Below are 144,179 nucleotides of genomic sequence, written 5' to 3'. Positions count from 1 at the left end.
GGGGGAAAAAAAACAAGACGTTATAGGCTCTGCCCGCATAGTGGCCAGTAGATGGCAGTAGAGCAATACAAATCTTTAATCTATCTGTGCTGAGCTTTTAGTATGTCATGCATGGCGGGCTTTCTCCGGGTTCTCAGGTTTCCTCTGACATGAAGCAAAACACTCATTCATGGAATCGGCAAAACATCCACAGAGCAGGACCCTCTTGCGAAAAAGTATCGAGACTTAGTTAAGGCTGTCCTGGGGACAAAAAAAGAATGACTGTACTTTTAATAATTATAAAAAAAAAATTCCTTGGCATTCCAGTGTAAATTTATTTTTCCAATACATCTTCAGCCTTCAGTCCGATTGTCAGCTATTGGCAGAAACATTAACTCATTGTAACATCACAAGTGCAGAGTCTTCAGCTTTAGGGTAGGGGTTCTTTATTGACATTATTGTCGTCAGCAATATTCATGATTAAATCGCTTGCAAATCAATCACGGTCATACAGAGCTGATTTCCGTCGCTCCATCTCTGCAGTGAACGTCATCTTGGACGCATTCCAGAGCTTAATTTGCAGCCTGGTTTGTCAAAAAGAAAGTTGTATATACACACCAGGTACTTCACATGCATTACACCTCTCGCTGTGTCCGTGGCTATTCGTCACGCGTCTCGCTACCACTTCCGTCTATCAGCCACCCGGGAAAATATTCGGCGATAAATTAAGCCGCGGCACATTATATCCTTTGGCTGCCACCCAGTTGTGACGCCGAGGGGGTGATGTACCGTTCCCGTTCCGTTGTGGATGTGCTCTGATGCCTACTCTGAGGCACGTAAAATGCAGATCGATCGATCGAGTTGCTATTCTTGCTCACTGGCCATCATTCCACATTCGTGACGTTTCCTGCCCAAGCCCAATTACTTTTCTGAACGGTCAATATCATGTCTTTAACACGCATCTGTTCTCCAATCCACGCGCGCTTCTCTTTCCGTCTGTCTCAGCGAAAACAACGTCAAGTCTTTGCAAGAAGAGGGTCCTTGATTGCCAATGCTAATACCTGGTTCTACGTGTCCCGAAGGTAGGATCTCTGTCACGTAACTCAATTCCGCACTGTCAGAAATGTTCCGATACGGGAATGTATTTCGATATGGGCTGTGTCTGAGGGTTACGATGGGACCCACATGACGTGCAGGACAATCACTCTGAGTGGCTGTTAAATAACGGAGGTGGTGTCGGGCAGGGTGCAGAGGAAAAGGGGACAGAGGGTTCAAGGTGTGGTCAAACATTCATGAATGCTGGATACAGTATTCTTTTGCAAATAAAAGTTTCAGGTTTATTCTGTTTAACCAGGTGATAAGTCGAGGGACCAATGTCTCCTTTGCAAGAGTGATCTGGATCACTAAATAGGCACATAAACTTGCTACTTGTCTGAGTAATTTTTTTAATCTGATTTTTTTTAATATATGGCATTGTGGTGCTTACGTACTACGTTTGCATGCCTAATCCTTGAGTGAGGGGTTTCTCTGGGAACATGTTTCCTCCCCACTGTGAATAACGAGTCAGATATTAATCCCCGCCTGTACGTGTCACTTTCAATCAAGGCACGCACAGGTTATCATACACCGGTGACAATTTTCTGACCGGCATGTTTCTCATATTTATCTCGTTTATCGCTGCCCTTTTTGTGTTTCAGTGTGCGTTCGGTGCACACCGTTTCTTCCTTCGGGTTTCTGAGTATTTGATGATCAGAATCAGCATCGTAATATTTATTTATACTGGGGGAATTCGATGAGCTATAAAAAATATATATTTTGACATCTGTACACTACTGTCCATCTGGACACAGATGTCCAGTAGGGGCTGGTTAAGAACGTTTCAACAACAGTACAAAACCAATTTAACACGTAGGCTTTCGCGACCAATATCCATAAGAGCTTTTTTGGGTTAGATCGCGTACATGTGTCGTTAAAACCCGCCACCACCCGACACAGCCAACTAGTAAGGGTTGTCACGTTACCAGAACATTACTGACGAAACGTCTTACTCAGATTGTAAAGGTTGTGGCTTCGCTCTCCAACACACCGGTGTGCTGTACTCGTGACGAATTGGCATGTTGTTTACGTAACAACCCTTACTAGTTAGCTGTGTCGGGTGGTGGCGGGATTTAGCGACACATTTATATATTTACGCTATTTAACCCAAAAAAAACCTCTATTAGAGTACAAAAGCACGTTCGTAGTACAAGGAGCATGGATATTCTGACCAAATCACCTGCAACGTGTCCAATCTCATCGGATTTCGGAAGCTGGACGGTGCTTTGATGAGTGACTACCATGATGGTGTATATTTCAGCGATATGTCGTGGGTAGCATAGAGCAGTAAAGCAAAATCCATCGTTGGGCTGTACTATCTATGGCCCTTCCAGCACCAAGCTGCACTGACTAGCATAGTGAAGTTTGGTCAAATAACTCGCACAACCCGCACGGCATGGAATGCACTCATTTTGCAGTGGGTTTACAAAGGGCTGTAAATGTACGTTTTGACTCAAATCAAAATATCATCCTTCTTGGGTTAAAAAAACATGTTGCTATGTCTCGTCTATTGTAGGCGTTTGCTCATCTGAGAAGAGCGCAGAATGTATGTGACATGTTAGTGGGCATGACATGTTTCAGAGTTTCATTCGTATTGTTTGGCTGGTTCATGTAGCTGCCCGGTGTTGTCTTTACACTTGTCCAGAATATTTTCTCGCTGCCGATGCTCGATATCCCCAGTTTAAAAAAACAAAGTTAAATGCATATATGTATTATATTTGAAAAGGAGCCCGGTACAGAGCACAAAGCGCGACACAGGGAGGATGGGGGGGGGGGCGTCCATAAATGACGTCACGCACCTAGGTGGGGGGAGGTCAGACATTTGTGACGATGTGTGACAAGGGGGGGGGGGGGGGGTTGAGAAATGTGACGTCACATAAAAATGCGCAACTTGAAATAAATATAGACAACACGTTCTACTTAATTAAATTGACTTTTTGATAAATGTTTTATAACATCAGAGTGCAGTGGCACATTAAATACGCACTACAATGACAATAGTTTAAAGCGATTTGAAGCTTTGTGGGTGGGGGGGGGCAGAGCTTTGTGACGTCATATTTGAGGGGGGGTCTGACTTGTTGTGACGCCGTGTGACGAAGGGGGGAGGCCAAAAATCGTCCAAAATCGCGTGACATCATTTATGGACGGCCCTTACAGAAAATCCGCGGACCTCAGTCCCAAACCCTGTGGCCCTGGAATGAACTGCCCTTGCAAGTCAAACAATCACCATCTCTCTCTCCCTTCCGCACTTCTCCTAAAACCCACGTGTCATTCTGTCTTGTCCACCCTTCCTCCTCGTTGTCCTCCCCACTCGTTACCACGCTTTCCCTGCCCCTCAACTGCCCATGGTCGCCCATCATCAATCCACTCATCTCCATCTTCGCATCGTCACCACCACCTCTCATTTCACATCATGATATCCCATCCACTCATCACGTTTCATCTCGCCAAACATCTCGTGCCACAGTTAGTTCACTGTAGAGCGCCTTGGTGAAGGCGCTCTATCTGTACGATGAGGTAAAGAAGAGAGGTCGAGTGGGCTCGTTGCTTTCCCCAAATATATATATTTGTTTAAATTCTCAAATATTCCCGACAGGATTTGTTTCTACACGAGCCAATGACGCGCCAGTCACACCGGGACCATCATGAAAACAATCACTCGCCGAGTCTGGTGACTCTCTTTTTTACACGCTTTTATTTACGCGTTTTTATTTGTTATTTACACGTTTTTATTTGTTACTTACACGTTTTTATTTGACTCACTCTGTTGTTGTATCCTCAAATCTTTCAACTCAATGTTAACCCACTTCCAAATGTGGTATCGACTGCAAACTTGGTATACTTATGTCATACTGATGACAATACTATATTATATCATAAAAAATATATCTATTTGTAAACATTATTTTTTATATGTTAAGTTTCGGCTTGGGTGTAATTCTCCACTGTCAACTGACGTTGGCTGTAATTGGCCACAGTCCCCTTACGTTGTGGCAAGCTTCGGGGCCACTTCCTGGAGTGGTGGACTTCTTCCATTACTAGTACATTTCATAAAAGCGTGTTTTTGTTTTAAAAAAAGTTTAAAAAAAAATATTACTTATTGTTGTTGTGCCTGTCCATGGAGGTTCCTGACGAGTTTCCCCAGTCGGGAGGCGACGATTGCTTCGCGTGTCTCTCCAAACGGGTGATAATTATTCGGGGCGTCGTTTTTCCAACAACAATAACAAAAGAATCGCTAATTGGGACCGTGACGCAGCCGCACCAATGGGCCTCAACTCAAGCGAATGGCGTCGTCGTTCGTGCACTCTCAGTGTTCACCGCAGCGTTAATCCGCGCCGCAGAGGCGGTCGTCGATGATTTCCAGCCAAATTGCGTGAGCTTCCTCAACGTCGTCGCCCTTCTGAATTGCCAACGCCAAATGCGCCTGCCCGCCCTCTCGGATCTACGTCGTCCTTGAGGTGAAGCCATCAACTCTCGACCTAACTCCATCGCGTCAGTGTCAGATATGTTAAAACCAACGTCGATCAACGTTGGCTCAACGTCGACACCAACGTTGGCTCAACGTCGACACCAACGTTGGCTCAACGTCGACACCAACGTTGGCTGAACGTCGACACCAACGTTGGCTCAACGTCGACACCAACGTTGGCTCAACGTCGAAACCAACGTTGGGTCAACGTCTACACCAACGTTGGCTCAACGTCGAAACCAAAGTTGGCTCAACGTCGAAACCAACGTTGGCTGAACGTCGACACCAACGTTGGCTCAACGTCGAAACCAACGTTGGCTCAACGTCGACACCAACGTTGGCTCAACGTCGAAACCAACGTTGGGTCAACGTCTACACCAACGTTGGCTCAACGTCGAAACCAAAGTTGGCTCAACGTCGAAACCAACGTTGGCTGAACGTCGACACCAACGTTGGCTCAACGTCGAAACCAACGTTGGCTCAACGTCGACACCAACGTCGACACCAACGTTGGCTCAACGTCGACACCAACGTTGGCTGAACGTCGACACCAACGTTGGCTCAACGTCGACACCAACGTTGGCTCAACGTCGACACCAACGTTGGCTCAACGTCGACACCAACGTTGGCTCAACGTCGACACCAACGTTGGTTCAACGTCGAAACCAAAGTTGGCTCAACGTCGAAACCAACGTTGGCTCAACGTCGACACCAACGTTGGCTCAACGTCGACACCAACGTTGGCTGAACGTCGACACCAACGTTGGCTCAACGTCGAAACCAACGTTGGCTCAACGTCGACACCAACGTTGGCTCAACGTCGAAACCAACGTTGGCTGAACGTCGACACCAACGTTGGCTCAACGTCGAAACCAACGTTGGCTCAACGTCGACACCAACGTTGGCTCAACGTCGAAACCAACGTTGGCTCAACGTCGACACCAACGTTGGCTCAACGTCGACACCAACGTTGGCTGAACGTCGACACCAACGTTGGCTCAACGTCGACACCAACGTTGGCTGAACGTCGACACCAACATTGGCTCAACGTCGACACCAACGTTGGCTGAACGTCGACACCAACGTTGGCTCAACGTCGACACCAACGTTGGCTGAACGTCGACACCAACGTTGGCTCAACGTCGACACCAACGTTGGCTCAACGTCGACACCAACGTTGGCTGAACGTCGACACCAACGTTGGCTCAACGTCGACACCAACGTTGGCTGAACGTCGACACCAACGTTGGCTCAACGTCGACACCAACGTTGGCTCAACGTCGACACCAACGTCGACACCAACGTTGGCTCAACGTCGACACCAACGTTGGCTCAACGTCGAAACCAACGTTGGCTCAACGTCGAAACCAACGTTGGCTCAACGTCGACACCAACGTTGGCTGAACGTCGACACCAACGTTGGCTCAACGTCGACACCAACGTTGGCTGAACGTCGACACCAACGTTGGCTCAACGTCGACACCAACGTTGGCTGAACGTCGACACCAACGTTGGCTGAACGTCGACACCAACGTTGGCTCAACGTCGACACCAACGTTGGCTCAACGTCGACACCAACGTTGGCTCAACGTCGAAACCAACGTTGGCTGAACGTCGACACCAACGTCGACACCAACGTTGGCTCAACGTCGACACCAACGTTGGCTCAACGTCGACACCAACGTTGGCTGAACGTCGACACCAACGTCGACACCAACGTTGGCTGAACGTCGACACCAACGTCGACACCAACGTTGGCTCAACGTCGACACCAACGTCGACACCAACGTTGGCTGAACGTCGACACCAACGTCGACACCAACGTTGGCTGAACGTCGACACCAACGTTGGCTCAACGTTGGCTCAACGTCGACACCAACGTCGACACCAACGTTGGCTGAACGTCGACACCAACGTGTAATTTATTGCCTCCCCCCCCACCGTGCGCGCCGCCGCCGCTTAACCTCACGAGCGGCGACGCTGCCGGGCGGGCCACAGGGGCCATCGGGGGCGGGCGTGGAGGTCGCCGGCACGCGCCCATCGCTTAGCCCGCCCGCACGCCCTGAATGGACGGGGCCTCCCCTGTGGCCCCACGCACGCGCAAGAAAACAACACACACACACGGGGGGGGGGGGGTGGCAGTGACAGATTGGGTGCCCCCCCCCAACCCCCCGAGTTGAAAGTGCAGCCCGACCCACATCAACCATCGTCGTCGTTACGCGCAAGCTTCCTTCAACGTGACGGTTGATACAATCACTTCCGGGAGCCCCCCACCACCACCAATCCCCACACCCCCCCCCCCCCTCAAAGACAAAGATCCCCCGTGTAGCCTGTGACAGACTGTTGGGGCAAGTGCTGTTAGCGAGCACCTACGACGGCCGGCACGGCACACGAGGGGGTGGGTGGCCAGCAACCACGCCCCGGCCGCCTTTGTCTCCCCAGTGGCGATGTTCCAACAACCCTAACCCAGGTACCCATTTGAGGCTGAGTCGACCTCGGGGAGGCCCAGGACCGGGTTTGTAGCGCAGCGCGCTAACCGCTACGCTACCGCTCCCCACTACCCCCCCCCCCATACCCTCACACCGACACGTGCCCCAGCACCCCCTCCCCCACACCCCCCCCTAAACCCCCTTCGACTCCTCACCCCTCCCCGTGCACCCCCACCGCTGCCCCTAACGTGACGCTGCTCAGGTTGTGTGCGGGGGGGGGGTGTGGGGGGGGTCAGAGGTCAGTTTCCTTCCGCCCGTCAGCAGCTGTCAATCAAAACACAGAGGCTGTACCCACAGCTCGATCTGCGGCTGCACCCACAGTGGGATCTGCGGCTGTACCCACGGTGCGATCTGCGGCTGCACCCACGGTGGGATCTGCGGCTGCACCCACGGTGGGACCTGCGGCTGCACCCACGGTGGGACCTGCGGCTGCACCCAATGTCTCCTGAAGCGGGTGCTGTGTCAGAGTGAAGGCTGCTGTTGCTGCTGCTGCCCCGAGGTTGCCTGGCAAGTCACGTGCCTGCCTTAAACCTCGCCGTGTATGTATTTGATGTAATGCTGACCTTCTTTCGCGCCGTACGTGGCCAACCGTGCTCATCGGAGATGCGGTTAATTGTCTTGTGTATTGTATCGTAGGTTAGAGCCGTGGTGAAAGTGGTTGGCGCACTGCACTATGAACCTGGACAACCAAGTTCGATTCTCGGCCACGGCTAACATCAGTGGCAAAGAGTGATGCCTGAAACGGATCCACCCACCGTCCCCTTGAGCGACACAATCTGGGAATGCCTTCCTCCAGCAGTGGATTGACAACGGGCTGTAAATTATTATGACTATTGTGTTACAGTACTATCTATTGTGTGAACCTATGACCAAATGATCCCGAACTCTTGAGCCGACAAGAACTATTTTATTTTACCAGGTAGGGCCAATGAGTTAACGTAGCTCTTTTCCAGAAGCGACTTAGCCACACATGATAGCTCAACGAAGTTAGCTATCACGTCACATTTTATAGCGGCAGCCAATTACTCTAAAAGCGTGATGTGTCTAAATGCGGAGCGGAAAAACCGGAGGACCTGGAGAAAAATCCACACAAACACCGGGAGAACGTGTGAACTCCAAAAATACAGCAGGCGTCGGGGTCGGGATCGAACCCGCGATCTCCTGTATACCAGGCGAGGTAGTTAACATCTCGCCTCTGTAGCGCCTCGCGGCACTTGCATGGGCAACCACCATGGACAATAACATGTGCTATAGGCTCCCGTGGGGCTACGTTGTCAGCAGAGGGCAGCACTGCAAAACCCACTGTTGCACTGTGCTATGTTCCCGTGTCTTCGCCAATCCGCACTGACCTGCGTGGTGAAGTATGGTCAAATAACCCTCGCAACCCGCAAGGCACGGGGAGTGGGGGGGGGGTACTTTACCCAGCATTGAATTAACACATATACTGTACAGGAACGTATTGAAAAAGTAAACGTGTTCTTGTAACATTAGGTCATACATGTGTAGTGACATAGAATGAGTCACTGGAGCGCGTAGCGCTGGGGACTGGTACAGAATGGGAGTAGCAGCCCGTTCTACCAGTGGGGACCCATGGGCGAAGCCCGGAGCCTTCTGGGGGATCCAGAAGGGTGCGTGGCCGAGGGCGGAGCCTGGCCACGCTGGGGGGAGGATAAAAGGCGATCCCCGACTCACAGTCTGCCACCATCTGGAGTGGAACTCGTCGTGGTGCCGTAGTCGTGGTCTTCGCCTCTTCGAAGCTGTGGGTCTGGAAGCATGTTGGCTGTCCTGACCCGGTATGTAGTTATCCCCTATGGCTGTAATGGCCGGAATAAGAGAGAGTGCCTCCTGCTAGTGTCTCTGAATTAGTACGCTACACATGTTGAGTACATGCCTGGACTCTCGGTGGTAACCTGCAGAGATGGGTTTGATCAATACAGTGAATTGAATTCGAGGAGCAACTGCGGGGTTGTTTGATGCAGTTAGGGAAACCTGAGTTGGTTTATTATGTTCGAGTCGGCGTTTGATCAATGTGACATCTGTTTGCTGCAGATGTCACTTGTCAAGATCAGCCCTCGGCATATCACACCGTCCAGCGTTTTATGGCTTGAACAAAAAATACTAATCCTTGAATAGACATCTATAACAAAATAAAACATGTTTGCCGTATTACTGTTTGCTGCAGATGTCACTTGTAAAGATCAGCCCTCGGCATGTCACACCGTCCAGCGTTTTATGGTTTTTAAAAATAATTATTACAATAATCCTTGAATAGACATCTCTAACAAAACAAACCAAATTCCGCCGCATTACTTAAGGTTTCTATTCATTTTACAAATTGACCCGTTATTATAGTTTTTATTTCATCTTCAAAACAAGTCAAAGAGGCTCATGGGGAGCGAGGTAGGAAAACAGATGTGGGAACAGGGGGGCCAACCCCGCTGATCTCAAATTTGTGGCCTTGACCCAGCTGCCCTCCTAATAAAATGCCATTCTATCCGAAAATACATCACTCGCGAATGACAATGGGTGGTATTTTTTTGGGGGAGGAGGAGGGGGAATTATGCTGGGTAGGTAAACACCCCCCCCCTCCTCTCCGTGGAAAGATTATATCCATGTTGACAACCTTGATAAACGGGCGCGAACAAATGCTGGAAAAAAACCGCCGGCAAGTTGCAACTTTGGAAGGAAGCCACCGTTGTTTGTTCAGCGGCCGCCGCTAGAACGGGACTGGCAAGAAAATGTCTCAAATATGCAGCTACCATTCTCTGATTTCAGTAAAGGAGATAATGTGACAGCTTGGGGTCAGGGGTCAAAGGAATGAGGGATTAGAGTTTTTTTTTTTAAATTAAGAACGCGGCTCTATGAGCGTACACGTGGGACCGTAATTAAAGGGAGCGGGACACAAAAAAATCACGCAGAAATATATATTTCAAGCCCGGTTGTTTGTTTCAGAAAAGAAAATAGTCACAATCGCATGAGATGTGGGCCCAGACAGACGAGCAAAAACACTGGTGGTGCCCGCGCGTGCGTACGTATGCATAAACACACACAGAGGCTCTTTCAAGTCGACTGCTCTATGATGAGTCATTGGCTGGGTATGAATGTAATTGTATATTTGTGAGGTGCGCGCAATAAAAAAAAACACTAAAGGATTGGCCTCAAAGGACGAACCACGCCGGAGGCAAGCTTCCGACGATCAACGATTCCCAAGCATCCGGATCCATGAGTAATTGTGTTTGAAATGTGTGCGCGCGTGTGTGCGCGTCTACGGGAGGGGGAGGGGCAGCGCAGCGGTTCGTGTGCAGCGCTACGACACTGGCCACCCGAGTTCGATTTCACACTCGGGAACACAACACACCAGTGACGATTATCTGAAGCGGTCCTGGGCCTCCCCTAGGTCGACTCGGCCTCAAATCAGTAGCTGCCGGAGTGGCGAGATGTTAACTGCCCCGCCTGGTATACACAATGGTGGTGGGTTCGTGGGTTCGTTTCCTACCCTGACGGCTGTATATTTGGAGTTTGCATGTTCTCCCTGTGGTCGCGTGGATTTTTCTCCGGGTCCTGTGTTTTTTCCCCCCTGCACATTTAGAATCAACATCGCGCGTTTAGAGCTGTGGTTCTTAATCTTTGCTATAGCTTTGCACCCCTCTGGTTTTCAACCGTAAATGTATTTTCATAATGTTAATAAACACATAGAGGGTTTGATGAAAAAAAGTAGTTGTACTTACGTGCCCGTGCTGAATTCGTGTTTTTCATGATTTACCTTCTAAAAACATCTGGTCATGTCTCGTATCCCCAGAAAGGGCATCTCGCACCCCCAGGGGGTGCGTGCACCCCAGGTTTAGATTATTTGTTTGGTATATATTTCCACATGATAAGCTATTTTGTTAAGCGATCATTTGTGGCCAGGTCGCTTCTGAAAAAGAGCTACATAGCTCAGCGGGCCTTACCGGTAAATAAAAAAAAATAGTTTTGATTTGAAGCTTTCGTGACTGCTAAGGCAGACTGTCGAAAACAGCAGCAGATCATGCTTTCCCACCTGATGACGGACGCTTGTGTTGCGCCCGAAACGTCGTGATCTATTTTATTTTATACCTACGTGACTTTACCGAAAGAACCAAAGAGTATAAAAATAGTTTATCGTTTAGTTTAGTGTAAACATCGCCACTGCGGAGACAAGGCGGTCAGGCGTGGTGCTGGCTACCCACCCCTTAGTGTACCGTGCTGACATTCATAGGTGCTCGCTAACAGCACTTTCCCAAAAAGTATGTCAAGGTTATATGGCGGATCTTTGCCTTGTCTGAAGAAAACGAGCGTCAGCGCACTGCCCTACGAACCTAGCGACCTGAGTTCGATTTCTGCCCAGAGCCAACATCTGTGGCGAGTAACTGAACCAGTTCTGGGCCTCCCCTAGGTCGACTCAGCCTCAAATGAGTATCTGGTACGGTGTGTAAACATCAGCACCGGGTGAATAAAGGCGGCCAGGTGTGGTGATAGCCACACCACCTCATCTTGCACTGTGGCCGTCTTCATAGATCCTGGCTAACAATATTTGCCCCAACATCCTATGTTGAGCTAAGGGGGGTGGGATAGTTCAGCTTTCGTGTGTGTGCATGTTCCTACCAGTAACGTAGCCAATGTACTTTGGTTGCTCCCTTCTCTAACATACGTGTATAACAAACTTCAACGGGGCTTGAAATGGTGATGGGTGGCTTTGTTTACCGGGTAATCATGTATTGGGGCGTGTTGTTGCATGATGCACATGTATTATATATGTGTAGTGGAAGTGAAATCAACCACTACATACGTATGAGTTGCAGTGGCAGCAGAGGAACCCTTAGGGTGTGTGTGGAGTCTTTCTTGTATTCATCGTGAAATGGTACTGATGCAGGAGGTCGTGGAGATCGTGGGGAGAACATGCAAACTCCCAATACACAGGCGAGATGTTAACTACCTCGCCTGGTATGCAGGAGGTCGCGGGTTCGATCCCGATCCTGACGCCTGCTGGATATTTGGAATTTGCGGTGTCTCACTCCACGTGGTCGCGTGGATTTTTCTCCGGGTCACTCCGGTTTTTCCCTCCACATTTAGAATCAAACTGCGTTTAAAGTATTTGGCCGCTATATATTTCCACGTGATAAGCCGCTTTGTTGAGCTATCATTTGTGGCCAGGTCGCTTCTGAAAAAGAGCTATGAAGCTCAGCGGGTCTTACACGGTAAAAAAAAAACGTTTTAAAAAGTTGATTATTATCATCATTTATGACTTGATATTGCACCTTACAAGTATGAAACAAGTCTGGAATTGCCAACGGGGTTAAGGGGCACGACTAAACGGAGCACTGCACGCAAAGGCATGAGCGGCGCACGTGGACCTTAGAATCGCAAACGGTTTCCATGACAACGAGCAACATTGTTGACACCTGAGGGTATAGAATAATTCGTCATGTCTCTCCCAACGGATTTCCATCTCCAAACTCATTCCCATGGTCACACAACAACAACAACAAAGTTTACTTTCTATCGCCTCTAAAGGCAACTGTTTTTCAATTTGACCTTTCTAGCGTGCTTATGCTGTCTGACCTACGAATAGTCACGTCGATATTGTCCGATGTCTATTCGTGAACTTTTCAACGAAACTCCAAAACTTCTTTACATTACAATGCCTGGCGAATTCCTCATTGGAGAGTTGCAAGGAGGAGAGCCGGAACGATTAGTTGATGATGTCGATCCATCGACGAAAAAAATTGAATCACTCCTTTTACATGGATTGTTCGCAAGACACAGTGGGGGAACTCCCTAGAAGCCACGCCCAGCGTGACGTGTCTGATAATGCCGATAACATCACCAAGTCCCGCCCATCACCTCCCGTCCAGCGGCACACGTGGAAGCAGGTGACTTTTTTTTTTATCCCGCCAAGATATTCTTGCGTTATCCAATTGGTTGAGTAATTTAACCAATAATTGCTAATCAACTAGAGTACTTTAATATTCATACATCCCAGCTGTAATTGTAGGTTTATAATAGTATTACCCATTTATTATCCTCAACCATCATCTATCCACTGCTAAGTGAAGGGCTGCCCGAGCCATCACCACTCATCGCGATGCAACAATCCATCTCGCGCCCGCACGAAGGAGGTGATCTTATCGCTCCATCTCGGCAGAGGATGCCCTCTCAGACGCCTTCACTGCATTCCCAGTGTTGTAATATTACAAACGCGGTGATTGAAAGTGAAATATAGCGGAACACAGCACCGAAGGACAATAAACGTCTCGATGGCTTTTAACTGCGTTTATATGATGCATGACAGTGAGATTAATTTCAACTACCCATTCAAGTAAAGAAGATACTATTATCCATCAGTGGGTGGAGACTGGCTGATGACAGCAGACCTCTGATCTGGTCAATATACAATGCTAGCGTCTTGTCTCATCCACACCCTGTTCAACCACCTCGTGTCTCATCCACTCCGTGTCCCAACCACCTCGTGTCTCATCCACTCCGTGTTCCAACCACCTCGTGTCTCATCAACTCCGTGTCCAACCACCTCGTATCTCATCCACTCCGTGTCCCAACCACCTCGTGTCTCATCCACTCCGTGTCCCAACCACCTCGTGTCTCATCCACACCCTGCCCAACCACCTCGTGTCTCATCAACTCCGTGTCCCAACCACCTCGTGTCTCATCCACACCCTGCCCAACCACCTCGTGTCTCATCAACTCCGTGTCCCAACCACCTCGTGTCTCATCAACTCCGTGTCCAACCACCTCGTGTCTCATCCACTCCGTGTCCAACCACCTCGTGTCTCATCCACTCCGTGTCCAACCACCTCGTGTCTCATCCACTCCGTGTCCAACCACCTCGTGTCTCATCCACTCCATGTCCAACCATCTCGTGTCTCATCCACTCCGTGTCCAACCACCTCGTGTCTCATCCACTCCGTGTCCCAACCACCTCGTGTCTCATCCACTCCGTGTCCAACCACCTCGTGTCTCATCCACTCCGTGTCCAACCACCTCGTGTCTCATCCACTCCGTGTCCAACCACCTCGTGTCTCATCCACTCCGTGTCCAACCATCACACTGCAGCTCACCTCACTTCTCTCTCTGTGCTACCTTCCTCACACCGCTCCTCTTTGGAATTCCCTCTTAACTCCACCCCCCCCCCCCAACCAAGCTCTTTGCTCAATCCACGAGACGCGTTCCACACTCTTACAACTTTAATCGAGCTGTCTGTTGCTGACCGCTTGACATTTTTGGGTCTTTGGGCCTACTGTGCACAGAGATCTCGGGTTTTAAACCCAGGTCATTTAATGGGCATTTAAAGACACGATTTCGTAATGAACCTTTTTCCCCCTTCAGAGACTGGTTTCTCAGGAATGGGGGGGTGGGGCGGGGTAAAGGTCAGCGTGTATTGTGACACAGAGTGTAGCTACGGGAGATTGGGAGGATGGGGGGAAGTTGTATGACGAGATGGATTGGGGATGGGGGCTCAGGGTTCGTGCTCACGGAGGGACACGGTGATGTCACAGTCGTGCTTAGATGATGTGCGGTGTCAGAGGCGCAGCTTTTTCTTTGCGCCCTTCAATGTGCACCTCGCCCGGCGCAAAGCAGCATGGCGCGCTCACCGTTGGGCGAGCGTTTTACTTCACCATTCAGTTTGCATTAATGTACTGCGGGGTCTAAATTGCTGTGCAGAAACAGAGGGCGTAGGTATGATATGGGCAGAGGGAAACAAGGGGGAAGTACTGAGCCTCAATCAGGGCAGGCAATCGGCAGCACGGGAGGCTGGGACACGTTGCAGACCATGTGACACGTTGCAGACCATGTGGACAGCGGAGCAGAATGAGTGGCCTACCACTGAGCTAAGGCTGACTGGGAGCTTTGATAGAAAGTCTTGGTTTCTGGAGCTGAGGGTGCGCGGAGGGGAATAGGTTCAGATGAGAGGGGAGTAGAGTGAGATGCGAGAGGAGAGGTAGGAGAGTTTTTGGATGGGAGCAGAGTGATACTGTGCTGTAATGCCAATTATCTGACTGATGGCGATGTGACTGAAGCTTAACTGGGCGTGCAAAAAACAAGTTACTGATCCACATGTGCCCATCGTCATCAATACTTCACCACGCTGGTCAGTGCGTGTTGGTGACGCAATGCAGGAAGTGCAGAACAGCAATGGATGTTGCTGCACGGCCCTCTGCTGCCCAATAACGCCTGTCTCTCGCGCAAGCTGGGTCGCCCGCCCATCCTGCAAGCGATGTACAGGCTCAAAATCTGCTTAGCATGCGAGGTCCGATGGAGATCGGCCGCGCGCCGGATGATTTTGTCCCAGTTCAGCCGCGTCAATCGGGTGCCTTCGTGCGCCACTGTGAAGGCTCAACGGAGGAGAGATCTTGGCAGTAATTGAAATAGGAATAAGAAGAGGACGCGAAAGCGCAGGGCCCCGAATGGCTCAAGAAAAATACATCGTCAGCTCAAATTCAGATTCTATTAAACATGCCACAATCATTCACATAAAAGGTCAATTCATCTCTCATCTTTATGGCGTCTACGCATCTCTCTTATCTCGCTACATACATCTCTCATGAATAACCTCTGCTTTAGGCCCCACATGTGGACAGGACCACCAGCCGCTGACCCTGGATCCTTGGGCTACCCGGTCGTTCTACCTGAGCGGCGTGTCTCCGTGTGCCGTGTGTTTGCGCAGGGGATTGCACTGTTAATGAGAAGAACGGAAGGCGAGCCCAGAGATTGTAATCTGGACATCAACAAAGAATTAGCCGCCCGAGTTCCAAGTCTCTGCATATCGCATTTCCAGCACTAATATGAGCCACACATCACACACCCACACATGCCACACATCACACACTCACACACATCGCACACCCACACCATACATCACACACCCACACACCACACATCGCAGACACTACACACACACCACACACACTACACACACTACACACTATACACACACTACACACACATCACACACCCACACACCACACACTACACACACACACACCACACACAGCACACATATACCACACACACACACACCACACACATCACACACACACACACCACACATCACACACCCACACTACACACACACACACCACACACACTACACACATACCACACACACCACACACATCACACACCCACACACGCCACACATCACACACCCACACACGCCACACACACACCACACCACACACCCACACATCGCACACACACACTACACACACACCACGCACACTACACACACACCACACATCGCACACACACACTACACACACCACACACACAACACACACACATACAAAACCGAGCGTATCATCAACAACAACAAAACAAACCCAGCGCACACTCGCATGCGTCGCATTATCCGGACTGACAAGACACGCTGGATTCGTGAGACACATTCCAAAACATGAACCCGGTTGTCAATAAAGTTTCACAAATCCGATCACACGTACACCGGATTATAAGACGCACCCCCCCTCCCATAATTATTATTTTTGTAAAATTCGAGAGGAAGAAAAAAAAAGACGTGCGTCTGAAATTCCAGAGAACGGGATTAAGGGAATAACATCCCTCTTGTAAATCCACTGCTGGATGAAGGTCTCCTAACTGCGCGCGGTTCGTGATTTTAATGGGCCCGCATTTTACCGCACTGGTCGGCGCGCGAGGAGCATAGAAGCACAGTACAGCAACGGGTATCTCTGCAGTGGCCTTCTGCTGCCCACAAAGTGTAGTCCCGCAGTAGCCTAGAGCAACCTATTTGACACAGTGACCGCCCCCACAGTGCCTGCCGAAGGGGGGAACCCCCCCCCCCCCCCCCCCAACAAGCCACGCTCACCCACATGGCTGATGAAGACAGTGCCATCACCAAGCCCATCCAAGCGCTATCCAAGTTAAAAGCCTGCTGAGCTTCCGAGATAGGACGAGATTGAGCGCATTCCTGGAAGATGTTGGTCATCGCTGATCGAAGAGTGCGCGCATACATGCTGTATAATTATGATGTCGCAGTCACTCGCTGATTTATAACTGAGATCGGATGGAATGGCGTCACGTGCAGCTTATGTCGGCCTAAAACTTGAGAGGCATCCTCTAGAGGGTTGGTGCTGTGAGCTCCTTCCATGGCTTTCTCGCTGCTGTCGGGAGCCCAATTGTTCCCTGACCCCCCCCCCCCCCACCACCACCACCTACAGCTCGTGTTGCCATTTTCCTCCTTGCACACAAGCAGAGTCTTTATTTATACCGGAGGAATCCGATGAGCTATAAAGCTTTTTTTTTCCCCACAGGTGTCCAGTATAACTTTCATTCTAAACGCATGTAAATGTTAAAGGCGCAGCCCTACAATTGCCCGCTCACGCCACTGCTGGCGGAAATGCATCCACTAGGAGCTCTGGAGAGTCCCTCGAGAGGACATTGTGGCCAATGATCCCACCTCTTCCCACACTTCTTGGCCTCTTCCTCCAGACATGAAAAAGAGTCATTGCCAAAAACGTCGTCTGGAATTGATGGATTTTCATGTTAAGGAAGTGTTACTGACAAGTGTGTCGAGTCTTCCTCTTCTTCTTCTTCCAGACATGCTGGAAGAGGTGGGAGTACCCACTCTTTACCCCACCGAACGCGACCTGCCGATCGACTTTACCGTAGTTGTACCCATGCATATAGTACTGCTGGGTAGACAGAGGCTAGGGACTGGAGACGCAGCAATATTTACTCTTCCGCGACGGGAGATCGAACCGGCGACCTCGGGATTGCAAGTTCGGTGCGCTGACCATTACACTCTGATGGGAAGGGAGGGGAAGGGGCGAGGGGGTGCTTGAGTCATTCCAGCTCTGGGTGCCCCTAGGGCCAAAATACCTAAATCCGGTGCTGATTGTACGTATGGTCAAATAAAGTTCAAAGCGTCTCCCTGCTAACAGGAACCATTGGGACGGTACCCCCCCCCCCTCCCCATCAGCATTCGGCTTTCGTGAGCCACCAGTGGTGGAAATTCCACGTTTCCGTGGTGGGAGCCAGTCCACATACGACCACACATGTTTCACTGGCGCTCGATATCCCCGCGGATGGGAAAGGGGCTACGGCGAGTGAACTCATCCTCCGAAAAGAATTAGGCTCACATTCAAATAAAAAACACATTTATTCCAGCCATTCTCAATCCACAAATGGATGTTGATACCTTCTCGAGTTCGTTATTTAATCGATATTATTTCACATGTTGTAACAGCTCAAGTTGCAACTTTTAATAATGCTGCCATTCAAACAGTGACGGCTGCGTACGGGACGGGGGTTGGCGCACCGCCTTTTAAACCCGGTAACATCAGTTCGATTCCTGGTCAGAACTCAAATCATGCGGTAGCGAATAATATTCGAACCGGTCATTGTCTTCGAACTTCACCAAATCCGCCCTGACCATCGTGGTGAGGTATGGACAATGGAACCCCACCCCCATCTTCCCCCACGACGGATGCGGCGTATTGACAAATATACGTAACATTTAAAATGAAAAATTGTATTACGTGCAACAACACATTAATAATAATACTACGTATAATTATGAACGATTATTACGTGTTGTTAATAACACAACAGTACATACACTACAGTATATACTACGTGAACATGACTCGCATGGCAGTAATCGACTATCGTTGGACGTATTCGATTTAAAATCGATTGATATCCGGACCTTGTGCGTGGTTCTAAAGAGATCGCGGCATTATCATCATCGTTAAGCATGCGTTTGAGCGTGCGCATATTCGCGTTAATCATAAGCTGAACGAAAATACACCTTCGTTGGAGAAAAGTAACTAAACAAACACGCACACAACAAGCCTCGCTCGCAAATCTGTCCCTGCACATTAAACAATTAAAAGTATAAATTTTGATTTAAAGCTTTCGTGACTGCAGTAATTCATATTCTTAGTTCTTTTGGTCGAAACGTCGTGAGAATTTTTATTGTTTTATATATATTATTATTATTTTGTTGTTTCCCTTCAACGTGACTTTACCGAAAGAACTAAGAATATGAATTAAAAGTATATTATTGGTTCTTTCGGTAAAGTCACGTAGAAGGGAAACAATAAAATAATAAAAATATAAAACAATATTGAATTGTTTCCCTTCTACGTGACTTTACCGACAGAACGTAGAATATGAATCCCTGCAGTCACGAAAGCTTTAAATCAAAAATTTAAAGTATGTTTAAATGCATCTCGGCAGCCACATACGGCTTTCCTGAGAGTGCACAATTTCAGCAGCATTTGCTCAACAAAAGCTAAACCCCCGCAACTGACTTCGACATTCGATGTCTCGTCAGCGGTTCGCTTGAACCAATCCTGGTGAACTACCAAATGTTCACGGGCAAGGGTCCCTGTCCCTGCTAGATATGGGTCCTAGTTCCACGCACATATCGATCGTACACAACACAGTCGTTATTAAGCTCATTGTGGAGTGTAAAAGTAACAATATATATAACTAAGCAGACACAATACGTCTCCTGCGAATATTATTCAAGAAAAGATATCGCATTTAACAAAGTGATCAACATGTAGAGTTTAAACAATAAAATGGAAATGTATTGAAGCATTTAATTCTAACAACCTATCGACTACTAACAACCTATCTCCATATATATAAAAGGCAAAGTTGTGATTATGTGTGTCTGTTCAAAATGTTTAGCGTACTTCCCGACATGCAACAAACTTGAAATTTTCCATGTGGGTACTTTCCAGACTGTACACCATGCAAAAATTATAAAAATTGACTTTTTCTTTTGGGGGGGGGGGGGGGGTGAGCTCAATAATGCATAGATTTTTTTGCACGGCAAGTGAGCTGTGACGTCACATCTGTCACGTGACCCTCGCATGTGGAAGCGTAACGCATTGTAGTGTAGTGGTTAGCGTGCCGCTCTACGAACCTGGCGACCCGAGTTCGATTTCCGTTCACGGCCACCACCGGTGACGATTATTTGAACCGGTCCTGGGCCTCCCCTAGGTCGACTCAGCATCAAACGAGTAACTGCTCTGCTGTGTGAACATCGCCACTGGGGAGACAAAGCCAGCGGGCGTGGTGAATCCAAGTCCCGGGCGAAGCCGGGTAGTCCAACCTATCGACTATATTTCAAATACGTTGAGAATGCAATGCACTGTTTTTTTAAGTTAATAAAACATAAAAAAAAAATCATTATCAGGGCTTTGTTAATCATCCACCGGATGTTTGTGTGGCGGTTGTTTGGACATACTTCACCATGCTGGTCAATGTCGTTTTATATACTATATATTTATTTTTTCGATTTAAAGCTTTCGTGACTGCAGGGAAGCATCTTCTGGGTTATTTCGGTAAAGTCACGTAGAATGGAGATAAAATAATAAAAATAATAACAATAAAATTCTCACGACGTTTCGGCCACAACACAAGTAGCCTTCCTCAGGTGAAGAAACAGGACTGTCCGGAAGAGAGCGCTTGAGTGACTTTACCGAAATAACCCAGAAGATATATATTTTTTACAGAACTTGCTGAAAATTAGTGAGCGGTAGGGAATGTACATACAATAGATATTTACAGAATACATATAAGGAACATGTCGGATTGACATAGCTAGAGCAGATCGTCATCGCACGGTTTGAATCTCCGACTGGACCTGATTATGTTGGTGTCACGCGGAGATATCCTTCCCCGTGATTTAGATGACTGCATACAGAGAAGCCTCACCGGGGCTGATAAAGGATTTCTCTATCTAGGAATTTATAATTCCGATAAGGGCTCAGTGTGTACCGAGGACCCTTTAGAAATCGTATACTGTATATGTTTCTTTAGAACGTTTTTTTAAATTTTATTTAGAACTGGTGGTTGGTGTGTTTAGTGTTCTAGATTAAAGCGCTATCCTCCGGACAGTCTCGTCCCTTCACCTGATGAAGGCCGCTTGTGTTGTGGCCGAAACGTCGTGATTTTTTGTTATTTTATTTTCACCTACGTGACTTTACCCAATAGAACCAAAGAGTGTGTTTAGTGTTGTTGTCCGTCCCGGCGCCTCGGATTAGCACGGTTCGCTACGTACGGTGCGCATGAAGTTCAACATACACACATGGGTGGTCTTGGCAAGAGGAGGGCTCTTAAATGTTTATGCCCACCCAATTCTGTATCTGTCCTAATATAAGAACATTATTTGGGTGATGCTGCTGCTGCGTTGGCAGCGGTGCACAAGCACAAATAACAACAACAAACGCCAAACATTCGTAAACAGCACTAACTTTATAAGAAACGTCGCCTATTATCCTCTTCAGCGCACCAAGTAGGGTCATTGCCCAAAACGTCACCTAGTTTTTTTCCCATGTTTAACGCAGTGTTGATTGACATACCTGCGTCGAGTCTTGTGAAATAGAATCGGATTTCCGTTCTCTTGTCTCCACGCATCACCAACGCGATTCGTTTAAATCCGTCAGCCTACTGGCGCGTAGACGAAAGCAAACGCTTTGTATCGGATTCGCTCTTCTGGGGACTCATCAGCAGAGTCGGGCTTGTTTAAACAAACGATTTCTGGATTCCCGGATCTTTCTCTGAGAGAGCACTCCATGCTAACCGCAGAGCAATGTTCAACGCAACACGATGATTGGATACAAATGAACTCTGCGTTGTTATTAGTTATTCTATGTTGGAGACTGAACACTATGTTTGTGTATATATAATGCTCCACAACAACGCATTATATGTTTGTATACAATGCATGTAGTTATGTATCTGTGTGCAGTGTGTGAAGCATTTGGGGAGACAAAGGCGTCCGGGCGTGGTTCTGGACACCCCACCCCAATCCCCTTGTGAGCCATTCCGACCTTAATAGGTGCTCGCTGACAGCACCTGTAAGTAAGCGGCGAATATCTGAACCTTTACTGGGCGTCCCCTAGGTGTTAATTTAGTACCTGCTGCGGTGTGTAAACATCAGCACTGGGCCACCCACTCGTGCGCTTAACTTCACGAACAGTACTTGCTCCAAACAGTCTGTTGAAGGCTATACGGGGGATCTTTGTCAGGTGGAATTCTCCGTGTGTGTGTGTGTGAATGCGCGGCGTATTTTTTTGCCCGGGACGCAACCCAATATGCCGAATGGATGAACACCGGCTCTTTAAAAAAAAAAAATCACCTCTAATCCGTAAGGAAAACACAGCAAAAAGACGGGACGCAAATATTTGCCCATTCAGCGCAGAGACAATTTAACACAATGCCTGCACAATCATCTGCAATGCAACATTACGTACAAAAGACAAAGATCCCCCGTATAGTCTGAACAGGCTGTTGGGGCAAGTGCTGTTTGCGAGCACCTATGAAGGCTGGCACGGCAGACGAGGGGGTAGGTGGCCGACACCACGCCCGGCCACCTTTGTCTCCCCAGTGGTGATGTTTACACACCACACCAGGTACTCATTTGAGGCTGAGTCGACCTTGGGAAGGCCCAGTACCGGTTCAGATAATCGTCACTGGTGTTGGCCGTGAGACGGAATTATTGCGTATCAACGTTACGCACTCAATCACACACACACATTCAGATGCACATATGTGTGTGTACACATAACACGATATTTGTTGTTGTTGTGATACTGCGTTGACAGTGAAAACAACTATATGTCCGTCTATAACACCGTGGCATTAAAGGGAAAATATAACAGAAAGCTTTTCGGGCAATGGCCCATCTTCATAACACATGGAGAGTCCAGATAGAGTGAATAAGAGTCGGAGACTCCAGTACACTTCATCACCACGGGGAATAAGACGAATAGTTTAATGTTTCGATTATAGCATTGAGTAACAGAAACAACTCTTCAATAACCAAATGTGTACTGACACGTAAACTTAATTGTATTAAATGTTCTCAAATGTGGCTGGAGCATTGCATTATGGGTAGCCCTGTTGCAGTGTGGTCTCTTATCTGCTTATGTCAAAATAAACATTATCATTGTCTACTTAGTTCTGATTATAATCATGAGTATTGTATACAGTACTTGCATTTTCTATTTAATTCTGATAATCATTCGAAGTACGTACTCACATTATCCAATTCTCAAATGTTCATTTTCGGATTGTTATAATTCTAAGCGTAGTTTGGACTATATATTTGTACAGACTTTCTGATTTCGAGCCAATACAAAACAGCATCATTAACATTTAACCTAAATTAAGTCACGGCCGTTAACTTATTAGAATCAACGATTGATTCTATATATGCAGACGTTTGTATTTTATAATCTGTTAGATGGTTGTTCACATTCAAAGGTATTTTTTTATTGTGAAATTACATCAAAACAATAATAGGAATTTTTATTTAAAGCTTTCGTGACTGCAGGGATTCATATTCTTGGTTCTTTCGGTAAAGTCACGTAGAAGGGAAACAATAAAATATATATTTTTTTAATAGTAATGTAAATACCCTGGCAGTAATTTTGCAGTGTTCGCCCGCATGTAAGTCTGTGGATTTGTGATGCAGTGTTGATCACCAGCAGAACGTACTTTAGCCATTACCAACATCACCATCATCATCATCATGAAGAGCAGGATAATCTTAACCTGGTCTGGGCTTCACCTAAATCAACTCGGCCTAAAACGAATCCTACCCGGTGCAGTGTCAAGGGGCCGTCCATAAATGACGTCACGCACCTGGCGGGGGGTCAGACATTTGTGACGATGTGTGACGGGGGGGGGTGAGAAATGTGACGTCACATCAAAATGCGCAATTTTAAATAAATATAGACAACACGTTCTACTTAATTAAATAGACTTTTTGATAAACGTGTTCTCCTACATCCGAGTGCAGCGCCACATTAAATACGCACTACAATGACAATAGTTTAAAGCGATTTGAAGCATGTTTTTTTTTGGGGGGGGGGGGCAGAGCTTTGTGACGTCATATTTGAGGGGGGGTCTGACTTTTTGTGACGCCGTGTGACGAAGGGGGGGGGGGGGTCAAAAATCGTCCATAATCGCGTGACGTCATTTATGGACGGCCTCTGATGCGAGCAAGAATATAATCAGCGAATGGGGAGACAAAGGCGGCCAGGCGTGCTTGGTCATACCGTAAGACACACGGACAATGCACGTACAGTACACGGGATAGCCCCTTTGTCATTCCACTGCTAGATAAAAGCCTTCCCACGCTATTTCGACCGCGGGTGTTGTTTGACCATACTTCACCACGCTGGTCAGTGGTGCGTGTTGGTCAAGACGCGACTGACGTTAAGCCACGGTCGGTGGTCATGGTGTGCAGCGCGCTAACCACAGCGCCACCGCTCCTACCCCACCTGGATAATATGTGCTCACTGACAGCATGCATCTAAAACAATGTAAACATAGATTATTTTAAATAATAAAGAGTTGTGAAAACAATAAGAGGCACACTCTCTCTGTCTGTGTTGGTATCCACGTATTCGCCCCCTATTATCCCCTTAACCCCTCTGACGCACGGTCACACAATTACTTGGGTCGGGACAGTTTAGGAGACTTGAAGCCGGAACGAACCAGATTTAACAAGGCCCATCACAAACATCACAACAACCACCACCACAACTACGCCAACTCCTCCCATCGTTTCCACTTAAGCAGCCACCACTACCACCACTCTCCTCTCTCCCTCACTCTCTACCCCACTGATACAGCCACCACCAACCCCATTCACTCTCCCACTATCACCGTAAACCCCTCCCCCGCAATTACAACCACAGCCGCCACCATCATCACCACTCACCGCTGCACTCTCTCCGACCAATACAACACCTCCGATTGGCGCGGTTGGCTACGTACGGTGCGAAATAAGTTCAACATACATACAACTATCACCGCTCCCCTCTCTCCCCACAACAACCACCACCACCACTCCTCCCCCGAAGATCCAACAACAACCAGAGAGCCATTACCCCTCCTCCTCCAATCGCTCACTGCACCACGGGCATGATCCCATTGTGGACGATGCGAGATGGGGCGCGCGTGATGTCACACAAAAGGGGGCCGAGAGGTTTTATAAGTAAACCATTACTTGTTTAATTGATTCGTCGTTGCCGATGACTCGCGCAAGATTAATTCGAATTATGCCGCCCGTTTCATCTCGGGTGTGAATTTGAACCGCGCACTGGGCGCTCACTACACAATCGCGACTCGAAAAGGACATCAATGGCAAGACTGCCCCGGCAGGTTTGGTCTACGGGACGATATTATTCATGGCTATGTGCATGTGCGCATGTGAATACATCCACGTGTGTATTGTGGTTACAAGGGACGCTGATCGATAGCGATGGTCGATCATCGAGAATAATGACGGAGTGGCAGCCGAGTAATGGAACGCGGCGTCTTGAGTTCGATGTCGAACTCAGGTCATCGCCGGCTTCGGAGCGCAGTGTGCCAACCGCTGCGCCACCGCTCCCCCCTTGCAGGCTCTAATTCGCCTGGTCAAACTTAACCACGCGCATTTCATATCTACCAAGACTGCGCCATGAACCCGGCAAGATGAGTTTATATTCCCCGGCCACGGCGAACATCAGTGTCGAGTGATATTTGAACGGGTCCCGACATCTCTCTGCGCTAAATTAACCCGTATCGACCAGCGTGGTGAAGTATGGTCTGCACGATGAGATAGCAGCTCATGGTGTGTTGTTGCTTGGTGAAATACGTCACAGAGTCGTGAGATATTGCGGTGCTTTGGAGAGGCATTGATCCAGCAGTGGATTGATCACGGCTGATGATGATGACAATCATATTGTCCGTATGTGGAGCGGTGGCGCTGCGGTTAGCGCACTGCGCTGTGAGCCGAGCCACCGATGACCCTATCCATGGTCGATTGCCGGTCGGGGAATAGATGAGTGGCGAGTGATGAGTGAACTGGACCAGCGTGCCCCTTCTCCCAAACCTGCACTGACCGGAATGGTGAAGTATATTCAGAGTAGTTGATTTCCCTCGCCTCCGATTATCATGGTTGGCTACATACGGTGCGACAGAAGTTCAATATACAAACAACTTTCGCATGTATGTCCAGAGCGCGGTTTTCAACAGCATCCAAAAACGGATATCGGGCTATACATTATTATTGTGACATCTGCATATAATTAGTTCAGCATCATTATACAATGCTGTGACAATTCACCTTTTTAACGATGATCGTTAATATTGTATTCAATAACCATACCGATAATGCAGATTTTCACCAACCACACGTATATATTATGTATTTTATAATGCATTTATATACACACACACTGTATTTTCTAGGTATGCAAGGACACATTGATTCGTTCATTAAAATCGATTCTTACACCCACGCATCGAATACATATATTAACGATGTATATGTTAATATAATCAACCATGATCTATTCACTGCTGGATGAATGCCCCCCCCTCACAGCCCCCCTCCCATTCCCCACGCCGTCGCCAACTCTCACGGTCATGGATGTAACAGCGGTCCGTCTAGAGCAGTGGTTCTTCACATTTACTGCAGCCTTGTAACCTCTTTGATTCTCAATTGTTCATTATTGTTAATACATACATAGGTTTGACGAAACAAAGGAGTTGCACTTAGGTGCCCAATTTGTAATTTCGATTATCTATCTTCTAAATAAATTTGTCCATGTCTCGCACCCCCCAGAGAGGCCATCTCGCACCCCCACAAAGGCCATCTCGCACCCTCCAGAAAGGCCATCTCGCACCCCCAAAAAGGCCCTCTCGTACCCCCAGAGAGGCCATCTCGTACCCCCAGAGAGGCCATCTCGCACCCCCAAAAAGGCCATCTCGTACCCCCAGAGAGGCCATCTCGTACCCCCAAAAAGGCCATCTCGTACCCCCAGAGAGGCCATCTTGCACCCCCAGAGAGGCCATCTCGTACCCCCAGAAAGGCCATCTCGCACCCCCAGAAAGGCCATCTCGTACCCCCAGAGAGGCCATCTCGCACGCCCAAAAAGGCCATCTCGTACCCCCAGAAAGGCCATCTCGTACCCCCAGAGAGGCCATCTCGTACCCCCAAAAAGGCCATCTCGCACCTCCAGAAAGGCCATCTCGTACCCCCAGAAAGGCCATCTGACACCCCCAGAAAGGCCATCTCGCACCTCCAGAAAGGCCATCTTGCACCCCCAGAAAGGCCATCTCGTACCCCCAGAAAGGCCATCTTGCACCCCCAGAAAGGCCATCTCGCACCCCCAGAAAGGCCATCTCGTACCCCCAGAGAGGCCATCTCGCACCCCCAGAAAGGCCATCTCACACCCCCAGAAAGGCCATCTCGCACCCCCAGAAAGGCCATCTTGCACCCCCAGAAAGGCCATCTCGTACCCCCAGAGAGGCCATCTCGCACCCCCAGAAAGGCCATCTGGCACCCCCAGAAAGGCCATCTCGTACCCCCAGAGAGGTCATCTCGCACCCCCAGAAAGGCCATCTCGCACCCCCAGAAAGGCCATCTCGCACCCCCAGAAAGGCCATCTCGTACCCCCAGAAAGGCCATCTCGCACCCCCAGAAAGGCCATCTGGCACCCCCAGAAAGGCCATCTCGCACCCCCAAAAAGGCCATCTTGCATCCCCAGAAAGGCCATCTGGCACCCCCAGAAAGGCCATCTCGCACCCCCAGAAAGGCCATCTTGCATCCCCAGAAAGGCCATCTGACACCCCCTCCTTTGGCTGCCATTCCGTCGTTAGTCTCGACCACGGGCCGCCGTCTTGATCCCTTCTCGCAAACAATGTACAAATGAGACGGACAGAAAGGGAAGGGGAGGCAACTCGCATTGACCCGAGCTGGGAAGTGTGGTCAAACAACCCCACCTATCTACTCGGCCGGGGGCAGACCTTCATCTACAAGCGAATTAACAAACGTACGCAAAACACACAATGTTAAATATCATGGCATAGTATTAACACAACGTAATATAGAAACTACAGTACAGTATATATATAAAACATTACAATGCACTCGTACTATCATGCAGTAATGGATGCATATCCGGCGTTTGAGACTGGTGGGCAACAGAGGGCCGGGCAACAATGTGTATATTGGTGCACTCCGCTTATATGCGCCGGTCCGTGGGTTCAATCCAGCGGTGGACTGACTGCGTACCTAAACTCATCGAGCGAGTATAGGATGGTCTTAAGCCTGCTGTGGAAATTCCACCTTTCTGTGACAAGGATGACCCCAGGACAACCAATGGTAATGGTATATACATGTATGTATGTATGCATGTTGAACTTCTTTCGCACCGTAGGTAGCCAACCGTGCACATCGGAGGTGCGGGGAAGGACAACGAACGAAACACAAAAACAAATTCTGCACGGATTAATGGCAATCCTCCTGTCCGTCATACGCTATGGGTGTAATTACAACCACGTGTTCGCATTTACAACGTTTAATGCAATTAAGCTGATGGGCCATCATGCTAAGCAGTTATGAACATCTAATTGGCGATAGTTAAAAGGGCAGCCCTGCAATTCCCTAGGCACGCAACTGCTGGCGGAATGCTTGACCACTCGAGGGAGCAAAGAGAGCCACTGTGGAGGTTATTTGGGCCAATATTCCGCGCTATTATTACCATTGTTGTTTACACAGGAAAACAACCCTCATCTATATTTATATAGCTTTAAATATATATATTATAAGCATCCTTATTGGGGTAATCCGATATTCCTTCAACCGGAGATCACGCACACACACACACACACGAGCGCGCGCGTAAAGCTCCGCACAGATAGATCCACTAATCCACTGCTGAATTGCCAATCAGTGCTTCCTGTGAACATGATCGCACAATGCACAGGAGTGTACGTAACGAGGTGGGCGAGTGTGTGTATGTGTGTGTGAATTCATAACGAGATGCAGCAGCTTCATTACTCGGAGCTTAATTATATTCCAGCCTCCGTTTAAACCGTGACCCGGTGCACCCCTCACGGTGACCTCAAATTCTGCACAGATTTTTGATCTCTATTGAGTAGTGTAAGCTATATACCCACTACCTTCACCCCCTCTCTCCTCCTCCTCTCGCACTCACCACCCCCATACCCCCTCCCTACTCAACATCCCCTTCCCCCCATTCTGCTCACCGCACCCATCCACATCATCCCCTCCGCTGATTCATGCAAGTATTTCTTCCACCCGCCCCGAATTCTCTTTCTGTGTCTGTGCGTGAGAGGGACCCCCCCCCCCCTTTTCCCCGCCCTTCACCATCCCCACCCTTCACCATCCCCACCCATACCACCCATCACCACTCACCCACCCCACCCCATCAAGCCAAGCCACCCATCTAACCAATCCACAACCCCAGCCACCGTTACCAACTCCCACCGCGCGCGCGCTCTCGCTACACACACACACAACGGACGCGCTAATTGTTTAAGATCGAATAACTCGCATAATCTGGGCAGGGGGTGGGGTGGGGGGTATAACGTGTCCAATCGGAGCGCTAGGTAAAGCATGCATCATCATTACAGCCGCCGCCGCCACCACGACCATCATCATCATCATCACCGCTGCGAGATCACCGCATGCACGCGGTAGAATGTGCGTGGCTCACTCGGACGGCTCGTTTTTGCGAGCGCCCATTGGCAAGAGCCTCTTGTGTTTTCTCAAGGGGTTGCAGTGGTAGTCGTCGTGGGCTGTTTTGTATCCCCCCCCCCACCACCACCCTCGACTCCTCCGACTCGCTGTTTGGGGGGGAGCGAGAGAAACGTGGAGCAAGAACAACAGAACAGTTGCTGTGAAGATCGCTTTTTGTTGTGCGTGGCTGTTACCGGCTGCTGACGCCGCTAGCGAGCTGATCAGCGGCTTACTAGCGGGGTCGGGCTTTGCTTGCTGCTGCTGCTGCTGGTGCCGGTGCTAGTGGTGCTAGTGGTGCTGGTTGTTGAGAGATAGAGAGAGGGAGGGAGGGAGGGGGGAGAGCCGGTGTCTGCGGGACACCGGGCTGACGAAATGTCTCGACGCAAACAGACGAAGCCCCAGCAACACTTCGGCGAGAGCGGCGAGGGCGGACCCGACTCTTCGGAGAGCGGTGAGTGCGTTCGCGAGAAGTCATCCCGCTTCCTCTCTACCCCCCACCCCCGCCGTTTCCTCGAACTTTTCAACGCGTTCCCGGTTCGCTTATGGCACACTTTTTGTTCGTTACGGGACCCCCCCCCCCCGTATCACCCTCCGGCTGCCGCGGTCCAATCCACTGCTGGATGAAGGCCTCTTTCGAGGCGCCGCCATCTCTCCACGTTCTTGCGACGATGGTTTTTAAAAAAAAAAATCATAATGAAGAATAATCCAACCCTAGCGCCTTGCAACGCGAGTTGATTTTCATCGTTCCGTCTCATCGGTGTTGACGGCCGGGCGGGTCCGGCTTGTGGAAGAGCGGCGCTCCGTTCGGGACACTATCCCGCAGGGGCCAGCCGCCTGTGTTGCGTGTGTTTGTGTTTAAAGGGACGCATTGCTGCAGCCATAGTTACACTGCTGGAGTGCGTGCAAAGTTGCGTGGCAGTGCCTGCCCCTCCTCCTCCGCTTCGCATAGCCATCGACGGCTACGAATCTGTCTTCCCCCCCACCCCCGTGCGTAGTTGCATGCTGTTACTTGGGAGTAACAGCATGCAACTACGCACGGTATTTAACGAGAGTAATACTTGTGTGATGTGCATGCTTGGTTCTTGCTGTAACGTCTCGCTCTATCTTCGTTGCATAGCTACGTAATTTAGACGCGTGGAGTTGAATGTCTATTATCGAATGATGAAGTTGCATGTGGTATGTCCGTTCGTGAATAGATTTGAGCACGCGAACGTAATTACATACGCTATCGCGCGCACACACACGTTCACCGTTACATCAATAATTTCATAGTTACCATACAGTCGTAAGTTGCGCGCAGATAGTATATTTGTGCACGCGATTAATGCGCGCGCACACACACACACGACGCATAGCAACACAGTGCAGTACCAGCGGTGACTCACACGTGGAGTGTGCGCGTATGACGAGGACCTTCTCAAGGGACTTCACCACTCACTCGGCATGCAACTTCGTCCTCGTTAACGATGGGAACCGCCCTATCGGGGTGTTGCGATACGTTTTGGTTTAATTCAATGAAACACAATTGAATCATCAGAGTCAAAGTTCAGCCCATCGGCGATCCACTGCTGGGGAGAAAGGGGGTGGGGGGTGTGGAGGTCGTTTAAAGCCATACTTCACCACGCTGGTCAATAGGGGAGCAGGGGGGGGGGGGTGTGCTGATCGCTTTCACTGCTCGTCTGTTGGTTCCTGCTCACACGTTCGCCGTCGTCCTCTCTCTCTCTGCGAGGGCGAGCGAACCGTGCGTGACGGCGATGCGTTACAAGTTGATAATAATAATAATGTTGTTGTTGAAATGCGGCTCAGAACCGGTTCATGTATCACCTCGCCACCGATGTTCGCCGCAGTCCGGGAATCTAACGCAGTTCTCCCGGGTTCTTGGGAGCGCAGTGCGCTAACCACTGCGCCACCGCTCCGCCACACAATTGAACACGTGTAGCACGTTCGCGTCTTAACTGCAGTGTTGTAACGCGTCCTGAGATGCGGTTTCATTTAGACTCGACGGTGCAGTCCAAATGTTGTGCAGTTACTTGGTGTCTAAAACGATGATTGCTGTTTGTATCCCTGGGTAAAAATAGCTTTTAGAACTATATCCTATATCTTACAAAACAGGCGTACGTTCAGTGTGTGTGTGTGTGTGTGCGCGCGCGCGCGCGCACATTTATCCGCTATGATGAACGATGTACATGCATCAAGAATATGGACAACTCGTCACAAAGGAAATGGAACAAAAGGCGAGGAAGCGCGGAGTAAAAAAAAGAGGCGTAGACCACGAGGCGCTTTGGAATTGCCGAGAGAGAGAATGAGGAGCACGTGGGGAAGCTGGGAGGGGTGGGGGTGATCCTAGAACAACACGGGCTACTTGGGCACGTAATCATATCGCCTGTTGATACAGGCCAAATAAAAACGATGGGCTTGGACAGAATACATCGCTCGAAGGGTCCCGGGATGATGGCCGGTGGCCTAGTTCGGGAGACTTCACGACTGAAGTAGCAGCCGAAGGGGGAAGAGAGGGGGGGGACACGCCATGAGACGGACGACACCGCCGAGATGTCGAAATGAAATCCGTTCGTGCGTCGTCGGGGCCGAGATGGATGGCGACGGCGTGGGGATAGGAGGTGGAGGGAGGTATTTCATCCAGCTGTGAATAGACCATGGCTGACTATGATGAAGATGACGATGCTTCAGGCCTACAAATCCGTGGTGGGGGGGGGAGTTACAATGATATACAAAGCGGGCGTTAGCACTGAACTATATGAAGGGCACAGCGCGTTAATAACAGCAACCACAATCAGTCGGTCATCGGTTGCGATTTGTTTTTAGGCTTCCTAGTGTAGAGGTTTGATTTCTATTTGGGACGATCATCAACATCAGCCATGGCCAACCCACTGCTGGAAGAAGGAATGCCCCAAAGCCGCCGCCACCTCTCTATGCCCACTACGCAAGAATCCACCTTGCACACGCGCTGATCCCACGCTCCATCTCCCCACTGTCCGTAACCCTGAACGCGTTTCGTTGCCCCGTCTGCCTCACCATCACCGTTCTAGACCATGGTTCCGTTTAGCGAAGCCTCCTGCTCAAGCCAACTCAACTTTGTTCAACAGTTGGAATGATTTCGAAACGTCGTGTGAATTTTATTGTTTTATTTTATAATTTTATTCTCATTCTACGTGACTTTACCGAAAGAACTAAAGAAGAGTTGGACTGATGTCCCTGATCTGGGCACCTTCTCTAATCCACGCGTGTTCCTCCACTTTGTCTCGCAATGGAAAATCCAAGAATGCATCTAAATCCGTGCTTTGTGCTCTTTCAAGTGTTAATCGAGTTTCTTGGAAGCTCAAGTTTCCGTACCATATGCAACGGAGTGAAATTATGTAAAGGCAGTAGCTTCGCACGAACTAAATTCAAATGCCAGGATAACTTGATGAATTATTTTGGTTTCGTCTTTACGGGCTTTGCGTGTTTAAAAAAAAAGTGTTTTTAAATTAAACTCCAGTGGTTGTCTGTTAAGCCATTCACCACACTGACCAGCGTGGTGAGGTATGGCCAAGCAACCTACCACGACCCTCACCATCCAGCAGTTAAGAGGGGATGCGCGTGATTTCGCTGCTGTTACAAATCCAAGTCGGATGTGGCATCAGATCTCGTGGCGTGGTGGATGTAAGCGACATGGTAATTCACAGCCATCCTTCAATCCACTGTTGAACACTGAAGCCCCCCCCCCCCAACTCACCGCGCATCTTGTCGGTGCTCGCGGGTCATTCGGGTGTCACGAAAGGGCGTGATGCGTCGTAAAGCACGTATGAGTGGTGACTTTTATTGTTCCTAAGTGGCCCCGAGATTATGAATATTATTGACTCGGCGTGGCGGGGGGGATACCCTCCCCTTCGCCCCCCCCCCCCCCCGAACCTTACCTACCGATGTCCACGCGCGTGTGGCCCCCCACTGCGCGCGCTGCTGTAGCCGCGGTCCTTGTAACGGTACGGATCCTAATCCGTAACAACCACCCCAACGTGGGTCATCGCCATTAACGTCACGAGCAGCGACGGAGTGTCCCTTTTGTAAGTAGTGTGGTTCCCGCCATAGAAACGTGGAATTCCCACCACTTGCCTCCTGACCGCTGTCGCTCCCCGCTGTGTCCGACTTGTTCAGCTGGTGGTGTTTTAGTTCAGGTGACTTGTCCAACCCCCGTTGTCTGAGTCATCATCAGGATGGAGTTGGGGGTCACGGAGGGTGTTTGGCCATACTTCACCACGCTGGTCGGTGCGGGTTCGTTTAAAATTAATATTGGGGTGCGATGTTGTGATCTCGTGCCACGCTAGGTCGTATAACGAAATTGTGCCCTAATGTACAGCTGTGTTGGGTACATGTTAACAAAGAAAATAGCGATCGTATTAAAATAATACATGACTTAAAGCTTTCGTGACTGCAGGAATGTATTCTTTTGGGTCTTTCGGTAAAGTCACGTAGATAGGTTCAAAGAAAATAACAAATAAACTATCTACGTGACTTTACCAAAAGACCCAAAGAATATAATAATACCTGACTTTGGTTATTTAGTAAAGACTTAATCGAGTTTCAAAAATAATATTCAGGAGGGTTCTGCATTGCAATGTTTGGCCAACTCGCCTGCGATTTGTGAACAAAATTGGAAGAGTATCCACGTGAAAACCCACCACCCAAAACCTCCTGCTAGGCCTGGATATTCAGTACGTGGTGTGATCGCTTGCCCAGTTCAGAATCTATAAGCTATCTGGTATGTTCAGGGCAGTCTCCCATCTAAACAGTCTAGAACGAACCATGATCGCACTCGGCTTGATAATTATTAATGCGATGAGATGGGGAGGCGCATTCGCAGGGTAAATCCGTTTAAAGCTAAAGGCATAAACTCCACGCATCTTTGCGTATCCGCTCTGTCGGAATATAAGTTACGCTAACCGTGTGTGCTGTGTTTACTGCAGTCCAAACGTGTACATAACGGCACGTACATTCTTTTAAGACTACGATTACGAAAGTAATTAATCGTACAGGATAGAAGAAAAGATCGTGACTGCGTGGGTTGTGGTAATGTAAGCTACAACGGTGTACCGGATGGGATGGTAGGATATAAACAATCTTGATTATAAACATTTGGTACACAGATTTAGTCGAGTCTATGATGCTTAAATCTGAAAGGGCAAAACTTTACGAATTAGGACTCTCCCAAAAATAACGACGAGAAGTGTTGATTGATAGAGCGCGGGTGGTGGGGGGGGGGGGAATTCTCGACCTTTAAAAGTTCCACATTTGGCAAGCCTCCGTGCTAAACACCGTCGGTGAACCGAGTAATTCTCCTCCGGCCGAGTGCGACGCTGAAGCCAACAGAAAGCGGGCGAGGCCCGCTAATGGCTGGGCACAACAACAATAGTCGGGTTTCTGCAGTGCTGGTAAGACGCAGTGCTGGTAAGACGCGGTGGTGTGGCAGCTGTAAGACGCGGTGGTGTGGCAGCTGTAAGACGCGGTGGTGACAGCGGTTAGCGTACTGCGCGTCGGTGAAAATTTTCGACATAAGCTCGAGCCCCAGTCCACAGCTGCCATCACTGGGCGAGCGATTTTCTTTATCTGAACCGGTCCCTCGGGTGACCCAATTCACCAACCCACGCAGACCAGCGTGGTGAAGTATGGTTAAAAAAATGCCTTGGATCGGCATTGAATTTTGAAGGCTTTCCAATCCAGCAGTGAATTGATGGCAGAATGTGTTTTTTTAATTCATACAGTCGTGTGTATGTGTTCAATGGTTGTGTATACACACAGCATAACGTGCAATAACACTTTGTATTTATATTCTAACAAATTCAAATGTTTGGTATAGTTAACTCATTAAACTAGTGTGTGCATACTTTAACATTTCCTTTTGACCATACTTCATCGCTCTAGTCAAATGTGTATAATTTAACTCGTGAGTTTTCGATATTAGATTTCATACATGTTAAGCACTATAACACTTCCAAAAAACCCCCTGCCAGGTTGAATGGGAGGTATACATTATAATTTTGTAGATATTTAACGTAATATCCAAAATAATAATCGTAAGTTTGGGGTCATAGCAGTGGCGCATATCTGCTGGATATGAATTCGACTCTAGATTGAAAGCTTTCGTGACTGCAAGGATCCATACTCTTTGGTTCTATTCGATTTTTGTTTTATTTTTTACCTACGTGAATTTACCGAATAGAACCAAAGAGTATGGATTCGACTCTCGGCCACACGGCTATCACCAAAGTCGAGTGATATCTGAAACCAAACTTTATACCATCCCGCGCTGTTCAGAGTAGTGAAGTATGGTCAATCAACCCCCACAACCGCCAGTCGATTGATGGAGATTTAATATCAACCGCTGTTAAATATCTACAGTTCTAAAGAAGCGTTCAACCAGATATGGCGCTCGAGAACTCGTTAAAGGAAAACCTGCTCAACGTTAAACCATGCGTTGTAACTATGAACGTTTTGATTTAAAGCTTTCGTGACTGCAGGTATTTCATATTCTTGACTTGACCGAAAGAACCAAGAATATGAACGTTATGTATGTTGCGTACATAAACAATTATACATGAACCATTATTACTCCTGCTTTAATACAAACTCGTTTCGGCGAAAGATCTTACTGTGTCCAATTGGTGGCCTCTCCTTTGTTTTGTCTTCAATTATGGAATGGTTTGGACTGATATATGTAATACACAGATTTCAGTTTCAGTTCTTTTCAGTTCAGTTTATTTTGGTACAGCCCTGTGAGCCATTCGACTCTTGAATCGGGTGCAACCACAACAAACAAAAAACACGAACAAGAAAAACATCTTAAAGTGACTTTGTGACTTTGCAAACAGAAAATCCATGAAAAAACACTAAAATATTCCTGAAAAAAGCACCGTACACCAACGCTGTGTGCAAAAAAAATCCCAGTGGGATGCAAGTCAAACAACAACAACCACAAGAAAACTTAAATTAAGGCCATGAGTCTAACTCCGTACTACAACAAAACAAACATGTCCAAACCAAAAAACATTTTCGAAATCACCAAATGTGTGTAATCATAGTCCATGTGCAAACTTATACTGGACACGATTACTACTCAAAGTAACAATTCGCGCCATTGTGGAGACTATCACAATGCGAAGAAGCGCACGATGAGGCTATGGATTGATTTTTTTTTAGTTGCGTATAGCAAGGGATGAAGTTTGGTGTCGAACCTGGGACTCGCATAGCGCAAAGATCGAGGGAGTCTTTCCCCTGTCTGTAAACATCTCTGGGCAGGTCCACCGACATCGATTCAAGCGAGCCTTCCTCTGCTGCTGATGAGACGCTGAATGTCAAAACCGGTCCAGAGTTTTGCTTTTGAGTTTGGAAACGCCGCTGCCGATATCGATGCACGCCCAGGAGGCCACGTGGTACGGCTGATGGCATGAGTAAGAAATACTTGTACAGTTCGGTGTTTTCACGTGGAGACAAGAAGGATTATTACAGTGTGTGTGTGAAGGCGACTTTGCTCATTTATTTGGTTAGCAGGCGACGTGACTGGGTATCGAACTCCAACAGTTTGTGTTCGTGGCCAGCAACCGCTCACCCCCCCCACCCCCCAATATTGCTATGTGCCATTAATTGTCACATCAATAACAGCATTGCACGCAACTGCTGTGTAAAAAACTTTACCACTCCCTTGGCATCTGACCCGATCACGGATTTCCCCCCCCTCCTCCAATTCAACCCACAATGTCCAGCGTTTGGCCAAGTATGGTTCAAACACCTCCCACGCGGGGCGGTGAGGATGAGGCATTCGTGGGTTTAACACGGGGGGGGGGGGGGGGCTGTTGAAGTACTTGCAGGAATGACACCCGAGAAGAGGGGCGCATCGTGTGGTAGAGGCTGCCCTTCAGGACTTGATGCGTGCTGTGTGGGGGAGCGGTATCGCGCGCCGTGCTACGAACCCGGCGAGCCGAGTTCGATTCCCCCGCTCACGGCCACCAGCACCGCTGACGATTTGTAATTGAGCGGTGCAGGCCCCCCCCCACCCCTCCCCTAGGTCGACTCGGCGTCAAATGATTACCTGGGTGCGATGCGTGAACATCGCCGCTAGGGAGATGAAGGCGACCGGGCGTGCTGTTGGCCACCACCATTATCCCACCTCGTGTGCCGTGCCGGCCTTCATAAAAGTGCTCGCTTAGCAACACTTGGCCCCAAACCTATGCAAAGCCTGTACGGGTGGGGGAGGGGGATTCTTTGTCTTTTGTTTATTTGTTGACTCGGAAAGTCCCATTGTTCATAAAAAAACTATAGAATGCAAAATCTTAAGTAGAAAAACCGGTCTCGAACGGTTCCCTCAACTCCCCCCAAATGGAGCGGTGACCTCCCCGGCCGACCCCATTCACAAAATACGCAGCGCCACCCATCCCCGATCTCACGTTTAGTTTTTTGTTTGTTTGGTAAGCCTCCAAGAAGCACGAGAGTCTAACAAATAAAAAGTTGAGGTTCTAATGTCGAACAATACAAGTTTAACACGTAGCCTCTCGCGACCCATATTATCCATAAACAACAATAATTTTCAGACCTTTGGCAATTCGCTGCTGGATGAAGGCTGATCGGTACGGAGCCAGGAGTTGGAACGTAGTGAGATGCCCATGGTCGACTTCATAAATCCTATTCACCACGGGCAGGAGTCGAACGAACCCGGTTTTCCGGGTTTGTAGCGTAGTGCATGATCCACGCCGTGTGTCTGTCGGGCGTTGCGAGCAATTTGACCATACTTCACCACGCTGGTCGGTGTGGGTTTGTGGGGGGGGGGGGGAGATTAGGGCAGGGAGTTGCAGTATATCTCTGACGCTTTAAATTATCCACCGCGTGTCCTTTAACTGAGGCTATGGGTGCATTTCGTCTAAATGGCGAGTTGTAGAAACAATAACGGTGTCATCTATCATCAAGTGGTTATCGTCACGCCGATTGTCCTTGGCCACCGCCATCGTCAGCGGCCATTGTCTCTCCACTGCTCGATGGAGGAGGCTTCCCCCATCATGCCGTCGCCATCCTCGCGGGCTCTTGCGATGCCCCTCCATGTGAGAATGATCTTGGACGGTCGCGCTCCCCGTGGGCGTCGTCCCTGGCTCACAGATGCGTTCCTTCCCATTCTAGATTTAAAGCTTTCGTGACTGCAAGGATCCATACTCTTTGGTTCTATTCGGTAAAGTCACCTACGTGACTTTACCGAATAGAACCAAAGAGTATGGTTCCTTCCCATTCTTCCACTCTCCATCCCCACCAGGGGCCATCGTGTGTTGTGCCCCCCCCCCCCCGCACCTCCGATTTTAGCACGGTTGGCTAAGTACAGTGCGAAAGAAGTTAAACGTACTTGCATCCCTTCTGGCCATGTGGTGTTTCTGGCCTGAAGCCTGCTTGCTTTAACAAACAACTAACATGTAACTTGCCACACTCGTTAATAACACTGGCCATAAAATAAAAAAATACATAATCAAATACATAATCGGCGACGTTTTGTGAATGAATGGACCTTATCCATAGCACACAAACGGAGAGGGAGTGCTTTAATAAAGGTAGGAGACTGCACGTAACACCATTTGGGCCTAGTGATAATTACATTTTTTGACTGTTTTCTGATAAAATGTTTTTAAATAGGCACATGATGAGTTACCTAGCAGCAGCCATTGTATGCATGTTGAACTTCTTTCGTACTGCACGTAGCTAACCGTGCTAATCCGGATGTGCTTTGCTAAATGCAGCAGGAGTATCGACGTGATGTGTCAATTTTTCCTAACCATAAAAGGGGGTCTTGGCTTTGTCTGTGTTCTCTGATCTACGTGTTTTTTTTTCTTCCAATCTTCAGATCCCCTCCGTTCCGTTGATCTCTTCACATGTCCCAACAATGCCCCTTTTCGTTCGATTTGCATCGCGTCATGGCATAATTTTACCATTCTCAATTATGATTAACTAAATATACGCCAACGTAATGTAACCCCTCCATGTGGTGGTGTAACCGTTGACCTGTGTCAAAAGGTAAAAAAAAACATACTCGAATGGAAGCCTTTTTTGGATTTTGATCAAAATTTTCCAATAAGTTTCAGTTTTTTTAATAATTTGAAATAACCACATTACCAGGTAAGGCCAACTGAGCTTGTATAGCCACAAATGCAAGCTCAACAAAAGTGGCTTATCACGTGGAAATTTATCGCAGCCAAATACTCTAAACGCACGGTTCTAAATGCGGATGAGAAAACCGTTGCCCCCGGAGAAAAATCCACGGAGAGAACAAGCAAACTTCAAATATACATGTGTCGGGGTCCGGATCGAACCCACAACCTCCTGTGTACCAGGCGAGAGAGTTAACATCTTACCACCGTGGCCTGTGCATGCAGTATACATATGGTACCTTCTCGTTAAGCTATTACAGTAACAGTACTTCACTTTCCTCAACAGAACCTGGGGGGCCTGCCCCTTCTTGTTGACTGCAGTGTCATTCTTGTTTACAGCCCTTTGTCAATCCACTTTCTGGACGCAGGCCTCCCCTATGCCATGTCGGTCATTGAGCTTTTTGAGCAGACTTCACCACCCCGGTCACTGCGGTTTTAGTCATATCTGAACTGATCCTAGGGGCGGTGGGAGCACTTACCCGTGGCCTGGGATCGAATACTGACAGGTACATGTAGCCCGGTGTCAATGAACCACACTGCTCGCTCTTGATGGCCTCATCATGCTTTCTCTACAACCAGGCATGGACAGGACCTCATCCAGCAGTGGATTGGCCAATGTCTGTAAATAATACCAGTTTCTATATTTAATGTAGTTGGGGGCACAGTGTATATTTTCCTCTGATTTTAATATCTGGGAATTTTAAGAAACTACTGAATGCTTATCACCAAGACTGGTAATACAATCTACATACACAGTACAGAATATGCATAATCACCAACAGTAGGTGATTCATAAATTAATGTTTTCAGGAATGGATAAAGAAATTGACCATATTGCATGAATAATAATTTAGCATATTTGCTCTTTGAACTATACTCCAACAGCATGAGACTTTAACAAAGGTAAGATTGTGCTTTTTTTTCCGCCAACAGACGTATGGTCGGGGAATCTTTATGGTGTCCGCTGCGACCGAGGTCACGCTTGCTCACGAGCCTCTCGCTTCTGCACACCCCCCCCCCTCGTCTCTTGTCCCCCACAGCTTGCTCCTCGGCGCTGAACCAGAGCGGCGGCGATGGCGGCAGCGACAAGGGCAGTCCGCGGGCGCACGTCTGCGACAGCTGCTGCGGCCAGTTCCCCACGATGGCCGCCCTCGGCCAGCACATGGAGAGCTGCGGCAAGGCCCCCGCTGTTTTCATCGTCGAGGAGAGTGACAAAGTCCCGCCGGACGACGGGAGCCCGGGCAACGAAATCGGAGTCCTCCGGGAAGGATTCCCGGTCGCCGTCGCCGTCCCCAACGGTGACGGCAAAACCAAGGCGTCGCATTTCCCCGACGACTCGCCGCCGCCCCTTGAAAGCAGCAAGCGCTTCAGGGCAGACTCCAGCGGCTCCGTGGGCGGCCACGCCGTGACGTCGTCGTCGAGCGGCGGTGGCGGCGGCAAAGGGAAGGTGAATGGATACTCTTTGTCCGAGGCGCTTGAGGTGGGACGCTCTGAGAAGGCGGCGGCGGCGGCGGCGGCAGGCGGTAGCAAGGTGGCTATGTCTGGCGCGGCAGCAAGCTTGCCGTTCATCGTGGAGCAGCTCGTGTCCCTGCACCAGCAGCAGATGAACCAGCTCCACCTCATCGAGCAGATACGGAGCCAGGTGACGCTCATGGTGGCGGCTTCGTCCGCGGCCGCCGCGGCCGCGGCCGCGTCCATCCCGTTGCGCCTCAACCACGCGGCGAAGATGACTACGCCGATGGCGCCGCTGGGACGCCCGCAGCCGATCCACGTCGCCACGTCCAGCGTCTCCACGGCGACCAACTACATTCAGGGTGGCAGCCTCGTGAGCGCTATGAGCTCGCCGGGCATCCTTCCGTCGTTCGGAACCATGACCACTTCGTCCCCCGGCCTGGTGTACCCCATCCTGACGAGGCTGCCCCACGGCGCCGTGCCCTTCCAGAGCCAGCACGGCGAGCCGGCGCTGTCCCACGGCGGTCGCCACCGTAGGAACCGGCACCTGTCGGTGGAACGCAAGGCCAGCGGGGAGGAGGCGGCGGCGGCGGCGTCGTCGGCGGCCATGGCGGCGGTGAGCTTCATAAAAAACAAATGCCGCTACTGCGGGAAGGTGTTCGGCAGCGACAGCGCCCTGCAGATCCACCTACGCTCGCACACAGGCGAGCGCCCCTTCAAGTGCAACATCTGCGGCAGCCGCTTCACCACGCGCGGCAATCTCAAGGTGCACTTCCAGCGTCACAAGGAGCAGTACCCCGACATCCCCATGAACCCGCACCCTGTGGCCGAGCACTTGGACAACGTCGTGACCAAGTCGGGGCTCCCCTACGGCATGAGTATCTCGGCCGAGGAGTCGGCGGCGGTCCGCGAGAACGACAAGATCGCCTACCCGCCCCTTAAACCGAGCGACGACGGTGGCTTCGGCATCGGCGGCATCGGCGGCGGTGACAAGCTGTCATCGGTGAAGGTCGAGCGGGGCCTGGGACAGGGCGGCCGCGACGACGAAACGGCGATCAGCTTCGCGACGTCCACCAACTACATGTTCTACAACAAGATGAACTCGCTGAGCAACTCGGAGGCCTCGGCACACGTGAGTCGCGCCAACTTCGAGGAGCGACTGCGGAGCGACTTCTCGTACGGCAGCGGCGGTGGCGGCTTTCCGGACCCCAGGCGGCGCTCGGAGACGTCCAAGCTGGAGCAGCTGGTGCAGAGCCTCGAAGAGCGGGGCCTGCCCGGTGGCTCCGCCGGCGCTCCCGCTGATGACGGAGCAGGGGTCGGCACCGTGCCCAACCAGTGCGGCGTGTGCCATCGCGTGCTGAGCTGCCCAAGCGCGCTCAAGGTGCACATGCGCACGCACACGGGCGAGCGGCCGCACAAGTGCAAGGTGTGTGGCCGGGCCTACACCACCAAGGCCAACTTGGTGCTGCACTACGCGGTGCACCGGGGCAAGCCGGCCGTGCGAGCGCTCCACTCGTGCCCCATCTGCCAGAAGCAGTTCACCAACGCCATGGTGCTGCAGCAGCACATCCGCATGCACATGGGCGGGCAGATCGGCGGCAGCGGCAACGAGAGCGAGGGGGGGCCGCCGTCCGCCCCGGGCTACGCCGCTGCAGAGGCTTCCCCCGAAGCGGGCGAGACGACGAGGGTGGCGGCTGCGGCGGCTACGGCGGAGGACGAGGAAGAAACGGGCGATAGCTACGCCGGCGAGCGGGACAGACCGGTGGAGGAGGCCGCGAGCTACTTGAGCGGCGACAACATGGAAACTGCCGAGGGGGGATCTGCCGACGGCGAGAATCGCGATGCGGACGACGACGAGGAGGAATTTGCCGACGCGAGGGACGCCAGTTTCACGGAGGGAGCCGCGGAACCCGGGCCCAGCTTCAGCCAAGGGCCGTCTCCGCCCGGTTCCGTGTCATCCGACGCATCCACCGGGAAGAAGCCCAAGTCGGGCCTGTTAAATTTCAGCCAGGAAAGCTTCAACGGCATCGCCGAGGGCGACGCCTCCAGCCAGGATGGCACGCTGAGCTTCAAATATGGGGAGTTCTCACGCATGGACTTCAGCCCTGCGCCGTCCAGCGCTGCCTCCCTGTCCAACGGCAGCACCAACGACCACCGGCTCAAGCTGCTTGCCCTGGTGGGCCTCGGCGAGGGCTTCAACCCCATCAAGACGGAGTCCAACGCGGAGGGGAGCAACGATGGCATGGCGGACCAGAGCCAGGAGAATGGCTCCTTTCGCTCGTTCTCGCCCTACGATCAGAGCAAGGGCAAGGCTACCACCTGCGACATCTGCGGCAAGCGGTTCCCGTACCAGAGTGCCCTTGACATTCACTACAGGAGCCACACCAAGGTGCGGCCGTTCATCTGCCCCATCTGCAACCGCGGCTGCACCACCAAGAGCAACCTCAAGCAGCACATCCTGACCCACCGCAAGGGGTACTCGGCAGAATTTCTCGGCCAGAGCTTGGAAGAGAGTGTTGGCTCGGGCACGGGCCTCGTGGCTCGGGCCCTGTCGCTTCCTGGCGACGCCGTCAACGGCTTCAAGCAGGAGTCGCCGTCCGTCGCTCTGCCGTCCGAGGGCGAATCGCCTTCGCCCGGCCAGGCACTGGGCCTAGGCCTCGGGATGGGCCTGCCGCGAGGCTTCCTGCAGAGCCTCGTGTCGCCGCGGTCGTCCTCCACGCCGCCGTTCGCGAGCCGCCGCTCGAGCAAACAGCACAACTGCCCGGTGTGCGGCAAGAATTACTCGTCGGCGAGCGCCCTGCAGATCCACTCGCGCACGCACACCGGCGAGAAGCCGTACGCCTGTTCCGTGTGTGGCCGGGCGTTCACCACCAAGGGAAACCTCAAGGTGCCGATTATTTATTTCACTGCGCTTTGCAATTAAGGTTGAAAGCCTTTTAATGCGTTGTCTGTCTCTCTGGGTGTCCTACCTTCTGTCGGTAAACATGGAATTCACGTCTGTCTGTAACATGAGGGTAATAATGATGATTCCCCCCCCCCCCCCCCCACCATCTAATTGTAATGATGATCCCATGCGAATGCAACTTGTGTAAAAAATTTGACTTTACTTTCCCAACAGTTGCATAATACATGCAAAAGGATCCGAAAATTGGAAATATGCAAACGCTTTTGGCCTCTGCTTCCGTCTTGCTAATTTAAATACTTCCGTGGACAAACGGCATTGAATAATCCATTCGTGTGCACATGTTTTTTGGACGCTTTGATTTAACAATGGCACATTCTTATCTTATTAGATGAAGGACAAATATATACCCTGCCCACACAGCGTTTTGCTTTCTCATGTCAGTGTTTTTTTATTTGGTTTTCAGATTAGTAAAGTCAAAGTACAGCTTTGTAAAGTAAAATCAAACCTTTAAACATGTTTTCCTCCTCGCATACCATTTATTTATCAGCTGCTGGACGAAGGCGCCCAAGCCTTTTCCTTGGAGGCCCAGGACTGGTTCAGATAATCGTCACTGGTGTTAGCTGTGAGCGGGAATCGAACCAGGGTCACCGGGTTCGTAGTGCAGCAGCACGCTAACCGCTACGCTATCGCTTAGTAAGGACAGTCTCGTATTTCCATGCATTGCGGCTCCGGAAATATAAAAATTGCCTCCCTGTTATTTTGGTTGCCGCCCCCCGCTGTCTAGGTGCTCGCTGCAAACAGCATTTGCCTTGAGCGTCTGTTAAGGCTATATTGAGGAAGACCTTTGTTTTAAATGTACGTGATGTGCTTTCGCAACCTAATAAGGCAATTGCCAATGTTCTCCCGTTGCCCAATGTACCCACCGTAAGGTGCACATGACAACGCACATGTGGAACAGCGTCCCTGTGCGCCGCGGACGCCGCCTCTCCGCGGAGCTGCACCCTTGCTTGCTCGACTCCGCCGTGCCGCCGTCGTCGTCCGACGCCTCCGACTCCAACGCGGCGACCGGGGAAGACGGCATCGCCGGCAGCGGCAACGCCGACGGTGGCGGCGGTTCAATCGTCGTGAAGCATCCGCCGCTGCCGCCGCCTCCGCCGCCTCCGCCGCCACCGCCTCCCCATCACCTGGGCCACTTCCCTCCCGACGTGTTCTCTGCTGGGCCTCATGCGTCAGGCCACCCGTCTGGGTCTGACCCGAATTTCTGGATCCAGTACGCGGCGCTGCTCGCCAACGGGTTAGCCGTGCCGCCGCCGCCGCTGCTGCCGCCGCCGCCGCCGCCGCAGCCGTTACTGCCACCTTCTCTGCCCATGTCATCGGCGATGGTGGGAGCCGTGCCGGCGGTTGGGGGAGGTGGAGGAGTGGCGGGTGCTAGTGCTAGTGGTGGAGGAGGTGGAGTCGGCATTGGCCTTGGTGGTGGCAGTAGTAGCAGCGGTAGTAGCGGTAGTGCCAAGGTGAACGAGATTTCGGTGATCCAGAACGTGGCTGTGCCCGGCACGCCGCCGAGATTTGGCGGAGGCGTCGGTGGCGAGGGAGACGAGCGCGAGGAGGCAGCGGCGATGGAGCGGATGGTGAGCGAGGGAGAAGCGGCACACCGATACGCGCGCTTCATGGATGCCGACAAGGAGCTGGCCTAGTGCCCTTTGTGCCACTTTTGATATGGCGATTGCTTTGGAATCGTTGTTGATGGCGGTGATGATATCTGTTGGATTCATCGTTAATGGTGGCGATGACGATATAGCAGTGGATTCATTCATGATAGTGATGATGATCAAGATGATGGTTGTGGCTTGATTGATAACGGTGATGATACAGTAACTGGTGATGGCTGTGGAGTCATTGGTGTTGATAGTGATGATGATGGCTGTGCTTTCATCGATAAGGGTGATCATGATGGGTCACGATGATAGCTGTGGACTCATCGTGTCGACCATGTTATTAGTCGTTGGATGCTTGATGGCCCTGGGTTTAAAAGTTGGGCTGGTGCTGTCCCGTGTTAAATCTCTTGACTCTTGCATGAAAAACGCAGCACCCAGGACAAGTTTATTTCTTTCTTTGAAGCAAAGTATTTTTTTTCCCAGCAACCTATGTATGCCTTGAAGTAATAACGTCGTACATTTTTATTTTTTGACACTTGACAAAGAGTCACGTCAAACGAAAAGAAAGAATTCTGTCACTAAACGGGGAAGAAGAAAAAAAATAGATGAATGATCTTTTTAAACACATGTTCCAGCTGCTTAAATCTCTACGCCATGGAACTGGCCTACACGAGTAAGTAAATACGTAGAAAATAATAACGGGCCGAGGGAATGTTTTCTGCATGCCCCGAATTGTTTGAAAGGTTGTGAATTGATGTGAATGCTATCGTCACATTTGAAAGGCAACGATGTTATTTTATTTGGCCACGTGGCGGCCTGCATAAGGCGTATTAATACAAAAAAATGAACTAAAAGTTTACGTTTCTAAAATACCACTGGTCGTGTTATTTTGATTCGCTTTTATAGATTTGCAAGCGAGGTGAATTATTCCATTTTGCCCAGAGGTCCCGCTTTCAAGTTTTTAAAAGGCCTAACGACCACAATACATGTGAACAAATGGTTATTTTAAGGCCGTGAAATGTTTTGACGTGTTTTTTTAAAATGAATTTGTGAAAGTCCGCCGAAAACTTGTTGTAAGTTTTACGACGGACTACAGCTATAGAATTTGACTTTGTTGGGATTTATGCATCGGCCTTGTTGGTTGCGGCCGCCCAGTTTTAACAGTACGGCACGTAAGTTCAGATCCCTATAACCGCTGACTTAAAGTCGTCTGTGGTGCTAGAATAAATGTTATAGGAGCTGTTCAAAATTTGGCAATGCCGTTATTAAGATAATACCTGAGGTGAAGTAAACTTAAAAAAATTAGCATTGCTATATATTTCTTCAAATGGACCAAAATGCCTACGAGTGTGACCATTGCATACTTTGTGGCAATTTGTGCAAGTAGTGGGCTTGTATATAATGTAATGTTTACATGCGGAGGTGTCATAACAACACTTGGCAGTTTTAATAAACATGTTTTTAGACGGTAGTTTTTTTTCAGGTTGGTAATTTACGTGTACATTTATACAACAAAATAAGCTATCGCGACCCTTTTACACATCAATATAAAAAAATCGAATGTTTTTTACCCCCCCCCCCTCCTCCTCACATTATTGTTGATGCATAGACGTAGAAGCCGGGCAGCGTTAAGCTGCGAGCTGTCTTTTTTAATTCGTGTACGTTTTATTTATTACTGCGTTATTGTAGACTTATTTCTTTTTTAGTAAAGTTACTTTTCAGGCATAGGTGCGGCGGTTGTGACGATGGGGGTGGGGGGGAGCCTCGCCTATTGCAAACTGTATTTAAAAATATATATTCACTCAGGATAAGCTCATGGACGATGGAGTAAATTAAGCGGCTTTTTGTGAATCTGTTGAAAAGTGGAATGTAGGTGGTACCACATTGTTCACTTTGTCGTTTTTTAACTTTTCATATATAACAGGTCGTGTTAACGGAATACCAAAAAAAGTTTTTAGTTTTTTTTTAACCCCGTAAAGTGCTTTCATGTCACACCTAGAAAACCACAAATGAGAGTGGAGTGATTGTGAAACATTTGATACATTTAGTTTACAATCGAGTGCCTTCTTTGCTACTGATGAACATACTCGCTCTACCTCAGTGCCTTGTAAATATATATGCTTGAATCTTTGTTTGGTTAAAGTTTTTTTGTTGATAATCAGTCGTATAAAAACATTTTACAGCTTTTGTTAACTAATTAAAATATTTCTGGCCTGCTCTGCCTTAGTCTCGATGGTTATTCAGGAGGCCTTTGTGAAACAATGACATGCTACGATTTTTGGAAGTATAAAAACATCCTCTCCTGGACTAAGTATTAATTATAGCTGGTTTACTACTTCAGTGGCAATATTTTTCCAACGTTTTTTTTTTAAGGGGAGAAAAAAGTACTGTAATATTTATCAACCAATACCTCAATGTATTTACTGAATGTACGTAAAGAACTGGAATGTCAAACAAAATCAGGTTTGTTTTTGTATTGTTGAAAAAAAAATGTTGACATCTTTTTATACGGTTCGTGAAGTGATGTTTTGGGTACGGGGCATATTTAGATAAGTTACGACTTAAGGGGGGGGGGCTATTTTCGGACAACATTACGATGAGATGTTTGTGACCAAGGGGGTGGATTTTCTCATCATAATTCTGATCGAAAAATGCATTTCTGTATTCGTAACAGGTCCGGCAGACATTCTTGAAGTGCCGTTGTTCATAGCGTCTGGAGAAACAAAAAAAACATGTGCCTGGTTTGTTGAAAGATGCAGTGAAGGAAATGCAGTGAAATAAACCTGTTCATGAATCACAGCTCGACTGCTCTCGTCTGTGCATCGTCCGAGGGTGACATCGCCCCAAGATCATCCGTCTCTTTCGTCACCAGTTCTATGAACTTCTTTCACGCCGTACGTAGCCAATCGTGGTAATCGGAGGTGTGTGGGGGACGACGACGTCGAACTAAACACAAAAAAGCCGTTCTAAAGAAATGCCTTTTCAATTTACATTACTTAGAAGTGCATAGCTTCGGTGGCTTTCTAATAATGTAAGGAAGACCGTTCCAGACGACCGCAGAAGCGCGTCTGAAACCGCGCGGTGCGGTGACCACCGTCTTTGTTTGATGGCTTTGTTCGTGCAAAATGATCGTTATAAGAACCCTGGAAATGCCATCGCTTGATGTACAACCTCCGCTAGTTTCTTGACAAGGTTAAGCCGAGTTGGTTAGCAGTGACATTTGCATCGATGTATTGACGTGTAATGTAACTCTTCCTTTTGTTCAATGCGTGTCCATCTTAATTCGGTGCATGAGAGTTGATGCTTATTCGGAGTGCCTAGGCGTCTGTGGGAACCCGAATACCGTGAAAAATTCTGAGTAATCCCTTTGATGCATTCGTGAGATAATCACTTAAGATAATTGCGTGGTAAATAATTAAACGTGTGGTTTAATCTGCATTTAAGAAGGGTGTGGTCTTAATGAGATGCAAGTTTTCTTTAAACAAAAAAAATCCGTACCAACTAACGTATGCTAACGTATTCTTGGTTCTTTCGGTAAAGTCACGTAGAAGGGAAACGATAAAATATAAAAATATAAACCAATAACGTGTTTTTTCCCTTTTAAAATTTAAATTTATATAATCGGCACATTTTACTTGAATTGTTTAAACCACTTTTTTTAAACGAACATTAAAAATCTATGCACGGTGTGTTTGAATAGATAACCGAATACTTTTGTCCAGAATAATAACTTATTGTTTTAATGCGTTTGCTGGAGAGACAAATACGCAAAGAAGGAGCGTCTGCCCTTTTAATACATCAATGGTGTGATCTGAATTAACAGCATTGTTTTCCTGAAAAACTAACTTTTTTCATGTTCATGTTTTCTTGCCCTTTGAAATGTGTATTACAAAATGCTTGCATTTTATTTAAATCGGTTTTATCATCACCATTTATGTTTTGTGTATCTAAAATAGCATTTGTGCAGATCTATACTACTGTGTATAATAAGTACATGCTGTATGTACAGTACCATACTGTGTATATTATCGATTTACGATGCCGTATTAAGTTTGCAAATATCAATCGGAGTGGCTTAATCTTTCACGTTTTAAGGGATGGTCTGCATTTAATAATGTCTTGTCCCAATATTTGTAACCAACCAATAGCAGCGTGTCGAACTATTCCCTTTTTCCTCGCATACTACATTTAAATTATTAACATAAACAAACCATGCGTACATTTACACGACACAGTATTATTGAACTAAACATCGGTGTGCTGTGTACAACGCAGTATTTACTGACGTGCTCGTGTGTCTGTGTGTGTGTACGTCTTCAGTGTCCACGTGTGAACACGCGGGATATGTGTACATTTGTTTGTATATCTGGTCCAAAAGAAATATTACAAATCGATAAAGTTACGAGAAAACAAACACGTTAAAAAACGGCTCCCAACACAGGTGTCGGAGAGCTTGGGGCCCAAGTTAAACATGACAATTGGCGAAGGCTCGGCAAATTTCAACACTTTTTGGGAAGATTTTTTACGATTTGTACAGTAAGCTTTTGGTTTTCCAAAAATAGGGCTGTTAAATGAAAGCCAACTTTTAACATGTCAAGTAGGAGTCGTGGAAGTTTACTGTGATTATTATTATTTGCTCTTTAACTTTGCGTAGAAGATGGCCAGATGCGTGCGTGATGTTTTATAACTTGTGTTTAATGTGCTGCAGTGGTTAGACCGCACCGCTTGTGAATCGGGGCCTCCCCCCGCCCGCCCGAGTTCGATTCCTGGCAAAGGACATTTTTTTTTATTTTGTGGCGAATGATCTACGGAACCGGTGATGAACGACCACCTTCCCATAAACAACCCGCAATGACCCCGGGTGGTTTCCAGTACAGCACTTCGTGTGTGGTCAGCCATCCTCCCAGGACTGATGCTGCAGTTTGTAATCCAGCAGTGGATTGGTCCAGATGTTGTGACCCCCCCCCCCTTCCCCACCATTGAATTCTCAAAGTTTTTTTTAAAGTAAGCTTTTGCGTAAAACTGTAATTAATATACAAAGGAGAAAAAACAATGTTTAGGGGTCAATTCGGCGTCACAAGAGGTGGCTGACCACCACTCTGTGCATTGTTGTAATTATATTATTGGGTCTTTCTGTAAAGTCACGTAGATAGGTTCAAGGAACCGAAAGACCCAAGAATATGAATCCCTGCAGTCACGAAAGCTTCAAGTCAAGATTGTTGTAATTGTTATAGAATATCAGTTTAATTTACAGTGAGAGTCTCTTTGCAAGAGCAATTTGAGTCCAAATGAGGTGCTAAGTGTAAGCACCATATTTTTAACACGTAGGCATTCGCGACCAATACCATCCATACGTTTGTTTGGGGTTTGATAGCGTGAATATAAATGTGTCGTTAAACCCACCACCACCCGACACGGGCAATTAGTAAGGGTTGTCACGCAAAACATGCCAATTCTTTACTTGTACAGCACACCGGTGTGTTGGAGAGCCAAGCCACAACATTTACAATCTTGAGTACGACGTTTTGCCAGTAATTACAACTAGCTTCATCAGTCGACAGACATATTTGTGGATAAATCCTCCTGTTTCGTTCCCTAATTATGGATAACACCATCTGTTACACGTGCAGAACATTTGTACACGTGCACAAATTGACTGCCATTTACAATTAGCCTGCCAAAGCCTCATCTTTGTGCGGAATCTGTAACGGAATCCAATTGGGGAGCTTTCAATTTCATTTTTAGGTGCCGCTGTGGATTGGGTGATAAAACGTTGAGCAGGATTTATTAATGTGAACTCTCAAAGGTCTCCAAGGACTTAGGACATGGACTCACCTTCTTCATGGGGCCATGGATACAGACGTGAAAGCGATCCGGGGGCATACGGCCCTTTCCTCAATTACAGTTAACCGGCAGCCATGGAGATGGTTTCAAACGAGACGTGCCTGGGTTTGGTAACAGGATCTTGTAAAAAGATGGGGGGGGGGGGGGGTTGTTTATGTGCCTCTGTGTGTGTGTGTTGCGTGACAATTGGATCTGTGCTAAGAGTGGGGGCATCCATTTTACAAAAAAACCAAACTGAAGAGCGAGAGTGGAGAGAGGAGGGTGGAGTCGAACAAGAGATGGAGAAGAGATGGTGGGGGGGGGTGAAGTTTGAGAGAGGGGGGGGTGGTACACAGCCTAGAAATCTACTTAAATTCGAATGAGTAACTTGTGCATTAACAGCTCATCAGGTGGCCTGAATCTAAAAGACCTTTCACATGGAAATGTGGGTCCGGAGGGATGGGGGTGGTGGTTGCTGGTGGGAGGAGGATGAGGAGGAGGAGGAGTAGCAAAGTCCTTTGTGTAACTTGGACGCCTCAGTTTTCAGCAAAACTTTGCAAGCAGGAAGTTTCATCCATATGGAATGCGGTTTCTGTCGGCCATGTTTGAGAACGTAAATATATGAGGAACAATGTTTATAGGGCTGGTCACTCAGTAGGTTTTTTTTATTTAAATCAGAAAAAACACCTACAAAAGAAACCAGTTTTCTAGCGTTAAATGAGATGCGTTTTTATGCTACTGAATTGGCAGTCACCTTAAGCTTTCAGTGTCAATGCGGGTCCATTTTGCAGCAACGCAGTCGATCTATTAAGCCAACGTTGCAGGGCTCTTGTGGTAGGTTTTTATAATGTTATGGTAAAAAAACACGTTTCACCCATAACATTATCCGCCAATTAAAAACAGTGGTGGCGAAGTGCTTAGCACCCCTCACTAGAACATAATTGCAAAATTAATTTTTCAAATTGAAAACGAATTTCTTTAAAATTAATTTTGTGTTTTAGTTTGTCCTTCCCCGCATCTGCGATTAGCACGGTTGGCTACGTACGGTGTGAAAGAAGTTCAATGTACACACGCATCTGACCACACGAGATTGATGCTCACCCACTGCCTGCCTTGACCGGTGCGGTGAAGTATGGTCAAACAAAACCCATGGCCTTCAGCCAGTCGTGGATTGGAAAGGATGCTGTACGTTATTGTAATTGAACAGATGTACGCGTCGATTGTTAATGTTTAACAGTTAACCAAACGCACATTTACTGCAGCAGGTTCTGTACTCGGTGCGTGTTGTCTGATGCACACGATGTATGCGGCAGCTACGTGTCGAGTCGTGTGTACACATGTCGGGTACCTTTACAACAACAGCTGACATTCTCTGCTCGATGATCGTGATAAAGATCCCCTAACCCCCCGTGTCGCCTTAACAGACTGTTGGGGCAAGTGCTGTTAGCGAGCACCTATGAAGGCCGGAACGGCACGCGAGGGGGTGGGTGGCCAGCAACCACACCCGGCCGCCTTTGTCTCCCCAGTGGCGATGTTTACGCACCGCACCAGATACCCATTTGAGGCCGAGTCGACCTAGGGGAGGCTCGACACAGATATTCGTCACCGATGTTGGGCCGTGAGCAGGAATGGAACTCTGTCGGCCGGGTTCGCAGCGCAGCGCTAACCACGATCACTGCTGCCCCGCGATGTCCCTCGACATCACTGCTGCCCCGTGATGTCGACATCACTGCTGCCCCGTGATGTCGCTCGACATCACTGCTGCCCGTGATGTCCCTTGACATCACTGCTGCCCCGTGATGTCGACATCACTGCTGCCCGTGATGTCCCTTGACATCACTGCTGCCCCGTGATGTCCCTCGACATCACTGCTGCCCCGTGATGTCGCTCGACATCACTGCTGCCCCGTAATGTCGCTTGACATCACTGCTGCCCCGTAATGTCGCTTGACATCACTGCTGCCCCGTGATGTGCCTTGACATCACTGCTGCCCCGTGATGTCCCTCGACATCACTGCTGCCCCGTAATGTCGACATCACTGCTGCCCCGTAATGTCGCTTGACATCACTGCTGCCCCGTGATGTCGCTCGACATCACTGCTGCCCCGTGATGTCCCTCGACATCACTGCTGCCCCGTAATGTCGACATCACTGCTGCCCCGTAATGTCGCTTGACATCACTGCTGCCCCGTGATGTCCCTCGACATCACTGCTGCCCCGTGATGTCGCTCGACATCACTGCTGCCCCGTAATGTCGACATCACTGCTGCCCCGTAATGTCGCTTGACATCACTGCTGCCCCGTGATGTCGCTCGACATCACTGCTGCCCCGTAATGTCGACATCACTGCTGCTCCGTGATGTCCCTTGACATCACTGCTGCCCCGTGATGTCGCTCGACATCACTGCTGCCCCGTGATGTCGCCCGACATCACTGCTGCCCCGTAATGTCGACATCACTGCTGCCCCGTGATGTCGACATCACTGCTGCCCCGTAATGTCGACATCACTGCTGCCCCGTAATATCCCTCGACATCACTGCTGCCCCGTAATGTCCCTCGACATCACTGCTGCCCCGTGATGTCGCCCGACATCACTGCTGCCCCGCGATGTCCCTCGACATCACTGCTGCACGAGCATGGTGGCCACGTGGAGTGGCGAAGGACCGCTCAATCCTTACGGCGTCGACGAGGAGACCCCCCAGGTTATTGTGTTTGGGGGGGGGGGGGTAGAGTGTCCGAGCTATGCGTTAAAGATAGTATACACTCGTGCTGCACACTGGCAAACCTACGCATGCAAGCACTCGTGCAGTCAACATGGAGCAGTGTGGCACATCGTTGTTGATTTTAATGGTTCTCACACCATATCGGTGGCGTTGGGCCAACTGTGCACGTTTGCCCCCTTTGTTAATATAATAAAATTGAGGCTATACCCTATTATTACAGTCTCACAACACTGTATTGTGCGGTGTGTTGTAAGCAGGTTAGGTAATCCTGTCCTAGATTTATCTCTTGCAGCTTGTACCGCACACAGCCTATGCTAATCTGCAACAATGCGTATCAGTCTGTTTAAAATGGTCTTAGGTATGTATGATTAGAGTTATCTGGCCAAAGCAGCGCAATTTATTTGCTCTGTAGGTGCATTTTAAATCAAATATTATGCTGCTTATAAAGCTACATATCGCGTGCGACAAAGATCTGTACTTCTAAACGTTGTATTAATTGTTAACTTTTCAACAGCTGGTGTATCAGTCAACGTGGAAGGTTGGGTCAAAGTTGAGCCCACGGTTGTAACCACATGCAGAACGTTGCTGGCTCAACGTTATCCCTACTTACGGTAGAGTAATTGAGTTTCATTTCCAACCACGGCTAACATCAGTGGTGGTATTCTTGGTTCTTTCGGTAAAGTCACCACGTTGAAGGGAAACAATAAAATAATAAAATATATATATAAAACAATAAAATTCTCACGACGTTTCGACTGCAACACAAGCAGTCATCATCAGGTGTGAAAACCAACGGCAAGAACATTTGAAAGAAGTGGCGGTTTGTATATATTTATTTATTAGCATTAGCGCCACGGATAGCGATTTGACAGTTTGTTTAGATGGACGAGTCCATCTATGTTTGAAAAAGAGGACGGGGGAGACGAAAAATTAATGTATGCTATCTGAAAGCCACCGTAAGCGTGAACAATCAAGACCCGAAATGGTTTATCAAATCCTTCCAATGATTACTAAGCCAGAATCCATCTTCTCGGTTGAAATTGTCTCTGTGTTTGTATATGTGGATAGCCTCATGAACGCCATCCAGACTGCCACTCTGCGCCCAACCTTATGGAAGAGGTACGTGGATGACACTTTTGTCATCTGGCCACATGGCCGGCCTGCTCTAGACCAATTCTTCGACCACATCAATTCCATACACCCAGCCATCAGATTTACCATGGAAGTCGAAAAAGATGGCAAGCTACCTTTTTTGGATGTCCTAATAAAAAAGAGACCTGATGGTTCAATGAGCCACTCTGTTTACAGGAAAGCTACCCATACGGATGCTTATCTGAAACCGGATTCCCACCACCATCCATCACAGAAGAATTCTCTCATCAAGACTGCACCATAGATCCCAATGCATATCCGACCAGGAACACATAGGCAGTGAACTCAAGCACGTACACTAAGCTCTTAAGGCTAATGGTTACTCCGACTATACAATCCGCAAAGCTATCACTCAAACCATGAAGAAGGACCCTCTTGAGGAGCCTTTCAAAACCATCACTTTACCCTACATTGTGGGGATCGCAAAAAAGATCTCCAAAATCTTGAATAAACACAAGATCCCGGTCCGTTTCAACACATTACATAAAATCCGTGATCTGGTTCCGTCTGTAAAAGATGTGATTCCGGACATACAGTACCCTGGTGTCTACAAACTAAGTTGCCTCTGTGGTAGTAGTTACCTCTGTGGTAGTAGTTACATTGGAGTAACCAAACGACATGTCTCGGACCGCATTCGTGAACACAAAGCAGACCTTAAACACGGTAGGACCAACACCTCGGCCGTGGCAGATCACTGTTATAATTCAGTAGGCTCACATGACATTGACTTCTCCAAGACAGAGGTTATTTGCAAGCCATGTGGCTACCATGAGAGATTCGTTCATGAGGCTATCCACAAATACAAACACAGAGACAATTTCAACCAAGAAGATGGATTCTGACTTAGCAATCATTGGAAGGATTTTATCAACCATTTTGGGTCTTAATTGATTGTTCACGCTTACGGTGGCTTTCAGACAGCATACATTAATTTTTTCGTCTCCCCCCTCCTCTTTTCCGAACATAGATGGACTCGTCCATCTAAACAAACTCTCAAATCGCTATCCGTGGTGCTAACGTTTAAAAATAAATAAATACAAACCGCCACTTCTTTCAAATATTCCTCCCGTTGGTTTTCACACCTGATGATGACTGCTTGTGTTGCAGTCGAAACGTCGTGAGAATTTTATTGTTATATATATATTATTATTTTATTGTTTCCCTTCAACGTGACTTTACCGAAAGAACCAAGAATATGAATCACTGCAGTCACGAAAGCTTTAAATCAAAATCAGTGGTGATGTTTATGTGGTGCAGTGTTGGGCTCCCTTCGTCAACATCCATCAACCATTGGGGCTTAAATTGTGGTGGTCAAACAATCTCCGTGTGGGGAGGCCTTCATCCAGCAGTGTAGTGGGGGTGCAAATTATTATTACTGTGTACTTTATCACTCTAATATGTTACAACAATATACAATACTGTATTATTATTGATCCAGAGCTTCAAGACACCTTTCATGAGAATCTTGTTTTGGTTGGTTACCCAATTCATCATCGGTTAATTCACTTAAATTATCATTATTTAAAATTAAACAAATGATGTGGTGGTGATGCCGCTGCCTTTGGCATTGGTGCACAATTCACAAACACCAACACTGCCGTAATCGTAAACAATATATCCTGCATATAAAAATGAAAATACGTGAAGCTTTGTGCAATTGCCCGCCATAATATCACAAAAAAGGCGGCGTTATTGACGGATGGTCTCTATTCATATTCTTAGCTCTTTCGGTAAAGTCACGTTGAAGGGAAACAAAAAAATAATATATTTTATTCTTTTATTATTTCCCTTCAACGTGACTTTTCCGAAAGAGCTAAGAATATGAATTACTGCAGGCACGAAAGCTTTACATCAGAATGGTCTCTAGTTTTCATATTTTATATACGTACATGTTGTTGTAGGAATGCTGGCGTTTTTGACATTTTCTGCTGCTGTTTCTGACCGGTAATTTGACCTACAGCACCACCGGTACATTCGGTAATAGCCCAACAAGTCGTCAATACGTACAGGTATTGTAATTGACAGGTGGTTTACGCACAATAAAATCCCTGCAACATTTGCGCGGTACAACACACGCGAGCAATGTTAGGTTAAACAAAGTTTATAATTAGATGCAATGGATAACGCTGAAACATGAGATTTTGCATACAGTACTTTAGTTGGTTCTCATTGTAGGCTGCATCATTAGCGATATCTTCATAATTTACACGATGAATTAACATATCAGGCCCTCCACGTGGTCTCGTGCGAGCCTGGCTATGCTGATTGAGACAATTAAATGTAGAAACTGGTCGACAGTTTACCGGTCTTGAACCATTGCTGCTGAAATAATGCACTCCCAGGAAGCTGATGGGAAGTGTAATAATATATACGTTTTGAATGTGGTTGGACAGATGTAAAGGCGGGGTATGGTGTATTTATTTATTTTGTCCGTGCTTATATTGCGTTAAGTAAAACCAATGGTTAGCGTCATTGTGACAACAAAAAAGACATTTGCATAGGGGGGCTTTGCACAGAAGGCGCATATGGTATGAATTCACACATACGGTGGTGTAAATGAACATCTGCCTTTCGGGAAGGACTCGCCCTCCTCTTTATGGGAATATGGAATTTCCACCACTGACACACAGCTGCCCCCCCTCCCCTGCCAACGAGAGACACTGCCACGTGCTCATTTGATGGGGGAAGACAACTTCCACTTGACACTTTAGCCCGTCTCTCTCGCCTCCTGCTACAATTTGCAGGAAATACAAGGGGTCGTAAACGCACGCAGGAGGAGAAAACTACATCTGGGCAGCGACACATCCCGCTCATATTTGTCCACGCTCTCTTGTCTCTTGGTGGTGGTGGTGTTGTTGTTGGGAGACGGTGGCGTTTGAATTATTCCAGGCATGGCTGGTAGTCGGGAGCCATTCGCACTTTTGGGGAGCGCTTCTATTGATGCCGGTCATTGCTCTCTCGGGATGGTGTGATGTGTTTACAACACTCATTTCCTGAGCCTCCCCGTTGTTAAAGCCATTGTGGCACCTGTGACCGCATTTAATAAGACATCCGCACATCCGGAAAGTGCCTTTCACCCCCTCCCCCTCCACTGCCGCGAGCGTGTGGCTTGTGAATATGCGCGGTGTGGTTAGCATTTCAGTGAAGCCCAAATTGACCAGCGTGATGCGTTGAATAATAATGCACCGCATGCGGTATGGGTTATAGTGATGTTTTCCCTGGAAATGTGGACATTTTTGCTTTTTTGCCGCTGTTGCCAGGAATTCAAATGGAGATGACCAACGCCCAGTGATTAATAGGAGCTTGGGGCACTTCGAATAAAAAAAAAACAGATTATTACAAAGAGCTATAATGGTCAATTCATTTTGGACAATTATTGATATGGACTTGAGAAGTGAATTGTGTGCCTGGGAGTGTTACGTTTCATTGGTAGGCTGCATCAGGATCACATTTTGAGTTCTCAAGTGTCTGAGCAGTGCAGTTGATGAACGCAGTAAATAATGAATATATTAAGCAAGAATGTCTGATTATATTACAGTACAGTATAATTTGCGGCCCTTTGTCAATCCACTGCTGGATGAATGAAGGCCTCTCAAAGTCAAGTCAATTTATTTTTGGTTAACATGCAGCGTCTTTTCGGCACAAATCTTCCATCATTGCACACATACACAGGAAAATAAACAACTCTATACAACAATATCAAAGGCAAGTTGTGGCTGTCAGTCATAGGGGGGTTGTTGAGAATGCTTCACCACACCGGTCAGAGTTTGTTGGTCAAGGAGGGGGTGCCCAGGACAGCTTCACATATCGCGGGCCACTGAATTGATCTCCGGTCACGGAATTCATAGCTCGGTGCGCTAACCACACGTCACTGCTCAGCCACCAATTGTGATTGACCGATGTAAACTGTGATTCTCTAGAAAGGATAGAAAGCTGACATTTCACATATATAGTAATTCCAAAAAACTCAATCTCATGTTTAACCCTCCCAATTTTTTTTGGGGGGGGGGAGGAATAATATTTTCGGGTTTTTGAAACGAGTCCAAGATAACTGCAAGGAGATTAATGCTAACATGTTACACATTGTAAAATCATAAAACCTATATCCCGGCAACCCCACTCCCCAATACAATATAGTATTTGGTAGGGAGACATTTAAAACATTTAAAACAAGATTGTGTTTAAACATGATGGGCCTTTAAAATTTAAAAAAAATTGAGCTTTTGAAGGGTGTTAGATCCCAATTGTATAAATTCTTTCCGACTCTGTCTTGGTATTTTTTTGTACTAAGCGGGGAATTCCTGCTACTAGTAGTTTCATACAGTATATAGTAAGAGCTTAGATACAGCGTATATAATATATACACATTTACAGGAATACAAGTTTAAATATAAAAAAGTATGCAGTTTTTTGCATCAATTATTTCACAATTCCTATAGGTCTCTAAAAAGTGATTATTTAATATCAATAAAGCAGTATATACAGTGCTATCTAAAGACTCAATCTTTAAAAATGCATAAATATACTTATGTCAATGTGCAGCTCTTACGTTGCTGTCATCCATTGCAGAAGCCTCATGGATTTCGTTTGTACAAACTTATTTTATGCAGATAGAACGCATACGTTTAAGAATTCAGCCCTGTACCTAACATCACATTTCTAAGTGAAACAAACTGAAAACAAACCACATTGTCAACAATTCATGAAGCCTGCACATAGCATTTATTGTTAAGCTAATGGCATGAAATAAATAAACTAGTGAAATTCTATACTCCATGATTTACAATAGCACGGGAGGGTTTTAAAATTCAAGCGGAATTTTATTTTTTTAGATGCCGCTTTGTTAGCATTTTCTTAAGACAGACGATATACACAGGGATTAAAGACAGGATGCCAAGGAAAAAAATAAGTGAATTGAAGCTAGCAGAAGGCCTCCTCACAAAGCCCTATCAGTCTTAACGTTGATGCACTTTGTATTTTTTTTCTCTCTCTCCCCTCTCTGAAGCATCATCTTAATCTCGGAGGGTTTCAATTACGGGACTGTCCAGCTGGTCTGAAAAAAAAAATTATCCCACAGATTTTTACCCTCGAGGGGGGGGGGGGAGGAGCACCCACAGGTCTTAGAGAGTTTGAGCACACAGATATGTGTTGCCATCCGGCCGGCCCGTGTACAGAAGCACACACACACACAAACCGTGGCCAGGGGAGTCATGTTACTACACAAACAAGGGCCCAAACATTTCCTCCATATTGCCCCCCCCCACCTCCCCCAGCTCACGGATCCACTGACTCTGAAACTGTCAGTTTATCTGCGGCCCATCTTTCCTTTGTTTGGTTTTAAGAGGACCAAAATGTGCATCCGATCCTACAGCTGACAGAAGAGAGGCAAAGAGATAAGAATAATGAACCTGCAAATAACAACACGAGCCCGAGAAAGACCACACATTTTTTCCTGCACTCCTCGCCTCACGTTTGTCTTCTCAAATATCTTGCATTCAGTGACCGCCCGCTTTTTGTAAATGACAAACGGGTAAGTGGAATCGAAGCTTAATTGCCAAAGGCAAGTCTGATTAGCGTCAAGTTTGCTGTGCTTGTTCTATAATTTGAATCTTGAGTTTGTGCACGGCCAAAAAAATTGCGTGGGATTTTTTTTTGTGATGGAATTCAAATTGAACCCAAACGTGGTCATTCGAAGCCAACGCGTAGGCACCTGGTCACGTGTGCGCCTCACATAAGCCACGCTAAATGCTTCCCATGTGTGAAAAATCACATCTCAAACATGAGTCACACGCCACCACTAGCTGCCACATGTGTACACTTACGGGTCACTTGGTATTTTTATTTATTTTCCCTCTGGCGCACTCCAAGTTTAACCTTGTCCAGCATAGGGATGGGGAGGCTGGCAATGTAGCAAGTACATTGTTGTAGTGTACTTCTATGCTCAAAACGTCTTTGCTTACAACATTATATTCACCAACCCGCACTGACCGGTGTGGTGCAACTTGGCCAGATCACCCCCAGGACCCGCACGGCGTGCAGAGGCCCTCATCAACAGCAGTGGATTTGGCAAATCTCATCTGTTCGTTAAAATGACGAATATTGTTTTTTTTTTCAAGAAATACAGCAACAGCTCCGGCATCATGAAGAACAATTTACCCTTTTATAAAAGAACAGAATGTACCGTGCATGTAATTGCATGGCACTAGTTTGGTTCATTGGTATTGGTTAGCGATCTTAAATGGTGGATTGTTCCCCCCTTTTTTTTGGTCAGGAAACAAATTTTCCGTCCAAAAACCTCAAGCAATTTTCTCCATTATAAGATTATTGCACACATATGGGGGGGGGGGGGGGTGGCTTAAAACACTGAACTATAGTCTGACTTTTTGCCGTGAATTTTATCCAAATCGTCACCCCAAAATGTTTTCACTTTAACGTTCAGGGTTTATCAATAACAAGTGGTGCAGTGGACTTTATGGCTGATACGTTATAGAGACACGTTTAACGTGAAAATACATTTTAAAAGTGTATAGCGCAAATACGAGTGAATTGCCAAACACTTTCATGTTATTTATTTTGAGTTTATAATGTATTTAGGGTTATACATTTTTTACACCAGACACGTTATGGCTTTAAATATATAAATATTTGTTATTTTTCCAATTCACAAGGATATTTTCACATTTGGTAAGTGTTACATGGCAGGCCAATAGGAAGTGGTTATCTAACCCAAAGGGCGGAGGTCATGGCACAGGAAGTGATCCCCCTTGTCATGTCAAAGGTCACGCCCATCATCACCCACCCCAGTCAAACATTTTTTGTGAATAAGGAAAAAAACCCGCCATTGTGCACACTTTTAAAACACAACTCACAGAACATTTGAAACACTTTGCCACTGATCGCCCGAGATCGTACTTGACAAATAGCAACAACCGCTAATAACGCAACGAATGAAATTCGTAAGGTGATCATAAAATGATCTGTACTCCAACAACATCATTCTCGTGAAGTTTCTTTACGCTTCTTTTCAGCCGGTGTCCTCTTTCACATGCTTGAGCGCACTGTCCCAAAGTTAACCCTTAAGATGACCCGGCCCCCTCCACAACCCCCTCCCCTTTACAAGGGATGCACACAGAGCAGGGTCCACAATGGGATGCCCTATGGCAGCTAATTGCAGTGGCCCTGTTTTGTGAGCACTTGACGCCACTGCTAACCCGCCACGGCTCCAACTCTTTAGGAGTTTTTGTTCCATCGTAATCATGATCATCATCGTCGTCATGATCAATAGCAGCAGCATCGGTGGTGGCGGATATTTGCCGGTCACGGGGTCGGTTGTTTGACCATACTTCACCACGCTGTGCCATCATGCTCACAGCGCTTAATCGACTCGCATACCTTGGGATCGTGGCACACTACTGCAGTCACGAAATACGTGCGTAATAAATATATGCTCGTGATTTTGTGTACATTTTTAATTAAAAAAAAACTTAATGTCAAGTTAAGGGGTAACTACCGCGTCAGAATGTTCAGCAGTCTCGTCATTGTGTTTCGAAGACGTGTTTTGAAAAGCATTGGACCCTTTTTTTTGGCACGCGGTGCTTTTTATCAAGTGGATATTCTCTTGCCGCCACTCCCGCGTCGTGAATGAGACGAGTTGACCTTAAATAGGCAAATAAAATACTGATATTTTCCGCACGTCAAAGTTTTCCGTACACAAGTTCAACCCATTAGTACTCGAGTCAACAGTGTTTTCAATTTTAATTCCTCAAAACACGAAGGGGGAGGAAGAGAGAGAGAGAGAAAACCCCCAGGGTTTATTGCATTTTAACGGGTTGCCTGCAGCTGTCAAGACTCGCAAAGCATGTTCGTGTTCTAGATTGGGGTTGATGGCGATATACACTTAACCGGGCTAATTAAGTAAAACAGCGCAGAGGAAAAAAAATAATCGATGGGGGGTTTGACTCACAAAGAGGTGGGTTGGGATAGGGGGGGGGAATAGGGGGGTAGAAGGAGGGGGGAGGGGGTATGGGGTAGGGGGGGGCAACCCCCCCCCCCAAATAATTCAGAACAGATGTAAAGGAGTATGCTGTTTGTTGTTTGGTAATTCCACGCGTGGCCTGTGACAGCCATGAGGTCGGCCCATTGTGAGGTGGGGTGAGGCCTGGGCGGTGGGCTTGGTGCGAGTTGGGGGCTTTGGAGGGTGGGGAGAGGGCGGGGTGGGTGCTGCTTGTGGCTGCTGCTTGGGAGATGGTGGTCGTGGTGGTGGTGGCTTACAGGAGATGCTGCTGGGTAGCGGTAGGGGGGGTGTTGCCGGAGGGAGATGGGTAGAGAACGTAAGGAAAGGGGAATTTGCTGAAAAGACGGTTGTGGTGTGGAAGCGTGAGAGATTATGATGGTGATGGCGTTTTTTGTTTAGTTACTCCGGATGGGTGGCGCACGAGAAAGGAGGAGGGATTTGATTTTTTTCTTCAAAGTCAGATGTGAAAATAAAGAAGCGGAAATTGCCGCTGCTAACTTGCCGCTTGAAGAAATAAAGCGCATCAATTAAATGTAATAGATCTTGTCCCGTTTAGATTAACAGCACACGTCCCGCGTTCAATACTTTCCACGCGGTTTTGTCTCCGTATGCATTGTTTACCTTTCACTCGTCTGCACTTACCCTCATGGTGAAGTATGGTCACAGCAGCACCCGTGACCGATATGACGTGAGAAAGTGTTTTGACAAAGGGCTGTGAATTATATATTTCTTAAATGGCAGCAACATGGCAGCAGGCTATACTTTCACACTGCCATGTGTGTGCGTGTGTGAGCCTGAAGTGAGAGCCCCATACATAGTTGTTATACATCGGTACATATTGTCAGATGCGTCTCCTCAATACCATGCTGACTCATCTTTGAAGCCACTGTTCATCATTTAATATCCACAGCCTCTCCGAGTTATTTTTGGGAATGTGGCGCGTTGGTGGTGGGGGGAGGAGGGATGTTTTTCAATAAAAATCATCAACCTTTGGTCAAATCCACTGCCGGATGAAAGCTTCCCCAAGCACGATTTCAGACTCGGGATCTTTATTTTTCCTCGAGAAATCCCATGAAACTATGAAGCTCGCTCTTTGTCGCAGATGTCCGAGTAGGGACAGGTCAGAAGGTTTTAGGTTCCACGTCTCATAACTGTGAAGGAAAGACCGAAACAGGAGGATTTCTTATTTAAGACCGAGGCAAGAGGATGTCTCCACAACTCTGGCTGTCCGCCTGATGACGCTGGTTGTAAATTACCGGCGAAACGTCCACGGTACTCGGATTGTAAATGTTGTCGTGGGTTTACGCTCCAACACACTAACCGGTGTGCTGTACTAGTAACAAATTGGCACGTTTTGTTTACGTGACAAACCTTACTAATCGGCTGTGTCGGATGGTGGCGGGTTTAACGACACATTTATATTTACGCGATCTAACACAAAAACCTCTATGTGAAGGAAAGACTTTACTTATTTAAGTGGAGCGTGTGGAACAATGCTGCCTAATTGATGAAATGGTCGACGTAACGATGCAATGGGAAACTATTTTTTTTAAAAAGGGTGATCAAAAATGTACGTGAACAACTGCAGCTCCACTGCTGGATGAAGGAGGCCTCGCCAAGTTGCCACCATCTCTCGTGATCCTGTAATAGAACGATCCACCTGACACCTGCACGCGAAAGTTGATTCCATTGCTCCATCTCCCCATTGGACGATCCTCGTCTCTTGAGATAGCTTTCGCAATTTAATGGCGTTGTCCCGAATGCCCGCGGTGTTTTTCAGGACAAGTGAATTTTAAGTGCAGCACTACCCCCCTTTTGTGCGTGAAATTCGTTCATGTTCAGTTGGTGTACATTATACTGGTAGGAACGAAGTTGTAAACTGAGTGTACCAGCCTGCAATAGATTAATGTGTCCGTCCGTCCGTCCCCTATCAATACTTTAACGAAGTGAAATCTCGTGCTGTTGGGTGTAAAAAAAAATTACAATGTTCCTACCAGCTCACCCTGCAGGGACCTGTTATATTAAACAAAAGTTAACATTTTAATGCTATTGACTGATCCATGAGTCGCGTGAAAAGCGTGTATGAGCTTTTCATGTTAAATTTCGAACGGAGAATGTAGTTAAGAGACAAACTTCCCTTGAGTGTGATCATTTGGAGGTTGGTATACCGCACGACATTCTACAGAGACATTAAATGTAAACGGTGGTGGCAGCTTTGGGAAGCCGTCGTCCAGCAGTGGATTGAGCATGGCTTATGGATGATGATGATGAATGGTGAGATCCAAATTGACAACAGCGTCGAGGCCCACAGTCGTGACAGCACCAAGTCGCGAGCAGTTCACAGTTCAAGTGAGTACTTGGGGGAAAGTCAAAACCTCATTTCAGTCGGAAGGCTCAAGTCGAGTTGCGATATTTATCGCTGTAGCAATGTCCGCGGCAGTAAGGAGTCGGTCAAAATGTCCGTAGTGCCTGGTGTCTCCCGCTCTGCAGTTGCTGAATTTTCTTTTGTTTCCAGGGTTGTTTATCTTAAGCCATCTGCCGGAATGCCCCATCTGTTCAAGTGCCATTAAATCTCTGGCCAACTTTGGGGTGTTGTTGTTTTTTCACTTTTTGTTTTCTTTTTGAAGGACGGCGTCGCAGCACCAAGCCGGTTTATGGCATTCGAGCAATGCGCCCATCTTTCACGGGCATCACTACCTCGCGTTCTACAGTTGGCCGTCTAGGGCATCTCGTTAACGGGCAGTCGAGATTTTAGCCCGTTGCAGTAACACCTATACGCACACACAAAAATAAATATGAGAATGGTCTCGTGTGTATGTATGTTGAACTTATTTCGCACCGTACGTAGCCACCCGTGTTAATCGGAGGTGCGGGGAAATCGGAGCCGCAAAAACTCTGACTTAATTGTATTCAACTTCCAGACAACAAAAAGAGTATTTATATGGGATGGAGTGGTGATGCGGTGGTTAGTTTCTCGACAGTGCCAATGCCATTTAACTTTTTCTGTCATATATACACGACGATGTGTCAAATGTATACCGTATGCTAGAGACATAGTGCCTATACAGAGGGACGTAGGATTCTAATGCCAATCACTCACGATGCGAGTAGTCGGCTTTGCAATGTCAAATAATGCTTTACAGCTGGGGATCACCGCTGTAACCATTCTCTGCTGATGATACTTAATAGGGGTGAAGCCGTTATAACACAGCTAAGACAGTTAAATTGCTACCGCACAAAAAAATGTGTGGCAATGATCGTGGCTGTCGAAATACCTTTTGGGAAGACTGCGACCCGCTGTGGCCCATGAGTGTTTTTTTGCGCACAACTTTTATTTGAGTTCTCCCGCCCCCCCCCCACCACCTTCGACGGCGTCTTGCCTCCTACGCTGACGTTGCGGCGAAAGCGCAGCCCTGCAAGTGCTTCTCGCGCTGCTGCTGCTGCTGGCGAGAAGCACCTTCGACTGCAGGGAGCCTTTCCTAAGAGAGCCGCTCAAGGCTTTTTTATTTGTCCACTTTTTCCGCACTGCGCTGGCCAGACACCATGCCCCACCACACATCGACTAACTGGCCTACCCAGCTCTCCTGCTGGCTGGACAGAGGTGGATGGACATCAGAATGTGTATCTGTATTTATGCTGGAGGAATGCGATGAACTAAAAGCTCTTTTTCAAAGATGTCCAGCAGGGGCGGGTCAGAATGTTACAACAACAAACATTACGAAAACATGATGGGCGTGCAAAGTGTAGGGAAGGTAAGCAATTCGCTAAAAGAAATGCAAATAAAAATACACTTTTTTTTATTTGACCACGTAAATCCCACTGAGCTATTAGACATTGTGTGTTTCAACCGCCGCGCCGGGAAATCAAACCGAAGCCGGTGACCTCTGCGTCGCAGGTCCAAGTGTCGCTGTCCATTCATTACACCGCTGTTGGCAGCGTCCGAACGCCGCCGTGGGAAGGCGTTGCTGCAACAACGACGCACGCGCGCGCATTGTCCCGCAGACTCACGCCGCTGCCGATTAAAGGGCCCCAGCGACGAGTCTCGAGCGAGCACTTTTTTTGTGACAGCAAGCCACGTCGTGTCGGCTTCTACTACTACGCACGCGCGGTCGGTACCTGCCTGCCTGCCTGCCGACAACAACAACAAAAAACACACACAGCGCTGCCACACGCAGTTACAGTGTTGAAGGGCATCGGGTACACAGAAGCGTTTCGCACTTTCATTCTTCAACTTGTCCACTTTGTCAAGCCGGAGGCGACTTCGGAAGTGTGCGCAAAAAAGGTGGCGATTGAAAGAAAACGAGGACCCTTCCCTTCCTTCAATAAAAGTCACCGTAAATTTGGTGGAGATTTTTTTAAACTCTTTAATGTTTTCTTTCTCTCTCCCCCTCTCCCTCCCTGTGCTGGCTCCCTTTTGTGAATCCCAAATCTTCCCTGCCCCCCCCCCCCGCGTGGAATTTTACAACACACAATAGGAGGCGACTGCACTGAAAGCAGGAAAGATTTGATTTGAATAAATATGCATGCGAGAGCCAGTGACATTGATATTCCCCCTTTGAACTGGTGGGCCTGTTACATTCCTGCCCTGTTAGACATCATCGCAAATTTTACGTGCCAACGTGTTAGCACAATACATAGTTTTTATGTGTATAAACATATACATAATTTAAAACCTTGTAATGGCACAAGCTCAGAATTCCACTGGGCAGACTTCATTTTAAGGGAATAGGTGCTCAGAGTGATATGTAATTTATTTAAAATAGTGTTTGTGTTGGCGAAGCTTTGGACAAAATAATAAATCGTATCCATGCTTTCCGATGGCAAATGTCTCCCAGATGCCAACGCTTATAATTACAAATAGCACCCAGAGTCTAAAAGGACGCCAACTCTGTCAATAAAGCTAAACAATGGAGACTCCTACAAAGTATGTTGTCTTCCCTTCTAACACGTATCCGTATCGCCAGGAGCAGACAATTATGAATAGCCGCATGACTTCTCTGAGTTGCGGGTTTATTTTTTAATTTTGTCTAGCACAGTGGCTGTAAAATAAATAAGGCTGGATACAAACCAGGTACGGTGCAGACATCAGAAGAAAAAGCCATACCAGTTTATGGACCCTGAGGTTCAGTTTGACGTTTATTGGTCTATCCATCATTTAACCAGCCACTGGCTTTCTTAAGTTCTTTGGGACAAACTGGGTCTTAAAAGGCAAGAGGGCATTTCTCAAACGGTCTGAATAAATATTTTAACTTCCTGTGCCATTCTCTGTGGAAAAAAGGAAACAGAAGAAAGAAAGAACAAAAAGAGATCTGAATCTCTTCTTCAGTTGCGCCTTTCTAACAAAAAAAAACCCAGAATGAGGGCATATCCACCGGCTGCTTGCCTTCGTGGTGTCTCTCTTTGCCCAGAGTGTTAAAGTTTATACACCGCTTACTTCTGCAGTTTCGTATTCAATTTTCTTACACTCCCCCCCCAACATCACCGCCTCTGTCCACCCAGCAGTATAAATGGGTGCAGCCACAGTCGATCGGCAGATCGCGTATGATGGGATAAAGTGTAGGTACTGTACTCTCACCTCTTCAACTATGTCTGGCCGGTATGGAAGAGTAGGCAAAATACACGATTGACAGGGCTCTCCAGGCGTGGTCTCAATATGGGTATTATCTATCCAGGGAAATTTACGTAATTATCAGCATAACAAGTTTGTCGGGAATGCTGCTGCGGTGTTATGTTTGGCACACGCGACTTGCAATCCAGAGGTCGCTGGTTTGATTCGATCTCTCGGCTCGGTAGTTGACTCAATTTGGACACGTTTCTTAAATCCACCCCCCACCGCATTTGTTCACCCGGCAATAAAAATAAAAATGGGTACGCGCACATTTAAAGACAAGTTACATAGTTAAATGTGGTGAGGTGAAGCGTGGGTACTCTCATATCTTCTAAGACGTTTGGCCAGCATGGAGGAATAGGCCAAAGACCCTATTGATGGGCTGTCTAGAGCTCCATCCAATGGAGGGCCTGTTTGCCAGCTGTGACGTGATCAAGCAATTGCAGGGGCTGCACCTTGGCATGGAAACGTATTGTCTTATAACATGCATTTGGGTTCGTCTACGTGCCTGGGATTTTTATTTGATTGGCCAGCAACGACAGCTCCGTGCGTTTTCTCCCAGGTCGGTCGCCAACCCTTCATTTGTGGAGCTCTGTACGCGGTCTGTGATCTGGGGACGCCGAGGTGTACGGTGAAAAGTTAAAACGCGCGCGTTGCGTAAGGACAGATGAAGTTGTGAACACAGCGCACGAGCGCGTGTGTGTATATATATTCGCGGGTCACAACGGACAATTTATTGGACGGACGGCCGGACAGAGTGACAGACGGGACGGAAGAAGGCAATGATTTAAGAGCATTAAGGATTAATGGCTGTGGTTCAACGGTGATAAATATTTAGCAAAGTGAAACACAGCAGGAGGTCTGGGCGCATTGTATTTGTTGATTTCCTTATTTTTTATAATCGGCCACTAAGCTCCTTTGCACAGGCAATTAGCCTGCGAAAACAATTACGAAGAATCTGGAGTAACTTGCGCGCAAGCCAGAAGACAAAGATTTGAATGAGACATATTTACCAACTTCGGGGGAGTAGTGGTATAGTGTTTGGTGTATTAGGCTAATGAAACTCGGACACCTGAGTTTGATTTCGGGCCATGGTTAACATTAAGTGGCCTTCATCCAGCAGTGGATTTACAAATGGCTGCAATTATTTTAAAATAATCTTTACCAGCTACGAAGACTATAGTGGACTTTACAATGCGAATTTGTTTTACCTTGCATGCAACTAAAATGAATCCCGTTTTGTTTCTGTAAGTCAATATCCAAGCACCACGAGCGTTGATATAATTTAACATCCTTCATCAATCCAATGCTGGACGATGGCCTCCCCATAATGTGTCGGTCAAAGGGGGTTGATTGAACATACTTCACCAGGTCGGAGGCAATATAACGAGAAGGTTCAAGAAGGGCAAACTGTAGAGGGGGAGAGTTTGGCTTATTATTATTATCTGGCATGCATGGGGCCTTCTCCAGACACCACCGGCTCCCTCCCACACAGAGGGAAACGCCAGGAGTCGGCTTAACTATTCCAGCAAGGTAATTTCAATAGAAGACACTCTAGAGAGCCCCTCTGGACGGCGTTTGGCCTACTCTTCCATGCTGGTGGAAGTACCCACACTTTACCCCACCACACGTGACCTGACGATCGACTAACTATGCGCACCATGCTGCACCCATTTATTCTGTTGGGTGGACAGAGAAACTTACCCCGTTGTTTCAACTGCCTCGCCAGGAGATCGAATCTGTGACCTTGGGCTTGCAAAGGTCATCGCGTGAACCATGACGCAACGACTTAAAGAAAATATGACTTTATACAAGCTGCAGCGGCCGCACACCACGCAATTAACCCCCTGACCTGAGTTTGATTCCTGGCCACGGCTGACATCAGTGGCGAGTTATATCCGAGCCAGACTTTACCCTCCCACCTCTCCCCAGTTCTCCAACCGACCCTGACTATCACAGTGAAGTATGGTTAAACACTCCCACCCACAACTGCCACAGCATGGGGAGGACTTCGGCTATTAATTAATTGACAAATGTCTTTAATTCACCGAATGCGTTATAGTAAATTGTTTGATGATGCTGCGTTGGCAGTGGTGCACACGCACAAATAACAACAACAACTCAACACATTCCGTGACAGTGACACTGTGGCCTTGAAATAAAAAAAAGTATGTAAACAGGTGACGTTTAGGGAAATTGCCCTTCATCATGGCACGTAAATGGGAGGCAGTGTTGATAGGCGTTGGAGGCGGCACGTAACACCATGGATCCTGATGATAATTCAAAGTGTTTTCTGATGAATAGTTTTTAAATAACAGATATTAAATAACAGACACATCCTAATAATAATAAAAAAGCATTTAACAAACATATACAGTCTATAATGCTGAATGCATAGCTACAATTTGTTAACTATTCATATGCCTATTTTAAAACTGGTCATCAGAGAACATTTTGAACATTGACATCATCCGACCACATGGTAGTAAGCAGAGTCTCCAAATGTTAACTGTGTCTCTCTTGCCTTTATTCATCGGCTATGCAGAAGGGTCATTACCCGAAACGTTACGTATTATATATTGTTGTTTATTTTAAGGCCAAAGTGTCTTTAACGAATGTTATCGTACATATATATGATTACAGTAGCGGCGTTTACCATTCAATGGATGGATGGCACACACCGCTACTCCGAAGCGTTGGTCTATGGGAATTTGTTTCAAGTCCTGGGCATTCATTGTGAAGTTGTTGAAACGGAAAAACCACTTTAAGGATACGTACATGCGTATTTACACACGTCGCCATGGATTCAGCTCAAATACCCACCCCGCTGGTTTGTGCCGTTCCCTGTTTGCGCATATTAATCACGGCTTGAGAGCGAACGCCGAGCAAACAACACCGCTTGTATGTGCCTCTCTCTCTCTTAAAAGAGGCACATCACAAATTTCCACATGTTGATAAGCCACTTCATTGTGCTATCATTTGTGGCCAGGTCGCTTCTGAAAAAGAGCTATACAGCTAGTGGGCCTTACCTGGTAACAAAGAATTGAGTGGATAACACATCTAAAATTACATCTTTAATTTGCTGTTATTAATCCATACGAAAGAAGAAGAAGAAAAAGACCTGGTAAAACAAAAAGTGTTACGTTTTCGTTTAAAACACTACTAAACGGTTATATATGGGCTAGTCCTATTTTTTTACTTCTTACACGAAACACGCGTTTGCTGTGAATGGCAGGATTAGGCGTGGTCTCGATATGGGTTGTCTTCACCCAGGGCGATTCATGCAGTTGTATAAAACGGTTAAAGGGAATGCTGCGAGATTCTACGAGATTCTACGAGATTCTACGACTTCGCGTGTGTGCGTTATAACGCCACCAATGGCAACGGGGGGATGATGCCGTGAAGAAATTGTTTAGCACAGTGGACTTGCAATCCAGAGGTCGCCGGTTCAATACAATCTCCTGGTGCGGCAGCAACGCTTCATACATCAGCCCTGCCACCCTCCTGTCTGTGTCGCTTGCGTGTGGTGGGGTAAAGTGTGGGTACTCCCACTTCTTCTAAGATTGCCTGGCAGGTGTGGAAGATTGACCAAACACCCTCTTTGGAGGGGGCTCTCTCGGCAGTGGCGTGAGCAGGAAATTACAGGGCTACTGCTTTATCTGTAACTATGAAAATGTAAAATACGAAATGCCAGTTTCCTCTCCTAGAGATGTGAGCAATACGTGAACACATTGAAACAAAACGTGAACACAACAATGTGTTCAAAACGTGAACACATTGAACATGTGTTCACGTTTTGTTTCCCTTCTACGTGACTTTACCGAAATAACCAAGAATATACATTAAAAATGTGTTCACACTGGAACCAGAATAACTCATGGACAATCCACTATTTTCATAATGTCAAAACTGAATTTGGTAATGAACACTAGCTTGATAATGTACCGAAGGAGGAACGTTTTCAACCAGTGCACATTACCCGCGATGTCATACGGATCAGAAACAAACAAAACACGTGTGCAACAAAAAAATCAAAGGAGGGGCACATGCTTGGAATTGCACTGAAGAGGCAGAAAGAGAAGGAGATAAAGCATGAGTCAGGGGAACAAAGGCAAATTAGAGGCACGGCCCATCGTGGTTACATGGGACGATGGGCAATGGACGAGACTGATGAAAGAATGACGAACACCGCAGAGATGGATCAATGAGATCGCTTCGGCAGCAATATGCGTCGTGGTATCATAGAACCGCGAGGGACGGCAACGCCATGGAGAGGCCTTCATCCAGCAGCGGAGAGGCAATGGATATCGCTAATGACGATGAATATCGGAACGTTGAGTCCAGGCACACATTAATATTTATCCTTCGATAACAAGATAACGTTGTTTTCAACAGATTACTTCTCCCAACCTTAGGTTTTAAAAAGTAGTCAGCAAACTAACCGCCGGGTGAGCAGAGAGGACATGATCCAGCAGTGGACTGACAGAGGGCTGCACACACACACAGGCCTATTACTGCTGTCCCCTCGGTGTGAATGTCTCAACACTAATGAATAATGGACGGCCTTGGTCGGGATGTTTTAAAAGCAACGCACTTACATTCCGCGTGCGTTTAGGAGAAAGGGTATAGACTGCCAAGTGGGGAGGAGCGGTGGCGCGGTGGTCAGCACACTGCACCGTTAACCTTAGCCACACACACGTTCAATTCCCGGCCGTGGCTAACATCGGTGGCGAGGTACATCTGAACCGCTGCTCAATGGGCCCGCAGCCACGAACAGTCGAGTTTATAGGGGAAAGGAGCCCTGTACAGCAGCCAGCCAGGAAACTCGAGGCTTGAATTATTTAAGAATACAATCGTTGATTCATATCATTCACAAACACAGCGAGTCCCGACGTTCGACGATCATTTGATCAGGCGAAGGAGTCGCGATGGCAAGCGATAGCTGCGTTTGGATCCATCACCCAGCTCGCTCGAAAGTGGATTATTGTGACAGCTGCCAATCTCAAACAGGAATAGGTGTCACGCTGAGAGCGATAATTACTCTTTGCTGCAAAGAAGTGCAACGTGCAGACATCTGCTCTTTATTGTCGAAATCCCGAGTCCCCGCGGCATACATTCCTGGGGGGGGGAGGGGATGGTTGTGAGTGTTTGATATGGGGAGGGGTATATGAGGCAGGTGTATGGGATGCATGCACACAGGCATATGCATACCCTACTGATATGCGTGCAAAACAAAGGCAAAGATCCCCAGTGTAGCCTTAGCAGACGGCTGGGGCAAGTGCTGTTCGCGAGCACCTAATGAAGGCCGGCACTGTGGCACACGAGGGGGTGGGTGGCCAGCACCACGCCCGGCCGCCTTTGTCTCCCCAATGCCGATGCTTACAGACTGCACAGTTTAAGGCCGAGTTTACCGTAGTTTTTCAACACAGAGGATGTTTTTTTTACCTTTTATTTAATCTAAACAGATAAGGCCCACTGAGCTATGTAGCTGGCTTTTTTTTTTCTTAAAGCTCCCTAGCCCCAAATGATAGCTTAACGAAGTGGCTTATCATCATTGCAGTCAAAAACTCTAAACGCGAAGTACGCCCCGCATCTTAAACGAACAGGGGACCCAACCGACGGGCAGATCTGACGGATAAACGAACGGGTTCAACCTCAGGTTGGAAAACAAACGAATATTTTTTTCTTTATTTTATTACGTAAACTATTCAACTGCTTAAAACTATTAACTATTTTTCTTATTTTACCAACTAAGGCCCACTGAGCTATATAGCTCTTTGTAAGAAACGACCTCGCCACAAATGATTGTTCAACGTAGTGGATCATCATGTCGAAATCTACAGCGGGCCAAACAACTCTAAACGCGTGGCGATGTTGATTCTAAATGTGGAGAGGGGAAACCCCCGGAGAAAAATCCACGCGACCTCGGGGAGAGCGACACAGAGAGAAAGAGAGACACGCCAACTCCAAATATACAACAAGCGTCAGGATCGGGTTCGAAACCCACGGCCACTCGTCTAACACCAGGTCGTGGGTGGCAGAGTTAACCGTCGGTGCCCACTGTGGTGGCGGTGGTGGCGGACGAGGAGGGCACTTGTAATGGATTGGGATCGATACCCACGGCCACTCGTCTAACACCAGGCCGTGGGTGGCAGAGTTAACCGTGGGTGCCCACTGTGGTGGTGGTGGTGGCGGACGAGGAGGACACTTGTAATGGATTGGGATCGAAACCCACGGCCACTCGTCTAACACCAGGCCGTGGGTGGCAGAGTTAACCGTGGGTGCTCACTGTGGTGGCGGACGAGGAGGACACTTGTAATGGATTGGGATCGAAATCCACGGCCACTTGTGTAACGCCAGGCCGTGGGTGGCAGAGTTAACCGTGGGTGCCCACTGTGGCGGCGGACGAGGAGGACACTTGTAATGGATTGGGATCGATACCCACGACCAATCGTGTAACACCAGGCGTGGGTGGCAGAGTTAACCGTGGGTGCCCACTGTGGTGGCGGTGGTGTTTGGTGGCGGACGACGACGAGGAGGACTCTTGCGATGAAGCGTGGCTGCCAATTTTGTGTAACGCTCGATGGGGTCGTTGTTGTTTTGGGATGGCGGGGCAAGGGACAATATGAGAGCGAGGCGAGGGGTTTTTGTTGCGAGCCGAGGGGGTAATTGTGACATGTTTGAGGATGGGTGCCATGTCCCTTTGATGTCGGCTCGCCAGAAATGCAAACAGAAACATTCTCGACAAACTGTTTCCCCCACGCCACTTTCACATCTACGGCAAGCTTCGCACGGATTCTGAACAAAATGTTTCATCGTTGTCACCATCAATCAACCTTGTTCGATCCGCTGCTGGATGATGGCCTCCCCAAGACGCAGCCGTCTCTCACGATCTCAATATGCAATAATCCACCCAGCTGCTGGACACCAGCTGAATAGAGTACATAGTTAACTCTCCTCTACAGTACACACGTAACTACAGTACACACACAACTACAGTACACACTACAGTACACACATAACTACAGTATATACTACAGTACACGCATAACTATAGTACACACTACAGTACACACAACTACAGTATACACACCGCTACAGTACACATATAACTACAGTACACACACAACTACAGTACACACATAACTACAGTATATACTACAGTACACACATAACTATAGTACACACTGCAGTACACACAACTACAGTATACACACCGCTACAGTACACATATAACTACAGTACACACACCGCTACAGTACACATAACTACAGTACACACTGCAGTACACACAACTACAGTATACACACCGCTACAGTACACAACCACAGTACACACAACCACAGTATACACTACAGTATACACACCGCTACAGTACACACATAACCACAGTACACACAACCACAGTATACACTACAGTATACACACCGCTACAGTACACACATAACTATAGAACACACAACTACAGTATACACTACAGTATACACACCTCTACAATACACACATAACTACAGTACACACAACTACAATACACACACCTCTACAATACACACATAACTACAGTACACACATAACTACAGTACACACGCCTACAGTACACACAACTACAGTACACACATAACTACAGTATATACTACAGTACACACATAACTACAGTATACACTACAGTACACACATACCTACAGTATACACTACAGTATACACACCGCTACAGTACACACATAACTACAGTACACACCTACAGTACACATACCTACATTACACACGACTACAGCACACACGACTACAGTTTACACACCTCTACAGTACACATACTACTGCAGTATACTCACTACAGCACACGCGGCTACAGTACATACAACTACAGTACACACACAACTACAGTACATACAACTACAGTACACACACCACCACAGTACACACACAACAACCACAGTAGATATCTACAGTACACACACAACTACAGTACATACAACCACAGTTTACACACCACCACAGTACACACACACACACAACAACCACAGTAGATATCTACAGTACATATGACTACAGGATATACACAACTACAGTACACACACACAACAACCACAGTAGATATCTACAGTACATACAACTACAGTACACACACCACCACAGTACACACACACACAACCACAGTATATATCTACAGTACATACAACTACAGTATACACACAACTACAGTACACACACATCAACCACAGTAGATATCTACAGTACACACAACTACAGTACACACACCACCACAGTACACACACACACAAAACCACAGCACACCTACAGTACACACAACTACAGTATACACACCACCACAGTACACACACACACAACAACAACCACAGTACACACCTACAGGTACAAACAGTAGTTTTTGTTCGTAAGTCTGGTCACTGTTCATTGGGTGTATATCAGTAAAACGATAGTACGGATTTTGTAACATTCTATGCAAGCTGCACTATGGACAAGTCAACGTTGGAGTTCGATTCCCATTCACGGCCAACAGCAATAATCAGTGACGCTGTCCTGGGGGTCTGTTCATTTCAGCAACCAGCACTGACCAGCGTGGTGAAGTATGGTCAAACAAGCTCAGCGAGCGACACGGGTGTGTGCCGTGTTGTGTGGAGGAGGGTATACGACACAAACCATGGTACAGGGTGGTCCAGATGTCTTGTAACCCCCCCTACAATTAATTGACCCCCTAACATTGTTTTCCTTTTCATATTAATTTCTGTTTTAGATCAACCTTACAAAAAATATTAAGTTTTACAAAATGAAGAAGGGGGGGGGGGGGGTCACAATAAATCTGGACCACCTGCCCCCCCCCAAAAAACAAATAATCGATTGTGTTGTAAGATCTATTGAATATAACGACGGTGTTTAAGTACCGTACACATTGTTTCAGAATAGCAGAAGCATATTTACAGATTCTAGCGCAGCATTAACTTCACTTGAATGATTACAAATCACAAAAGTCGCGACTCGTGTCAATTTGTGTGTGACCGCTTTTACGACAAATATCTATTGTGCCGATGAACGAAACAAAGTTAATGCGGGCGCAAGAGAGAGAGAGAAAAAGACGGTGCCCACGTTTGTTCATGCGGACTTTAGTGTTCAGCGGGATTATTTTAACCCTTTGTCTTACGCCTTGCCATTGTTTCATGGGGAGGGGGAAAAAAAACACAGATGCACCCAACAGCCCCACTCCCCTGCCAAGATTTAAATGCAATGATTAACCCAGATTAAGGGAGGAATGGTCCTTTATAATAATTCGGAATTACTGTCGCAATCCCCGGACTCCCATTCATATTTGCGGTTGTCATTGTCGACCCCCTCTCCTTCTTCTTCTTCTCCTCCTCCTCACAAGACAACACCAGCACCCCCCCCTCTCTCTCTCTTGTCCCCCACTGTTCTCCAAAATTAAATAATTCTCCTTTAATCCTCCCAAAAAGAAGAGCGAGGAGAGAGAGAAAAAACATCTCCCCCCCCCCTTCCCCAAGTCATTAATAACCACGTGCGTTCAGCCCGCGGGGGGATGGGACATGCGGGTTGACTTCTGAGACCGATTTATCTCCAAGGAAACTATTGTTTGAATAGATTCCCGCTAATTAAGATGCGTCCTACCAAAAGGGGAGGATGGAATTACTCTTAATGTCGTCACTTGTGGCGAAGAAGCTTCCAAGGTTCCCGAGATACGGCGATGCTGCGTCGATCCTTGCGTCGTACGATAATCGTGACTCACGCCACATTCGCATCGGTTTCCATATCGCAATTATTTCTTAAAAAATAAATCAACCAGACGATATACTGCATATGAAATAATAATGAAGCTTCCCGTAGGCGTCGAAGAGGTTGTCGAGCACTGGCTTTAGTAGCGCAATGCGTTACAGCGAAGTGTGGCCGAATCTCCATCTGTTCCATCTGCGCGGCGTACGAGTGTTGATGTGCCCCTCCTCCCACTTAATAAATAATAAATATACACTCATAATTCATTAGCGCTACGAATACGTTGACCCGAGTTCGATTTCCACTCACGGCCACCAACCGGTCCTGGGCCTCCTCTAGGTCGACTCAGCCTCAAATGAGTACCTGGTGCGGCGTGTAAAAACATCGCCACTGGGGAACACAAAGGCGGTCGGGCGTGGTGTTAGCTACAAGGGGCCTCATTGTATTTGCCTTTGTGTGTGCACCTCGGCATGTTTCGCTGATTGTGCGATGCATGTTGCGTGAATGCGGCTACAGTACCGAATAAAACTTCTGCGGCATAATTATGACTACGATGATTACAACACCCATTTAGGATGATCGGAGTTCGCGCACGGGGCACACAAACAACCATCACGAGAATTCCCATCATCACTCTTCGCAGCGGCCTTTGGCTGCTGGGCCATCGAACAAAAGACGGTCACCGCATCGCGCGCTGCCACGTGCGCTTCCGAGGCCGTCTGGAACGCTCTTCCGATATCAGGAAGCCACTGGAGCTCTTCATTTTTAAATGCAGATTGAAAAACTAGAACTGCTTTTCTTCTAAACTTTGGTGGTTCGTTTGTTGTCCTTCCACCCCCGCGCGCACCTCCGATGGGCATGGTTGGCGTGGCTACTACGTTCGCTGTTGCTGCCGCATTGGCAATGGTAGGATAGAAAAGTGTAATTGTTTGTTAAGGATACGCCACCTTCAGTAAAGGCACCACGTACCGATAGTCTGGCGATAAAGTTTAGAATTGACCATTCACTTGGTTTCTTTTTTTTTCTAAAGTGTTAATTCGAGTAAAATATGCGACGTCGGCGAGGTGAATTAAAATGTCTTGTGAAAAAATGCGTAAATTATATTTGTATGTCAATCCACTTTTGTAGAGTTGGGGATTATTTGACCATACTTCACCACGCTGGTCAATGCGAATTGGTAAAGTGGTGGGGCAAATCGGGAGTGGGAGGGGAACCGATTTAGATGTCACTCGCGACTGATGTCACCAGTGGCCCGGAATTGAACTTAGGTGGCCAGGATCACGCGGCCTGTCAAACTCAAATCCAAGACCAATATTCGCAATCAACTTTGGCATTAAACAAAAAAAAACATTCATTTAGAACTCAGTGACTCGGAAAAGATGTAAACATTAATATTTGATTTGTTTAAGTTGAATAATAGTTATATTTATGGTTAGAACCCGGTGTACAACTCAAGTTGACATCCACAACAACGTACGCTTACAGCGCGCCGCCGTATCGCACTACAAACATCCGACGAATCACGGCCGAAGAGGAACATTTCAAGACGGACTGAAGAGGCAGACAGTTAAGAAGACAATGTGATGGTTGAGAGCGGAACACCAACATTAAATGAGACGCGGAATGCCGGCTTCTTTGTTCCCAACCGGCCACTCTTTTTGAACATCTGTGCAGGTAAAGGAACTTCATTTTTCCCAGCGTGTCGGTCACGTAATTTACTCGAGTCGTTGTACGTCTTTCAGCCTTATGTCCCATAAGGGATGGAGAGGAATAAGTGAGTTGTACGTCTTCCAGTGGAGGCCTCGTTCTCAGCGGAAGAGGCGGTGGGACTTTTTTTTCCGGATTGAATTAGAAACATTGACGGACCTATATAACCTTTGACCCGAGTTTAGGAAAAATAAAAGAACGCGTGACCACCCGCTTAGGGCACGATGAGCGGTGTGCGTCCCCTGCTGGACTGAGACTTTTCTTCTTCGACTCAGTGACCGCCACCTAGGCAGTACTGAGAGGATACTGGAGGAAAGCCGCCTTCGTCGTGTCTCCTGTCCAAACCTACAGAGTCTCTGCCCAATATTCTGCACAGGCCACCGCTTCTGGTGTTGGCTTTGCCAAATCTTGAGTGCATTGTGGGTGCTGCAGGGCATCTCGGGAGATGAGCCGTGATTTGCTTCTCCTGACAAGCACATTGTTCGGTTGCGCAGAAGCCCCATGATTCACGAGAGAGTCGCATCTGCGGAAAGCCGATGACACCTCGCTATATAGAGGACCGTAAAGCTTGGGAAATTGTTGGCACCGGCATCATCGCAGCGATACACCGCTTCCATACCCCTGACGCAATCACATATAGCTCAACCGCCAGTGTAAATGCACCGGGTGGTCCAGATGTATCGTGACTCCAATTTAATTCTCTACAACTTCCATTTTTTTGGTAAGGTTTATTTAAAACAGACATGAATGTGTAAAGGGAGGAAAAAAATGTAAGGGTTCAATTAATTGGGGGGGGGTCACAATACATCTGGACCACCCGGTACTTCTTTCGCACAGTACGTCGCCATCTGTGCTCTATCGTTTTACATTAACGACATCGGCCGTACGACGAAGGAGACTAAAACCGCACATGTTTGGCAGTGCGCGGGGTGGGTGACGGCGCCGAGTGGGGCGATTAAAACGTCGCATCTCTCATTTAAGTGGCTCGAGGCCTTTAAGAGAGGGGAGCCTCAATAGGTGCGGCGCACACATCGCCCGTGCCTCTGCGATGAGCCCCACGGGCTGCTGCTGCTGCTGCCTCGCTCCTTGACCCCCTCCCCCGCACGCGCAATTACAGCCGAGTGGAGATTTGCCTTCTTCCCCCAGACGTTATCTGCTAAAATGGAGAATTGCTTCCAGGTGCGTTTTTGTGTGATGACGAAATATGCAATATTGCACGTCAAGTCCTCCTGGCGAGGTGGGTTTTTTTAACATCTTTTTCCAAAGCAGTAAATTATAGTAATAATAAACATATAATTCGTAGACGCAAACATCGCACCTCCAGGCTTTGACATTCCTACTCCTCCTCCTGCTCGAAGACACGGGTGTTAACATCGGAATCAGAATGTTTATTTATACTGCAGGAATTCGATGAGCTACAAAGCTCTTTTTCACCAGATGTCCAGTGAGGGCACGAGGTCAGAACGTTACAACAACAAACACTATTAGAAGATAATAGCAGTGCAAAGTATAGGAAAGGTAAACAAATGGCTTCAAAAAATAAATGCAAAAAAATATATGTTTTTATCTTACTAGGTAGAGCACACTGAGCTATTAGCTTTTTTTCAGAAACGACTGGCCACAAATGATAGCTCAACGAAGTGGCTTATCATCAACTAACTCACCAATTAACTCATCGACTCACCCAACTACTCACCCACCTACGTGCTCTGAAAAAGGGTCACTGCCAAAAACGTCGCATATTATATTTGTTTCCTCGTAAGGCCACAGTGTTGTGGACGAATGTTTTGAGTTTCTTTTTTATAGATAGAAATGTATTTGACGTGGTATACATGTAAACTATATAATGTGTATATTTTTTTAAAATGTGTTTTCAAGTGGTGGCTATGTGTGCGTCAATTACAGACGGGATACTTTTCAAACAAGATGTTCCATCCCAAGGGGTTATCCAGATAACATTTTAATTATTTTTTTTGTAACTTATCTCCCGGTAAAATCTGTTTTAAAGAACTATTGTTCTCCAAGTTGTATCTGAGTAGTTCAATGCATTTACAACCAGTGTCCCATATCCGTCAACAAACAACAGAGAAGGGATTTTCTTCTGAGCAATTAAAAGGGATTAATGATAACAAAAGATAAAGGCACAAAGAGCAAACTTTAAATGATAATAGAACATTATTTTGGATTAATCTGCGGCGTTTTGTATTTTTGAACAGAAATACAAAACGCATCCTGCATAAACTTGATTTGAAGCTTTCGTGACTGCAGGAATCCATACTCTCTGGTTCTTTCGGTAAAGTCACGTAGGTATAAAATAAAATAAAAATAAATCACGACGTTTCAATTGCAACACAAGCAATCATCATCAGGTGGGAAAACCACAGCAAGAAAAAAAACATTTTCAGCAACATTTTTTCTTGCTGTAGTTTTCCCACATGATGATGATGATTGCTTGTGTTGCAATCGAGACGCCGTAATTTATTTTATTTTATACCTACGTGACTTTACCGAAAGAACCAGAGGGTATGTATCCTGCATATAATAAACAATACGAAGTAGAAGCAGCTCTTCATTCTCTCTGCTGCCTTTGAGACAATAAGAGCCGCTCTCAACCCTGGTCCCAACAACAACAACAACACCACCACCACGTGGAGGTAAAGGTTGTGGAAACATTTCCTCCATTATTGGAACGATCACCAAACTGCAAATGCGGCGAAATGAAAACCATCAGGCGTTTATCACCGATTACAGCCCCAATACAGCCAAGCGTACTCTGGTGGAGCAAGCAGTGGATTGACAAAGGGCTGTAAATTATTGTGATTATTAATACCCAGGTCACCCATGAGAAATATATTCCTGATCGCAATGGATTTTTGCTGGCTTGTCAAGGGTCTGACGGCTGCTAACTACTTCCTATCGTGAGAGGGAGGCGATGTTGACTGTAGGACGGCAGATTCCACGAGAGCGTTTCATTGGAATGACGTTCAGAAGTAGGTGGACAATAGGAAGACCCTACGAATGTAAGGGCACTCCTTGAACGTAAGGGCATCAACAGCTATCCTATAAGGACACTTAAGGCCGGTGATGGGGACGTGGTGGAAAGGGCAAAGGAGCAGCCCTGCAATAGCTTCCTCCCGCACCTCCGATTAGTTTCATAGTTTTATTTATTTGGTATAGCCCTGTGAGCCATTCGGCTCTTGAATCGGGTGCAACCGCAACAAACAAAAAAACAAAAACATGAACAAGAAAACATCTTAAAGTGACTTTGTGCATGTGCAAACAGAAAATCCAGGAAAAAAAACATCAAATTACTCCTGAAATAGTACCGTACACCAACGCTGTGTACAAAAATCCCAGTGGGATGCAAGTCAAACAACAACAAGAAAACTTAGATTAAGGCCATCAGTCAAACTCCGTACTACAATAAACAAAAACATGGCCAAACCAAAAAACGTTTAGAAATCACCAAAACAAAGCCATAAATGCAATGTAACAGTTATCATAGGAACTGTGACCGAATTTTTAACAATAAACTACATAAATAACATGTAACACCAAACCCTAGAGCCACAGCTGGCTGCATGAGTCACTCCACAAACAACAGGAGCATCAGTCGGAGTATCACATTTTTCAATGCACCGTTAAGATCAGCACACTAAATCAAAATACAGATAATACTTTGCAGCGGTCATCCGGAGCGAAACATTTTATTTTATTTTAGGCCACTGAATAGCAGTGGCAGCTAGGGGTGTACAACTCCTCTAGAGCAGTTTTGAGTGAAGATCTCATAGGTAGTGATTCAAGTTGCAGTTTATTGGCAATAGCATTTCAGACCCTGGGGGCATCAATAGCAAAGGCCCTTCCTCCGGTCTTTGTACGGCAATAGGGAATGTGAAGCTGGTAGATGAGCGAAGACCTGAGGTCAAATTTGTTCTTTGAAACAGAGAGGAGATCCAGCAGGTAGTGTGCGGATTATTTTCTAGGTACATCGTGAATAAATAAGATCTGGTGTACAAGCCGTCGAACATTAAGAGATGTTAAGTTTGACCCAATGTAGAGATCACAGTGGTGAGTCCTATATGGGCAGTTCAATGCAAATCTTAAGGCCGAGTGATAGATGGAATCAAGCTTCTTCAGTACAGTACTTGGGGCTGATTTATACACGATATCACAGTAATCAATTAGAGGCAGTATGGTAGCTTTTATCAATTCCAAACGGAACATAGAGGGGAAGCAGTGCTTGTGTCGATACAGAAAACCAATTTTTATTTTTGTCTTTTTACCAATATAATCAATGTTATCTTCAAAATTCAGTTTTGAATCCAGGATGACCCCAAGATACTTATAGAACTTGACTTGCTCTATTTGATCATTATTTAAGGAATGTAATTTGGGAAAAATAACTTCCTGCTTTAGTCCCGGTGAGAAGCATAGCACCTTGGTTTTGGAGGTATTTAGGACTAGTTTAAGAGCAACTAGCTGATGTTGTAGTTTGTTGAAATCACCCTGGAGCTTTGCAATCACGTCATCCGGAGAGCGGCCAGCAGTAATCAGTATCGTGTCATCTGCAAAAAGATTTACCCTGGAATGATCCAGGTCAGTGCCCAAGTCATTGACATAAAGAGAGAACAAGAGGGGGCCAAGGATGGAACCCTGTGGAACCCCTTTTGTTATCTTAACACTGTTTGACCTCCAACCATCTGTGGATACAGTTTGGGTGCGAGAAAAGAGATAATTTCTTTAACCATTTTGCTGTGTTTTTGGAAAAACCGAGGCAACTTAGTTTACCAAGCAGGGTGTTGTGGTCTACTGTATCAAAAGCTTTGGACAGGTCAAGAAAAAGACATGCACAGTACTGCTTATTATCAAGGCTACTGTAAATTTGATTCAGAGAGTCTAATGCAGTAGATGTGGTGCTGTATTTTTTTCGGAACCCAGATTGTTTTAGATGTAGTAGATTGTTGGTGGACAGGAAACTGCTAATTTGGTAGTTCAATAATTTTTCAAAAATTTTCATCAATGGGGACAAAATTGAGATAGGTCGGTAGTTATTGGGATCATCTTTCGGGCCCCCTTTGTGAAGTGGACGGACATAGGAATGTTTCCATTCTAGAGGAACTGATGCTTCTTTGATGGACAGGTTGAAAATATGGGCTATAGGTTTGTATATTAGGTGACCAACAGTTAGTAGAGCAAAGACGGGAAAACTATAGCACGGTTGGCTACGTAATGTGCCAAAAAAGTTCAACATACATTAATATATACTTACGCCTATGCAAAAGGGAGCTCTACTGGGCATTTTCAGAAGTTATTTCGTCTCCTCTTATACCCTGGCCAGACATATTGGAAGTGGTGGGAGTACCCACACTTTACCCCACAACATGCGATCTGCCGATCGGCTAACTGTGGTGTATTATTTGACACTGGACAGTGGCTGTGGATTTAAGAGACTTGCACCATCGTTGCAGTTTTGCCCGTGTGGTTTTTCCCCCTCTCCACCTGTTTGTTTTTCTATTTTCCGGCTGGCGTAAGAAGCTGGGAGTTCTTCTCGGGTGATGGTGGTCTCTGGGTTTGAGACAACCACGTGGCCTATTTATAGTTTACTTTGGCCGTCGGTGGGGTGCGTGGGGTGGGTGGGGAGCGTGGGGTGGGTGGGGAGCGTGGGGTGGGTGGGGTGCTTGGGGTGGGTGGGGAGCGTGGGGAGCGTGGGGTGGGTGGAGTGCGTGGGGTGCGTGGGGTGGGGTCCGTGGGGTGGGTGAGGTGGTGGGGAGCGTGGGGCGGGTGGGGAGCGTGGGGTGCGTGGGGTGCATGGGGTGGGTGGGGTGCGTGGTGTGGGTGGGGAGCGTGGGGTGCGTGGGGTGCGTGGGGTGGGTGGGGTGGGTGGGGTGCGTGGTGTGGGTGGGGAGCGTGGGGTGGGTGGGGTGCATGGGGTGGGGTGCGTGGGGTGGGTGGGGAGCGTGGGGTGCGTGGGGTGGGTGGGGAGCTTGGGGTGCGTGGGGTTGGTGGGTGGGGTGCGTGGGGTGGGTGGGTGGGGTGGGTGGGGTGCGTGGGGTGGGTGGGTGGGGTGCGTGGGGTGGGTGGGTGGGGTGCATGGGGTGCGAGGGGTGGGTGGGTGGGGTGGGTGGGTGCGTGGGGTGGGTGGGGTCCGTGGGTGGGTGGGGTCCGTGGGGTGGGTGGGGGTCATAGAGCAGACGTGAGGTTCTGGGGGAATCTGTTCCGTCTGGCGCTCATCTGGCAGGACTGCGGTGGTGCTGCTGTTAGGTGTTACGTGGTACACGATTAAATAGTGAAATTACTTACAGATGAGAGTGGAGGTTCAATCCCGATACAGTGTGTATGTGGCAGACCCCGTGTTTGAATGAGGGGGAGGGGGGATGGTGAAGTGGCACAGGAAGAGCACCAGGTTCTGAGTTTGCCAGGGGGGATGAAGGAATTAATTGAAGGAATTAATGAGCCTCATTCAAGCCGCCAATTCATCAGCGGTGCAGCATGCGCTGTGAGTGAAATAATTAGCCGGAGAAACCGCGCGCCGCTTAGATTAATTCGTAACCGGTGCAGAAAATCGCGTGCATTGTATTCAAAACAGGTGCAGGCTTTAATTTTTATTTGGAAATTAACCAATGGACCGTGCCAAACCGAGCCCAAATTTCATATCCTGTACAAGGTGGCCCATATGTCTTGTGACCGCCATTTAATTCTCCAAAACTTAAGATGTACCTTATAAGTAATGTTTATTTAAAACATAAATGAATATGCAAAGGGAGAACTAATTTTAGGGGTCAATGAATTGGGGGTCACGACATCTGGACCACCCTGTGTAAGGGAATCCCCTCCCACAATTAGGATGTGGGGGAGACCACAACGGCAGGTACACCAGCCACGAACATCTCTGCCCAACATCCAGCTAGCAGTGGAGAGAGTTCCGGAGCCGCGGGGAGAGCAGGGCGAATGCTGTAAGTGACGTTGCATCACAAGACGCTGGGTGGCCATGTCATGCTGAACGTACGATTTGTGTAGGGTCACACCACCAGGGTCGTGCATTAATAGCCCCCCCCCACCCCCCGGGTGGGTTTCAGTGGTTGTCTGGATCGGTGATCGGGGAGCGGAGAAGTGCACGAGGTTAGGAGAGGACACTCCAGGAGCGAGGCGATCGCAGGCAGGCCGCCCAGAGCGTCATCGTGCGGTTACTGCTCGATAACAGCACTTGCCCCGAAAGCTTGTTCAGATTATACACGGAGGGGTGGGGAGGGGGGGATTTCTTTGTCTTGCGCAGGCCACGTGTTGCTGGAATGCGATATTGGGCCATGCGGTCGAGGCAGACGGATGGAGTAGGCAAGCCCGAAGGAAAGAACGCGATCGAAAATGAGTTCACCACGGACGATGGGAGCGATGACATCGCATCGTGTGCACGAGCCAGATCTACTGTAACTAGTTTTCTTATTTTGCCAGGTCAAGCCCACCTGAGCTATTGGAGCTATTTTGCAGAAGCGACCTGGCCACATGATAGCTTGACGAAGTGACTAATCGTGTGGACATTTAGAGCAACCCAATACTCTAAAGCGCGTGGCGATGTTGATTCCAAATGTGGAATGAAAACCCGGAGAAAAATCCACGCGACCACGGGGAGAACGTGAAAAATCTAAATATACAGCAGGTTTCAGGGTTGGGATTGAACCCACGACCTCCTGTGGATTTTCCCTCCATATTCAAAAAAGTGCGTTTAGAGTATTTGACTGGTATAAATGTCCACGTGATAAGCCACGAAGTTGAGCGATCATTTTTGGCTAGGTCGCTTCTGAAAGGCTGGGTCGGCCTTACTTGGTAAAATAAAAGTTTAGTAAGATGCCGTGTGTGCGACTTGCCGTTTGAAGTTGCGTCACCGTGTGGAAGTGTGCAGGGTGACTGGCCTACAATTCAAGACCCACAAGCAGCTTGATGATGTTATTGTGTCGCCTCAAGTGAAAAGTTGCTTCCCACTCACACGACTTCACCCACCCACCCATACGAGCACTCGTGAGCAGGCTAACCAAAAATAATATCACCTTTACGCCGGCAACGGTTTATCGAGTAATCGACTACGTCAAAGACAACAGACTGTCGGGGCAAGTGTTGTTAGCCAGTAGCAACCTACGAAGGCCGGCACAGCACACGAGGGGGTGGGTGGCCAGCACCACGCCCGACTGCCTTTGTCTCCCCAGTGATGATGTTCACACACCGCACCAAGTTCAGATATTCCTTACTGGTGCTGGTGGCCGTGAGCGGGAATCGAACTCGGGTTCGCCGGGTTCATCGCACGGCGCGCTAACCGCTGCACCACCGCTCCCCACGCAGCAGCTACCCACGTGCCATTGCTGCCGCCTGCCGGGAGCGAGGAGAGCACTTAGCTGCTGCGAGGCGAGGGAGGGCATCCTCGGGTTCGTGCTGAGTGCTGCTGCCCCTGCGCCCTCTCGCTGCTGTCGGAAGCTCAGCTGTTGTCTGACCACCCACCACCTCTCAACTCGTGTTGTCTTGTTCCTCCCCCACCACGTAACAGCTCGTTGTTAGTTTGCTCCGTGCCCAGAATCAGAATATTAATGTATACCGGAGGAATCCGATGGGGCGGGTCAGAACGTTACAACGACAAACACACCATAGGAGTGCAAAGTAAAGATAAACAAATCGCTAAAAATCTAAAATATAAAACTAAACAATTTTTATTTTCCCGTGGGTGGTGTTCTCGGGTAATTTTTGTCGTATGCTAAAATATGCTTTTTGAGATGTCATTTCCACGACTTACACGACGCAAAACGAAATGCATTTATTATTTATTCTCGGTTTTTTTCAACTGCTGCTCTGGGAACTCCAAATGAAGTTCCAGCGGTCGAAGCCATGCGGCAGCAGCAGCAGTAGCAGCAGCACGTCTGTCCATGTGACTAGATGTTCACGCGGGTCCCCGCGAGAGAGCAGGCTCGTGTTATTGTGAAATGAAGGCGAGGGGCATCAGAAAAGTTATTTTTTTGTGTCCAGACGTTTATTTGCAACCACACAATGAGGATAACCGCATGCAGAACAAAAACTCTCCCCGAGTGGTATTATTGTTCACCTCCAACCAAACGAAGAGATTAGTTTAGCATGTTTAACCATTCCTTGCCGTCGTTTCAACATCTGGGATTCGTAAGCTTGAAGCGATGATTACCGCAGAGCGCTCGCTCTAGCACGGCGGTGTGTCACGCGTAGCAAAAGTTGTGTCGCGTGCGGCACGTGCTGTTCGCTTGCCGGCTTGCACGGTGAATAATATACCGACTGTAAGCGCGCGTAATGGATGAGCATCTTAGCAGGAATATTAATAATCGTTGCTTATTCTACGAAGATGGAATGGCAAATCCTTCCTCTCTGTCCCTGGTCATTTGGCCATTTGCAGGTCCATGGCTCAATCGCCACCCATCCTGCCTCATCGCGAGCTTTCTTCGCTTTGCCGCACGGCGGGCGGCTCTCTCCAAACCTTCCTCCCAAGTTGTCAAGCAGCATCGATCCGAAGATTTATTGCCACTGGAGGAATCCGATGAGTTGTTAAGCTCTTTTCCACGGCAACTTTTCCTTTCCCGTCTCTTGGCCTCTTTCCCAACATCCTTCATTCCAGAACTTCATTCGTCAAACGTTCACCCCCTAGAGTGCCCAATCCACATGTTGCCATGTTTATTTAAATTCTCATTCAGCTTCCCTCCTCCCCTCTCTGAAGCTGCTCTAAAAAGTTCATTCTTTTGTCTCTCCATTCCACTTGTTGCTCCATGCCACACTCAACTCGCATCTCAAGATACTGCCAGTCCTCTCTCTTTCTTTTCTCCGTGTCTATGCACCACCTAGGGACTGCTTCCCCAAGGCAAAAATGCATCTGTTGCTGGTTGCCATGAAAGCCGGTCATTGCTGGAACTGCCCCGTGTTTTAGGTCACTGGGCATGTCGCCTGCTTGACTACTCTTGAGCGTTATGTTTGTGAAACCGTGCATAATAGCGGGTCCTTTAACTACAATATTGTAGCAATCAGAGACAAACACACACACACACACACCAGGGCCAGATTCATATTTTGCCGAAAAGGTAAAATCGCTTCACCGTTACCGATTTGACCCTGTTGTCACTTGGCAGTTTACGTGGTCTCGGACGTACGTTTTAAACGTGTATAAAAATCGAGTAACTGTTAGTATAATCATTAAGTGGCTTCTTTCACTTTGGCCGAGGTGTGTCGAACAATTCGGACTCGGAGATAAAATGTGTCCGCCTTTTTTGATTCGGGAGAAATGTTTGAAAAATGGGCGGTGGACGTACTTAGACGAAATTACTTTTTGGAATATTTTTTTTTATTTTAGGTCGTCTTTAAATATTGTTGTTATTGACTGAGGTCGTTGACCAATAATATATATTTTTTATGGAACTGCCTCGGTGGTAATGGAGACGTGGGGACGTCATTGTCAAGAATTGGACGGACGGGAGGCTTTGTTTGTCAACAAGTGAATGTAGCTCCCCCCCCCAAACCCCCGCTTGCTTGCAGATGTCCGCTGAATCTTCTCTCTGCGGCCGCTGGTCACTCTTTACTCGTCGTGTTTCTGAAGAACAGGGGTTTGGGGAGGAGGAAAGAATTCGGTTTGTTTTTTTAATTTAGAAAAAAATTGGCAGGCTTCCCATAAAAAAAAACCCTGACCGACATCGAAGTGCAAAGGCCTTCAAATATAGGCTCCTGGTGTCGGTGACCTTTTTCTTGGCCATTTATGAAGGTCAGGGGGGGAGCGGTGATCCAATGGTTCACGCACCGCGCTATGAACCAACTGGCCTAAGTTCGATTCCCAGCCATGGCTGACGTCGTGCCGAGTGGTATCTCAATCGGTCAAAGGATGGGCCCTTCAATCCGCAATAACCGGCGCGGTGAAGTATGGATCCAGCAACCACGACGCCAGGGTCAGGCTTTCATTTGGCAATTGCTTGCTCACACCACCGCTGGCGGAAGGGCTTCCACCCGATGAAGCTCCAGAGAGCCCCCCTTCCATGAGTCTATTTGGCCTACTCTTCCCTGCTGTCCAGAAATATTTGAAAAGGTGGGAGTAGCCACGCTTCACCCCATCACATGTAACTTGCCAATCGTCTTCAACTGTGCGTGTACCCCATTTTTATTTTGCCACGTGAACAAAGGTGGTTTGGGTGGATTTGTAGAAACTTGTCCCATTGAGTCAACTGCCACACCGGGAGATGACACTGATCCGGCGACCTCTGGATTGCAAGTTGCGTGTGCCAACCATAACATTCCCTACAAACTTGTTATGTGGATAATTACGTAAATCTCCCCGGATAGATACAACTCATATTGAAACCATGCCTAACTCTGCTGGCACAGCAGGACGTGTGCTTCGTGTAAGAAGTCACAGATGTTCCTACCGGACATATGGTGAAAAAGACCTTCATAGCTGATGGGATTGATGAATATTCTGATTCTGAAGTACGAACGAGCGCTCGCCGTTTACCCCGCGGATGCATTTAGTTGCATCGGAAAGGAGAGGCCCGTACACTCGATTGCAAGTCCGGTGTGCTAAAAACCATGACACACCACTGCAGTATTCTCAAATCATTTTCACCATATTATTTCAGGGACTCCCCTAGTTACGACCATTTGACTTACAAACTTTCAGAGATACAAACAAACCTGTCCATTTCGATTTAAAGCTTTCGTGCCTGCAAGGATTCATCTTCTTTGGTTCTTTCGGTAAAGTCACGTAGAATGAGAATAAAATAATAAAATAAAACAATAAAATTCTCACGACGTTTCGTGCCTCACTTCTCCCAACCAGCTTAAAATTCGCTACGAATCTTAACATCGTTCATTGAAGCTCTGTCGTCCCGACAGGTCTGTTCCTTTCACCTGAAGACGGCCGCTTGCGTTGTGGCCAAAACGTCGTGAGAATTTTATTGTGTTATTTTATTATTTTATTCTCATTCTACGTGACTTTACCGAAAGAACCAAAGAAGATCAAACCTGTCCATATGTCCAGTTGCCTGTTCAGACCAAGAGTCGTAAGTTCCAACCGACATGCAATAGGTGGCGGTGGTGGCATTTACATCTGCAGAACGTGAAGAAACAGTGGCATCTACATTTGCAGAACGTGAAGAACCAGTGAAATCTACATCTGCAGAACGTGAAGAACCAGTGGCATCTACATCTGCAGCATGTGAAGAACCAGTGGCATCTACATCTGCAGAACGTAAAGAACCAGTGGCATCTACATCTACAGAACGTAAAGAACCAGTGGCATCTACATCTGCAGCACGTGAAGAACCAGTGCCATCTATAGAACGTGAAGAACCAGTAACATCTACATCTACAGAACATGAAGAACCAGTGGCATCTACATCTACAGAACGAGAACCAGTGGCATCTACATCTACAAAACATGAAGAACCAGTGGCATCTACACCTGCAGAACATGAAGAACCAGTGGCATCTACATCTACAGGAGATTATACAACTTTTAAAGCCATTCCCCATGTTTAGTGTACATGCCGTACAACAAGTTTGGAGTCGACGGGAGTAAAGTTGGACTTACAACCAAATCGACCTACGAACAGACCTCTGGAACCTAACTCGCTCGTTTAGTAGAGGAGTCCCTGTTACTGTAATAACAAAACCACAACAACTCTGGTGTGGGCTCACCTTCGTGACCACGTCTCGCGATTTGCTGCGAATCTTGTTGACCTGCGACTCTGCCATGTCGGCTCGCTCCGTCGCGTCGTCCAGCTCGTGCTGCAGCTTCCGATACTTGGACAAGTTGCTGTTGGCGATCTCCTCCTGGAGACGCAGCCAACGCGGCACACGGACACACAGCGGGCCGGCCGCGCGGTTTCACGCGAGGCCCACCGGGCTCGGGATGGTTATTTATTTGCTTCCCAAACGGCGGCCCAGACAAAACGGCTGATATGGCAGCAAGCAAGGTTACGCGGGGAGGTGGGGGGGAGGGGGGTGGAGGGTTTACGGGGGTTCGCATAGAACCGGCCGGTTCGACGGCAGCCAGCGCTTTACATGGGTGAAGGGAGGGTTGACAGGCGTTGCGTAGAACAAACGTCGGGAAATGTTACGAACGAAGAATTATGTACAGTGGAAAAATCCTGGCTAGGAATCGAAATATCATTAAGTATTACACTCGGTGAGAGGAGCGTAGTTGTGGCATTTAATATAGCGAGGGTCAGAATGGGTTGAGGGTCAGGCGAGTGGTGAGTGTCTGATGAGAGGTTGGGTGAGGAGCATCTCGGCACAAGGTACTCACAGCTTCTTCGTACTGCCGCTTGTAGCTTTTCACTTTCAGCTGCAGTTTTTCGATGAGGTCTTGCATTCGTGCCAAATTTTTCCGGTCCTCTTCAGCCTTAAATTGGACATTGTGCATTGTGTCAGTGATTTAATCGGCAACAGGGTCGTGATTATAATGAAGCATACAGGGTGATCCGTTTCTAGATACTCCACTAAAATTACATGGAGATATATTGGTTGCAGAAAAACACCTTATTTTGAAAGCTTCTACAATCTCAATGGACTTATTCGAAAGGAGAGGGGAAAAAAACGCGGACTCAAATGCTTGTGAATTTTGTCTGTGGCGGAGTGGGGGGGGGGGGGGGTGGTGTAGCGGTAAGCGCTACGCTGCTCTACGAGCCTGGCACTCCGAGTTCGATTCCTGCTCACGGACAACAACAGTGACGATTATTTGAACCGGTCCTGGGCCTCCCCTCGGTCGACTCAGCCTCCAATGAGTACCTGGTGCGGTGTTTAATCATCGCCACTGGGGAGACAACGGGAGGTGGGCGTGGTGCTGGCCACCCACGCCCTCGTCCGCCTTGCCGGCCTTCGTAGGTGCTCGCTAACGGCACTTGCCCTAACAGTCTGTTACAGGCTATATGGGGGATCTTTGTATTTGGGGGTGTCCGGACCCACCCTCCACCCACCCCAGAATGCCCGCGGCGGCTGTGCCCATGGTGACGAGGGCAAGTACCTGGTAGGTGAGCTCCTTCATCCGGCGTTCGTACTTCCGGAAACCCTTCAGGGCTTCGGCCCCTTTCCTCTGCTCCATCTCCAGCTCATTGTCCAGCTCCCGCACCTGTGGGATGGACAGCGGCTGTCGGTAAGCGCCTTTGAAGGTCGGCGCGAGGGCTGAGCTTCTCGTTTAATGTCCCGATGATGATCCTAGAAGGCAATCTCCAGCGAAACATCGTGCAGAACGGCCGTGAAGATGTCGCCTGCTCTTCGGCATTCCTCGTCCGGTTTCGCTGATAAACCAAATCCGATTGGCATATTTGTCCACGCGATGACTTTATTTTTAATTGGATCTGTCGGGTGGTGGAGGTTTACAGCTAAACATTTGTCGGTAGGCCTAGTACTACTCACTAGTATATTAGCGATGGGCTAGGTCTTGTACTCCTCACTAGTTAATCAGGGATGGAGTAGGCCTGCTACTACCCACGAGTATATTATGGATGAGGTAGGCCTAGTCCTAGTCACTAGTTAAGTGACAAGTCATTCCTTTACGCAGGCCATCCAATACCAGTCAGTCGGCTCGACACGATGCGTCGCTCATCACAAACGCTGTCGCGTGGAAGCCTTTCTGTTCCGCCCGTTTCCATCCCACTAAGCCGCCGCCACCACCGCCAAACCCTCAGTCTCACCCTGCCCTCCAGCTTCTGGATCTGCTTCTTGCCGCCCTTGAGCGCGACTTGCTCGGCCTCGTCCAGCCGGTGCTGCAGGTCCTTCAGCGTCTGCTCCGCGTTCTTCTTCATGCGCTCCAGGTGAGCGCTCGTGTCCTGCTCCTTCTTCAGCTCCTCGGCCATCATCGACGCCTGCCCACGGACCGTCGTCACAGCAACGTCACAGCAACGTCACAGCAACGTCACAATGTCAGGCGCAGGCCTCCCCCAGTTACCATGCAAACGGGGCCCATCGCGTTCAATTTGGGTTCGCGCTTACATTTGGCTAAATTCCAGCACTCTGAATGAAATAAAAATCCCTTTCACCCATCGCGCGATGGAACATCGCTCTCATATTGCATGCAAAGCAGGTGAGTAAATGCTGCCCTATTTTGTTTTTGGACCTTTTACTTTTTTTTCCATCAGGTGAGGCCCCACTGAGCTATGTAGCTCTTTTTCTGGAAGCGACCTGGCTATCACAAATGACGAAATTTATTTATCATTACGTGGAAAGGTATAGCAGCCAAATACTCTAAACACGCGATGTTGATTCTAGATGTGGAGGGAAAAACCGGAGGACCCGGAGAAAAATCCACGCGACCACCGGGAGAGAGAGACACGCAAACTCCAAATATACAGGCGTCCGGCTTGGGATCAAACCTACGACCTCCTGCATACCAGGCGAGGGAGTGAACATCTCACCACCGTGGCGCTCAGAGGTAGCTCTGTTTTACGTCCGCTTCCACGAAGGGGATTCGTGCGCCCTGCGACAAACCCCCGAACGGACTTTCCGTCTCCTGACTCGACGCCGATGAACACGATGGTGATGAAACTGACGACCAAGACAATTTAAGAGCAACGGATGCCCGTCGCGTGAAGCGGTGGGGGCGGGGGGTGTGGTGTGGGGGCGGCACTCACGTCCGTGATGGCCTTGTGGGCCTTATCCTCGGCGTTGCGGCACTCCTGGATGGCCTCCTCCAGCTCTCCCTGCAGCTGAGAGGCGTCCGTCTCCAGCTTCTTCTTCTGGCCTATCAGGGACATGTTCTGCGGGCCGGAGACACGCGCAGTGCCAGGGTTCCCTGCCTCGTTATTTCGCGAGGGAAACGTTTCCCGAGGTGGTCGTGAACGGAAAATTTGGCGGATTACGATATTGGCCTTGGCAAATCCTATCTTTTTTCTTTTTATGAATTACCTTCATGAAATAAATATGTAAATGTGCTGTTTAAAATACGTGACAATTACTATGATAAAAAACGCAAAAAATAGGTTATCATTAACGTAAAGTAAATGAAAAGTATTAAATAGAGGCGGGGAGGGGAGTCGGGCGGGGGGGGGGGAGAGGAAGTGGGGTAGGTGGGGAGTGGGGGTGGGGGGGGCAGGGGTTGGGAGTTGGACGGGCCGGCACCTGCGAGTGGAGGAGGTTGACGCGCTCGGTGGCCTCCAGGAGCTCCTGCTCGGCGAGGCGGCGCCCTCGCTCCGTCTGGTCGAGCGCCGAGCGCAGCTCCTCCAGCTCGGCCGCCAGCAGGGTGCTGCGCCGCTCCACGGCCGCCACCTGCTCCTTGTAGCCCTCGCCCTCCCGCAGCGCGTCGTCCAGCTGCGCTTGCAGGTCCTGCACGGTTGCACGCGCGGAACCGGCACGGCCGCCGTCACCGCCAACGCCGTCCCCATCGTGAGAGTCCAGGCGACGCAGAAGATCCCTGGCCGTCGATCTCCCCCGCCCTGAAGCTCACGGGGCCGCAACCCCTGAACCGCATTCACCGCACGGACCGTGGCAGCAACTGATGCGGATTTTTTAAAACTCTTCCAGCAGTCTGTGACGACTGTGGTCGCCACCCAGAACAGACCGTGGAACGTTTGACGACTCGATGCCCGATGCATAAATTTGAAGGAGGCCTATAACACCTTAAGATACAGAGGACCGCAGAGCTTGAGAATCCATAGGTTTTTTTTCTGTTAGATCACGTAAATATAAATGTCATTAAACCCGCCACCACCCAACACAGCCAATTAGTAAAGTTTATCACATAAACAAAACATACCAATTCGTTACTAATACAACATACCAGTGCTTTGGAGAGTAAACCCACAACACTTATATTTACAATTCGAGGTTTATCGACACATTTATATTTACGCGATCTAACCAAAAAAAAAACCTCTTAGGGATAATATTGGTCGGCAAAGCCTACGTGTTAAACAGGAACGGCAGCAGCCACATGGTGGCTGCTGCCGTTCCTACTTTATCCATGGTTCCTCTTGCTTCCTGAGTCATCGCCTCCTCTCTCGTCGAGAGAAAGCGAATAATGTGCGCTTTAAAAGTCGAAACGATCATCGGAGCGATGCAACACTCCGCTACTCGTGATGCAATCATCCGGCTCGAGCACCTCCACATAAAATGATAGCCGCTGCTCTACGTCCACATCGACCATAGCAGGAAGACTCGGCCCCTGTTATGTCAACCCGCTGCTGGATGAAGGCCCTACCTACCTCCCCGCATAGTTGCGGGGAGGGTGGAGGGGGATTGCGTGGGTTCAAGCGAATAAAAGCCCTCGAGGTGCCTTGCCGAGTTCAACTCCTGATCGGTGGATGCGGGGAGGGGGCGGTTGTCCTCATGTACAGCCCTTTTATGTCCGCGTGCCGTTTGTGGTCGCTTAAACCACGTTTGACCGCGTTGCCAGTGCTGGTCTTTGCTGTAGGCTGCCGTGCAGTCACGGTCGCCCATCCCCCGTGCTCCCCAGGCTCAACTCCGCTCCTCCGCCTCCCGACCGCCGCCGTTACCTTCAGCTGGCCCTGCAGGGTACGCGTGAGCTTCTGGAACTCGACGGCCTGGCGGTTGGCGTGGTTGAGGTGGATCTCCATCTCGTTCAGGTCCCCCTCCATCTTCTTCTTGAGGCGCACCGCCTCGTTCTTGACCTTCGCCTCCGCATCCATTGCCGCCTGCATGGCCTCCACCGCGTTCTGGTGGTTGCGTCTGCGGGGAGTCCGCACCGTGGTAGGGTAGCGGTTAGCGCGCGCTGCACTACGAACCCAGCGATTCCCGCTCACCGGTGACGATTATCTGAACCGGTCCTGGGCCTCCTCTAGGTCGACTCAACCTCAAATGAGTATCTGGTGCGGTGTGTAAACATCGCCACTCGGTAGACAAAGGCGGCCGGGCGTGGTGCTGGCCATCCACTCCGTCGTGTGTCGTGCCGGCCTTCATAGGTGCTCGCTTAACAGCACTTGCCCCAACGGTCTGTTGAGGCTACACGGCGGAATCTTTGTCTTTGCAGCCAACCATGCTATTACGTATGTTGAACTTCTTTCGCGCTGTACGTAGCCAACCGTGCTTATTGGAGGTACATACATTTCGAATGTGGTGAACAAACAGTAAAACATCGAGTGACCAGCTGCTCACTGAAATTAACTCCGCATCTTCAGGAAGCATTCCACTGGGTGTCAATAGTTAGCGTCACAATGTGACACGTTGCTGTTCGTCCATACGACGTCGTCGCCGTCGGTCACCGTCAGTCACCGATAACCACCGGAATTCGGACGACCCGTTAAGATTTTGTTAAAGTCCTCGTCTGTGCGTTTCTTTGTAATCGATCTCTCCGTCGAGTTGGACCCGAGGCAATAAACATTTATCCCACTCCATATTGTCAGGTCGGCCTATAGATATTTGTCTTTTGAAAAAACCCCGTCGCCGACGAACGCTTCCTTTGCTCGCTGCGTTCAGCGACAACGAGCGCAACGCCGGCACCTCAGGTTGTCGATCTCCTCCTCCTTCTCGGCGATCTTCCGGTCGACGTCGCCCTTCACCTGATTCAGCTCCAGCTGCAGGCGCAGGCTCTTGCCCTCTTCGTGCTCGAGAGCGCCCTGGGGAGGGGCGCCCAACAACAATGCCCGGTCGGTCGTTGTTGTTGATGATGATGACGAGGGTGGGGGGGGAGGTGGGAGAGAGGGGACACCGGGGGAAAAAAAAACTTTCTACAACCGAAGACTGTGTCCTGGCCAAACGAGGACATTTGGTCGCGTTGTGTTAAAAATGGCGACATCGATGTTGGTGCGGACTCGTGACGGTGCCGCACCTATTGACGTTCGTTATTGGTACGCGTTTACGCACGTTGAACTTCTTTCGCACCGTACGTAGCCAACCGTGCTCATCGGAGGTTGCGACTTGCTGGCAATGTTGTTTGCGGGAGCGAGGAGCGGTGGTACGCTGGTGTTAGCACACCGCGTGATGAACATCGTGCCGAGTAATATCAACAGTGGAGCGAGTGCTGTAAATTATTGCTATGAATTCATCTGTACTGAATTGTGGTCGTGAGGATCCTGGTGATAATGCTGCTGGTAATAATAACGCTGCTGCCGATGATGCTTAAGACGCTCCTGGTTGTGACGAGAACGATGACCGTGGTAATGAGGATGGTTATTCTTATTTCCGTATTACCTCTGCCTCTTCCAATGCTGCTTGAATCTCCAGCTTTTCTTGCTCTGTTTGTTTTTTCATCTTCTCCAATTCGTGAATGTTCTTTCCGAGTTCCCCAAGCTGCTCCGTGAGGTCTCCAATCTCCTCTATAAACAAACAAAAGACTCGCGGCTCAAAGCACAAAGGAGAGGACGCTCGCTCGCTGGCTCCTCATTCGCTCGCTCACACGAAAGGGGCTTTAAAATATCAAACACATGTTGGGGTAAGGGGCAATGCTTTTCTTAAAGCCACAGAAATGTGATTTGCATGCGTGACTAATACCAAAGTTTAATTAACAGTGGGTGACCACGTGGCACCGTGGGAGGTCAGGGCGCTGAGCGGGTCCACCGCCGATGCCATCGGTATAGAATCGGGAATCCGAATATTTATATATTTATATACTGGACGAATTCGATGAGCTGTAAAGCTCTTTTTCACGGATGTCTAAAGGGTAGCCAGCCGCCAGTGATTTAAACCCGGGTCGTCGCGTGTAGCCCGAGTTGATGGTCTCAACCCAGAAGGATTTTTTTTTATAACAAAATAAACCAGCCACACCATCAAATTCAATTTGGTTCTGCACTGAATCTTCCTGCCGTCCAGAATTGAGAATGTAACCAAAAATCCGTTCGACTATCGTCTCATGGATCTGTGGTGACCTTTCTGAGCCTTACCGCGCCGGGAGCTTCTTCGGGAACGTGATTTGAGGAGAGCTTGCTTTCTTTCCCTTCGAATGTGGAGCAAAACGTCGGACATCGCGCCGATCAACATCGGCAACAACAACGAGTGGCATCGCAGAGACGCACAGCGCAACCGCGAAAACCCTCCACTCATCAATAGCATCACCATCATCAGCATCATCAGTACCTTGCAAGTTCTTGTTCTCACGCTTGACCGTCTCCAGGTTGTCCAGGGCCTCCTCGTACGCGTTCTTCAGCTTGAAGAGCTCCATGCCGAGGCTACGAGCCTCCTTCTGCGACCCCTCCAGCTCGGACCGCTGCTCCTCGTGCTTCTGCTTCCACTCGGCGAGCACCTTGTCGAAGCTACGCTGCTTCTTGTCGAGGGCGGCCGCCACCGCGTTGGAGCGTTCCACGTCCACCATGACGTCCTCCAGCTCGTTCTGCAGACGGTGCTTGGTCTTCTCGAGCGACGCGCACTTGGCGTTGGCGGCCTCCACCGCCTCCTCCGCCTCCTGGAGTCGGGCGGCGAGCTTCTTCCTGAACGCGCGGGCGGACGAAATGAAACGAAAGCGGCCGTCATCGGCCTCGGTCGATTCCCCGCCACCCTGCCGGACGAAGGCATCCCCTTAGCTGCTGCTCGCCACCCCCCCCCCCACGTCCCCTTACCCCCCTGCCCCCCACCCCTTCCCCCCCACCCGGCAGCGCCTACGATGTGCGCCCTCACTTGGCCTCCTCCAGCTCCTCGGTGCGCTGGATGGCGTCCGTCTCGTACTTGGTCCTCCACTGCGCCACCTCGGCGTTGGCCTTGGACAGCGCCCGCTGGAGCTCGGCCCGGGCCTCCTGCTCCTCCTCGTACTGCTCGCGCAGCAGGTCGCAGTCGTGGCGCGCCGACTGCACCGCGTGCGCCAGCGCCGTCTTGGCCTGCGTGCCGGCGGTGGGGTGGGGGGGGGCAGGAGGGGGACAGCGGAGGAACGAGGAGATGGCGAGATGCATCATCATCATCATCATCGCCGAGCTCGATACCGCACGCTTTCGCAAGTGGTGAAACGAGTCGAGGGCACGGTTGAACGCGTCACGTGGGTCGTAGCGCACGTCATGGCGGCGTCGTAACGCGGCGGACGATTTAACGAAGTGCCCGCCGGGGCGTGCGTGGAGCGGCTGTCGCGCGTGGCGTCATCGTCGTCATCGTCGTCATCGTCGTCATCGTCGTCATCGTCGTCATCGTCGTCATCGTCGTCATCGTCGTCATCGTCGTCATCGTCGTCATCGTCGTCATCGTCGTCATCGTCGTCATCGTCGTCATCGTCGTCATCGTCGTCATCGTCGTCATCGTCGTTGATGTGTGCTTGAGATGGGGGGTTGTGCTGCAATGTGACCGTGGGGGAGCAGATCATGCTCCTCAGATTAGCACGGTCGGCCACGTACGGTGCGAACTAAGTTCTACACACATGCATATCATTTGTTTTTGTGACGTTTTGACCCGCGCCTCTAGGAAATCTGGTAAAAAAAAGAGAGCTTCATAGCTCATCGGATTCCTCCTGTATAAATAAATATTATGATTCTGAAAATATTTCCATACATTCCATAGCTGCGAAGCATTCGTAGAAAAGACCCTGTCAACGCCATCATCACCACCGCCATCTTCCTCGTCATCATCAGCACTGATCGATCCACTGCTGGATGAAGGCCTCCCCAAGCAGCACCCCCCCCCCGTCCCCTAAATGCCTCACCTTGGTTTCCTCCTCGAGGTGCCTCCGGAGTTCCTCGATTTGCTGAGTGAAGGAACAATTTCCCCTGGACAGGTGGCTCACCATCGCGTCTCTCTCCTCCAGCTGTCTGCCCATCTCACCTGTCGGGGAGCCAGGCGGTTAAGAGCGGCAGCAGCAGCAGCAGCAGGTCGGTGTCAACGCAATCATGGTCGTCGTCGTTTGTTGTTGTAGTCACAGTTCAGTCGACGACGACGACGACATGTGGGGTTTTAGCGGAGTTCACGCAGTCATTCTTTTAGTTCGGTCAACGTATGCGGTCACACATTCAGTTGGACGCTCTTTGTGCATAGAAGATGACGTGTGGGGAGTGCAATAACCCCCTACGCAAAATTGTCAGGACAGCCAGTCGGTGAATTGAGTCAAATATTTATATGTACTGATAACAGTGTCTTTTGAACGCGTCCGTCCGTCCCGGCCAGCCAGCAAAACTTTGAATCATATATAGAGCCCTCTTAGGAAGCCACTGGAGCTATGCACTTTTAAATCTAGATTGACAACTAATTTCTTTAGAACTGCTTTTTGTGTTTAGTTTATTGTCCTTACCCCGCACCTCCGATTAGCACGTTTGGCTACATACGGTGTGAAAGAAGTTCAACATATACGTACATACAAAATACGTAAAACAAAATAACCATTATTATACTGGTAGGACCCTTCTGGTTCCACCAGCTCACAGGGGATTATTGTGTCCGTCCGTCCGTCGTGCATCCAAAAATGGGAGGGGTGGGGCTGGGTGGAGAGGGGAGGGTGGGGAGGGAGGGGCTGGGTGAGTAAGGAGGCTATGACACACACGAGGGGGTGGGTGGCCACCAACCACGTGCGGCCATCTTCACGACATTTTCCCCTCCACGTGGAGACTCAACAACATGCGTTTGGAGTTTGCGGCTGCTCTCAATCTCTACATTATAAGCCACCAATTCGTTGAGCCATCATTCGAGGCAAGGTCACTTCGGAATCGTATTCAGCTCAGTGGGCCCTGCCCGGTCAAAATAAAACATTTAGTTGAGCACTGTACACATTTCTGCACAGGGCACTGTACACACGTGCGCTGTATCAACTACCGACCTTGGGAGCTGCTGCTATACGAGGTACGGTTCCCTGTGTTGAAAAAAACCCCACACCATTCCTCATGGATCGTTCCGATACATGAGGCGGCGCATTGGCAACTCCTGCCGATTGCCAAACGAGGCCAGCCCGGCCGGCGCGACTGTGTTTGTCCTCGACTGGCTAGCGCGAAGCAACGGCAGGTCGGACAACGCTCGAGGCGCCCGCCGCCGAACTCGTTCGCAGGGTCCTGCCGCCTGGCGCGCCTGTCGCAGCGCCGCTGCGTGCCGTCCGGGCGGTTGTGCCGGGGCAGACAAAACTCCGACGACTGCGGCGTGCACCCCATCGTTAATGTGATGCACGCCGTGCGGGCGTACGGCCGCTTCGTCGCCCACGATGGCGACAGCGACGGCGTCCTGAACTGCCTTCGAGTGGTACGACCTGGACGCGATACCCGCCTTCCGCCACCGCCTGCTGGCGGAATTGCACTCTATTCAGGCGGGGGGGGAGAGGCTGCTTTAGGTGGTACATGCACATCCAGGTAGAGTAAGTATTGTATGACAACTTGTTGCAACAACCCCCCGGTGGGTATTGTACTCTTTTTGCCTGGCCCTCACATACACCACGTGGTGCCGCCGTTGACCCTGACCATTGACCGAGCAACCCAACGTTCCTACCAGCTCCTCCCTCCGCAGGAGAATTTATTCCACTCACGACGCTCAAAATTGATCTGTTTACTTACGTCGGTGACAATGAGATCTTCTCCTTCTCCGGCGAAAGGAGTTCAACGTACATTCGTACGTGCATAAGATATATCGCGATAGGCCCGATTTTACCCTTCTCGTTATTCTCGGGCCCAGTGCTGTCCCCAGTGAGTGTACTCGAGGTGGGGGCGGAGTGGCCGTGGTACCGTTTTCGGTCTCGAGCTTGGCTTTCTGCGAGGAGAGCTCCGTGACCTGACGCTGCAGCTCGTCCACCTTCGTTTTGGTCTCGTTCAGCTGGTCCTCGAACATGCGGGCGAGTTTCTCCGCGTTTGCCTGCGGGGCGAAAGGCACCGAGCGCCACCAGCCCGCAGAGAAGCGCGTCGCCTCGGGGTCTCTCCTCTTGTCGCGCCCCCTCGCGTGTCGTGCCCACCGAGTTTTGTTTGCCTTTTAGTTCTCGTCGAGTTTGGTTTCGCACAGCGTGCGGCGATCCAGATGGTACGGGTGAGACGTGCAATACAAATTAGGCGGTAGAACAGAGCGAGAGGGGAGGCGCAGGACCGGTTCAGATAATCGTCACTGGCGTTGGTTGCCGTGAGCTGGAATCGAAATCGGGTCGCCGGGTTTGTAGCGCGGCACGCTAGCCGCTACGCTACCAAAAGACAAAGCTCCCCCGTATCGCCCGAGCAGACTGCTGGGGCAAGTGCTGTTAGCCGAGTAGCACCTACGCACTACCGTGCACGCACGCGCGCAGCAGCACGGCGGACGAGACGGCCATCCTCACCTTGCCCTTGGTGACCTGCTCGATGTTGGAGGCCAGGTCGTCCACCTCCATCTTGAGCTCGCTCCTCTCCTTCTCCAGCTTCTGCCTGACCCGCTGGAGGTTGTCCAGCTGCTCGCCCAGCTCGGCGGCGCCGTCCGCGTGCTTCTTGCGCAGCGCCGCCGCCGTCGCCTCGTGGCACAGCGCCGCCTCCTCCAGGTCACGCCGCAGCTTCAGGAAGTCGGCCTCGCGCCTCCTGGTCACCTCGAGCTGCAGGGCGCTGGCGCCGCCCGCCTCCTCCAGACGCTCGCTCAGCTCCTCGAGCTCGCGCGCCACCTCGGAGCGCTGCTTCTCCACCTTGGCGCGCCCCGCCCGCTCCGCCTCCAGCTCTTCCTCCAGCTCCTCGATGCGAGCCTTGGGGGGGGGGGGGGGGGCGGGCGATCCACGGAGAGGAGACGGTTGGCCGGGGGGGGCGGCGGTGGCGCACAGGTTTGGAATACGTTGAGACATTTTTTTTTAAATTAATGGGCGTCACAGTGGCTAGATGTTAACTACATCGACTGGTGTGCAGGAGGTCGTGGGTTCGATTCCGACCCTGACACCTGCTATATATTTGGAGTTTGCGTGTCTCTCTCTCTCTCATCATCACGGTGGCTAGGAGATGTTAACTACCTCGCTTGGTATACAGGAGGTCGTGGGTTCGATTCCGACCCTGACACCTGCTGCTGTATATTTGGAGTTTGCGTGTCTCTCTCTCTCTCATCATCACGGTGGCTAGGAGATGTTAACTACCTCGCTTGGTATACAGGAGGTCGTGGGTTCGATTCCGACCCTGACACCTGCTGCTGTATATTTGGAGTTTGCGTGTCTCTCTCTCTCATCATCACGGTGGCTAGGAGATGTTAACTACCTCGCCTAGTATACAGGAGGTCGTGGGTTCGATTCCGACCCTGACACCTGCTGCTGTATATTTGGAGTTTGCGTGTCTCTCCGCGTGGTCGCGTGGATTTTTCTCCGGGACCTCCACGTTTTTCCCTCCACATTTAGAATCAACATCGTGCATTTAAGAGGATTTGGCTGCTGTAAATTTCGACATAAGCCAGTTAGTTCAGCTATCATTTGTGGCCAGGTTGCTTCTGACAAAGAGCTACATAGCTCAGTGGGCCTTAGCTGGTAAAATAAAAATAATTCATAGTTTTAAATAGTTGTTTCGTTTGCATAAAATAAAGATACATATTTTTTTAAAATTGGTTGCGTGTTGTTAATAATCTACATCATGGGACCTCCTTTGCCAGTACCAAAGTATGATCATTGGTTTTTCCCCTTTTTTCTGGCAACAAAACAGCTGTGTTAAGATGTTAAAACACCAAACTGAAACCTTTTACAAGGAATCATGTCTGCTATAACCACAATACTTGTGGTCAGAATGCAAACAAAAAAACATAATCTGATAATATATATGCATTGTCCTTGAAACGGTGTTAGACCAGAGGACGTCAACACCGTTTGAGACGAGGCTCAAAAGAAAACTGTCTCTGGTGTGGACCAATCAGTTTCAAGGACAATGCATATATTATCAGTGTGTTTTTTGTTTGCATTCTGACCACAAGCATTGTGGTTAATGCAGACATGATTCCTTGTAAAAGGTTTTTTTCAGTTTGGTGTTTTAACATCTTAACACCTGTTTTGTTGCCAGAAAAAAAGGGAAAACCCTATTATCATGTTGTTAAAAGTTTTAATGTTTTCCAACCTGAGGTTGAACCCGTTTATCCGTTAGATCTGCCTCTCCGGGGGCCACCCTGTTCGTTTTAAGCGGCGGGGAGACAAACGGGGCGCGATTCGTGTGCTGCTGCCGGACGTTCCTCTTCATCTAGGTCTCGGCAATAACGCGCCGATGTCGCCAGCGCCAACAAACGGGCAAATTGACGAGGCAATGACGCTTTTCGGTCACGCGATTCTAAACTCTTTGACTCTTTACTCGACTATTTTTGATCATGCATTAGCTCTCTCCATCTGTCTAAGTGGACGGGGTGGAGGGGGGGGATAGCTATGCACGTGGCTGCCTGTAATCGAGCGCTGTGGAGGCATCGAGGGTCGGTGGATTGCAAACAAATGTTGTGAAGCTCCCCACCCATGGGCGTCGAGGAGGCGGGCCATGCCCTGGCTCGCCAGCAAGTGGACTAATCTCCATCTGTTTCCATCTGCACGGGGATAAAGTGTTGCTCCCCTCGCACGCGTGGGTTGTCCCTGGGCACTCTTGGTTTCGTCCCACGTGCATGAACACTCAATTTAGCTCGAAACATCTTGGCACAAAGAGAACCACAGAGCTTGGACAGTGCTTGGTAGCGCCGCCAGCTCGCCGCCGTGTGGCTGCTGCCGCACGCCTGTGGCTCTTTGTGCTTCTGAGTCTCTGTCTCTCTGTCTTTGGGAGTGAGCAAAAAAGACCTGCGTGGCGAGTTACAAGCCTAAATAATTGTGACGATTGATTCTGAGTGAAAATGGACACCTGGAGTTCCTTGATCTTCTTCTGGAGCTGCCCAGCCAAGGCCTGCTCGTCTTCAATTTTTGAGTTGAGCTGCGAAATTTCAAAGTCCTTCCTGCAGGGGAAACGCAACACCAATTTCGTCCAACACATTAACACATACACGCAAAATCTGACGTGTGACGATACACTTTGCAGTCATTAATGCATTATTATAATGACAGGGTTGCTACGATATGCTGACACCACGATGATCGAAAAAAATACCGTCACTTTCGTTAAATATCGTCGAGCCGTGATCATGACTCCAAGTCTCTTTATAAACGTAACGTTTGATTGAAGTAATTCCTTTCGTTAAATAGTACAGTTGCTGACAAATTATCTATGAAATGCCCAAGTCGCCCATTCAAGGTTGGAAGTGATCATCTATGCATTAAATTATTACTCTGAACAATGGTCGCCGGAGTCAATGACAGCATGGCTATTAAATGACGACACGGCCTTCATAGTTTGTTGAACTACTTAATGTGCAACTGTACCATGCAGTGCGCTATAAGCATTAGAGGTTGTTTTTGTTGTCGCAACGATTAGAGGGCTAGTGGCAGGATTATGTGAACGGCAGTTGAAGACCTTCTGAGCGAACCTAATTTATATTTTAAGTGCGGCGAAGCACAGCAACTACTTAAGTATCAAGATGCGAAATGCAATTACCAAGCTTCGACAGACCATCATGATCGCGACCACTTGACGTGGCCTCACATCGTGAAACGTTGCATTGCACAATTCGGGCAGGCTCACTTTTTAAGCTTCTCATCCGTTTGTTGTTTGTCGTTTTCCAGATCCACGACGGATTCCTGCATCAACTTGAGGTCTCCCTCGAGCTTCCGTTTGGCTCTCTCCAGCTCCATGCGGACCTTCTTCTCTTGCTCCAAGGACCCTTCAAGCTTTTAAACAACAAACAAAAACGTCAACCAGAAATCCAAACAACATAATCTTTGTGACAATTTATGAACCAAAAACAGCAATGATGATAATAATAATAAATACAAATCATCTTTGCGTTCATGGGCAATTAAGTATGATTACTTCCAACTCTTCCGAGACATCTGGCCGCCCATGGAAGAGTAGGCCAAATACCCTCTCTGGAGGTGCAGGGTCTTCCGCCAGCAGTCGCGTGAGCAAAACATTTTCACGGCTGCGCCCTTACCTTTTCACCTAACGTTACGTTATTAGAACCTTAAAAGCGAAAAATAAAACAAAAATACCCACTCACATCATCCACCTGCTGGTCCAGCTTAGCCTTGGCCTTGGTCAGGGAGTTGACCTTGTCCTCCTCCACCTGAAGGTCATCCAGAGTCTGCTGGTGGGCCTCTTGCAGGGCCTTCTTCTCCTTGGTCAACTTGGCAATGACCTCGTCCAGGTTTGTCATCTTCTCCATGAGGTTTTTAACCTGCGCGGTGCCACACGACGATGATGCCGTCAATTCTTGGAGCGTCCTCCATTTCCCCACGGGCCAATCGCTCGACACGCGCCGTGGCCTAAGCCAAGGTCTCGAAAATGCTCAGCAGGGGTGGGGGGGGGGGGGGTTGAGCCTGGATAGCGCACGGATTGGGAGGCCGCCGTGGTGCGGGAACGTTGTGGCAAGTCTGCTGCACGCGGCGATGCCGAGATCGGCGGCGCCGTGCAAGCAGCGTCGCCCGTGCGTCTGCGCTCCCACGTCCCCTGCCGCCCGACCTTCGCCAAACGGCAGCGACCACCGCCGTGGTTGCGCACGGTGCAATAACCCCCACGAGACCCTCGCCCGTCGCTGAGTTGCACGAATCTATTACTCGGATGATGTGCGTGTTTGTGTGTGTTGAACTTCTTTCGCACCATACGTAGCCCACCACGCTAATTGGAGGTGCGGGGGGAAGGGAAAACAAACTAAATGGAAAAATCAGTCCTGAAATTTTTTTATTTTTCAGTCTAGATATAAAAGGGCACAGCTCCAGTGACTTTCTAATATAGGAAGAGAGAGCGTTCCAGACGGCTGCAGGAGGGCATCTGAAAGTGCAGCGATGCGGTGACCGCCGTCTTTGCTCGATGGTTCGCCAACAATGTAGCATGGCTTGCTACGTATGGTGTGAAAGAAGTTTAACATACACACATACGTACATACTGCTTCAACAGTGCCGCTGCTGGCCGCTTGACACATTGTCACTTTGGCCCAGTGCCCTGCAACTGTGATTAAGAAAATAAGAGAGGGGCTCATATTCTTGGTTCTTTCGGTAAAGTCACCACGTAGAAGGGAAACAATAAAATAATAAAAATATAAAACGATAAAATTCTCACGACGTTTTGACTGCAACACAAGCAATCATTATCAGGTGTGAAAACCACAGCCATAACATTTTCTTGCTGTGAATCCCTGCAGTTACGAAACCTTTAAATCAAAAAGAGAGGGCCTGTTCATTAACACGGTGGCTAAGCATGCCAGCGAGGGATGGTGGATTGCACGAATGTTTGCGAAGCACCCCTTCCTGTCGAGCATCGAGTTGTCACACCCCTACTTGCCAGGAGAAGGTGGAACGACAGCAAATATATGGACGTCACCCATTTCTGTCACTACGGGATCGAGTGTTTCCCCCTCGCACGCGTGGATTTTCTCCAGGGGGCTCCGGTTTATTCCCTTAATATATAGAGGATGGCAGAGCTTGGCGAATTGTTGGTACTGGTTCGCCACCGCGTGGCAGCTGCCGCCTTCCCACAAATCTGTGGTTCCTCCTTACAGCCTTTGAGTCGTTCCTTCCCTCTCTACCAATGCGCTCCTCCCTCAAAACTCACTTTTTTCCCCATAGCTCACCGCACGACCCCTTAATCTCTCTCCCTTATAAACACTTCCACCATTCCCGCTCCCTCTTTACAATCTCATTGCACGGCTACCACTCATTCCCCATCCATCCAATCCATTCATCATCATTTTGCTCTCATAAAATTTTTGCTTTTGCCTAATTGACGCATCACGGGTTCGCCCACGACTTGCTCTCATCTATTCTATTCGCATCATCTCCACCATTACAGATTATTAACAATGGTACGTACGAATGTAAAGGACCTTGGTCAAGGCGCTGTACAACTTACGTTGAGATGAGATGAGAGAGCGAGCGAATGGATTGGTGGCGGCGGTGGCTCGTTACAAGTTGGAATCGTCGTCGCTAATCTTGGCTGCTATGGATTTTTCCGCACGACGAGCGGATCATTTGCGGCCAGGTCGCTTCTGAAAAAGCGGTGAATGCCTCGGTGGGCTTTGCGTGGTCGGATGGGGATGGTTTATTGTTGTATTTGCATGTTTTTGGGTCATTTGTTTTGCCTTTCTTTTACTTGTCACCACTATCGTGTATTCGCGTTGTTTGTTAAAAACATTCGTATCCCGTGCCGATACAGATTCTGATTATCCGTGGTTCCTCTTCGCCCCTCTGAGTCGTCCTCTCGCTCTCTCTGCCGGATTGATCTAATGGCACGCGGCAACTCGTAACAAGTTCGGAATCGTCATCATCGCCGTTGTCGTCGTTGTCCGTACGACCAGCTCCCCGCTGCCCACTTGCCTTGTTCTCCGTGGCGTGCTTCTCCTTCTCCACCTTGGCCAGCGTGAGCTCCAGGTCGTCGATGTCCTTCTTGAGCTCGGCGCACTCGTCCTCCAGCTTGCGCTTCTTGGAGGTCACCTCCGAGTTCATCTCCTCCTCCTCCTCCAGCCGCTCCGTCAGCTCCTTCACCTTCGTCTCCAGCTGCAGCTTGGCCTTGATCAGCATGTCACAGCGCTCCTCGGCGTCCGCGATCACCTCTTGCTCCTGCGGGGAAGAGCGGATCGTCATCGGGACGGGGGGGTGGCTCGTTCACTCACGCCGTGCAGTGGTCCATTGTGGCACTGCGCGCATGCGGTTTCGTCCGAATGCTGAAATTTTATTTTTTGACCGCAGCTCTCTCTCTCTCTGCGGTGCATTCATGCAGAGATGTTCCCGGCATGTGGAGCAGAACGTCAGACGATGTGCTGAAGAACTGAACAGCAGCAGCAGCAGCACGGCGCTTCAGCACACCGGTGTGATGGAGAGTAAACCCACAACATTTTACAACTGAGTTCGACGTTTTGCTGGTGATCACAACCTGCTTCATCAGGCGAGGTCGTTATTCTAACCCAAAAACCTTTTTATTATGAATAATTATAATAATGAGGAAGTGAGAACAGCTGTCCGCAACTGCTTGTGCGGTACGCAGCCACCCGATTGGAGGGATCCGTCGAGAAGCACTTTGATGCGAATCGAGAGCTGTGCGCTCGGCAATAGAGGACAAACACACGGGGACGTTCCACCAAAGGTATCCCATGATATAGCCGCTCACACCGAGCTATGAATGCTCTGATAGTGGCATTGTCTTTGTGGTGTTCGCCTTTTGGCGTTCTCTAGTCGGACACTGGCAGTGAGACTACGTTATGAAGAAGGTTTTCTCTGGTGTAGGCAAATCAGTTGCGAAGACAATGCCAATATTTTTAGAGGATGTTTTGTTTGCATGCTCACCACAAGTACTCTGTGTGGCTAATGCAGACACGATTCCTCGTAAAAGGAACCTACTTGGTGTTTGAACATCTTAACGCTTCCTGTTTTATTGCTAGAAAGGGGAAGAATCTATTCTTATTTTTCATACTTTGATACTGGCAAAAACGGTCCCATGACAGAGGTAACATTAAATATATTTTCTTTTTTCAAGCAAAGGGACTTTGTGATTTAAAGCTTTCGTGACTGCAGTAATTCATATTCTTAGTTCTTTCGGTAAAGTCACGTTGAAGGGAAACAACAAAATAATAAAATATATATAAAACAATAAAAAAATAAAAATTCTCACGACGTTTCGACCGTAACACAAACGGTCGTGTTATGGTCGAAACGTCGTGAGAATTTTTTTTTTATTGTTTTATATATTTTTTATTATTTTGTTGTTTCCCTTCAACGTGACTTTACCGAAAGAACTAAGAATACAAAGGGACTTTGTGGCCACTCTGCGCGCCCCCAATGTATACATGCTGTGCAGATCGAGGGTTCGATCCCAACGCTGACGCCTGCTGTATTATTGAAGTTTGCGGTGGATTTTTTCCTCCGGGTCCTCCGGTTTTTCCCTCCAAATTCAGAATAAAAATTATGCGTTTCAAGTATTTCGATTATTTGGCCGCTATAAAATGTCCACATGATAAGCCACTTCGGTGAGCTATCATTTGTGACCAGGTCACTTTTGAAAAAGAAGCTAATAGCTCAGTGGGCCTTACTTGGTAAGGTAAAAAAATATTTCATCAGACCTCCTTTGCCAGTACCAAAATGTTATTATTATTATTATAAAAAAAGATTGTTATATTTTTTTTAAAGTGATTTGTTTACTGCTATACTTCGCATTCTTATCGTGTTTTTGTATCGTTTGCCATTGTAACGTTCTGACCCACCCCTAGTGGACCTCCGTAAAAAATATAAAAAAATAGCTTTATTGCTCATCGGATTCCTCCAGTACAAATACATTGATTCTGATAAACCCTGGACTCACGGCCTGCAGTTGGAGGCTGAGGTCGTTCTTCTCCTGGATGAGGCCGACTTGCTTCTCCTCCAGCTCCTTCCTCCGCGCCTCCGATTTGGCGTAGAGCTCCTTGAGCTTCTGGAACTCCTCCTTGATGTTCTGCATCTCCTTCTCGGTCTCGGCGCTCTTCAGCAGCGGCTTGATCTTGAAGAAGAGCTTCATCCAGGCCCAGTTTTTGACGGCCATGAAGGCCCTGATGTTCGCCTGGATGATGAGCAGCGCGTCCCTGTTGGCGTGGCGGAACATTGGACAATCTCGTCTTAACGTAATTTATGTAGCGCCTCGACCAAGGCCGCTTTAACAGAGAATTAACGACGGTGCGCACGAATGTGACGGTGAGGAAGAGGTGAATAAATGAGAGGAAGCGATGGGCGAACCTGTGATGCATCAATGGGGCTTAGAGAAAAAATTACGAGAGCAAAAACGATGATGGATGGATTGGATTGACGGATGAGTGGTAGACGTAGAGAGAGATATTTATGAAGAGCGAACAGGAAAGGTGGTGGTTATTATGGGGAGATTAAGGGGGTTCCTGGGGTGAGGTTGGGAACACAAAATTAGAGCAGAAACTAAATGCGAAGATGGTTTCAAATTAAGCAACCATTGGAAAGATGTTCTAAATCGAACCAAACATTAAACTAATTTTCAATGGTACAGTATATTTTTCAAGTAGTGGTACCCCAAACTTTCGCAGCTCTTAAAAATTCCCTTTTCACACCATCAATAGGTAAACTCCCCCTCCCCCCCCCCCCCGTGCCAACCGCCATGTGCACCTGCATGTACACCACCTCTACGCTAAGTCGGCCAATCAAATGCTAATTTTTATGCTAATTCCTTTGTCAAGGCACCTTGTTTCCTCGCACACAGCTTAAAGGTCGCGGTCTGAGCGTGGCTGTGTTTCACTCCAGCGCTGTCCTCGAGACAGCCTGATCCCTTCACCTGATGAAGGCCGCTTGTGTTGTGGCCGAAACGTCGTGATTTTTGTTGTTTTATTTTTTACCTACGTCACTTTACCGAATAGAACCAAAGAGTATAAATGCGGAGGCTTGGATCTCAGTGCTGGTGGAATGGGAGACATTGAGTGGGGGGCAGGCTGGTGAGTGGGTGGGTCCGGGGGTGGGTGGGTGGGTGAGTGGTGGCGTAGTGGTTAGCACACTGCGCTACAAACCCCAGTGACCTGAGTTTGATTCCCGCTCTCGGCCAACACCAGTGATGATAATTATAATTATCAGATAATTATGTGAACTGAGTGATATGTGGGTGGGTGAGGTGAGTGTGTAAGAGGTGTGTGTTGTTGTGACCCGCAGTGCGACAGCTGTGTGTGAAACAGTCTGTCTGGTAGGCCGAGTCCCTTCCGCCGTGGGTGGAGGAGTGAATGAGCAAAGTTCACGGGAACAGTGGCCACACAGTAGGCGATGTGCTTCACCTGTCTGTGCCAACGCGAGATTCTGTCAGCGAGCTGCACTTAGCCGTCAAGATAAGGGCCGTTTGCGTTCCGTCGCCATGCTCGCGTGTCTGACCTTCGGTCGATGATCTTCTTGTACTCCAACCGCATGAGCATTCCACGCACCCTCGCTTGGATCATGGTTAATATTTTCGCCAGTCGTTCGTCCCTCATCTCCTCCAGTTGCCCGAGCAACCCAGCCTTGAAAAACACCTGTGAACGTGAAAAAGGCGAGTGAGACACACAACAGCGGAATATTTTTAAATACCGTTACAGGGAGGAGAGGGAGATAACGGAGAGGTGAGACTTAAAATGGATCGGGCACGTGTTGAGAAGAGACACGGAAGATGTGATTAGAAGGGCCACGGATATGAGAAACCCATAGACTATCAGAGAGCCAAAGACTCAAAGAGAGCCATGTTGAGATCCATAGACTGACAGAGAGCTGTAGACTCACATAGAGACCCACATAGAGACACAGGCTCACATCGAGATAGACCCACACAGAGACCAAAAGACCCACACAGAGACCCATAGAATCCCTTGACCATGTGACGCTTGGCATAACTCGCAACCCTGAAGGCACCTTGAGATGTCATCACAATATTCATGCAACCAAATCCGCCTATTTTTTTAAAAGCGTCGATGGTTTTGGGAACAGCATTCCACGTCAGGACTCGCCTTGGTGTGCCCAAACTTGTACTGGCTGGTGTCAATGTCCAGCGTGCCCAGAAGCCTCTCGGAGGCCTTGCGACTGTCCACAAACTTATCTTCCGGGATGGCGTTTGGGTTGAGAATGCGATACCTGGAGAACGCCGTGAGCATGGCCACACAGGGAACGATGCATTTTACTCGCTTGCACACTAATGTATTCATTCATTCATTCGCCAAACCACGGCATTGGCTCTGTGCACACCCGCAGTACAACCCAATATCACATTCTCCTTGGCAAGGTCATTACAATCTATAAAAAAAAAACTATTAACTTTTTTTACATATAAAAAGAAGAGACTGGGCCCTGCACTCACCGCTGCTTGAACTCGGCATAGAGGACCCTGTTGGGGAATCCCTTCCTGCAGATGCGGATCCCCTCCAGCACGCCGTTGCAACGCAGCTGGTGCAGCACCAGGAACGGGTCCATGATGCCTGGGTGCAGGAGAAATCGATTGTATTATCACTACGCTGGCTAACCCAGGAAAGCGCCGTCGAGTCTCGTGTCTCCTTTTCTCAGGAGATTGCTGCCGCGTTTTCACGGTCATCATCACCATATATGTCTGTACGCAAGAGATGCCTTGCGCATGTATTGATTAAAGTGGTTGTTGAGGGCTTCCGCAGAGTCCTCACCCAGCCACACACTCTCTGCTTGCTCACCAGTATCCAGCGGCGTGGAATTAACCCAGGATGGCCGGTGGTGGGTTTGCTGCAGATTATTTATTGGGGAGTGACTTGTCCGAGACACCCTTCCGTGGCTCAAGAGCCCCCATCTGCCCTCTCACTGGGGTTGGCTAATTAATTAAATTAGCTCATCCATCCTTTGATGGCATTTCCTCCATCAGGGTCCTACTACCCAACCAAAGTACTCGTCAACCCTAAGCACTTCTTGGCGGGGGGCGGGTTCATTGACTCCCGCCCGGCACTCGGCGTTGACCATTTGCGGGAAGTACCGTCTACTGTCACTACAATAGCAGGATCAAGGCTTGGCCTGACACACTGACCCACCATGATCCACAGTGGCCAATATTAGGCCAGTTGCCAACATTACGCCACAGCGCCACAAATTAGGCCACAGTGGCCCACATTAGGCCACAGTGACCCACATTAGGCCACAGTGACCCACATTAGGCCACAATATTGCACACCAACCCACATTAGCTCACTCTGACCTACAGCAAACCCACACTGAACCATGGTGACTCACAATTAGGCCAATTAGACAACAGTTGACCCACACCGTGGACCCACAATAGGCCACCAGACCCAACATCAGGCCAGAGCGGACCCAACACACAGAGCAAGCCCTCGACAGCAAGGAGACATGGCGACCCAATGATAAGCCACAGCAAGGGCCCACAGCGAATCCCCCCCCCTCCCCAACGTTTAGGCCGCGTCAATCACAATCGCAGCAGAATGGGTTCTTGTTGAGAGCTGTCTCATGTCAGGGGGACGGTGGAGGAAGAACCGGGCATAGCACCACCAACACCAATACCGCCACACTGCTAGGCCGTGAAGGCCACCCATGTTGTGGCCTGTAGCCCGCGGCGGCCACCGCTTGAGTGGTGAGCCACTGCTGCTACCACTGCTGCAGCGTGGCCTTGCGCCTGCAGCTGTGCAGTTTGCTGGGCCAGGATTTGGTAGGCCTGAAAGATCATGTGGTGGTGCGCCAGCAGCTCCGGGGTTCGAGTCTCATGACTGTTTTTCAGTAGGGTCCTGCCACGTTTTCGCCGTAGTGGCGTCTGAATGAATTGTGAGCATCGTGCCCATTGGGTAATTTAGTGGTGTCATTTTTCTCATTTGCCAAATTCGGATTGTGACGCCATTGCGCGGTGCACTTACCACACTCTAACTAGATTCCTGCGACTTATTTTGAGTATGATTATGAAAAAAAAAATAATTATAGATTTTTAAATAATGATGTGCTTTAAAAAGTATAGCTGCATTCCTAAGGTGTGATTTTTGTTAAATATTTATTACGTCCTGGGGTGGGAATGTTTTCCACCGAAACGCATCTCCAATTATCCAATGGAATGAATGGTAATGTACAGTATAAGGGATGTCAAGGGTAGGGACGGAGATTTACAGTGGGTTAACGGGCATGCAGGGGATTCCCGCCAAAAGGAAGGAGGCAGTGGGGGCAGGGACAGGGGAGGGGGTCCTCGGGGGGCTCGGGGCATTCTGGCGGGGAACGGATTGGGAGAGGGCTGTGGGCAAGTGTGGGCTGGGGTGGAGGTGAATTAAGGACGGACTTCCCACCACAACCTCGTGTGGGCCCTACTTTACAGTAATATAGGGTTCGACAAATGGAATTTCGCTTTTTCCGGACACCCTTTCAGGAGCGTCACCTGTATCTGTGTCTTAACGGAATAAAAATATATCCAACTATAAAACATACAGGGACTCCTCTACTTACGAACGAGTTAGGTTCCAGAGGTCTGTTCGTAAGTCGATTTGTTCGCAAGTCCAACTTTACTCCTGTCGATTACAAACTTGTTGTACGGCGTGCACACTAAACACGGGCGAATGGCTTTAAACGTTTTATGATCTGCAAATGTAGATGCCACTGGTTCTTGACGTTCTGCAGATGTAGATTCCACTAGTTCATTAGACCTCCTTTGCCAGTACCAAAATGTAATAATAGGGGTTTTCCCCTTTTTTATCGCAACAAAACTGAAACCTTTTTTTACTAGGATTCATGTCTGCATTAACCACAATACCTGCAGTCAAAATGCAAACAAAAAACATATGCTAATATATGCATTGTCCTTGAAACTGATTGGTCCACCCCAAGGGACGGCTTTCTTTTGAGCCTCGACCCAATTGGTGCTCGACCATTTTGGTACTGGCAAAGGAGGTCTAATGATGTAGATGCTCACCCCGAGCCCTCATTACTTTGATAGTGCATTGTCTTTGAGCTGTACGCCTTTTGGCGTCATCTGGTTGAGCACCAATTGGGTCGAGGCTCAAAAGAAAGCCGTCCCTTGGTGTGGACCAATCAGTTTCAAGGACAATGCATATGTTATCATAGTGTGTTTTTTGTTTGCATTTTGATTGAAGGTATTGTGGTTAATGCAGACATGAATCCTTGTAAAAAAGGTTTCAGTTTTGTTGCCAGAAAAAAGGGGAAAAACCCTATTATTCCACTGGTTCTTCACGTTCTGCAGATGTAGATTCCACCACCGCCAATTATTGTGCGGCAGTTGAACTCAGGACTCTCGGTTCAAACAGGCAACTTGACATACGGACAGGTTTGTTCGTATCTCTGAAAGTTCGCAAGTCGAATGTTCATAAGTAGAGGAGTCCCTGTGTATATCGAGGGATTCCCGCGCGCAACTGAGAACAAACCGGGATTTTTTATTTCCGGGGAAAAAAGTGCGAATTTCCCAGGAGAGTGATCTCATGGACAGGTGGCAACCCTGGACGCTTGGGGACTAGGAGCCTCTCAGTGAGGTCAGGGCTTGAGGCCTGTGCACCTGGAGTCTTGGACTCGTTGGGGATGATGCAGCGAACGAAGTGGGGAGACGTCGAACGCAGGTTGGTCATCAGCTTGTTCAAGTTCTCCTGTTCAACAAGAGCAGAGCGTTCAGCCAAACGTGTCCATCGATCATCACCATTATTACCGTTTCTATGAATGGATTACGGTACGTACAGATGTATGTAAGTTAAGCTTCTTTCGCACCGTACGTAGCCAACCGTGCTAATACCAGATGTGTCTGAGCTGAGATAAATTGTCATCGTATGGCTATTTCTCGCTAGATTTGGAAATCTATTTCCGGTTTCGTTGGTCCGACGAAAAACCAACGTTGGCCCAACGTTTGGCTGTTTGCCGGCCTGGTGGATCTGCAAGTTGCTTTGGAACGGTAAAGTGACGCTCGAAGTGCCAGCTGTCTGTGCAAACGTGGTGCATGGCGCGATGAAGATTCTCTCACCCTGTGAAGGGACGACACCGTTTGGAATGAGGCTCCCTTCTTCCTCTTCTTGTCCCCTGCACTCTTCGCCTGCTCTGCCGCTGACGATGAAGAACATTGAAGAAACACTTTTAAACCCTTTCGCGTTCCGCGACATCTGCAAGTTGCAGGGTGGGGGTCCCGTTCACGGCTGAATCTCGGAACGCGCAAGCGGTTAGGGTTAATTTTATTTAGAGAGGCGTAGCGCCGCTGTTTTTAAAAACATTGTACTTACCGCAGAGAACTATAGCGACATGATCACACGCTACGATAGTTGACGTCAAACTGCCACACTCCCTCACGCATGGCCTTGTGGGAGTCTCGATACAGATAAAGTTATCTTATTTTATTTTTTCTTCCAGTTCCATTTTGATGATGTAACACGTACGTCATCGGAACAGAATTGGAAGGAAGATTGATGACGCACACGTACGTCATTGGAACGGGAAAAGGTTTTGCACCCAATTTCACGTAAAAGTACAGTGAAATATTTGTATTTTAAGCACTGTATAGGTACAGCCCTGCAATTGCTTACTCATGCCACCACTGACAGAATGGGCCTCAATGACAGCGATCTCTCTACTACAGAGTCCCTCTGGAGGGTTGCTGGCCTACTCGTCCACACTGGCCACGCCTACTTGGAAGAGGTGGGAGTACCCACACCTCACCACACCCATCGACTGTGGCCCACCCATTCGCACTGCTGTGTGGGCAGAGGTTCAAGTTTCAAGTGGGGATTTTTAAAGTGTGGGGAGTTAATAAACTCGCACTGTTGTTTCAACCGCCGCGCCCAGGAGATGGAATTGAACCGGCGACCTCTGGATTGCAAGTCGAGCGTGCGCTGACCGTTACCGCCACACGGAAATCGACAGACAGTTTTAGTTGATTAGCCTGGGTCCAAAACACTCAAGTTTGCGCCAGCTGTCATTAAACGAGTTTCACAGGTGTAGTGAGCTGATGGTCTCATTCGTCAGACCACTGCTGGGTGGAGGTATCCCTGCGCCGCGTCGGTCACGGCGCCCGTTTGACCGTACTTCCTCACGCTGGTCAGTGTGGGTTGGAGGCGGCGGTCGCTCAGGATGGGTTCAGAACCGTCAAACCTCTGGATTCCTCCAGGTCGAGCGCGCCGACCCGGTGTGCCGGACCCGGGGCGGTGTGCGTAACGGAGCTCTCACCTGCGTCACAGCTCACGTAGTTTTCGAAGATGGCCCCTAGCAGCTTGTTGGACGCCTTCTGGAAAATGCCGACCACTGTCTCATTCAGCGGATCTTTGTTCTTGTCCAGCCAGCCAATGATGTTGTAAGGAACCTGAATTTTGTAAGAAGAAGAACAACAACCAAAACGTCCGTAGGATGATAAGTGTGAGTCGCGGAGAGCACCGCGCCACGACGCCGCAATTCAGGAGTTCGATTCCAGACCGCTGTGGTCAACATCAGTGGCGGGTGATCTCTGAACCGGTCCTGGACACTCTCCCTCCTTTTTTTTATTTTGCAACCCGCAAACTAACCCAGCGTGGTGAGATGTGGTCAAACAAAGCCTATAAGGTGTGTGGGGAGGCCTTCATGCAGCAGTGGATTAATAAAGGGCTCCACTATTATGTGTGTGTAGGCGATGAGACTGTTGAGCTATTAAAGTTGTAATTACTGGCGGAACGTCGTTCTCAGATTGTAAATGTTGTGGCTTTGCTCTCCAACACACCGGTGTGCTGCACTAGTGACGAATTGACCACGATCTGTTTATGTGACAAACCTTACTAGTTGGCTGTGTCGGGTGGTGGCGGGTTTAACGACCCAAAAAACCCGTATTATGGAAGCAATTAAACTATTTTTTATATTATCATGCAAGGCCCACTGAACTACATAGCTCTTTTTCAGAAGCAACCTGGCCACAAATGATAGCTCAACGAAGTGGCTGATCACGTGGAAATTTATGTTGATTCTTAATGTGGAGGGAAAAACAGGAGGGCCCAGAGAATAACCCACGTGACCACGGGGAGAGAGACACGCAAACTCCAAATATACAGCAGGCGTCAGGGTCGGGATCGAACCCACGGGCTCCTGTATACCAGGCGAGGTAGTTAACAGCAGAATTGGTGCAATACGGTCACACGTAGATACGATTAAAAAATGTATTCAGTCAACTCTCAATCATGGAAAAAAATTTAAAAATATGTTTGACCCTTTCTTCCAATAAAACAAGAGGTGTTAAGATGTTCAAACACCAAACAAACATTTTGCAAGGCATCAAGTCTCCATTAACCACACGCACTAGTGGCAATCATGCAAACAAACATGCTCTGATAATTGTACGCATTATCTTTGAAACTGATTGGCCTAAACCTATTAATATTTTTTCTTCTTCATCATCTTGGATATTGGCAAAAGAAGGTCGCAGAGACACCCTAAACACGTTCGTCAATAACACGCACCGTGGCCTTTAAAGTATAAAAAATATATCTACAAAACACATCGGGCAATGGCTATTCTTCGTACTCTCCCTCTTCATGGCACGCGGTGCGTCGGGTGCAGTGTGCCACCCGCGGTGGCGACACCCGCGAGTGGAAGGACTCACCATGCCGGCGTAGTGGACGAGCTCGAAGTGGGCCTCGTACTTGCGCTTCTTGTCCGGCCGGGGCTTCTGCAGGTTGGGCGACTTGCCCAGGTGGTTGTCGTACAGCTTTGCCTTGAACGTCATGTCGGACGCCTTGGGGAACATGCACTCCTCCTCCAGGATGGACATGATGCCCATGGGCTGCGCACGAGGTCACGTGGCAACGCTCAGGGCGCAACGGAGCTGTGCGTGGTCTTTTTTTGTGTCGGTGGCGGAGCGGTGGTGGTAGCGGTCAGCGCGCCGCGCTGCGAACCTGGTGGCCCGAGTTCGATTCCCGCTCACGGCCAACACCGGTGACGATTATCTGAACCGGTCCTGCGCCTCCTCCCCTAGGTCGACTCGACCTCAAATGAGTACCCGGTGCGGTCCGTAAAACACCGCCACTGGGGAGGTGGCCCGGCGTGGTTGCTCGCCACCCACCCCCTCTTGTGCATTTCCAGCCTTCATAGGTGCTTGCTAACAGCACTTGCCCCTACAGCCTGTTAAGGCTATACTGGGAATCTTTGTCTTTATTTGTGTGCACGGCGGTAGCAGCGGAGGCGTCCGCCGACCCGTTCAGAATCAATGGGAATGTTTATTTAGACCGCCGCAGGAGGAGAAGGAAATCCGATGAACTACAAAGCTCTTTTTTTCTGCACGTGTCCAGCAGGGCTGGGTTGGTTACAACAAGCAATACAAAAAAAAACACCGATCGGAGTGCAAAATAGAGAAAATGGTAAGCAAGTCACAGTAACTAAATAAAGCAGATATGAGTACAGAATGCATAAGTCCATCAATTCCTGCCGAATTGTCAACACGGAATGCAAGCTCGGGACAAGGCAGTAAAAGCAAGAACAGTCCCAGACCACAGCAAGACAACACCTGGTCCCTCAATGACGTCGCACTTTCACGTCGAACTATCGCTAATAGCCGGGTTCACCGGGCAGTGCCACAATTTCGGACGTAAGGTCCCGCGGCTTCGTTAATAGGCCACGTTTCGGGCAATGGCCCTTCCCCGTCGGCACAAATACAAAGATCCCCCGTGTAGCCTCAACAGACTGCTGCGGCAAGTGTTGTTAGCGAGCACCTATGAAGGCCGGCACGGCACACAAAGGGGGTGGGTGGCCAGCACCACTCCCTGGCCGCCTTTGTCTCCCCAGTATAAATGTTTACGCACCACACCAGGTACTCGTTTAAGGCTGAGTCAACCCTAGGGGAGGCCCAGGACCGGTTCAACTAATCGTCACCGGTGTTGGCCGTGAGTGAGAATCGAACTAGGGTCGGCGGGTTCGTAGTGCAGCGTAGCGCTGTCACGCCATCACGCACGCACACAGACTCAACTCACTACGCACCTTCTCAATGAGGTCGATGCAGGCCTGCAGGTCCATGCCGAAGTCGATGAAGGTCCACTCGATGCCCTCCTTCTTGTACTCCTCCTGCTCTAGCACGAACATGTGGTGGTTGAAGAACTGCTGCAGCTTCTCGTTGGTGAAGTTGATGCACAGCTGCTCGAAGGAGTTGAACTGGAGCGAGCGCGCGCGCGCGTGCGTGCGCCCGTTAAAGTATCGACAGGCGAGGTAGGGAGAGAGGCAGGAGGGCATCGTTATTTTACAAGTGATCCAGGAGAAAGGTAACACATTCGTCGTGCGAAAACATCGTCGCAGAGGAATAGGAACCGCGCTACAAAGTGGCGGTGTTTGCAGTTTTAGCACGTAGGCTTTTGCGACCAATATTATCCATAATAGAGGTTTCTTTTGGGTGTTGTGAGAAGGCGGTATTTGCACTTGGTGTTGTGAGAAGTGCTGGAACGGCACACCGGGTTGCATTAACATTGCCGGGTATTTGAGAGAGAGAGATTAAACAAACCCTGATTATTTACAAAAAAAAATGTGGGGGAAGAAAAATACAATACAAGTGAACATCGTCCTGGGTGGGATATTTTGGACGGCTTGGCGGCGACGTCAAAACGCGGCTGTAAATTTTCCCGCTGGTTCGTGGTTCGAGCCCAGCGGCCACCCCGGTCAACAGCAGACGAGTGGCATCCGCTTCCCAGTGGACGTTAAAGAGGCCCTCACATCAAGAGTGGGGCCGCCGCACGCTCGCGTCACGGTACAAATGTTGCCAAAGTAGGAATATTACTGCCAAAATATTTAATTGGGTGAAAACCACAGGAACATTTGGCAAACTATACTCGTCTGTGAAGCATAGCGCTGTAAGAATGCCGGGAGTACCAAATGTACTCAATTATTATTTGGTGTCCCAAAAATTCGATCATCGCCACCACCAAAGCCACACGGTAGAGGCACCACTCAGCTCAGGGCGGCAAACGGGACACGCGTTAGCATGGAGACAAACCCTGGCCCGCATTTCAGAATCGGAATCTTTCATTTAGACCCGAGGAATACGGCGAGCTACGAAGCCCTTTGTTGCACAGATGCCCGGTACGGGCGGAGGTCAGCGATGTCCAGTATAGGCGGAAGCGGTCTCCCCCCCATCCCCTTGCCATTGTCACCGCTCCGAGCACTCACGTCGAAAATTTCGAATCCGGCGATGTCCAAGACGCCGATGAAGAACTGCCTCGGCAGCTTGGTGTCCAGCGTCTTGTTGATGCGGCTCACCAGCCACCTGAACATCCGGTCGTACACCGATTTGGAAAGGGCGCCGACTGCGTACGTGACCTGCGATATCAAAGGCGAAGCGGGGGCGGCGTCAGATGTTAGCCCTCCGGTCGGGTCAGGTCGTGTGGTGCCTTTCCCTGCAACGTCGATCGCCATTCAGCTCCTCTCCCGACGCGTTCGCCGTTTGTTGTCGTTGTTGTCGTTGACGGGTTTGTTTTTTCGGATCGACGTCCGACGCTGTCACTGCTCCATGTCGTTGGGAACGGAACGTCGGACATCGTGCTGAGCGAAACGTCACGGTACTAGAATTGTAAACGTTGTGGGTTCACCATCTCAACACACCTGGTGTACTTAAGTAGTGAATCATTGGCACGTTTTGTTGACGTGACAAACCTAACTAATTGGCTGTGTCGGGTGGTGGTGGGTTTAGCGACAACATTTATATTTACGCGATCTAACCCCAACAAATACAATCTTTGTTGGGGTTACTCTTTCTGTTTAGCGTTTGACATATTTAACAGTTTAACACTGATGGTGCCATGCCTCCGCTAAAGACACGCAGACTCCAAATATACAGCAGCAGGCGTCAGGGTCGGGATCGAACCCACGACCTCCTGCATACCAGGCGAGGTAGTTAACATTTCCTAGCCACCGTGATGATGATGAGTGAGAGACACGCAGACTCCAAATATACAGCAGCAGGCGTCAGGGTCGGGATCGAACCCACGACCTCCTGCATACCAGGCGAGGGAGTTAACACCTCGCTACTGAGACACACGTGCAATATTCCGTTTTTTTAATCTTACCACGTGCTACGGAAGAGAACTCGAGGATAATCTGCCCCTGTTCGGTTTTTATAAAACGTGCAGTGCGGCGTAAACGTTGGCCCTCCGTGAGAATGAGAACAGGGCAATTACCGGCGGAGTCCATCACCCCCCTCCCCCTTCGGGAACGATAAATACAGTGCCACTTTGTGGAGATGTCGGTGGTGGTCGTCCACTGTGGAGAGAGGAGACTCGCGCACCCGCAAAGTAGGAATGTGAAATTGACACCCAGTGGCTCGCGGGGCCCATCTGAGCCAGAGATCGCTTTAGCCCGCTCCTGCTCATCACCTGTGCCACGCTCTGGCCCTTGGTCACGTATTCATTGCCCACTTTCACGCGGGGATGCAGAAGCCCTTTGACCAGATCAGCCGAGCTGATCCCCATCAGATAGGCTGCCTTGTCAGTGTCTGTACGGGGCAGGGGGGGGGGGTGAAGGATAATAAGAAGAAACGTGTAAACATTTAATTAAACCGTGATCCGAAACATTCAAGAATTGTGTATTTCTTTTTTCACTCACTCTCCGTGCCGTCCGTCTCGGCCTGCTCCTCGCGGGCCTTCTGCTTGAACTTCATGTTGCCGAAGTGCATTATGGCGCCCGTGAGCTTGTAGGCTCCGTACTTCTCTTCGCTGTTGAAGCCAAGGATGTCGAAGGCTTGCTGCGAACGAAACGGTCCATTGAGATGACTTCGGTTTTTTCTCTCTCTCTTTAAAAAAAATTGCGTAAACAACACTGCAGTGCGGTGACAATACCTGTGCTAGTGAAATAAATATTACCGGTAGGAAACCTAGTGGACTGGAAGCCCAACCGGGATTAATTCACAGGAGGCAGGGGATTAATTGTGTATGTCTGTGGATGTCTGTCCACGTGGGAGGGGTGGGGCTGGGTGGAGAGGGGAGGGTAGGGAGGGGTTGGGTGGGGAGGGGCTGGGTGGGGAGGGGAGGGTGGGGAGGGGCTGGTTACCCCGTGGTGCCCTTATAAAACTCAACGTTTCACCTACTCACGCCGGCTTGTGCCCGCCCTCACAGTCGGGCATATTTGCGGAATACACCACGTGGTGCCGCCGTTGACCCTGGCCATTGACCGAGCAACCCAACGTTCCTACCAGCCCCCTCCTCAGGAATATGTTCAACCTCTTTGCCAATCTGCTGCTGGACCGAGGCCCCCGTCCACACATCCTGCCTAGGACCAAACCCCACCAGCATGTGGTGAAATGTTAACTACATCGCCTGGTATACAGGAGCCCGTGGGTTCGATCCCGACCCTGACGCCTGCTGTATATTTGGAGTTTGCGTGTCTCTCTCCCTGTGGTCGCGTGGATTTTTCTCCGGGTCCTCCGCTTTTTCGATTCCACGTTTAATATTAAAATAGTATTTGACTGCAATACATTTACACACGACGATAAGCCATTTCGTTGACCTATCATTTGTGGCCAGGTCGCTTCTGAAAAAGAGCTTCATAGCAGCTTAGTGGGCCTTACCTGGTAAAGTAAAAAAATAGTTTTAGTTTCATCGTTTGGCCCTGTATAAAACACGGAGGTCAGCGCGGGTCCGTGAAGGAGGGAGCGGTGATCTCACGCGCCGCTGATGTTAGCCGTGGTTGGCAACTGCGCCAGTAGTGAATTTTTGCATTGATATTTTATTTCGATCGGGGGCGAAACGATTGCTTAGGTCCATAAGTAATCATAAAATATGCCTCCGTCATAAAGTTGTCCCTCCACGTAAAAGTAGTTTTACCACGCACTCAGCCCCATGGCCCTTTGAGAGTGTCCAATTTCAGGGCATTAGTGCACTACAGGAAAAACTGTGTGCTCGGTTTCGACATTCAGTGTCTCATCAGCAGAATCAGGCTCACTTGAACCAGTGCTGGTGGAATGCCATCAGATTATAGTCAAGCATCCCCCCTCCCTCTCTGTTGCATATGGGTCCTAAGTTCGATGTTCGACATAAAACGTGCCACTGCGGCTGTCTGGAAAGCTCTTCCTTCTTATATTAGGAAGCCACTTGTGCTATGCACTGTTAAATAATCCACAATGAAAACTAATTTCCTTAAAACTGCTTTCCGTGTTTAGTTTGTTGTTCTTCAACCGCTCCTCCAATTAGCACGGTTGGCTGTGTAAGGTACGAAAGAAGTTCAACACACAAAACTACTGAACACAAAATAACCGCTATTGTCGACTCACGATGCTTGCGATGATTCTGTTCACTTACGTCTGTGGCCATGAGCTCTTCTCCATCGTCCAGGTTATCCACGGTCACTGCCCCTTGGGAGCAGAAGTGGAAGTCGTAGGGGTTGGTGGAGACCAGCAGCATGTCTGTCCGTGGGACCGAGACGGTACAACAACAGGGTCTACGTGAAGGTACAATAAATGAAGGCGCAGCCCTGCAGTTGCCTCGCTCACGCCGCCGCTGGCAGAAGACTCAAGGGCGCTCCGCAGAGCCCCTGTCGAGGGTTACTTGGCCTACTCTTCAGCCCTTTGTCAGTCCACGGGATGGATGTCGGCCTCGCCATGGCGTGCCCGTTGTGGGGGGAGGGGATAATTCACCTTACTTCACACAGGTGTGGGAACATAGATGTATAGCTCAACGACGAATTGCGCAGCGAATGCATTTGCCGCCCACAACATTGCAGCAGAGCCTATTTGGTCGGAGACAGAGTTCCGCACTGCGGTAGGCATTGTAACGGCCTCCACCCGTGGCACACCACGGGAAGGGGAGTGGAGTCAAACGTCAGGACAACAGTCCCCAGGGAGAGACAGGGCAGCACGGCTCGAGATGAGCAGTGGGAAGAACGAAGCAGCAGGAATGGGAGGAGGGGGAGAAGGAATGACCGGGCCAAGATGTGGTTGATGAGAGGGTGCTGATGATGATGATGAGAGAGGAGGGAAGAGAGGGAGAAGAGAGATGGAAGGAGCGAGCTGAAGTGAGCTGCAGGGAGGAGCAGCGTCTGTTTTCGCAGGGGGCGGGGAGAGGGGAGGGACAGAGATTCGGAGTGGAGGTGGCCACACAGACGTCACGTGATGTACGGGAGGCTCTCGAGCTGATTTAGGATGAATGGATGAATTTAAATCGCGGTGAGCTTACCCTGCAGCTCGGGCTTTTTGCCCGAGGTGATCTGGTAGTAAATGTGGTAGCTTCGCTCCCCCGGCTGCTGAAAGATCACCCTGGATTTTTCCAGAAGGTCTGAAAATGGCACAGCACCACCAGCCGTCATCGTGCACAGCGTCTCAGTCACTCCAAGCGCCGTAACATCTCATCTCTCTCCACCATCCCCATGCCCTGCTGCAGTCCCCACCAGGGGCAGCTGTCCCTCTGCGGCAGAGGTTCTTAACCTTCCCTGCAGCCTTGCACCCCTTTGGTTCTAAATCGTAAAAAAAGTATATTATTCATAAATACATAGGGGTTTGATTAAACAAAGTAGTTGTACTTACGTGCTGGTGCTTAATTTGTGTTTCGATGATTTACCTTCTGAACAAATCTGCCCATGTCTCGCACCCCCAGGGGGTGCGGGGCAGCCAGGTTAAGAACCACGGCATTGCGTGTGTGGAGGTGTGTGTGTGGAGGTGTGTGTGTGGAGGTGTGTGTGTGGAGGTGTGTGTGTGTGTGTGGAGGTGTGTGTGTGTGTATGTGTGGAGGTGTGTGTGTGTATGTGTGGAGGTGTGTGTGTGTGTGGAGGTGTGTGTGTGTGTGGAGGTGTGTGTGTGGAGGTGTGTATGTGGAGGTGTGTGTGTGTGGAGGTGTGTGTGTGTGGAGGTGTGTGTGTGTGGAGGTGTGTGTGTGTATGTGTGTGTGGAGCGGTAGTGTAGTGGTTAGCGCGCTGTGCCCCGAACCCAGCAGAGACCCGAGTTCGATTCCCGCTCACGGCGAACACCACGTGACGATTATCTGAACCGGTCCTGGGCCTCCCCTAGGTCGACTCAGCCTCAAACGATTACCTGGTGCGGTGTGAAAGCCATCGCCACTAGGGAGACAAAGGCGGCCGGGCGTGGAGTTGGCCACCCACCCCCTCGTGTGCCGTGTCGACCTTCATAGGTGCTCGTTAACAGCACTTGCCCCAACAGTCTGTTACAGGCTGTACGGGGGATCTTTGTCTTTTTGCAGCACCAGCCAGCGAATGGCTGCGTAGGGCTCCCAATTCCGCCACCGTCAGTGTCATTTTATAATTTGGCAAAATTTGGCCCCTGACGCCGGTACATGATGGCCTACTCCTCCCCGCGAATGACGTCGGCGGTGATCTTTCACGTGCACCGCGAGTGAAGCCGACGGTGCGATTCACGCACGCCACCGTGGTAATAACCGAGGCGGCCGCTGGATTCGAACCGTGAACAATCTGCAACGAGCAGGCGTTAACGCGGTGCCGATGGCCCACGCGGTGCGGGTAGTCGGTGTGTCAGCTACTCACAGATGTCGATATCGGCAGACGACAGCTTTCCCGTGTTCCCGAAATGGATTCGGATAAATTTTCCCTGTTGGGCGGGTAGACGAATGACGGCAGAATAATTGGTGAAATACGGTCACAGGCAAATACGATTTTTTTTTTTTAAATGTGTTCAGTCAACTCTCAATCATGAAAAAAATATTAAAAATAAGAATAGGTTCGACCCTTTCTGGCACTTAAACTGGAGGTGTTAAGATGTTCAAACACCAAATAGAATCCTTTTGCAAGGAATCGAGTCTGCATTAAAAAAGGGTCCCATCATGAATAAATATCCTGATTGTGACGGTCACCCCGCTCCACATAGCAACTCTCCATCTGAATCGAGATAAGCGAGTCTTGACAACAAAGAAGCCCTAGTCTTCCCCCAAAGCAGCCCCCGCTTCTTCACTTCACGTTCAACCGATCGCGAGAGTGGCTGTCCCCCCCCCCCACTCCTGAGTCGGGCGACGTGGCCCCCCACACTCACGAAGCGGGAGGAGTTGTCGTTGCGTAGTGTCTTCGCGTTGCCGAAGGCCTCCAAGGCGGGGTTGGCCTGGATGATTTGATCCTCCAGGGAGCCCTGACGACGTTCGCAGAACGAAAATGCCACCACCGACGCGGACGGACAACCAACACTGCCGCCGCTGCTGCTGCTGCGGCGGTGACTTCGCGAATTCAATAAAACACGACAAAGGCAAAGCCCCCCCCCCCGTGTAGCCTTGACAGACTGTTGGGGCAAGTGCAGTTAGCGAGCACCTATTAAGGCCGGCACGGCATACGAAGGGGTGGGTGGCCAGCAACCACGCCCGGCGGCTGCCTTTGTCTCGCTCGTGGCGATGTTCACACACCGCACTGGGTTCTCATTTGAGGCTGAGTCGACCCAGGGGAGGCCCAGGACTGATTCAGACCATCGTCAATGTTGATGGCGGTGAGCGGGAATGGATCTCGGGTCACCGGGTTAAATGAAACACGCGCACAGACACAGACTCTGTCTCTGCAGTGGCCTTGAGTTCGCCAAATTCCGGATCGTGCAACAGCTTCGTTATCTTGCAAAAAAGTTGCGGTTGCCACCTCTGAGGTCCATAAAATCCAGGACACGCGATGTGGAGAATATCTCACGATCACGGAGGAGGAAAGAACTCTGTGCCAATGCATCGTCGCGAGCGGTGTGTTTGTTATTGTTTAGTATTCGGCAAGACGGACAGGTTTTCCGAGCGGCGTCGGTAAAAAAAAATGATACTGGGAAAACCAGGAAGGGTGGCAAAAGACCTCGCATGAGAGGTCGATACATTTTGTTTGATGTACGTAGAGATGAGACTTCCATACTCTGCTTATGTACGAGTAAACAGTATGTTTCACAATGAATATATTCGATCGTATGCTTACTGCTTGAGAGAATGAATGAACCCGTACTCACCCCAGTCTTGGTTGTTGGTTGTTGCTGTAATCGTCGAAATGAAAGAAATGAAAAAAGCAAACAGAAATGTTAGTAGCCTTATGGGTCACGAGTTTCCCACGCAAGTAAACAAACCAGCCTTACAATAGTCAGGCTGGCACGAAGCGGCGACACTACGGTGTATGTATATATAGCGCACGATATCATGTACACGATACCTACATCGTCCCGTTACACAAAGTCTCTTTGTGCCGTAAAACGTCACGAAGCCGGACTCGGGTGAGCAGGAAAACAGGTTCGCTTAGAGCCCCAGAATGGGCCAACACCACCATCATCACCATCATCACCACCAGCACCATCATCACCACCAGCACCATCATCACCACCAGCACCATCATCACCACCAGCACCATCATCACCATCATCACCAGCACCACCAGCACCATCATCACCATCATCACCAGCATCACCAGCACCACCATCATCATCATCATCAACATCATCACCAGCACCATCATCAACATCATCACCAGCACCACCATCATCACCAGCACCACCAACACCACCGGCACCACTAGGACCATCATCATCACCATCATCCCCACCACCACCAACACCACCACCACCAGCACCATCACCATCATCACCATCATCCCCACCACCACCATCATCACCTTCATCACCCCAGCAGCACCATCATCACCACCAGCACCACCGCGAGCATTGAGAACGCCGAGCGCGTGTGTACATGCGTGCGGTAGCGTTGTTTATTTATCGTTGTGTATTCATTGTTGTGTATTTATTGCCGTGTATTCATTGTTGTGTATTCATTATTGCATATTTATTGTTGTGTATTCATCGTTGTGTATTTGTCGTTGTGTATCCATTTCTGTGTATTCATTTTTGTGTATTTATTGTTATGTATTCATTGTTTGTGTATTCGTTATTGTGTATTTATTGTTGCGTATTCATTATTGTGTATTCATTATTGTGTATGTATTGTTGTGTATTTATTGTTGTGTATTTATTATTGTGTATTTATTGTTGGGTATTCATTATTGTGTCTGTATTGTTGTGTATTTATTATTGTGTATTTATTGTTGTGTATTTATTCACATTCTTCTTGGACGGGTGATCCCCCAGCGCGGCTATGGTCGCGAAGTACTGGATCACTCGCTTGGTGTTCACCGTTTTACCCGCACCGGATTCTCCGCTGTTAAAGAAAAATAGACATTCTCATCATCATCGTTATCATCATCAGCAGCAGCCATGATCAATCCACTGCTGGGTTAAACCAACCCCCCCCCCCCCCCCCCAAGACATTACCATGACTACTATAGCTATCCCTCACGCTCTGTGCAGTGCCAATAGCGTAAGGAGTCAAACAAATTTCATGACCATCGTCCGCAGCACCACCTTCACCATCATCACCAGCACCACCATCGTCACCACCAGCAGCACCACCACCACCATCATCATCACCGAGGCACAGTGAGACATCAGTGGAAGACACCTTGCATGTAAATAATTATTAGTAGTCGTAGTAGTAGTGAACGATGGGACGCAGCGCGACACTCACGTGATGAGCATCGACTGGTTGTCACGGTCTGAAAAGAACAACACACATCAAGTCAGTTTCAGCTCGGTGAGTCGAGGTACCAATCGTGATTCAGGTTCTATTCTCTCGCGTATGATGGCGATTTGTTCAGGAGCTCCAGGTGACAATGTCACACGACAGCAGAAATCACAACAACATTTCCACTCTCGGAGCTGATTTTTTTGTTGTTGTACCAAAATTGAAGTGCCGAACCAAATATAAAAAGTAATTTTTGTTGTTGTTGTGTCGAGCAGTCATCGCTGGCCGGGCTGAGACCGCCGCCAACTGCCTATGCGTGAGAGCGCGGTTTCGTATGCATGTTGTATGTATGTTGTATGCATGTTGTATGTTATACGTATGTATGTTGTATGTATGTTATATGTATGTTGTATGTTATACGTATGTATGTTGTATGTATGTTGGATGCATGTGGTATGTTATACGTATGTATGTTGTATGTATGTTGGATGCATGTTGTATATACGTTGTATGTATGTTGTATGTATGTTGGATGCATGTTGTATGTTATACGTATGCATGTTGTATGTATGTTGTATGAATGTTGTATGTTATACGTATGTATGTTGTATGTATGTTATATGTATGTTGTATGTTATACGTATGTATGTTGTATGTATGTTGGATGCATGTTGTATGTTATACGTATGTATGTTGTATGTATGTTGGATGCATGTTGTATATACGTTGTATGTATGTTTTATGTATGTTGGATGCATGTTGTATGTTATACGTATGCATGTTGTATGTATGTTGTATGAATGTTGTATGTGCGTCGTATGTATGTTGTATGTGTGCTGCACTTCTTTCGCACCGTACGTAGCCAACCGCGCTACTCGGAGTTGCGGGGAAAGGACAACAAACTAAACACAGAGAGCAGTTCTCAAGAAATTCGTTTTCAATAGAGATGACTTAAAAGGCCACAGCTCCCAGTGGCTTCCTAATAGCGTAAGGAAGAGCGTTCCAGACGGCCGCAGAAGCGCACCCGACAGCGCATCGATGCGGGTGACCACCACCGTCTTTGTTCGACGGCCAGCCACAAGCCGCCACCACCCCCGCGAGGATGACCGTACAACACCCGGATCGCAACCCAGGCTCGCGGAGGTCGCCGGCCCTGCCCATCCCTCTGACCCTTTCCTCGTCGCCAAATCGCCCCGGGGTTTGCTCACTGCGCAGCATGTCGTGGTAGGCGTTGTCCGCGATGGAGAAGATGTGCGGCGGAGCCTCGGAGCGCCGCTTGCCCTTGTAGGCTGCCACCACCTCCGTCTTGTACACGGGCAGGTTCTTGTAGGGATTCACCGTCACGCAGAAGAGCCCCGAGTAAGTCTGCGGTGGAGGTGGTGGAAGGACGGGCAAGAGGCTCAAGGCGGGGAAGGAGGTGGAGGGGGGGGGGTAACGCCGCTCGTCGCGAAGAGGGCCCAATGAGTAAGGACCATTGGCCGGAACGTTGCCGATCGCTGGGTACACTCCGAGTGGCTGTGTGTGGAGGTGACGAATGTGATTGAGGTTGTTGTCGTTTGCGATTTGTGCACCGCTTCCAAGGCAGAATCAGCGGGTGCCGTTGTGTTACACGAAGACGGGGATCGTCCGAGCTCCCTCGAGTGGAGGGGCGCCTTCCACCAGCAGTGGCGTGGGCGAGCAATTGCAGGGCCGCGCCTTTATCTTTGACTGGCGGGGTGGTGGTGGGGTGGGGGAGGTAGGTGGGGTGGGGTGGGTGGGGGAGGTAAGTAGGGGATGGGTGGGCGAGGTAGGTGGGGTGGGGTGGGGAAGGTAGGTGGGCTGGGGGTGGGCTGGGGGTGGGCTGGGGGTGGGCTGGGGGTGGGTGGGCGAGGTAGGTGGGGTGGGGAAGGTAGGTGGGGTGGGGGTGGGTGGTGGAGGTAGGTGGGGCAGGCGTGGGTGGAGGACGTGGGTGAGGGTGGGTGGGGAATGAGTGAGTTGCAGCTAAAGGAGGCACTGGTGCACTGCGGAATGTTTGTGCACGGGGCTTGGTCGTAACAGAAGCTGTGCGCTGGGGAAATCCAAGAGGGATAACAACAGGACGCGTTACTTTTTATAGCTCCCCTGTGCTTTGTCTGGCCCAGAGACACCTGCTCGCGTTTGCTATTCATAGCGACACTGTAATTAGAGGCAGGCGGGTGGAGGGGGGGGGAAGAATTTACGCTTTAACTCGGCTCTGCTTTTGTTTAGCTATATTTACCACGTGGCAGGCATGGCCGTGAAGTCTGCCCCGTGACTCATTCACGGGCTCTCCCTTTGATCGCGCCCGAGTTCGAGTCCCCGCTCACGACTCAACAACGGTCGTGGGCTCCCTCCCCTAGGTCGACTCAGCCTCAAATAAGTACCCCGGGTGAGGTGTGCGAAACGTCAGCACTGGCGAGACAACGGCGTTGGCCACCCCCTCGTGTGTCGTGCAGGCTTCCACCTCTGTATGCCCGATGTTTGTTGAACGTCGTGCGCAGCCAACCCGCGCTAATCATCGGCTCTTCTCACTCACGGCACTTGCCCCAACAGCACTTGCCGGCCGAGACGGCCTTGAGAAGAGGAGCTTTGGGGCCGTCCATAAATGACGTCATCGATTTTTTTTACGATTTTTGACTCCCCCCCCCCCCCCCATCGTCACAAAAAGTCAGACCCCCCCTCAAATATGACGTCACAAAGCTCTGCCCCCCCCCTCCCCCCCAAAATATAAATCTTGCTTCAAACCGCTTTAAACTATTGCCATTGTAGTGCGTATTTAATGTGGCGCTGCACTCCGATGTTGTAGGAGAAAACATTTATTAAAAAGTATATTTAATTAAGTAGAACGTGTTGTCTATATTTATTTAAAGTTGCGCATTTTTATGACGTCACATTTCTCAAACCCCCCTCGTCAAACATCGTCACAAATGTCTGACCCTCACCCCCCACCCCCCCCTAGGTGCGTGACGTCATTTATGGACGGCCCCTTTCTCGGGTCGACGGGCTTCACTTTGACAATAAACTTCAGATTTGCGGCTGATGCGTCGGGGGAGACATTTGCGTCTTCCCACTTACGTAGATCATCCAGGCAGCGTAGCGACTCCGCAGGTTGTCCAGCACCGACGCCTCGTTGAGGTGCGTCAGCATGGCCATGTCCTCGATCTTGTCGAACTTGGGAGGGTTCATCAGCTGCATGTCGTCGACCTTGATCACCCTGGTCTGGAGTTGAGTGCGGGAGTCGTGCGGGGAGGGAAGACGTCAAGGGGGGGGGGGTGGGGGGGGAGGGGTCGGTAACCTGCGGCTACCCAGCCGCGTGCGACTCTTTAAGGGTCCGCTTCGTGCCGTAATGTCACGTGCGCAATGCGGCCACGTGCATTGCGCCTATTGAAATATTGAGGTGGGGGGGGGGGTTACAGAATTCAAAACAATGTCTCCATTATTGTTGTTTTAGTTGCCGAGCCCGTGGATACGAGGACAGGTCCCAGCTACTTACTGAGCTTGCTGTGCCTCCGGAATTATTGTTTTCTATCGTGCGTAGAACTCTAACGACCGATATATTTACGAGTCACAGTTTCGTCAGGGTTAGATCATCGTCTAAGGTACATTGCTCATTTTCAGAAAAGTTAGAGGAGGATTCTTGCAAAGGGAGCGAGATTTTGACGATATTTTTCACGTCGGTTTTGCTGGAAGTTAAAAGGTCGCCGTGGTGGTGAGATGTTAACTACCTCGCACGGCATACGGGAGATCGTGCGTTCTATCCAGACTGACGCCTGCTGTATATTTGGAGTTTGCGTGTCTCTCTCTCCCCGTGATCACGTGGCTTTTCCCCCCTCCACATTTAGATCTCAACATGCGTTTACAGTATTTGGCTGAGTTATATATTTATTTTTCAGAAGCGACCTGGCCACAAATTATAGCCCAATTCAGTGGCTTATCACGTGGACATTTCTGACAGCCAGATACTCAATAGGCGTGTTTCCAAATGTGGAGGGACAAACCCGAGGACCTGGAGAAAAATCCACGCGACAGCGGGTGGAGAGAGACGCGCAAACTCCAAATATGCAGCAGCAGCAGCAGGCGTCAGGGTTCGGGGTCGAACCCACGACCTCCTGCACACCAGGCGAGCTCGTGAACAGCTCACCACCGCGGCGCACAATACTTCACGGGCATAATTGAGCGCGGTGCAAGGCGATTGAGGCGGTGCCACCTCTCTTTAAAGTGTCGCTGCAAAGTCGGTGCGCACTCAGTGACGGAACGATGTGGAATGTGCTGCAACAGGAGCAGCTGCTGCAGCAGCGGCGGCGGCGGCGGGATGACGACGATGACAATGGTGGCCGCGTTCCAAGACGGGGGGGGGGTTGCCAGATTACGCTGCCCCATTCACACCGCTGAATGTGCTACGGATGCACAATCCATTTTCGTTGTGCACGCGCGCACGCGACTTTGCGCGCGTGCACGCACGCACGCGCCTCGCGTCACCCGCCCTGCTCTGCCCCGTGCACGCCGCGGGACAATGCAACACAGCGACGATCTGTGGCTCCCTCCGCCGCCTGCGGCGCGAAGACCTTCGCGGTTGACCCGCTACGGTCACCGCATCGCGCGCTTGCAGGTGTGCTTCTGCGGCCGTCTGGAAAGCTTTTCCTACGGATCTTAGGAAGCCACTGAAGCTGTTTACTTTTGCGTCCACAGTGAAAACGAATTCCTTTAGAGCTACTTTTTTGTGTGTGTGTTAAGTTTGTTGTCCTTCCCACGCACCTCCAGTTAGCGCAGTTGGCTACGTACGGTGCGAAAAAAGTTCGACGTACGTACTTATGTCCGAGGCTTCAAAGGTAATTGCAGGCGCAGTCAGCCACCTGCACCACTACCACCACCACCACCACGGATTCACCTACCTCTCCAGCCTTGGTTTCCACGGTAACTTTGTTACCCTGGGTCTCTTTGATTTCCGCCTCCACGTAGGCCTCCTTCTCGTCCGGAATCCAGCATCTCTTCTTGCCTGTGCGGTGTTGTCGCAAGAGACGACGCAGCAACAGGTCGCCCTCTCAGCCAAGTCGCATCTCTGCAAGTTCCTCGCTCAAGAGCCTCTCCGGACATCTACGTAACGGCAGAGGCGCAGCCCTGCAATCGCTCGCTCACGCCACTGCTGGCGGAAGGGCCTCCCCTCCACTCGAGGGAGCTCGAGACGGTGCTTTGGCCTACTCTTCCACGCCGTGCCAGACGTCTCCGAAAAGGTGGGTGTGTACCCGCACTTTTACCCCACCGCATGCGGCCTGCCGGATCAGCTGTGGAGTGCCCACTGATTATGTGGCTACGCAGTACGAGTGCAGGTGGGGTTTGTGAACCAGCCGCGTGGCTCAGCGGTGGAGCCAGGGGCGCGCATTCGGAAGGCTGCGAGGAGCTTACCGGGCATCTGTGAAAAAAAGGGCTTCATAGCTCATCGGATTCCTCCAGTATAAATACACATTCTGATTCTGTTGATCCTGGTTGGTGGTTCATTCGGCCCATCATCTCTCCAGGGTCGATAAATAGGTACCACTTTGTGGTGAAGTCAACAGAGGTTGCCAATTTTGAAGAGATTGCCCCCTCACCCCCACCATAGAAATGAGGAATTCCCACTACAAAAGGAAAACACTTTGACTTTGGACGATTGAAATGAAAGTTACACCCGTGCAAATTGCTGCACTGAAACAAAGTGCAAGTGATGCTCTGCTCAAATGAGCATTGGGGCGGTACTTGTTTCCCCTTTACAGCCCTGAGCCAGTGGTGACAATTCCACGTTCCTATGACGGGCTCGGGTCTCCCCGTAGGACATCCACTGTTAACTTGCTAACGTCCCCATTGTCACCGTATCGACCCTAGAGGGATGGCGGGCTGCGTCGGTGCCCCGCCACGATTTTTTAACTCGGGAGACCTCCTGATCGCGAGCCGCTCACTCTGGTCGCTGCGTCAGCTGTCCGGCACGGGCGGTCAATTGGTGAGAGCGGTGAGCCCGTGCCTGCTTCCCGTGACCGGCCCAAATTCTCACCGTCGAATGGGATGGTCTGGGCCATCATCATCTCCTTCTCGCTCTTGCGGAGGAAGGGAGCCGCCTCTCCAAACTCGCTCATGGTTTGCATCTTCGCTGCCTTGCTCAACACGTCACCTCGACTCCAAGAAGCTGCTGTTGCTGCTGCTGCGACGACACAAAGAGAGAAATTGACAACAACAACAACAACAATCAGAGAACAAAACGAAGATAAGGATGCTGAGAGAAAATAATCAAAATCGCGCGTGGCTGTGATGCGCCATTCTATTTTAATTGTCCCGTATCGATTATCATCACTTGCGAGTGTTAAAATGTATGAAAACAACTTAACGTATTTTTTTTATTAACATGAAAACGGCATCAGAGCATTATTTTCAACGAAAAAGGTTTGAATTTAAAGTCTTAACATTCTTACATATACATTCCTTTCAATGTGGCACAGGCTTTAATATTGCTTGGCTTGAATTTAATAACGTTTAAGATTTAACCAAAATAGTAATTTTTCTCCCGAATAAATAAGCGTGAATTAATCCACACAACAAACACATATGAGCAGTATTCAATTCTTTGTCTCAACATTTTTTAAAAACATTTAGTCCAGTCTGCCTATTGGCTTTCCAAACCAATATAATCCAGCAGCAGCAGCATTTGTTTAACAAGCAAACTCTTGACCGGTTTCGATCATCTGGGTCTCATCGGCAAAAGTCAGGTTCTGGTTAAACAAAACGCTGCTGGTTTGCGACGTGTAATTGGCAAGATCCTGAAATCTCGGTCACGACGCTGACTAAAAAAGCAAGCGCGTTTGCCACCATCAACCGCTTTGCACACCGTGAAGAGTAACCACCGCTCGACCGGCAAACGCAACAAAATAAATTGCCCTCTCGGATTCGGCAGAGCTTGGGTTTTTATAATGGCGGGCCGTGGAAAATATTTGGGCGATGCCGGAATATTATTATCACAATTACTCATTGGCGAAGAGGCCTTTAGGTGGTGTGGGGTGAGCAAACAATGGCACACACTCAGCACAGAGACATCCCAGACACGCCGCAACACTGACAGACACACACCACCCTCTCCCCTGTAGATCATCATCATCATCATCATAAAAAAAAACTACGACCCAATTCGAGAGAGATGGAACATTTCCATGCTCTAATGGCAAAAATTCCCGGTCTATAAATATACAAATATATACATGGGTATGTGTATGGACACGGTGCAGAGGTTAGCGCGCTGTGCTCCAAACCTGGCTTCCCTTAGTTAGATTCCCGCTCACGACCAATAACGGTGACGAATATCTGAACAGGTATTCGGTCTCCCCTAGGTTGACTCAGCCTTAAATGGCTATCTGCATGGTGTGGCGTGTAAAACATCGCCACTGGGGAGACAAAGGCGGCCGGGTAGGGTGTTTGTCCACTTACCCTGTCGTGTGCTGTGCCGGCCTTTATAGGTGTTCGCAAACAGCACTTGCCACCAACAGTCTGTTCAAGGGTATACGGGCAATCTTTGTCTTTATGGATACAGATACAACACAGAGCATTACAAATTTGTCGTAGATGCTGTAAGGTTTGCATGCATGCATGCACGAATTAATGCACAAGCAAAGGTAAAGGCGCCAGAGCTGCAATGTCTTTCCTCCACTAGAGGGAGCTGGAGCTCCTGGTCAGACGTCTTTGGAAGAGGCCGGAGTGCCTCCACACTTTACTCCAACGCAACCGCGACCTGCCCATCAACGAACTGCGGTGGGCGGACGGAGGAAAATCAGCAACTCGCTCCGTTGTTTCCAATACCGCGCCAGGAGATTGACCCGGCGGCCTCTGGCTTGCAAGTCGAGCGACATTGTCACAATAGCGGTGTTCGGGTTTATTGTTCGTTTCATTTTGTTCGTGTTCGTGCCATGTTTAGGGGCCGTCCATAAATGATGTCACGCGATTTTGGACGATAATTGATCCCCCCCCCCTACACCCCCTCATCATACGGCGTCACAAAAAGCCAGACCCCCCAGAAAATATGGTGTCACAAAGCTCTGCCCCCCCCCCTCCAAAAACATGCTTCAAATCGCTTTAAATTATTGTCATTGTAGTGCGTATTTAATGTGGTGCTGCACTCTGATGTTGTAGGAGAAAACATTTATTAAAGAGTCTAATTAAATAGAACGTGTTGTCTATATTTAATTAAAGTTGCGCATTTTGATGTGACGTCACATTTCTCAAACACCCCCCCCCCCCATCGTCACACATCGTCACAAATGTCTGACCTCCCCTCCCCCCTAGGTGCGTGACGTCATTTATGGACGACCCCTTAATCGATGCATGCGCGCGCTTGCAAATATGCATTTGCGCATTTAATGTGCTTTGTTTTTGTGCAGTAAACATTCGCAGTGATTTAGAGCCCTTTGGAATGCAACTGTGGGATGAAAAGGCCTCTCCCATAGCCACGTTGGTTATGGGGGGCTGTTTGACCATACTTCAGCACGCTGGTCAGTGCCACTTTAGTTGCCCTGCACTGCCCTCTCCCACCTCCTCCTCTTCCTCCACCTTCCAGTAGCCGCCACCTCTCTGCCACGTTTCAAACATCGCGTTACCAGCAGATCCACATCCACAATGTCACTACGGGCTGCACGTGTACCGTGCGTGTACAATCCACTGCTGGATGAGTCCCCCATGATGCTGTGTCAGTTGCCACCGTGGCTGCAGGACCTTGGGAGTACAGCAAAGGCTTCTGCTGCCCTGCCCTGTGCTGTTCCTTAAACAGCGCCTGCTCCCTATCACAGTGGGAAGTTTATATATGACTGTGTCATACCGTGGACGGTGTTGTGAGCTGTGCCAGCCCTTGCCCGCTACCGCTCATATATCCCCGCCAGACTCCGGATTGAGCGGTTTGACCAGTGCCGGATTATCCTCGTAGCAAAAGTTGCTACATATGTAGTAGCTCCATGTTTAGTAGCTACCTATGTAGTAGTAGCTACTACTACATAGCTACCTGTGTAGTAGTAGCTACATCATATGTAGTAGCTACATATGTAGTAGCTACGGGCCCCGCACTTTCAAGGGCCCCGCGCTAAATGCTTTCAAGCTATCCATTCCGGCTCAGTGATTCTGCACTTGCTCTATTACTATAGTACTATACTGCCTTCAACTTTTATGAACGACTGGGTGTTTAAGACGGAGCTGGGGGGGGGGGGTGACGGAACCAGGGGGAGGGCCGATGGAGCTGGGGGGGGGGGGCGACGGAGCCGGGGGGGGCCGACGGAGCCGTCGGGGGCCGAAGGAGTCGGGGGGGGCGACGGAGCCGGGGGGGAGGGGGGGGGGCGACGGAGCCGGGGGGGCGACGGCGCAAGCAGAGGGAACTGACACTGACTCACTCACACATCATACACTGACTCACTCACACATCATACACTGACTCACTCACATATCATACACTGACTCACTCACACATCATGCACTGACTTACTCACACATCATACACTGACTCACTCACACATCATACACTGACTCACTCACACATCATACACTGACTCACTCACACATCATACACTGACTCACTCACACATCATACACTGACTCACTCACACACCATACACTGACTCACTCACACATCATACACTGACTCACTCACACATCATACACTGACTCACTCACACATCATACACTGACTCACTCACACATCATACACTGACTCACTCACACATCATACACTGACTCACTCACACATCATACACTGACTCACTCACACACCATGCACTGACTCACACATCATACACTGACTCACTCACACATCATACACTTACTCACTCACACATCATGCACTGACTCCCTCACACATCATACACTGACTCACTCACACACCATGCACTGACTCACACATCATACACTGACTCACTCCCACATCATACACTGACTCATTCACACATCATACACTGACTCACTCACACATCATACACTTACTCACTCACACATCATGCACTGACTCACTCACACATCATACACTGACTCACTCACACATCATGCACTGACTCACTCACACATCATACACTGACTCACTCACACATCATACACTGACTCACTCACACATCATACACTGACTCACTCACATATCATACACTGACTCACTCACACATCATACACTGACTCACTCACACACCATGCACTGACTCACACATCATACACTGTCTCACTCACACATCATACACTGACTCACTCACACATAATGCACTGACTCACTCACACATCATACACTGACTCACTCACACACCATGCACTGACTCACACATCATACACTGACTCACTCACACATCATACACTGACTGACTCACTCACACATCATACACTGACTCACTCACACATCATACACTGACTCACTCACACATCATACACTGACTCACTCACACATCATGCACTGACTCACTCACACATCATACACTGACTCACTCACACACCATGCACTGACTCACACATCATACACTGACTCACTCACACATCATACACTGACTCATTCACACATCATACACTGACTCACTCACACATCATACACTGACTCACTCACACATCATGCACTGACTCACTCACACATCATACACTGACTCACTCACACATCATGCACTGACTCACTCACACATCATGCACTGACTCACTCACACATCATACACTGACTCACTCACACCATGCACTGACTCACTCACACATACACTGACTCACTTACACATCATACACTGACTCACTCACACATCATACACTGACTCACTCACACATCATACACTGACTCACTCACACATCATGCACTGACTCACACATCATACACTGACTCACTCACACATCATACACTGACTCACTCACACATCATACACTGACTCACTCACACACCATGCACTGACTCACTCACACATCATACACTGACTCACTCACACATCATACACTGACTCACTCACACATCATGCACTGACTCACTCACACATCATACACTGACTCACTCACACATCATACACTGACTCACTCACACATCATGCACTGACTCACTCACACATCATGCACTGACTCACTCACACATCATACACTGACTCACTCACACCATGCACTGACTCACTCACACATACACTGACTCACTCACACATCATACACTGACTCACTCACACATCATACACTGACTCACTCACACATCATACACTGGCTCACTCACACATCATACACTGACTTACTCACACATCATACACTGACTCACTCACACATCATACACTGACTCATTCACACATCATACACTGACTCACTCACACATCATACACTTACTCACTCACACATCATGCACTGACTCACTCACACATCATGTACTGACTCACTCACACATCATGCAATGACTCACTCACACATCATAAATTGACTCACTCACACCATGCACTGACTCACTCACACATCATACACTGACTCACTCAAACATCGTACACTGACTCACTCACACATCATACACTGACTCACTCACACATCATACACTGACTCACTCACACATCATACACTGACTCACTCACACATCATACACTGACTTACTCACACATCATACACTGACTCACTCACACATCATACACTGACTCACTCACACATCGTACACTGACTCACTCACACATCATACACTGACTCACTCACACCATGCACTGACTCACTCACACATCATACACTGACTCACTCACACATCATGCACTGACTCACTCACACATCATGCACCGACTCACTCACACATCATGCACTGACTCACTCGCACATCATACACTGACTCACTCACACATCATACACTGACTCACTCACACATCATACACTGACTCACTCACACATCATACACTGACTCACTCATCATGCGCTTACTCACTCACACATCATACACTCGCACAACCACTGACCCATTCACTCATCATACAAAGGTTCACTCATCGTGTGCTGACTC

At 49.0% G+C, this 144,179-nt stretch overlaps 2 protein-coding genes across 4 annotated transcripts; one reads left to right on the top strand and one right to left on the bottom strand.

Moving 5' to 3' along the window:
* The first annotated feature begins 29,225 nt into the window (after positions 1-29,225).
* On the top strand, positions 29,226-48,570 carry LOC116954087 (sal-like protein 1). Of its 2 annotated transcripts, none has more exons than XM_032974512.2 (3): positions 29,226-30,038; positions 40,800-44,098; positions 45,046-48,570. In XM_032974512.2, the coding sequence occupies exons 1-3, from the start codon at positions 29,960-29,962 to the stop codon at positions 45,808-45,810; spliced, it is 4,143 nt and encodes a 1,380-aa protein (XP_032830403.1). In that variant the 5' UTR covers positions 29,226-29,959; the 3' UTR covers positions 45,811-48,570. The 2 variants fall into 2 exon arrangements, with proteins under 2 accessions (XP_032830403.1, XP_032830404.1); XM_032974513.2 differs by lacking the exon at positions 29,226-30,038 and adding an exon at positions 33,508-35,013.
* A 40,957-nt stretch (positions 48,571-89,527) lies between these two features.
* Positions 89,528-139,159, bottom strand: LOC116954084 (myosin heavy chain, skeletal muscle, adult-like). 2 transcript variants are annotated; one of them, XM_032974503.2, is made up of 43 exons: positions 139,077-139,159; positions 138,249-138,395; positions 137,116-137,219; positions 135,299-135,442; positions 133,435-133,591; positions 132,230-132,257; positions 131,767-131,863; positions 130,672-130,695; positions 129,742-129,834; positions 129,240-129,303; positions 127,922-128,020; positions 127,049-127,152; positions 125,358-125,496; positions 125,129-125,247; positions 123,927-124,076; positions 122,751-122,921; positions 121,381-121,560; positions 119,985-120,117; positions 118,792-118,871; positions 118,336-118,423; positions 115,177-115,294; positions 114,830-114,953; positions 114,225-114,361; positions 112,675-112,930; positions 110,697-110,939; positions 108,386-108,562; positions 107,911-108,056; positions 107,137-107,227; positions 104,655-105,044; positions 104,080-104,206; positions 102,087-102,205; positions 101,081-101,277; positions 100,544-100,893; positions 99,662-99,786; positions 98,972-99,087; positions 98,008-98,200; positions 96,635-96,838; positions 96,148-96,273; positions 95,212-95,382; positions 94,542-94,646; positions 93,825-93,920; positions 93,215-93,349; positions 89,528-91,121 (listed from the first exon to the last, which is right to left on the bottom strand). In XM_032974503.2, exons 2-43 carry the CDS (start codon positions 138,337-138,339, stop codon positions 91,107-91,109), a joined length of 5,826 nt encoding a protein of 1,941 aa, XP_032830394.2. In that variant the 5' UTR covers positions 138,340-138,395; positions 139,077-139,159; the 3' UTR covers positions 89,528-91,106. The 2 variants fall into 2 exon arrangements, with proteins under 2 accessions (XP_032830394.2, XP_075908199.1); XM_076052084.1 differs by having other exon boundaries at positions 138,249-138,392; positions 139,077-139,155.
* Positions 139,160-144,179: the final 5,020 nt, after the last annotated feature.

Source organism: Petromyzon marinus, chromosome 54 (assembly GCF_048934315.1).
Source record: "Petromyzon marinus isolate PM22_M1 ecotype Great Lakes invasive population chromosome 54, UKy_Petmar_22M1.pri1.0, whole genome shotgun sequence".
NCBI lineage: Eukaryota > Metazoa > Chordata > Hyperoartia > Petromyzontiformes > Petromyzontidae > Petromyzon > Petromyzon marinus.
The sequence above is the reverse complement of the archived record's forward strand: the minus strand, read 5'-3'. Positions and strand labels throughout refer to the sequence as shown.

Bases quoted from the DNA above. Each gene is read 5' to 3' on its own strand.
- LOC116954087 (XM_032974512.2), top strand. From the start codon at position 29,960: ATGTCTCGACGCAAACAGACGAAGCCCCAGCAACACTTCGGCGAGAGC. The intron at 30,039-40,799 runs GTGAGTGCGTTC...TGTCCCCCACAG, and splicing joins ACCCGACTCTTCGGAGAGCG to CTTGCTCCTCGGCGCTGAAC. The intron at 44,099-45,045 runs GTGCCGATTATT...ACCCACCGTAAG, and splicing joins CCACCAAGGGAAACCTCAAG to GTGCACATGACAACGCACAT.
- LOC116954084 (XM_032974503.2), bottom strand. From the start codon at position 138,339: ATGCAAACCATGAGCGAGTTTGGAGAGGCGGCTCCCTTCCTCCGCAAG. The intron at 108,057-108,385 runs GTGAGTGGGTAT...GTTGTTTAAAAG, and splicing joins TGGACCAGCAGGTGGATGAT to CTTGAAGGGTCCTTGGAGCA. The intron at 98,201-98,971 runs GTGCCGGCGTTG...GACTCCCCGCAG, and splicing joins GAGGAGATCGACAACCTGAG to ACGCAACCACCAGAACGCGG.